This window comes from Mesoplodon bidens (assembly GCF_964165515.1).
Source record: "Mesoplodon bidens genome assembly, chromosome: 7".
Lineage (NCBI taxonomy): Eukaryota > Metazoa > Chordata > Mammalia > Artiodactyla > Ziphiidae > Mesoplodon > Mesoplodon bidens.
Window position 1 is genome coordinate 75,057,397 of NC_138164.1, and position 144,179 is coordinate 75,201,575.

Below are 144,179 nucleotides of genomic sequence, written 5' to 3' on the forward strand. Positions count from 1 at the left end.
CTGCTTTTGCTGTGTCCCGTAGGTTTTGGGTCGTCATTTCTCCATTGTCATTTGTTTCTAGGTATTTTTTTATTTCCTCTTTGATTTCTTCAGTGATCACTTCGTTATTAAATAGTGTATTGTTTAGCCTCCCTGTGTTTGTATTTTTTACAGATCTTTTCCTGTAATTGATGTCTAGTGTAATAGCATTGTGGTCGGAAAAGATACTTGATACAATTTCAATTTTCTTAAATTTACCAAGGCTTTATTTGTGACCCAAGATATCATCTATCCTGGAGAATGTTCCATGAGCACTTGAGAAAAATGTGTATTCTGTTGTTTTTGGATGGAATGCCCTATAAATATCATTTAAGTCCATCTTGTTTAATGTATCATTTAAAGCTTGTGTTTCCTTATTTATTTTCATTTTGGATGATCAGTCCATTGGTGAAAGTGGGGTGTTGAAGTCCACTATTATGAGTGTGTTACCATCAATTTCCCCTTTTATGGCTGTTAGTATTTGCCTTATGTATTGAGGTGCTCCTATGTTGGGTGCATAAATATTTACAATTGTTATATCTTCTTCTTGGATCGATCCCTTGATCATTATGTAGTGTCCTTCTTAGTCTCTTCTAATAGTCTTTATTTTAAAGTCTATTTTGTCTGATATAAGAATTGCTACTCCAGCTTTCTTTTGATTTCCACTTGCATGGAATACCTTTTTCCATCCCCTTACTTTTAATCTGTATGTGTCTCTAGGTGTGAAGTGAGTCTCTTGTAGACAGCATATATATGGGTCTTGTTTTTGTATCCATTCAGCCAATCTGTGTCTTTTGGTGGGAGCATTTAGTCCATTTACATTTAAGGTAATTATTGATATGTATGTTCCTATTCCCATTTCCTTAATTGTTTTGGGTTCGTTATTGTAGGTCTTTTCCTTCTGTTGTGTTTCTTGCCTAGAGAAGTTCCTTTAGCATTTGTTGTAAAGCTGGTTTGGTGGTTCTGAACTCTCTCAGCTTTTGCTTGTCTGTAAACGTTTTAATTTCTCCATCAAATCTGAATGAGATCCTTGCTGGGTAGAGTAATCTTGGTTGCAGGTTTTTCTCCTTCATCACTTTAAATATGTCCTGCCACTCCCTTCTGGCTTGTAGAGTTTCTGCTGAGAGATCAGCTGTTAACCTGATGGGGATTCCCTTGTGTGTTATTTGTTGTTTTTCCCTTGCTGCTTTTAATATGATTTCTTTGTGTTTAATTTTTGATTAATATGTGTCTTGGTGTATTTCTCCATGGATTTATTCTGTATCGACTCTCTGTGCCTCCTGGACTTAAGTATTTCCTTTCCAATATTAAGGAATTTTTCAAATATAATCTCTTCAAATATTTTCTCAGTCCCTTTCTTTTTCTCTTCCTCTTCTGGAACCCCTATAATTTGAATGTTGGTGCATTTAATGTTGTCCCAGAGGTCTCTGAGACTGTCTGCAGTTCTTTTCATTCTTTTTCCTTTATTCTGCTCTGCAGCAGTTATTTCCACTATTTTATCTTCCCTGTCACTTATCCATTCTTCTGCCCCAGTTATTCTGCTATTGATCCCATCTAGAGTATTTTTCATTTCATTTATTGTGTGTTTTTTTTTTAATTTTTATTTATTTATTTATGGCTGTGTTGGGTCTTCGTTTCTGTCCGAGGGCTTTCTCTAGTTGCGGCAAGTGGGGTCCACTCCTCATCGCAGTGCACGGGCCTCTCACTATCGCGGCCCCTCCCGTTGCGGAGCACAGGCTCCAGACGCGCAGGCTCAGTAATTGTGGCTCACGGGGCCAGCCGCTCCGCGGCATGTGGCATCTTCCCAGACCAGGGCTCGAACCCGTGTCCCCTGCATTGGCAGGCAGACTCTCAACCACTGCACCACCAGGGAAGCCCCTTATTGTGTTTTTAATTGATGCTTGATTCATCTTTAGTTCTTCTAGGTCCTTGTTAACTCTTTCTTGCATTTTGTCCATTCTTTTTCCAAGATTTTGGGTCATCTTTACTATCATTATTCTGAATTCTTTTTCAGGTAGACTGTCTATTACCTCTTCATTTGTTAGGTCTGGTGGGTTTTTATCTTGCTCCTTCATCTGCTGTGTGTTTTTCTGTCTTCTCATTTTGCTTCTCTTACTGTGTTTGATGTCTCCTTTTTGCAGGCTGCAGATTTGTAGTTCCCGTTGTTTTTGGTGTCTGTCCCCAGTGGCTAAGGTTGTTTCAGTGGGTTGTGTAGGCTTCCTGGTGGGGGGGACTAGTGCCTATGTTCTGGTGGATGAGGCTCGATCTTGTCTTTCTGGTGGACAAGTCCACGTCTGGTGGTGTGTTTTGGGGTGCCTGTGGCCTTATTATGTTTTTAGGCAGCCTCTCTGCTAATGGGTGGGGTTGTGTTCCTGTCTTGCTAATTGTTTGGCATAGGGTGACCAGCACTGTAGCTTGCTGGTCGTTGACTGAAGCTGGGTGCTGGTGTTGAGATGGAGATCTCTGGGAGATTTTCGCTGCTTGATATTATGTGGAGCTGGGAGGTCTCTTGTGGACCCGTGTCCTGAAGTTGGCTCTCCCACTTCAGAGGCACAGCACTGACTCCTGGCTGCAGCTCCAAGAGCCTTTCATCTACCCGGCTCAGAATAAAAGGGAGAAAAAGTAGAACGAAAGAATTAGTAGAAGAAAGAAAGAGAGAAAGAAAGAAGGAAAGAAAGGAAGGAAGGAAGAAAGAAAGGAGGGAGCGGGAAAGAAAGAATGAAAGAAAGAAAGAAACAAACAAAGAAAGGAGGGGGAGGGAGGAAGGGAAGGTAGGAAAAAGAGAAAGAGAGAAGATAAAGTAAAATAGAATAAAGTATGATAAAATATAGCAGCATTATAAAAATAAAAAGGTAATTATTAAAAAAAAAAGGACAGATAGAACCCTGGGACAATTGGTGGAAGCAAAGCTATACAGAGAAAATCTCACACAGAAGCATACACGTACACATTCACAAAAAGAGAACGGGGGAAAAATCGTAAATCTTGCTCTCAAAGTCCACCTCCTCAATTTGGGATAATTCATTGTAGAAAGAGGAAAAGGGGAAAGAGTCTTAAATCTTGCTCTCAAAGTCCACCTCCTCAATTTGGGATGATTCGTTATTTATTCATGTATTCCACAGACGCAGGGCACATCCAGTGGACTGTGGAGCTTTAATCCGCTGCCTCCGAGGCTGCACAGAGAGATTTCCCTGTCTCTTCTTTATTCTCACAGCTCTCGGCTCTCAGCTTTGGACTCGGCCCCACCTCTGCGTGTAGGTTGCCGGAGGGCATCTGTTCTTCGCTCAGACAGGACGGGTTTAAAGGAGCCGCTGATTCGGGGGCTCTGGCTCACTCAGGCCGAGGGGAGGGAGGGGCACAGAGTGCGGGGCGAGCCTGCGGCCGCAGAGGCCAGCATGACGTTGCACCAGCCCGTGGCGCGCCGTGCACTCTCCTGGGGAAGCCGTCCCTGGATCCCGGGACCCCGGCAGTGTCAGGCTGCACAGGCTCCTGGGAGGGGAGGTGTGGATAGTGACCTGCGCTCGCACAGGCCTCTTGGCGGCAGCAGCAGCAGCCCCAGCGTCCCACGCCTGTCTCCGGGGTCCACGCCTTTAGCCGCGGCTCACGCCCGTCTCTGGAGCTTCTTTAAGCAGCGCTCTTAATCCCCTCTCCTCGCGCACCAGGAAACAAAGAGGGAAGAAAAAGTCTCTTGCCTCTTCGGCAGCTCCAGACTTTTTCCCGGACTCCCTCCAGGCTAGCCGTGGTGCACTAACCCCTTCAGGCTCTCTTCCTGCCGCCAGCCCCAGTCCTCTCCCTGCGCTCCGACTGAAACCCGATACCCGAGCCTCAGTTCCCAGCCCCGCCCGCCCCGGCGGGTGAGCAGACAAGCCTCTCAGGCTGGTGAGTGCCTGAGGGCACCGATCCTCTGTGCCGGAATCTCTCCGCTTTGCCCTCCACACCCCTGTTGCTGTGCTCTCCTCCGTGGCTCCGAAGCTTTCCCCTTCCACCACCCGCAGTCTCCGCCCGCGAAGGGACTTCCTAGTGTGTGGAAACGATTCCTCCTTCATGGCTCCCTCCCACTGGTGCAGGTCCCGTCCCTATCCTTTTGTCTCTGTTTATTCTTTTTTCTTTTGCCCTACCCAGGTACGTGGGGAGTTTCTTGCCTTTTGGGGGGTCTGAGGTCTTCTGTCAGTGTTCAGTGGGTGTTCTGTAGGAGTTGTTCCACGTGTAGATGAATTTCTGATGTATCTGTGGGGAGGAAGGTGATCTCCGCGTCTTACTCTTCCGCCATCTTCCCCCGGGATCAGCCTTTGTATTTTTAAAGGGGTTATATCTCTGAAAGATATCTCCTTCAGCAGCAGCTGGCATAGGAGCCTGGTGTAAAATGAAGGATGTTGCCCACCATCCAGTTCTGCAAGGATTGAGTCACTGGCCACTGCAGTCGCTGACCTACAGTGCACCCTGAAAGGAATTCAGGGTGAAGATCAGGAAAGTGGCACTCTGTGCTCTTCCACAACTCTCCTTTGTAAGCTTTATCTACGCTGCCTGGGCTACAGTCACACGGGGAAATCCTTTCCTGACAGATATAGTGCAGGGAGCCTGTCACGTGGCTCACGAAGCGGCCGCCGCCAACCAGCCTCCCTGAAGCCCCTGCCGCTCCCCGCGAGACTTGTATGTCTTCTTTGGAGAAATGTCTATTTAGATCTTCTGCACATTTTTAATTAGGTTGTTTGTCTTTTTGATATTGAGCTGCATGAGCTGTTTGTGTATTTTGGAGATTAATCCCTTGTCGGTCACTTCATTTGCAAATATTTTCTCCCATTCTGTGTGTTGCCTTTTTGTTTTGTTTATGGTTTCCTTTGTCATGGAACTTTAAAGTATTTTTTTTAGAACATTAAAGTATTTTTAAAAAGTAAATATGTATTAGAGCCTGGGGATAAAGGAACTAAAATAATTTTAATTGTTTTCTTTCAAACAGATTCCAGAGATGAGTGTAATACTCTTTGACTTAGTTCATGTCTGTACAAAGACAGATTTCTCTTGTCCTTATTGTCATATTGACTGATCTAATCACTTTCAATTTATGAAAGAAATATTAGTATTATGCATAGAGTATCTCATTTTACTCTTTGGAATATATTTCTTTACTGTTCTCATAAGAATAGTTTTTTCTTAAGCGTAGGTTAGCGTAATGATAGTGTATTGGTTCCAAACACAGGAGATTTCTAGGTACATATATGATGTCTACTTAAAATAATCTGATCAAATAAGATAATGATTTTACATGATTTTTTGAAATACATAACGACAGCATCTCTTATTCACTTACAGTGATCTAAGTGCCAGGCTTGTCTGCTAACCTTTTTTAACCACCGTGTGCAACAGGAACTTGTATTATTACTATTTTATAGATGAGTAAACTGAAGGTTAGCAAGACTAAGGAAACTACATTAGAGTACACGACAGGGAAGTTAATGGAGGATGTTGCCAAAAAGAATCCAAAATCTAGATAGCCTGCAGTGCTTTGTTAAGGAATTTAGAATCGCTATATAGTGCACTGGATTCCACTTAAGGTTTCTGAGTTGGGAAATTAAAAACAGAGTAGAGACCTTGGAAAATTAATCTGACAACATTGTTCTGTTTGAGCTCTCAAACTTCCTCCCACTTGAGTTCACAGCAATATTCCAAGATTTCTTGGTCAAGACTGTTTTAAATCATTTCAGCCTAACAAGGTTGGATTATACACATTCTGTCCAAGGCTGGTTAGCCAGCACAACTATTTTGTACTGATTTATATATATTCAATTCTAGCCAGTCATAGGTAGGGAATCATAATAGCTACATTTATTGAGCAGCTGCTTTTACCAAATCTTACAGTTCAGAGAGTCAGAAATCGCAGCTTAAGCAAAAAAGGATCTTATTATTTGGTGTTTCTGTGACCCAGCCCAGTACTTGGCCCATGTTGATAATTTTAAGAAATGCTTTTCAGACTGAATAAAATATCTAAATGAGTATATATTAGTAAAGGACAAAAATGCTTTCTCTCATCACTGAATTAAAGTTAAATAGTTTTATTTTGTACTATACTGTTCTATTGTTTAAAAGAGTTTTGTAACTAGGTAATAACTATTCATCATCTAATAGTTGCTGTACTGTTCAATCATTTAAAGGTATTTATTATATAAATATTATGTGCCAAGTGCTCTGTCAGGCACAGCCCTTCCTCTTTGGAGCTTTCAGTCTAGAGATTCTGTAAGAGCTGATAACTAGTAGCAGATACAAGTGTATTACGTTTCCTTCATTTAATATTTCTATTCTGAATCTATTATTTCCTGCACTGGGAGAGGAAGAGGATGATCAGGTCACATTTTACCTTATCTACCTACCTACAAAGTAAAGCCACACATTTTTTGTGTATGGATGGACATATGGCACTATGAAATATTTCAAGGTGTTCTTCAAACAAAAGCTAATGAGGTTAATATGAATCATTAGGTACAAACAAGGCACCCAAAATGCTTTCCTGAGCACAAGCTATTGCTGTTCTTTTTGGCTCATAATCTCTGCTTTCTGGTATTTTTATTTATCTTTCCGTTTAGGTCCTCCCCCTTTGAGTAAAGTTGTTCAGTAACAGTAATGATCTCTTATACCTCATAATCACTTCTTTACTTAGCATAATGTCATCCATTCATTCAAAAAGATGTTTCTATATGCGAGGCACTGTGATAACTCTGGAAAATAGACAGGAACATGATATGGTTCCTGGCACCAAGAAGCTTAAAATCTGAAAGGGGATAAGAGATTAACATGTGTAACAAAAGGCTGACACAAAATTAAGGAAAAGTAGAGATCAGTGTATTAGTAGCAAATGTCTATGAATATCAAGAAGACTTCACAACATAGGTATTTTTAAGCAGGATCTTTAAAGAGAGAAAAAATTATGCATATGAAAGTGGAAATAATACATCCATATAAGATGTTATGCATATGAAAGTGGAAATAAGATGTCCACATAGAGGAGTACATTTGCAATTTTGGACACTTTCAAAAATAAAGCATTATTAAACAGATGTTGTATTCATTTTTCCTTGGGAGTTTATGAGCCATAATGAATGTGTGAAGGAAGTAAATGGTGCAGAGTTGGGGAGAGTATTGTATGAAGCCAATGTTTTTGAAATCTCAAATAGACACCCAGGCAAGGTGTAGGGATGTTAGATTTTTCGTTTGTCATTAGGTGACATAATACATAGTGAATTAACAAGCAAATAGTTTTCCTTTCTAACATTAAAGTTGTTCTTCTGTTCAATCATTCACCTGTTTGTTCATTGAAACAAATAGCCATTCCTAGCTATCTTGTGCCAGGAATTATGGGTATAAATATGTATCAAATAAAGTCCTTGACCTCAAAAAAAATTCACAATATCCAGGAAGATAGACAAGTAAACACAGTTACAATATAGTATGATAAATGTTACAAGCAAGAAAAATAAGAACGTATCTTACTGGGTTTGGCATTCTTCTTCTTCTACGTCCTTATATGAAGAGTCATCTACAATCTTTCCTCAATAGTCAAAGAAGGAAGTATAGTGTGATCTAATGTTTATCAAAGCAAACATGTGTCAGGTTTTTTGGTTGGGAGGGTGGGTGTTAATCAACTTCATTAAAGCTTAGTTTCTTCAGCTGTAAAAGAGAAATAGCAGCAACAGAAAAATCTAGTGTGGCTTGCCTCAGTAAGAATCCTGTGCACCGCAAGGAAGAGTAGCCCCTCCTCGCCGCATCTAGAGAAAGCCTACGTGCAACAACGAAGACCCAATGCAGCCAAAAATAATAAATAAAAAAATTTTTTAAAGAAAGAGAGAGAGCATCTTAAAAAAGAAAAGAAAAATCTAGTGTGGCTTGCAAAACCACCTGTTAGAGATTTCAAATTCTTTTAGGCTAAATCCTGATAATTAAATGAAATAATTCTGTAAAGCATATAGCAAGTGCCTGTCATGTAGAATGTGCTCATAATGATCAATCATTAATTACTTGTAAAAGCTATGTTTTTCCCCACTAAACTGTAAGCTTCATGAGGAGAGAAGGAATCCTTTCAATAAGATTTCACAGATGTTCATTTGTTCTCTGATTTCTTCAAATGTAGCCCAGCTCACCATAAGGGTATTAATTAAATTGTTAGGTAGTTGTAACATTGTTCAAAACCCTCCTTATATTTAATAAATATAATTTCCCTCATTTATACTCGCATCTGACCTTCAGAACATCTTTATTAACAGATGGTACTTAATAATGTTATTAGATGATCCTATATTTTACAAATGAGAAGATACATTCAAGTAAACCGAATATGTGACTCTCCAGGGTATAAGGCTTAGACAGGACCAGATCCAAAGCTTAAGTCCAAGTCTTCTGACTCCAAGCCCAGTGCTCCTCCCAATACAAGCAAAGAGCTTAGCAAATGCAGCCCATGCTCAAGGGAGGCAGTACAGTGGTTTAGCATAAGGCACACTTTGGATTTTGTCTTAGCTTTGTGACTTTGAGTGATTTATTTCATCTCATTAAATTTCAGTTTTCCTACATGTAAAATGGGAAGGGTGATAGTATCAGCCACGAAGGGTACCGATGATTAAACGAGTTGGTGTATATAAAGTGGCTCATTTAGAAAGTGCTCAGTAAGTATTATTCTGCCACCATTCCTGGTTAGATTTAACAATAGGAACTTTAGGAGACATTTAATAAATATAAGCTATTGTTAGAAAGGGCTTAAGAAACTCCTTCCTTTCCTGTCCTAAGTCATTTAGTAGTTGTCTTGGTTCACTGTTAATATCTTAATTTTCCCACATCTCTTCACTTAGCTCAGAAATTCTTTATCAAAGTACCCAACATTCTCTATGATGTAGCCCCGTCTCTCCTCACTCTCTCCCTGTTCGCTCCCTTTCCCAAAGCAAACTATCTGCCATTCCTTGACTATCCCTCTGGCTCCCAGACCCAAAGTTTCTTCTCATCTCCCCGGGTTCAGACTCTCCTGGTACTTCACGATTCTTTTAAATACAATGCTTCCATAAAGCACTCCTAGCTAGAGGCCATGCATGGAGTCTCACTTACAGATTATAAGAACATCGTTGATTTTATAGAGCTTGTCGTTATTGTTCTCCTTTAGATTTCATTGTTATAATTTTTTAAGAATTTATAACAGGGGTAGATTTATGTGTGATTGACTCTTCAGGTTAATTCAACAAAGACTGATTTCATACCCACAATGTAAGAGAGTGCCAAGGGCAGCTCTGACATAAAAAGAGATGTACTCTCTGCCTTCAGCAAATTCCAATAATATTTCTTTAAAAATGGTGGTGCTGGGGCTTCCCTGGTGGCGCAGTGGTTGGGAGTCTGCCTGCTAATGCAGGGGACATGGGTTCGAGCCCTGGTCTGGGAGGGTCCCACATGCCGTGGAGCAACTAGGCCCGTGAGCCACAACTACTGAGCCTGCGCGTCTGGAGCCTGTGCTCCGCAACAAGAGAGGCCACGATAGTGAGAGGCCCGCGCACCGCGATGAAGAGTGGCCCCTGCTCGCCACAACTAGAGAAACCCCTCACACAGAAACGAAGACCCAACAAAGCAAAAATAAGTTAATTAATTAATAAAAAACTCCTACCCACAGCATCTTCTAAAAAAAATAAAATAAAATAACTGAGCTACGATGCTGTGTCTGACTTTAAAAAAAATGGTGGTGCTATGTAAAGGGAGGAATAATTCCCTAATAAGTGATTAGTATCAATGATCTTCATTAGGAAAAAGAGCACAGTGGTAACTGGCATTGACACCAAAATTCACTCCCTGAATATCCAAAGCAGTGCCAGAACTGGACACCACCGTTTTCTACTTGATTTTACCCCTTTTAGGGCTATAATAGTATTTAATAGGATTTCGGATCTGAAAAAAGTTCTTGAGAAATAGTTTAGTCTACCAGCTTGCCTGGAACATGTATTTTCCTAGACAGACAAAAGAGGATCGTTCTATTGAATTACGGGAAACTTAGTATTCTTTTTGTGAATTGGATTGTGGTCTGGAAGTGGAGAAAGGAGAAGAGTTTGTTCTTTGCTTCCTCCTTCACTTTCTTCCTTCTTTTCCTTTTATTTTTAAAAAAAGCTAGGGCTTCCCTGGTGGCGCAGTGGTTGAGAGCCCGCCTGCCGATTCAGGGGACACGGGTTCGTGCCCCGGTTCGGGAAGATCCCACGTGCCGCGGACCGGCTGGGCCCGTGAGCCATGCCCGTGGGCCATGCCCGTGGAGCCTGCGCGTCCGAAGCCTGTGCTCCGCAACGGGAAAGGCCCACATACCGCAACAAACAAACAAAAAGACCCGGGCAATTTTCAAGGTAAACTTTTTCTTTAAGCACCTCTCCGAAGGGGCCGGGTTTTCTTCTTCTGGGGACTGATGCTGCTTCTTGCTCTCCGGGATTGGTTGAGAGTAAACTAGAAATACTTTCAGGGGCGGAGAAACTGGGAGTGCCCTGGGAGTGCGAGTGGTCTGGGCTGGGAGTGGACTCTAGGCTGCAGAACTGCTAAGAGCGGCCCTCGAAGGAGGAAGCCTTTGCCCCGCCGCCCGCAAGGCAGCAGGGGGGTCACCGCAGAGGCACCGGTCCCCGGAGGCCCCGCTGGCCACACGCTAAGATGTGGAATCCCCTGCACGAAACCGACTCGACCTTTGTCGCCTGGCGCCGCCCGCGCTGGCTGTGCGCTGGGGCCCTGGTGCTGGCCGCCTGCCTCTTCGTCCTCGGCTTCCTCTTCGGTACGGGGGCCCTCGCCACGCACAGCCCCGAGCCTACCCGGCTGTTCGGCGGTTCGCGGGACTCCCGGGCCAGCTGCCGCGTGGGGCCAGCTGCTGGTCTCCCGGTCTCCCGGGGGGTGGGGGCGGAGATCGGGTTGGGGCAACGTGGGGACGAGCAACCGCGAGTTAGGTGGGAGTTGCTGGGGGCGGTGCACAGTTGGGTTCTGGACGGGATACTGTAGGACAGTCAGCCAGGGTAAGGAGTAGAACGGAGAGACTCAAACTGAACTTGAGAAAGTTCCGATTGCTGAGGCCCTGCGAGGAATCGGTACGTTTTAGCAGGAGCGCCGGATCTCTGGGGGCATTTGCTAGGTCGTCCAAGGAGCTTTGCAAGAAACGACTCTTACCTGTTTGGGGTCTTTATCTAGTGCCTGTGCCTGGAACTGCTTCGTGTATACAGTAGGTAGAACTCAGGGCATTGCTGCGTGGGAGCCCTATCCTCTCATTCTTTCGTCCTTGGGAGTAAATAAAGAGGAACATTCAGGAGCTAACTGGCTGACATTGTCAGTGCTCTGAACAGATCCTTAATAGCAGTTCTTTAGCGTTTTCCCCTGTGTACCGATTTGCAGACTTAACCCAACTCTCCATGATAACCAGGGGGCAGCACAGATTCGCTGAGACTCTTTTAAATTCTAATTTTAACTCTGCAACTTCTCTGGCCTTGAGCGAGTTACTGAGTCTCTCTGAGCCACAGTTTGTCAACCTTTATAAGAATACTATAAATTCTGTAACTTAGTGGGAATCGTAAACGAAATAGCATCTAAAGCTCCTGGCACAGTATTGGGGTATTGGCACTTTAAAAAAAATTCTTTCCTGGTGAGGAGATGCTTCTAACTGGACATTAATGCACAGGACTAGCATTAAGGTATAGCCTGGTAGTTCGGCCATACTCTGAATTCTGGATCCCCTTTCTGGGATTTAGAAGACCAGGGCATAGACCAACTAAGCTGGCTCAAATTCAGCCTCTTCTTGCTTGTTGTGTAACCTTTGAGCCACACTCTGCTCGTAACTAGCATGCGGATATTAGGGTTATCGTGGGGCTTAGATAAGTGTGCTCGTTAAGGGCACAATTCAACTCGAGTTTCAGTTTTCTCAGCTGTACAACGTGGGCAAGGGTAGCATGAGGATTAAGATCTTCTGCATCTTTTAAAAGCATTTTATTCATCCCAGTATTGCCCTCAGCCCCATCCTTATATTCACTGCTCAATGGCTGTGGGTTCTTTATTAATGTTTGTTAACTTTTTCCTAGGATTCTCTGCTCCCTCCCTCCCACAGGCCTCTGTCCTCTTTATCCAGCTCATTTTTTAGATCTCGATTCAAACATTTCATCCTCCGAGTGCCCTTATCCTACAGTCTAATCCAAGTCCCTTTATTTTACATACTGGTGAAACTGTATTTCCATTTGCTGCCAACCATTTATTTCAATACGCATGTATATATGCATGTGTGTAACGTGTATGTGATTAATAACTGGAAAGCTCCATGAAAGCTAGCTGGGTGATTTTGGTAACCATTTTATGCACAAATCATATCATTTATCTAAATAAACTATGTCACGAAGCCAACTACCAGGCCTAATGGCTCTACGCGATCTGGCTACCCATTGCCTCTAGTCTCTGTTCACTGTGTGTCTTGCAGAGATGTTGGGTGAATTGGAGTTTCACTGTAACTCTCTGAAGTTGAACTTTTGAAGCCTACTTCAACTGCAAGCACAAAATATTTAAGCATATTTTGCTTTAGTTTCAGAACCAGAACAAATTACAAGTCTGAATTGCCTTCAACTCTTTGAAATAATTTATGTACTTGAAATATACTCATAATTAATTCTTTACAAACATTTACTAAATGCTTATTCTGGGTCAGCAGAGGCGTCGTCACTGGGGATAGAAGGTTTAAGGAGAAAGAAGGTGAATCTCCTTTTTGCCTTCATTTTTCCCATCAGTTGAACCATCTTCAATTTTAGCGCTAATTTCATAAAACATTTCTTAGAATAACAGCAATACTTATTGAAATTAGATTTAAAAATATGTTGCAACTGATTTGTAATTAAGTCTGTCTGCATGATTTTTTTTCCAATGGAAGTAGGCAAGAGCAATGAAACTTCAGAAAATCTCAGTTAATGCCAGAGGTAATTGATAATTTATGTTTTATATATGATAATACAATAATAAGGAAAAATAGGCCCTGTCTATAAGCTCATATCTCATTCCTATATTTGTTTGTATTTTACAGGATGGTTTATAAAATCCTCCAGTGAAGCTACTAACATTCCACACCATAATGTGAAGAAAGTATTTTTGGATGAGTTGAAAGCAGAGAACATCAAGACGTTCTTGTAGTAAGCATATACTTAAAAGTTTATTATTCTGTTTAGAAGTCTTGATCCAATATTTCATAAACAGAAACTGAGTTTTTAAAAAGGTTTTATTACTTAAGATCTTGTATCATGTTTCATCTGGAGAGGATTGTACCTTTAGCTGAACTTTATCATGATAGATGTTTTAAAGCATGTGTCAGCAAACTTTTCCTGTAAAGGTCCAGCTTTTGTAGGCCAGCTGATCTCTGTCCCAACTACTCAGCTCTGCTATTGTAGCACCAAAAAAGTGATAGTAAATACGTAATTGAATAAGTGTGACAGTTTCAATACAACTTTATTTGTAGGCACTGAAATTTAAATTTCATATACATGATATGTCACAAAATATTATTCCTCTTGATGTTTCTCACCTATTTAAAATGTGATAACCATTTTTAGCTTGTGGACTGTACAAAGAAAGGAAGTGAGCTGGATTTGGTCAGTGAAACATAGTTTGCTGACTCCTGTTTCAGAGGAAGATAGTGTATTTTAGTCAAAAGAATAAATTTTGGACTTCGAAGTCAGACATACACGAGTTTAAATACCATCTACGCCCACTGATATTAAAGTAACTTTGAGTGAATACTTAACCTTCCTGAGCCATCATTTTCACCTCTGTAAAATGGGATAGTGATTATTCTGATGAGCATGAAATTAGAGAGCATATTGGCGACCTAGTGTAAAAACCAGCTCCCTATTTCCTGAAATAGCTATCCCTGGTGTAGGGAAAAAGAGGTAAATGAGTAAATTTAAACAGTATTTGCAAGGCAACTAAAAATAAAACACTTTTATTGAATAATTGATTGGAATACTTAGCTTTTTCAAAGTGACATACTTGAAGTCCTGATAACGATTAAAGGACTCCTTAGTGAATACAAGTTATAATTTTATGTAAAAACAGTCAAGTAAGTATATATGTGTATAGATGTACATACACATAATCATACAAACACATATGTCTATTTAATTACGATAGAATTAAAACCATGAATAAAATTTGCTAGGGCACCTATCAAGTCTTTGGAAGGGCCATTTCAAGTGAGAGATCCAGAAGCTTAAATCTTGTGGAAATCCTTCTGCCTCTTGCCCTACTTTTACTATAATTATGTATAATAGGTATAATAAAAGTGGAAGTCTGGCAAGATATAATCTTCACTCCTAGACAGGGGTGCTGCCTCTGCTTCATTTTTCCTTTTCTAACCTGTGAGATGGAGTGACCAGAAAAGAAATAAAATGAATGCCTTCCTGTAGCTCACTTTCTGGGCCGTCAGCTTCTTGACTATTCTCTGTGGCCTTGACCAAGCTCTTCTAACTGTTTAGAACTCAAGAATTTTCATCATTAACAGACAAAAGAAAGAGATTAACAGAACCCCCCACTCACCCCTCCAAGGACCACAGAACCTCCAGAAGCCTCCTGGACTCTCCAGAATTCCAATTTGTCATTTATCCATCAGAGTGCTTTCAGTCTATTTAGACCCTTAGGTTAGGGGTCATTAAAGCCTCAGATCCTCTGTCTTGTTCCCCTTTCTAATCCTTTGCTTTACTACTAAAAATTCTCTACTACTTTTTTTTTTTCTTTTTGCCGGTATGCGGGCCTCTCACTGTTGTGGCCTCTCCCGTTGCGGACCACAGGCTCAGGATGCACAGGCTCAGCGGCCATGGCTCACGGGCCCAGCCACTCCGTGGCATGTGGGATCCTCCCGGACCGGGGCACGAACCCGTGTCCCCTGCATCAGCAGGCGGACTCTCAACCACTGAGCCACCAGGGAAGCCCTCTACTACTTCTAAGTCACCTGACTCTCAATAGTGGCTGGGGTAGGGGATTAAGTAGGGGCTGCCTTTTCAGTCTCCCTTGGGGTTCAAGGTCGTCCTATGTTTTCCCTTTTGTAACATCTAGTTAAATTCTCAGATCTGTTCACTATTTTGCATGTCTTTAGAGGGAATTTCCTTCTCCACCCTGTTCTGAAAGACAAGATTATTTCAGAAGAGTGTCTTAGCTTTCACTGATCTACATTTGAATACCAGTTCCATCTTTCACTGGCTGTCTTTAAGTCATCTAACTTCTCTAAGCACTGTGCATTTGTAAACCGGATGCAATGTATGAAAACAAGAATACCAATAGCTCCCTTTATTAATTGAGATAACATAATGATACTTGGAACATATATGAACTTTTCTAGCCAGACAGAGATATATGAGCCTATTTTTTTGTTGTTGTTGTTAATGCATGTTGTTGGCTATTTTGGATAATTCATAAATTATTCTTCTTATTAGAAAATAACTGGATATTCTAATAGAATCAAGACAGTGTGACACACTTCTCAATTCATTAAAACAAAAAAAAATGAACTTCTGTTTATTAGTAGTTGTCTAATTGAGCCTCAAATCTTTGTGAATTAGTGAGGTAGCAATATTTTCCCCATGTATGGATGAGAAATTTAAGACATGGCTAGGATTATACAACAAGTTAGTGGCAAAACCTGTAATACACTGATTTTGTGGCCAATTGATTTATTTATCCTTGGAAATAAATATTTTTTCCTACTCATCATTATCAGGATTAACTTTGCTCCAAATGAGTGGGTTCTAAACCTGATCATAGAACACCATTGCATCTTGGTGGGTAATGACAAAACTTATATCAGGAATTTCACTCATAATGTTACCGAACCAAACTTGGGTCTACTAGCCTGCTGTGCAGCAAAGCCAGTCTACTGACACAAGGTTGAGGTGAAGGAGTCCAGCATTTACTGTAGGGTGTCAAATAGGGAGAACAGACAGCTTATGCTCAAAAGACCAGAAATCCCAGGTGGCTTTCAGGGGAGGTTTTTTTTTTTTTTTTTTTTTTTTTTTTAAGCATTATATATAACTCCTCTCCTTTATTTTTTTATTTTTATTATTTTTTTTTTGGTGGTACGCGGGCCTCTCACTGTTGTGGCCTCTCCCGATGTGGAGCACAGGCTCTGGATGCGCAGGCCCAGTGGCCATGGCCCACGGGCCTAGCCGCTCCACGGCATGCAGGATCCTCCCGGACCGGGGCACGAACCCGTGTCCCCACATCAGCAGGCAGACCTGCAACCACTGTGCCACCAGGGAAGCCCTTAACATTTTTACTGGAGTATAATTGTTTTACAATGGTGTATTAGTATCTGCTTTATAACAAAGTGAATCATTTATACATATACATATATCCCCATATCTCTTCCCTCTTGCGTCTCCCTCCATCCCACCCTCCCTATCCCACCCTTCTAGCTGGTCACAAAGCACCGAGCTGATCTCCCTGTGCTACGCTACTCCTTCCTAGCTATCTAAAGGGGAGGGTTTTTTTTTTTATTATTAGTTTCTGCTTTATAACAAAGTGAATCAGTCACATATATACATCTGTTCCCACATCCCTTCCCTCATGCATCTCCCTCCCTCCCACCCTCCCCATCCCACCCAAGGGGAGGGTTTTTAAAGGCAACATTTGGGGTGAGGGTTGCAGCTCATGGACTTTCTTCTGATTGGTTGGTGGTGAGGTAACAGGGTGATGTTTTGGAAATCTGAATCAACAACCTTCTGGTTCCAACTAGTCTAGGGTCTGTGTGATTGTGGTGAGCATGTAGTCACCATCCTCCACCTGGGTGGGGTTCTTAGTTTCTGCAGAACAGCCCAAAGATATGCATCAGGTTGTTATACTGTCTAAGCTATCATTACTTTCTTGCTTGACTGCTTTTCCTTTGTTTCTCTATTCCCTCACTTCCCTAACTGCTTGAGTCTGCTCTTTGGAACCCATGGAAGGCCTAGAAGACTAAAGCCTTTTACTACAAAAAAGAAACGGGGGACACTGAGGGGTTCTTGTACCTGGGAGGGGTCTGCAGGGTACTGCTTGGTTTCAGTCCCCGCTTTTCTCTGATACTTGTTAATCCTGAGAGGAACAGGGGCAGAATGAGAAAGAGAATAAAGCTTTGGTTAGAGACGTTAATCATAAACTTGGCAGGGGAGCTCAGTTTTAGGGGGACTCAGTTTCAATAATAAAGTCTAATAGTGATCTCCTCTGTGTGTGTGTGAGCAGGTTCAAGACTCCCATAACAATTCTTCACTCATGTAAGAACAGAGTTATAGCTGTGACTTCAGGAAATATGCATAATCTGCATCTAGTTATGTTACAGATTGGATTTGTGTAATATGGAAGAAAATAGCAACTTGTTGGCTATTTTCTGTTTTCTTTGCAGGTATCCATTGATGAAGGGATATACAGACTCCTCAGCTGGCTCTTAAAATTGTGTTCTTTTCATTACTTTATTTTGTAAATACACATTAGAAATACCATGTAAGGTTTTAAGCCCCTAAAAATTTATTGAATGAGGGCTTCCCTGGTGGCACAGTGGTTGAGAGTCCGCCTGCCGATGCAGGGGACATGGGCTCGTGCCCCAGTCCAGGAGGATCCCACATGCCGTGGAGCGGCTGGGCCCGTGAGCCATGGCCACTGAGCCTGCGCGTCCAGAGCCTCTGCTCCACAGCGGGAGAGACCACAACAGTGAGAGGCCCGTATACCGCAAAAAAAAAAAAAAAAAAAAAAAATTATTGAATGAGAATTTTAATACTATTTTTGTAAATACAATTTAAATGATTTTAATATAATTATAAAATTAATCACCAGAATCCCCCTCCTCCTTTTTTTTTAAAGATACACAATAGAATCAAACATTTGAAATTGGGATCATCATAGCCATGTTGGCTATTAGATTGTTTTAAATCACCATCAGGATGGAAATGTGTTGAGTTTAGAATCTACATATTTAGAACCAGAAATTCATGAAGTTCAAGAAGTTCATGAGCTAGAAATAGATCACTGTCTTATCATGATACATGATGCTTTGTCATATGGGATTTGTTTTTTCTTGAAGGGGTTTGAAAATACCAATGAACTGAATCTTCAGGGAAACAACAAATTTTCAAGAGAGAGAAATTTAAAACAAAAGCACCAGTATCTGGACATATTAAATGAGAAATTAATCTATTCATGAAAGTATTTGTGGTAGCTAAAATTTAGCCACATAGTTTATTTGTTAAAGATATTTGTGGTCAGACTAATTCTCATCATTGATTTTAAGTATTGTACTTACTTAATTATTATATATGGCGAATGGAGTACAAAAGATTCAGTTTGAGCTTGTGTAAGTATGTTCAGATTACTCCTTAAAGAAGACACTTTAAAATGGTTGCTAATGAAAAGGTTTCTCACTTGGCTATAACTTTCAGTATTTAAAAATAAATGTAATTATCAGTAGTTCTTGGCATGTCACAGCTTGATCTTTGGATGAAAATATTTTTATCTTCCAATTATATTTTACAAGGTGAAGTAAACAGATAATTCCATGAAAGTTCAAAGATACATTCTTTCTTAAGACAGAATATAACACTTTCCTCATCTGATATATAGAGATACATCTACAGGATTGCGTGTAACAATTCTCTACAAAGATCAGTTTTTCTAATTTTTCTCTTGAATGAGTATAAATTAGAGCATGAAAATTTCAAAACATACTTGAAAATCTATTTGATGCAATAATAGTGCCACTTTGCTTTTTAATGTATAACATCTCAAAGTATTTTTTAATGTAAATCAGCCTTATTTGGTTGTTGATTCAAGATAAAGGCTGACTAAAAATTTCTAACTGCTTTCAATTTTTGTTCAACAGTAATTTTACACGGATACCACATTTAGCTGGAACAGAACAAAACTTTCAGCTTGCAAAGCAAATTCAATCTCAGTGGAAAGAATTTGGCCTGGATTCTGTTGAGTTAACCCATTATGATGTCCTGTTGTCCTATCCAAATAAGACTTATCCCAACTACATCTCAATAATTGATGAAGATGGAAATGAGGTAAAAAGAAAGAAAAAATAAGCCCTCCTGGTCTACTCTTTTGAAATACCTTATGTGAAAGAATGCCCTATACCATCTCCAAATACTGATAGAAATCAATATTGACACTTGTGCAATCCAAATTCCTTTGGATATTTTCAAAGAATAAACCTTCAGCTTTGGCAATCATTTCTTGTATATATGTTTTATGTTTCATTAATTCTGTTCTTACTTAATATAATTTCCTCTTTTACCTTCCTGGTGTTTATTTTGCTGTTCTTTGTAACATTTTCAGTTGAATACTTAATTTATTGATGTTCAACCTTTCTTCTTTTCTAATATGAGTATTTAAAACCATAAATTTCCTTCTAAGAGCCACTTCAACTAGATCTCACAAGTTTGAAGAAGTGTTTTAGTTATCATTAATATCTCAATATTTTCTAATTTCTATGTTTTCATCTTTGAGCCTTGGAGCTATTTAAGGGTATTTTTTAAATTCCAAATTTAAAAGTTATTCCACTATCGGTTTGATCTGATTTTCTAAATTAACTACATTGTGATCAGATAATGTGGTTTGTATTTGGCAATTGTTGAGGCTTCCTTTATAGCCTATTATGTGGTCAATTTTTATAAATGTTCTGTGTTTATTTGAAAAAATGCATTCAGTTGTTGAGTTTAATGATCTTATATTTGTTCAGTAGTTCAAGTTTGTTAATTGTTTGGCTAAAATCACCTTTATCCTTGATGTATTCTTATTTTGTCTGCAATCTTTATTAATTGCTGGGAAAGGAATGTTAGATTATCTCAACTATAGTGGTGGATTATTTTTATTTCCCTTTGGAATTCTGTCAGCTTCTTCTTCCTGTAGCTTGGAGCTGTCTTTTAGAGGTAGTGGTTTGGAACCTAAAAAAAAAATTGATTCTTACTTAACAATGTCAGTGATACACTTAAAAGATTATATTATATTTGGTTCAAAGTGAATTTAACAGTTAATTTGCTCCCAAGTAATTATCTTAGCATTTTTATAAGTGACTAAGAATATTGTGTGCTGTTATTTTTATTTGGGAATTAAAGTTTTCCTTCTAAATCAAAAGCTAGTGCTTATATATCCTCTAAGGGTCTCTAAGTTTATTCATCTCATGAAATCCTCATAGCCTCTAGCACAGTGCAGGCTCTTTGATCTGTATCTTTAAAATATCAAAGGCTTCATTAACCATCTACTGACAGAAAGAGATATTACACATTTCCTTGTTTGGTTGTAGTAATCAAACTTTACCTAATTTGCCTCTGATTATTATATTTTGTTTCTCTAGATTTTCAACACATCATTATTTGAACCACCTCCTCCAGGATATGAAAATGTTTCAGGTGTTGTTCCACCTTTTAATGCCTTTTCTCCACAAGGAATGCCAGAGGTAAAAATGCATGCAATAAAATAAAAATAACAAAGAGAACTTCCTTATACATACAGGAAATAATTAAAGGGGTATTAAGGAGGTTTTTGATGTAATCCAAATTCAACTTTTTTTACATTTAAGAAATAGAATTTCTTAGTAATAAAAAGGAATGCATACTATTTTGTGTTCATAGTGTTTTTTAAGATAAAATTTACTACACTGAGATGGAGAAATCCAAAATGTACATTTATTGACTTTTGACAAATGCATACACCTGTGTAATTCAAACCTCATCAACATGTAGAATACTACTATCACTTCAGAAAGTACTTTTAAGCCCCTTCTCAATCAACTCCACACACTCTCAAGGCAATCATTCTTCTGATTTTTTTTTTGCCACCTTTGATTAGTTTTGCCCGTACTAGAAATTCATATGATAGAATTGATAAGCATGTAATCATTTGTGTCTATTTTCTTTCACTAAGCATAGGGTCTGTGAAATTCACATGTTTTGCATTTATCAGTAGATTGTTCCTTTTTATTGCCAAGTAATTTCTATTGTATGAAAATACTACATATCTTACTACCACTGTATAAGTTGGATTAATTTTCAAAGAACTTGAATGAGAATTTGAAATTGTTGCCATTTTCAAGTGAAGAGTATGAATGTCCATTTTAGAAAATGTAACGTAGTTTACTCAATAAAGCAGTGTGTATAAATATCATCTGAGATTTTACAGTAAATCCCCAGATTCTTGCATAGTACTTTGTTTTTTTATAAGAAAGTTAAATTTGAAAGAGTTGAATATAGTTTATTAATATCTTTTAAAATGTTATGTCTCCTGCCATAATATTTAACATTAAGTAGATTCAGTTTTGGACATATTGAGTTTGAGGTCTCTAGGATATATTCCAAGAAGTTGCTAATAGACAGTTGGGCATATTGAAGTATCACTCAATAGGGAGATAAGGGCTTGATTATCATCAGAAACATCCTAAGTAAAAAATTTACATTTAGAATTGAATTGACATTTAAAGCTTTGTCTTCACCAATTAGTTAAGATTTATTGCAAGAACATAAGGATGATTTAATATTAGACAATGCCACATTTTTTAATAAGTAAAGTTAAAAAACACACTATTTTTATTATTTTCTAATGTTTTGAATATTTGATTAACTTATAATTTAAAAACTCTCACAAACTTAGAATAGAATATTTTCTATTGGTTGTATGAAATTTACTTCAAATGAGTAGTTAACATCATGGTTAAGGGAACAGTATTAGAAAAATTTTCCCTAAATATTTGCACATAAATAGAATGCTTATAATCACTATAATTATTTCATAATTGACATGACATAGAAATAAGGTATATAAAAATTGGGAATGAAGAGATAGTATATTTTAGAACTCAAGTGTCCTGAGGTGACCTAGACTTATTCCTCAAGGTAAGGCACATTACCATCATGGGTCCATGTAAGATCCCTAATTTAATTTCTTTCCTTTCATCTCTCATTCCTATTTTCAATCTCATTCCTCTTCTCCACTCCATTACACCCTGTCATTGACTCTAATGTATTTATACTTTTAGCAATGTATGTATTCTTACAAAAACATGGCCTTAATTTTGCAATTGGTGTATTTTAAATGTATGCAAATAATATTATACCTTAGGTCTTACTTGGTCTCTTACTGCTTTTCAATCAACTTTTTTTTTGAATCTATTGCTTTATGTCAGAGTAGTTTGTTACTTTTCACTGTTGCATGTTATCCCATGTTATCATGCACACCACATGTAACTTATCCAGTCTCTTAGTGGCAAACACATGGTTTGCCTCTAAATTTAAATTACCACAAACAGTGTTGGAGTGAATATGCTCATATATGGGCTCTCTGTGTAAACTAAACCAGGTATGGGATTGCTGGTTTGTAGGGAATACTTCATTTCATACTGTCCAGACTGTAGCAGTTTACTGCTCCCTCCAATACTGTATGAATGTTCCTTTTTCCTCACATTTTCATCAATGGCTGAAGTTATGTAACTTTCTAAATTTTTCCTATCTAATTGTTTTGTTGTTGTTTTAATTTATTTTGATTCACATTTTTTAATTACAAATAAGATTGTACATCTCCAAATATATTTATTAGCTATGCTGTGTTTTTGCTCTGTGAAATGATTAATTATAGCCTTCTTTTCCTGTTGAGTTTCTGGCCTTTTTCTTATTAACTTCAGAGGTTTCTTAAATATTTTAGTTATTCATCTCCTATTGGTTTAGATATTGCAAACAGCTTCTCCTAATTTTTCACCCATATTTGTTCATGTTATTTATGTTGCTTTTTTTTTTTTTTTTTTTTTTTTTTGCTGTATGCGGGCCTCTCACTGTTGTGGCCTCTCCCGTTGCGGAGCACAGGCTCCGGACGCGCAGGCCCAACGGCCATGGCTCACGGGCCCAACCGCTCCGCGGCATGTGGGATCTTCCCAGACCGGGGCACGAACCCGTGTCCCCTGCATCGGCAGGCGGACTCTCAACCACTGCGCCACCAGGGAAGCCCTATGTTGCTTTTTACTGAAAAGGATTCTTTAACTGTAATATTGTCCAGTGTTCTCTTTATGTTTTCACATTTTGGGTCTTTATTAATTTCCTCATTCATTATTTTTAACAACTTTATTGAAGTATAATTGCTTTACAAGTTTGTGTTAGTTTCTGCTGTATAATAAAGTGAATCAGCTATATATATATATACATATATCCCCATATCCCCTCCCTCTTGCACCTTACATAGGCAGAACACTCTATGACATAAATCACAGCAAGATCCTTTTTCACCCACATCCTAGAGAAATGGATATAAAGACAAAAATAAACAAATGGGACCTAATGAAACTTAAAAGCTTTTGCACAGCAAAGGAAATTATAAGCAATCATATAAAACACAGATTCTGATTCCCATCACCTGAGTTTCAGTATGTCTTGGATGAAGCCTGAGAGTTTGTTTCCAGCAAGTTCCTAGATATTGTTGATTCTGTTGGTTCAAGAACCATGGTTTGAGAACCAGTGGTCTCACGTCCCAATTCTGTCTCTATTAACAAGAGCAGGAAGATGGAAGCTTAAAAGAAATGGAAAATTGTAGGCTAACAGTGCAAGATTGTATTTATTCCCAGTTATAGAACAATGGTACAGTGTAAATTTTACAAGAAGGTCATTGTCTGAAAATAAAGATTTTTTTCTAACTAGCAGTGACAACTTGCATTTGTGAAGTGCCGAGAGGGCCTATCTGTCCACACTTGTTTTCATTTTCAAAGTTTACTGTCATTTTCAAACTAATATCTTCTCCAATCCCTTCTCCATCATAATTTGCTTTGTGAGGAGTGCAGATTTATTAAAAGATAGCCACAATTTACAGACATTTAAAGAAGTAGTTAGTCTTCTCATAGTTGGTGATATTAAATATGAATAAATTTCAAGTAGAACATTTACACTAAAACAAAATTCACTGAAACCAAATTGGTTAATGGCTTTGTATTCACAGTAGTATAAGAGTGAGCTTCAGAGAAGACTAACAGTTATAAATCAGACATACAGTGTTATCATCAATAGTGCATTAATATTGCATTGGTCTTAGGAGGAAAAGTAATAGCTAAAACTAATCCTGTTACTGAAGCAAAGATTCAGATGTCACCTTCCCAATAGACTTTCTCCCTTTTTTGAAAATTGCACCCAACTGAGTACAGTACAAGTTCTCTGTTTGCCTACTGTATTTAAACTTTTGTTTTGAATTTTTCTACAGAATTCATCACCTTTTAATATAATATACAATTTACTTAGTTATTAATTTTATTGCTTATTATCTTACCTCTCTGTTTTCCACATGAATGTAAGTTTCTTCAAGGACAGGGATTTGCTGTATCCCTAATTCCTAGAATGATATGCCTTCAAAAAGTTTGTGGAATGAATCCTACAATCAGCTTGGAAACAACCTTATGTCAATATGTTATAAATTTGTTGTGCACATGTTATGAGATGTAGTTAAAGAGGAAAACAATAACCAAAATAAAATGATAGGATATTAGAAATTATGTAGGACAGGGACTTCAAACTCTAGGGTATGTGAAGACTTTCCAAAGGCAGACATAGGATCATTTTAAATAAATCAGTTGCATCATCAGTTTCTCAGTGGACTCTTTCATGGAATTGAGAACTAGCCCGTGGTGAGGTCCCGCTGGTACTCTGTCTCCACCTCCCTATTTACAGTTATTTTTCTCATATTTTATGAATGAGAGACATCACTCATTCATCCTAAAACAAGATGAAGAATATCTCTGAGTAGTAAAAAAAAATCTCTGGGGCTCCAAACAAAGAGACAATAGTGAAAGATTCTAATAGCTGGGTAACAAAGATTTGGCAAGTCAAATGGTTTATAGTTGAACAAAATTAAAGATGAGCCTAATTGAGTTTCCAGCTGGTATCATTAGAATTAACTTGGATAATAGATCAGTGTGAGATTTAGGAGTTGTAACTTGGAGAGAGTTTAAATAATATAAGGAAAATTCCAATTTTTTTCATCCCCATCCCGAGGTTTCTCAGAACTTGTCTAAAAACAAGGAATGTAAATAGAACTGAGAGTGAGTCCTGACTCATTCTGGAAATAATTTATTCACCCATAGATCCATGACCTAATGTTTTAACATCCCATAGCACTAAAAGTTGTATTTCAAGTAAAATTTTATGCTTAGGTATTATTTATAAAACTTTGTAATTATGTTGTTAGACTCAATTGATATTACTAATAATTATAATAGTAAATTACTCTTGAAGAATTTTCTTAACATGTACAGCTTGTCATAGGAAATAAATATTTTTAAGCACTACACACACACACACACACACACACACACATTCTTAATCAAGGCAAGTTTGGCAGTGATTAATAAAAGACTTGCAAACATACCCAGATTCTAGATAACAGAAACTGAAATCGAATTTAGCATGCTAGACGGTTATTAAGGAGTGTTCTCTTGGGATCAATATCTGTGGCAGGGAGGAGAAGGAAGCTGGAATAGGAAGAGGGAGAAGCTGCACCTCAATGCTAGCTCAAAGACAGCCTCAGCTGACCCAATGGGCAGCTCTGGAGTCAGAATAGCCTTTCAGGATTGTCCTGGGCTGGACAAAGATGTCCAGGTATTCATATTCCCACATCGATCAGTCATTGAACATGTGCATCCTAAGAAGGGACATGACCTTGAACAAGGTGGCTGCCATAGCTGATTGTAAGCAAGGGACTGACTCCTGAAGGCTGCCTGCAGAGATCCTTCCCTGCAGCAGGAGCAAGAACATCCTCAGTGAAGGGGAATCTGGACACCAATGCACTGGTGTCCAGCACAAATACATTTTACTTTAGAGTAAAATGCTTTAGGGAAAGGGGCAAATACAAGTTCAAGAAGAAAAAGTTGATAAAATTCTGACTGAAGAGTGTGATTTTAAAATGGATGATATTGAATAATAAATCATTACAATATTTAAATTCCTTTGGATATAAATAAAAAGTGAGGTAAAACTGCTTCTAAAAATGTTAATATTTATAATGTGCTGGAAATTGCATTGTTCGCCACAACTTAAAGACATGACAAAAAATTTCAGATGTCAACTTAAAAATAAAGGAGGGGGGGGAGGACCTTCAAGATGGTGGAGGAGTAAGATGCGGAGATCACCTTCCTCTCCACAAATACATCAGAAATACATCTACACATGCAACAACTCCTACAGAACACCCACTGAACGCTGGCAGAAGACCTCAGACCTCCCAAAAGGCAAGAAACTCCCCACGTACCTGGGTAGGGCAAAAGAAAAAAGAAAAAACAGAGACAAAAAAATAGGGATGGGACCTGCACCAGTGGGAGGGAGCTGTGAAGGAGGAAAAGTTTCCACACACTAGGAAGCCCCTTCACTGGTGGAGACAGGGGGGTGGGCGGGGGGCGGGAAGCTTCGGAGCCACGAAGGAGAGAGCAGCAACAGAGCTACAGGGGGCAAAGGGGAGAGATTCCCGAACAGAGGATCGGTGCCGACCAGCACTCAACCAGAGGCTGAGGTTGAGAGGCTTGTCTGCTCACCCGCCAGGGCAGGTGGGGCTGGGAGCTGAGGCTCGGGCTTCGGAGGTCAGACCCCAGGGAGAGGACGGCAGTTTGCTGCATGAACACAACCTGAAGGGGGCTAATGTGCCACAGCTAGCTGGGAGGGAGTCCAGGAAAAAGTTTGGAACTGCCTAAGAGTCAAAAGACCTCAGGGTGTGCGAGGAGAGGGGATTCAGAGCACTGCCTAAATGAGCTCCAGAAACGGGCGTAAGCCTAGGTAGGACACCAGAGACGGGCATGAAACGCTAAGGCTGCTACTGCAGCCACCAAGAATCCTGTGTGTCAAAAACAGAAATACAGATCAATGGAACAGGATAGAAAACCCAGAGATAAACCCACGCACATATGGACACCTTATCTTTGATAAAGGAGGCAAGAATATACAGTGGAGAAAGGACAGCCTCTTCAATAAGTGGTGCTGGGAAAACTGGATGGCTACATGTAAAAGAATGAAATTAGAACACTCCCTAACACCATACACACACAAAAAAAACCCCTCAAAATAGATTAAACAACTAAATGTAAGGCCAGACACTATCTAACTCAGAGGAAAACATAGAATACTCTATGACATAAATCACAGCAAGACCCCTTTTGAACGCACCTCCTAGAGAAAGGGAAATAAAAACAAAAATAAACAAATGGGACCTAATGAAGCTTAAAAGATTTTGCACAGCAAGGAAACCATAAACAAGACAAAAAGACAACCCTCAGAATGGGAGAAAATATTTGCAAATGAAGCAACTGACAAAGGATTAATCTCCAAAATTTACAAGAAGCTCATGCAGCTCAATATCAAAAATCAAACACCCCAATCCAAAAACGGGCAGAAGACTAAACAGACATTTCTTCAGAGAAGATATACAGATTGCCAACAAACACATGAAAGGATGCCAACTTCACTAATTATTAGAGAAATGCAAATCAAAACTACAATTTGGTATCACCTCATACCAGTCAGAATGGCCATCATCAAAAAATCTACAGGGCTTCCCTGGTGGCGCAGTGGTCGGGAGTCCGCCTGCCGATGCAGGGGACACGGGTTCGTGCCCCGGTCTGGGAGGATCCCACATGCCGCGGAGCGGCTGGGCCCGTGAGCCATGGCCGCTGAGCCTGCGCATCCGGAGCCTGTGCTCCGCAACGGGAGAGGCCACAACAGTGAGAGGCCCGCGTACCGCAAAAAAAAAAAAAAAAAAAAAAAAAAAAAATCTACAAACAATAAATGCTGGAGAGGGTGTGGAGGAAAGGGAACCCTCTTGCACTGTTGCTGGGATTGTAAATTGATACAGCCACTGTGGAGAAGAGTATAAAGGGTCCTTAAAAACTTTTAAAAGAACTACCATACATAGGACCCAACAATTCCACTACTGGGCATATATACCCTGAGAAAACCATAATTCAAAAATAGACATGTATCACAATGTTCACTGCAGCACTGTTTATAATAGCCAGGACATGGAAGCAAACTAAGTGTCCATCAGCAGATGAATGGGTGAAGAAGATGTGGCACACATATACAATGGAATATTAGCCATAAAACGAAACGAAATTGAGTTATTTGTAGTGAGGTGGATGGACCTAGAGTCTGTCATACAGAGTGAAGTAAGTCAGAAAGAGAAAAACAAATACTGTATGCTAACACATATATATGGAATCTAAAAATTTTAAAAAAAGTGGTTTTGAAGAACCTAGAGGTAGGACAGGAAAAAAGACAAAGATGTAGAGAATGTACTTGAGGACACAGGGAGGGGGAAGGGTAACCTGGGACGAAGTGAGAGAGTGGTATGGACATATATACACTACCAACTGTAAAATAGATGGCTAGTGGGAGGGAAGCAGCCATATAGCACAAGGAGATCAGCTCAGTGCTTTGTGACCACCTAGAGGGTTGGGATAGGGAAGGTGGAAGGGAGACGCAAGAGGGAGGGGATATGGGGATATATGTATATGTATAACTGATTCACTTTGTTATAAAGCAGAAACTAACACACCATCTTAAAGCAATTATACTCCAATAAAGATGTTTAAAAAAAATCCAAAAAGATAATAATAAAAAATAAAGGAGGGATACATTTCCTTCAAAAATAATCTAGGGAGTAGGTGAGAAAAAAAAATGTGTGAAGAACACTGATCTAATCTAACAGGCCATTTTACAAATGATAATGTTGATACTCTGAGATGTTAGAATACTCACACGTAATCCTGAAGCCAGACCCGTAAAGCAGTATTACCTGACATTTCTTTTTTACCTGGTGGTGTGAAGACCCATTGTGAATATACTTCAAGGAGAATACAGCTCTCATCTAGGGCTTTTTCACCTAGGATATCCGGCCCCTGCCAAATTGCAGTGTGTATATTTACGCGCATTTTTCTGACGAACACTTCTATAGTTTTATGGTCACTTTACAGGAGACATCAACATAAACAAAACTTAATAGTTAATTCACAAGTCTCTACCCAGGTAATTGCCTTCTCAATTCAAGTTCATTTCTCTGTTGAATCTCTTACCCGAGGCTCATGGTTTTCTGGCCCTCTTGCATACTCTTGTCTCTTACCTCTTTCAAAGATGTGAAACAGACTTCACACAGAAAAGCCTCTTTTATTAAATCTTACTTGTAGTAAGTCATCCGTGATCTCAACAGGGTGACCTAGTCTATGTTAACTACGCACGAACTGAAGACTTCTTTAAACTAGAGCGGGACATGAAAATTAATTGCTCTGGGAAGATTCTGATTGCCAGATATGGGAAAATTTTCAGAGGAAATAAGGTAAAAAATAATCTTTTTTTCTTTTCCACAAAAATAAAAAGTTATGTTGTATCTTACATGGGTAGAACCACATCCTTAAAACTTTTGGAGGACTGTGATCATCTCATACTCTGTACCAGCCCACCTCATAGGGAAGATACATTTTCTAGCTTATATACAGGGGTTTTAAACTGGGTCATTTGAATTCGGCCAGGGTGGAAGTTCAGGGAAACAGAACAGGTTTTTTCCATACCTACACATTATGCCTGTGGTCTACAAAGAAGCATGCATTTGATTTGTTGTTAACCTTCAGTATCTTTGTTTTAAATGTTATTTTGAAAATATTTACTAAATTAAATTTTAGTATTAATTCTTATTATAGATAATGAGAGAAACCAATTTATACACAGCAGTTTTGAAAGTTACTATCACTTAATTTGGCTCGATTTGCTAATATTTTTTCCTCTCTTGTGGGAAGCTAAATTTCAGAAATATTCCCTCTCAAACATAGAAGAAATGGGAGTCTAGTCTTTGGAGTCTACTTGCTTATTGTGCTTCTAGACTAGAGGAAGGAAATAGCACATACTCACTACCACTAATATGTACATTTTTAAAATCTGCTGCTCTGAGGGCTGATTCAGCCCTGGAAACTCATTTTTAGAGCTTGCAGTAGGAAAAAGAAAAAGCCAACTCTGTGAGATATCCCTTGTTGTAAGTCTAAGGATAAAAGATTGAAGATAAGGTTTAGCTACTTATTTAAGAGTAACTTTGAGTAACCAACCTAAAATAAGAAAGACTGTCTATTCCAGGTTAAAAATGCCCAGCTGGCTGGGGCCAAAGGGATCATTTTGTACTCGGATCCTGCTGATTACTTTGCTCCCGGGGTGGAGTCCTATCCAGGTGGTTGGAATCTTCCTGGAGGTGGTGTTCAGCGTGGAAATATCTTAAATCTTAATGGTGCAGGGGACCCTCTCACACCTGGCTACCCAGCAAATGGTGAGTGACCAGGCCTTAATCATCGCAAAAACCTTAACATTGTAAAGTGATTTTACCCAAGGATTTCCTCTGACACATGGATAAAGTATGTCTTTTTCTTGTTCTCTTTGTATCTAAGAATAAAGGAGTTTGAACTCAGAAAATTGTTGGTTCGGGTCCCTTATCCCTTATTTGGAATCCTTGGGTCTGAGAGGTTTTGAAATTCAGACATTTTCAGATATTTAAAAGTAATATGGGGCTTCCCTGGTGGCACAGTCGTTGAGAGTCCGCCTGCCGATGCAGGGGACGAGGGTTCGTGCCCCAGTCCGGGAAGATCCCGCGTGCCTCAGAGAAGCTGGACCCGTGAGCCATGGCTGCTGAGGCTGCGTGTCCGGAGCCTGTGCTCCGCAACGGGAGAGGCCACAACAGTGAGAGGGCCGCGTACCGCAAAAAAAAAAAAAAAAAAAAAAAAGTAATATGGGGCTTCCCTGGTGGCACAGTCGTTGAGAGTCCGCCTGCCGATGCAGGGGACGCGGGTTCGTGCCCTGGTCCGGGAGGATCCCACACGCCGCAGAGCGGCTGGGCCTGTGAGCCATGGCCACTGAGCCTGCGCATCTGGAGCCTGTGCTCCGCAGCGGGAGAGGCCACAACAGTGAGAGGCCTGCGCACTGGAAAAAAAAAAAAAAAATTTGTGAACATAAAATAAGATTAACTGGACTATTTCTGTTTATTATCCTCAAATTTAAAAGATGACATTGTAGAAAGAAAAATCATGGTATCTCTGTGAGGCTTGCATTTGTTGAATTCCCTTTTGTGCCCTATTTTTTTTTCCTTTTAATTTTACTTTTTATTATGGAATAGTTCTAACATACAAAAAAAATAGAGAAAATTATCACCACTTTGTCAATCTTATTTTATCCCTTCATCTTCCCTTTTTGCATTATTACCCTAAAGATTTTTAAAACAAATCCCATGCAACATATTATTATGTCATTTTACTATAACAAGAATAGCTTTTGCAATCACCTGAAGCTCTTATAATTTAAAATTTTGAAGAAAAAATGGAAAAATAGCTCTTATTTTTCTTAAAACTGAAGAAATGACAGAAAATGTGTTTTTATTTTGAGGTAGAGTTTACATGTAACAAAATGCACAGGTCTTGAGTTAATTCAATAATTTTTTAAAATTGCATGTATCTATATCACTCAAAATAAGATATAGGACATTTCTATGACTCCAGAAAGTTCTCTGGTGCCCCTTTCTGGTCAATTTTTACCATATTCCCCTAGAAGCAACCACTTTCTGATATCTATCATCATTGATTAGTTTGGTTTTGAACTTCATATAAATGGAATCAGATAGTAACCATTCTTTTGTGTGTTGGTGGAAAATCAAATAACAGTCAAGCTAAGAAGAAAGAAAAGAGAATTTTATTTGAGTCAAACTGAGGATTATAACCCAGGGAACAGATTTGCAGAAGCTCTGAGAACTGTTCCATTGGTCAGGAGTTAGAGATGCAATTTTATACATTTCTGAGACAAAGAATTTATGTGTTATATTGACAGGTTAGCATTCTACATAACGTTGATCAAAGATGTTTTGGTCAATACAACTCCCTGTATGGGATGAAAAAGAAATTAAAATAACCTTAAAATTACAACGCTGGTGTCTGAATAAAGCAACCATTTTTCTTAAAGGTTGATTACATCCTACTGTTTGAGGAGGTCTGGTTAATGTACAATACAGATGCACATTGCACATTGGGAAAGACCTACCACAAAGCGGGCATGTTATTTTTTTTCTTTCTTAGTTTGATTTTCCGGTCATAGAAAAATTTATGAATTTTCCTCATCATTTGCCTTGCTGCTCTCACTCAGTACAACAATTAGAGATTAGTCATGTTATTGTGTGTGTTAATAGTTTCTTCCCTTACTTGCTGAGTAGAATTCTATTATGGCACTGTTCTACAAATTGCTTATTCATTTTCCTATTTACAAACAGCTGGACTGTGTCCCATATGGGCTACCTAGATTCAGCTGCTATGAGCAATTTTGTGCAGGTCTTTTTGTGGACATATGTTTCCATCTTTCTTGGGTAAATACCTAGGAGTGTAATTGTTCTGCCATAGGGCATAATTCTGTATAACATTACTTTTCAAAGAAGTTATTTAAAGTGACTCTCTAATTATACACTCTTACAAGAATACATGAGAGTTTCAGTTGCTCCACATTTTCGCTAACATTTGAAACTGTCTGTCTTTTTAATTGTAACAGTTCTAGTAGATGCAATTTAAGAATGTGTTTAATGTGATTTACAGAGAACATTTTGAAAGGGACTCCATTTTTATTAGCAGTATGTTCAACTTTTTTTCAGAATATGCTTATAGACGTGAAATCGCAGAGGCTGTCGGTCTTCCAAATATTCCTGTTCATCCAATTGGATACTATGATGCACAGAAGCTCCTAGAGTAAGTTTGTAAGAAAAAAACAGATGGCTATTTGGGTAATTCTCTTTACTGGCAATCTTCAACCTTCATGCTTTTATCTCCATTATTTGATACTGAAGTTTTCTGTGCTCAATTTTTACCATACCTCCCTAGAAGCAACCACTTTCTGATATCTATCATCATTGATTAGTTTGGTTTTGAACTTGATATAAATGGAATCAGATAGTATCTATTCTTTTGTGTGTTGGCAGAAAATCAAATAAGCATACAATTTTATCACCATTTTATAGAACAGTGGTTCTAACCTGGGATTTGCTTTAAATACTGGTATCCAGTGTGTGACAGCCACAAAAGTCTTTCAGATCATCAGCTGTGGGGAGTGTTACTGATAAGGTGCTCCACTGTGTTTTGAAATCCATCACCCTGTTTGTGTCAAGGCCATGATTCCCATAGATGCTCCCAGTCAGTAACTAAATGCAGCAACGGTACAAAATGAGGCCTATTACTGGGAGGCATGGGACTCCTCTGATGGGAGACCCTGGCTCAGGACTCCGACAACCTTGCTATGAAGGGATTCTGCCACCAGCACTCTTCTTTCTTCTCTTTCTCTTTTACCCCATTTCTGACCTGCATTGCAGTCTGATGGCTTTCTCAGCCTCTCTTAGCTCCCTTGCTATTTCCTTCACACGCCTTTCCCCTAATAAATCGCTTACTTATTAAAACCTCTTATTGTCTGCTTCTTGGTGGACCTGGAATAATGCCCTTTGAAAGTATCTTCCATTGATATTCATCTTTATCCATTCCTCTGCTTTCACTATTGAAGCTTCTCCAGAGTTGTTATTGTTTAATCTGACATTGGAGCTCTTTCCTCTTTCCTGTCCTGCTTTCTCCCATCTGCATGTCCCTTCTTCTCCATTATCCTTGAGGAGGGGAGAGAGCACTGACTTCTTTGAAAGTAGAATCACTGGAGACCAAAGCATCTGGCCAGTTAGTCCCTTTTCTTCTTTGAGTTTAAGGCATTCTTAATCATTTTATTCTAGAATGTATAAGAAAACTTATTTATGACGTAGTTTAGTGCTCTCATTTTTTACAGATGAGGAGGCTGTCATCAGAGAATTGGAGGTGTCTGTCCAACTTAAGGGAAGATTAAGGAATAGCAAGCACCCTGATCTTTTTTTCTTTTGAGCTCTTAGCTTTACCACATGGGTTAGGATTCAGGATAGGGCACAACTTTTGAGGGCACCACGGACTATGTGTTTGTGTAAACATAAAGTCTAAATATTCATTATATTTAAAAGATGAATGTGATTGTAGCTTTACCTGTGATAGTGGAAAATTGTAAACAACACAAATCTTCAATAATTGATAAGTAGTTAAATATATTACTGTCTATGACAGTACATGAAGGCATTAAAATATATGGTGTACAAGAGTATTTAACAATGTGGGTACATGCTTATGCTATACTATTAAATAGAAAAAGTAGATTTCAAATATATATATATATATATATATATAATAATCCCTAAATTATAAGTTTTAAAAAGTGAACCCGTATTATCTTTGTAGTTAGAGAAAGAGTGCATGGAAGGAAAGAAGGAAGGATCATACAGAATTGGATGTGAGGTTTATTTAACCATGTCTACCATTTGACTGCTCTGGTAAACTAGCTGAATTTGGCTATGCCCTAACTGGGTAGTAGAATTATTAATACTTGATCAAAAAAATTACCAAATGTATTTAAGTCAGCTTTAGTAAGTCATTTTGTAAATGCAATCATCATTAAATAACACAAATTCTATGGAAGTATATTTTGCATTCAAAACACCATGATTAAAAATGAATTTTGGAAGTACAGAAATGTATTAAAAATGTATCTGGGGGCTTCTCTCGTGGTGCAGTGTTTGAGAGTCCGCCTCCCGATGCAGGGGACACGGGTTTGTGCCCCGATCCGGGAAGATCCCACGTGCCACGGAGCGGCTGGGCCCGCGGGCCATGGCCGCTGGGCCTGCGCGTCAGGAGCCTGTGCTCTGCAACGGGAGAGGTCACAGCAGTGGGAGGCCCGCGTACTGCAAAAAAAAAAAAAAAAAAATGTATTTGGAAGGAGGAGATGATCTGTGTATACTAAAAGCAATAAGATAGTTTCTGTTTCACCATCCATACCTTCTAAGGTATAGTGAAACGTTCTACAGACTGGAATTTAGTCATAAAACATTTTAAGATCATGTAATTTGTTTATGAATTTCATTGGGAGTATTTACTCCCTCTGAATAATTATCTAGGGAGTGTGCTACGTATCCATTATAATCAGTTCTCATATTCCCACAAACGGTTAGTAGTGTAACATTATGTATTAATTAGAATAGACAGTATTTTACAAATTGGATATATCATAAAATGAAAGTTTCTTAATATGTATATGAGAACAAGAGGAGAGACATAAAGTTATATAATGGCCCAGGTATGCCGAGAACTTTAATAAAAAGTTGATGAAATGTGAATTATAGAAAAAAGAAAATTGTGTTTACCTAGGTGGGAGAAAAGGGGAACAGTGTGTATGTTCTTTCTTATTCTTTTTTGCATCTGTACTGAAGGGAATGTGGTTACATGGTTTCTCTTTGTCTCCCTGAGTAACTACCAGGATTATAATGACAGTAACGACAATAATAATAAAGACAATGATAATAGCATCTAACATGCATAGAGTGCTAATTATATTCTAGCACTTACTTTTTGCTAAATGATTACATACTGTTTATCAATTAGCCCATAAAACAACTACATGAGTTAGTATTGTGATAACTAATTTTACAAATAAAGAAATCAAAGTTCAGAGAGTACGTGATAGATCTGGGACGGAAACTCATGTCTGATGTAAAAGACAGCTTTGTTGAGCATCACTTATTCTCTTTTCAACAGCACAAGCATTTAGTAGACATCTCTTTGCCAAGGCACTGTCTCATTCTTGTGTCTCTGCTCAGAAGACCTTTAATGGCTTCCTATAGCCTATCCACTCAAGGTACACTTATGGAATGGCCTCTTTTTGTCAAGCACTGTGGTAAAAGTATGATTTATATATAGACTTTGTTCTCAGGGCCCTCAAAATATAGTATAGAAGCTCACAGCTTAATAGAGGCTACATGACAAACCACAAAATTCTATTACATCATTTTCTGCCCATCTAGCTTGTTCCTAATTTTTAAGAATTAAACTCATTATTTTGAGATAATTGTGATTCACATGCAACTGTAAGTAGTACTAAAGAGTCCCTCTAGGCCATTTACCCAGCTTTCCCCAATAGTAACATCTTGCAAAGTATAGTACAATATCACAACCAAGATATTGATAGATATTTTTTTATACTCATGACACAAAACATTTCCATCATCACCAGGATCCCTCATGTGGCCCTTTTAGCCACACCCACTCCTTTCCTGTCCCCCTCCATCCATACCCTCTGACCTTAACTCCTAGCAACTACTAATCTGTTCACCATTTCTATAATTTCATCATTTCAAGAATGTTATACAAATGTATACCCTTGTGGGATTTTTCTTCATTCAGCATACTTCTCTGGAGATTTGTTCAAGTTGTTGTATATATAGTATTTTTCTTTTTAATACTGAGGAGTGTTCCATTGTATTTGGTATCACAGTTTGTTTCACCATTTGAAGAACAACTAGTTTGTAGCTATTACGAATAAAGCTGCTACAGATAATCATGTACAGATTTGTGTGTCAACGTAAGTTTTCATTACTCTGGAGTGCAATTGCCGAGTCATATGATAATAGCATGTTTACTTTTTTAAGAATCTGACAAACTTTTTCCATAGTGGTTGTATCCTTTTACATCCTACCAGCGATATAAAAAAAAATACAGTTCTTCCAATCCTTTTATAAGAACTTGTATTCTGACATCACAAAATATTTCAGGTTTGTCGTGTATTTTCTTTCAATATTTCTAGTTTTCTGATAATTTTCATCATGAATGGATGCTGAATTTTCCCCAATGTTTTATTGTTGCTGTGGTTGTTTGTTTTCTGCATCAATTTTTCTGATCATGTGGTTTTTCTTTAGCCTGTTAATGTGGTATATTACACTTTTTGATTTTTGTATGTGGTGTCAGTCTTGCATTCATGGAATAAATCTCACTTGGTCATGGTGTATAATCCTTTCAAAATGCTGTTGAATTTGGTTTGCTAGTATTTTATTAATGATTTTTGTGTCAATATTCATATTTATCTTTAGTTTCCCTGTGATTTCTGTATCTGGTTTTGGTGTCATGGCAATGTTTGTCACATAGGGTAACTTTAGAAATGTTCCTTCTGTTTTTCTAAAGAGCATGTGAAGGATTGGTGTTTATTCTTTATTGATTGGTAGCATTCAGCAGTGAAGCCATATGGGCTTCTCTTTCTGAGAAGTTTTGATTACTTGTTATAGCCTACTTACATTTTCTCTTTCTTCAGTTATGGTAGTTTATATCTTTTCAGGAATTCATTTCATTGAGGTTAATTTGTTGGTATATAATTGTTTATAGTGTTCCCTTATAATCCTTTTTATTTCTGTAAAGTCAATAGTAGTATTCCCTCTTTTGTTCCTGATTTTCAGTCTTCTCCCCTTTTTTTCTTGGTCAGTCTAGCTAATGATTTGTCAATTTTGTTGATCTTTTCAAAGAACCAACTTTTGCTTTCATTCATTTTTCTTTATTTCCTTTTCTAGTTTCTATTTTGTTATTTTTGCTCCAGTCTTTATTATTGCCTTTCTTATGCTTGATATAAATTTAGCTTGCTTTTCATTGTTGAATTTCTTTAGGTGGAAGGTTAGTTTATTGATTTGATAGCTTTCTACTTTTTTAATATAGGTGTTTACAGCTATATATTTCCCTCTAAACACTGTTTTAACTGCATCTCATAACTTTTGGTGTCTTATATCTTCATTTTTATTCATCTCAAAGTATTTTCTATTTACTCTTGTGATTTTTTTCTATGAGCCATTGGTTATTTAGGGTCAGTTGTTTAATTTTCATATATTTGCACATTTTCCAAAATTTTTTCTGTTATTTTTTTTCCTCAGAAGTTTATTTTAATTACCTAGAAACGCATTATCATAAATTGCTCTCAAATTAATTCTTTGGCTTCAGTGCAGAATCATTTATTAATGATGGTGGCAGTCAGCATCCATACATGGCTATTCTTAGAACACTGCTGTTTTCTTTTTTTTTCTCTCTCTCTTTTTTTATTGGAGTATAATTGTTTTACAATGTTCTGTTAGTTTCTGCTGTACAGCAAAGTGAATCAGCTATATGTATACATATATCCCAATATCCCTTCCCTCTTGGACCTCCCTCCCACCATCCCCCCATCCCACCCATCTAGGTCATCACAGAGCACCAAGCTGAGCTCCCTGTGCTGTACAGCATGTTCCCACTAGCAGTCTATTTTACACATGGTACTGTATATATGTCAATCCTAATCTCCCAGTTCATCCCATCTTCCCCTTCCCCCAATGTGTCCACTGCCCTTTCTCTATGTCAGCCTCTCTATTGCTGCCCTGCAAATGGGTTCATTGGTACCATTTTTCTGGATTCCAGAAAAATGCATTAATATATGATATTTGTTTTTCTCTTTCTGACTTACTTCACTCTGTATGACAGACTCTAGGTCCATGCACATCTCTACAAATGACCCATTTTCATTCCTTTTTATGGCTGAGTAATATTCCATTGTATATATGTACCACATCTTCTTTATCCATTCATCTGTTGATAGACATTTAGGTTGCTTCCATGTCCTGGTGGTTGTAAATAGTGCTGCAATAAACATTGAGGTGCATGTGTTTTTTTGAGTTATGGTTTCCTCAGGGTATGTGCCTAGTAGTGGGATTGCTAGGTCATATGGTAATTATATTTTTAGTTTTTTAAGGAACCTCTATACTGTTCTCCATAGTGGCTGTGTCAATTTCCATTCCCACCAACAGTGCAAGAGGGTTCCCTTTTCTCCACACCCTCTCCAGCATTTATCATTTGTAGACTTTTTGATGATGGCCATTCTGACCAGTGTGAGGTGTTATCTCACTGTAGTTTTCATTTTCATTTCTCTACTGATTAGTGATGTTGAGCATTCTTTCATGTGTTTGTTGGCAATCTGTATATCTTCTTTGGAGAAATGTCTATTTAGGTCTTCTGCCCATTTTTGGATTGGGTTGGTTGTTTTTTTTTATATTGAGCTGCATGAGCTGTTTGTATATTTTGGAGATTAATCCTTTTCCAGTTGCTTCATTTGAAAATATTTTTCCGATTCTGAGGGCTGTCTTTTTGTCTTGTTTATGATTTCTTTTGCTGTACAAAAGCTTTTAAGTGCAGTTCAGTCCCATTTGTTTATTTTTGTTTTTATTTTCATTACTCTAGGAAGTAGGTGCTGTGATTTATGTTTTTCCTGTGTTTTCCTCTGAGAATTTTATGGTGTCCTGTCTTACATTTAGGTCTTTAATTCATTTTGAGTTTATTTTTGTGTATGGTGTTAAGGAGTGTTCTAATTTCATTCTTTTACATGTGGCTGTCCAGTTTTCCCAGCACCACTTATTGAAGAGAGTGTCTTTTCTCCATTGTGTATTCTTGCCTCCTTTGTCTTAGATTAGATGACCATAGGTACATGGGTTTATCTCTGGGCTTTCTATCCTGTTCCATTGATCTATATTTCTGTTTTCAGGCCAGTGCTTTACTGTTTTGATTACTGTAGCTTTGTAGTATAGTCTAAAGTCAGGGAGTCTGATTCCTCCAGCTCCGTTTTTTTCCCTCAACACTGCTTTGGCTATTCAGGGTCTTTTGTGTCTCCATACAAATTTTAAGATTATTTGTTCTAGTCCATAAAAAATGCCATTGGTAATTTGATAGGGATTGCACTGAATCTGTAGATTGCTTTGGGTAGTAGAGTCATTTTCACAATATTGATTCTTCTAATCCAAGAACATGGTATATCTCTCCATCTGTTGGTATCATCTTTAATTTCTTTCATCAGTGTCTTATAGTTTTCTGCATATAGGTCTTTTGTCTCCCTAGGTAGGTTTATTCCTAGGTTTTTTATTATTTTTGTTGCAATGGTAAATGGGAGTGTTTCCTTAATTTCTCTTTCTGATCTTTCGTTGTTAGTGTATAGTAATGCAAGACATTTCTGTGCACTAATTTTGTATCCTGCAACTTTACCAAATTCATTGATTAGCTCTAGTAGTTTTCTGGTGGCACCTTTAGGACTCTCTATGTATAGTATCATGTCATCTGCAAACAGTGACAGTTTTACTTTTTCTTTTCCAATTTGTATTCCTTTTATTTCTTTTTCTTCTCTGATTGCCATAGCTAGGACTTCCAAAACTATGTTGAATGATAGTGGTGAGACTGGACATCCTTGTCTTGTTCCTGATCTTAGAGGCAATGCTTTCAGATTTTTACCATTGAGAATGATGTTTGCTGCGAGTTTGTCATATATGGCCTTTATTATGTTGAGGTAGATTCCATCTATGCCTACTTTCTGGAGAATTTTTAGTATAAATGGGTGTTGAATTTTGTCCAAAGCTTTTTCTGCATCTATTGAGATGATCATATGGTTTTTATTCTTTAATTTGTTAATATGGTGTATCACATTGCTTGATTTGCATATATTGAAGAATCCTTGCTTACTAAATTCTTTTTTTTTTTTTTTGCGGTATGTGGGCCTCTCACTGTTGTGGCCTCTCCCGTTGCGGAGCACAGGCTCTGGACTCACAGCCCAGCGGTCATGGCTCACGGGCCCAGCCGCTCCGCGGCATGTGGGATCCTCCCAGACTGGGGCACGAACCCGTTTCCCCTGCATCGGCAGGCGGACTCTCAACCACTGCACCACCAGGGAAGCCCTTAAATTCTTTATACTATAGTTGGTTTAGTAAAAGGTTTGTATGATTAATAAAGAGATGATATGATTTCAGCCTTTTAAATTTATTGAGTTTTTTTATAGCCTAATATATGGTCTATCCTGAAAATTGTCCTAGGTGCACTTGAATATGTATACGTATTCAAATATGTATTCATATTCAAGGCTTTTGTTGGGTAATGTGTTTTATATGAGCCACTTGGCCTTTCTGGTTTGCCAGCTTCTTCAGCTCTATGTCTGAGATATGAGAGCCCACATGAAAACCCAAGGAACTCACCACTTTGTCATTTCTTGCACCCTGAGGTCCTGAGCTGGTTTATTTTCTTTTCTCCACCTTTCAGAGTCTTATGTTTATTTTTTATGTATTTATAGTCCAGGAAATTTAGTTGTACTCATTAGGATGAATAGGGTAAAGTGCATCTTCTCAGAAGCAAAGTCTCACTACTTTTCAAGCTTCTCTGTTACGGTATCCTAATCATCTTATACCCCAGTGAGATTAATCACCATGCTTTACTTTTGCTCTGACTCTTTGGCCTTCGTGCCTGTTTACATCATACATTGTACCTGGAATGCTCTTTACCTCCATCTTCCCTGCCCACATCTTACTCATTCTTTAAAAATCCAGATAAGTGAAACCTCCTGTAGAAAGAAAATTATTTCTGATCCCATAAGGGGAATCAAACTCTCTTTTGTCCTTCAGAACTTTATCTATCATATATCATGCTCTGTTTTATATCTACCTTTTTCTGACTTATAAACTCTTTGGTAGAATGACCATGTCTTATACATACTTGTATTCCTTAGTGAGTACAATACAGTACCTTGAGCATTATAGAGAATAAACCTTTGCTAAATGGACAAATAAAGTTTAATATGCTACACAATATAGATTTTTAAATTCAGTGTTGTTTATAGATATTTATTGAGCATCTATGATCTATCAAATCCTTTCAAAGACATTTCCAATATTATATTTTCTGAAATTTCTATGATTTGAAATTTAAATATTCAATTTTTTAATTTTCATATAATTTATTTTTTATTTATAGAGTGAAAGAGGAACCTAAAGAAAATTATACCCCTGATTAATTATCCCAGTGAAATTTAGTGACTAAAACCTCTGTTCTCCATAGATGTGCAATATTTTCTTGACCTTGTGGGGGCACTGTAATCTTGGCTTTATATTTTATTATTTTCTGGGAATATGGACTCTTCATTACCTTCCTTATAATATGTAATTGACTTCCTGATGAATTTGCACCTTGTTTTGTTTTTCATATTTTTATTTTGAAAAGGAAATACATTTACACTGTTCAAAATTCAAAGGGGTATACAATAAAAAGTTTCCCTCCTACCCATTTCCCTCCCAAAGGCAATCAAAGTTATTAGTCTGCAATATAGTACTCTAAAAATATTTTATGTATAATCAAGTATATGTATATTCTTCACTTGGCTTCTACCATTTTTTGTATACATAATACTCTGCTATTTTGACTATTCATTATGATATTTAACAATGTATAATGCCCTTCATTTTACTTGATGCTTTTCATGTGAAATTTTATTTTATATAGATAAATAAATTATATAGTATATTACATGAAATTATGTTTATTAAACAAACTGCCTCATGAGATGGGAAAAAAAGAGTAAATATTTACTCTCTGATAGAGCATTTTAAAACAAAATATTATTTATACTTAGTTTTCCATTAGAAGATAATCATATTGATGTAGTTTTGCACATATAATATATTCTAGGTAAAGTTGAGCTGTTCACATTACCTCAACTTAGTAGGCAGGGAATAAGTACCTATGTGTAGGCACATAAAAAAGGAGGAAACTACAGAAAATGTTTCACTGTAAATCATAGGGTGCATGCAGGTGTGTGGACCAGAGATTGAGCCATAAAAGACAGATTGATGTTTTTCACTCTCTTAAGTTTGTCTGGAGCCATCTTCTTCTATCTGCTTCTAGGTAGCAAAAGTACATTTGGTTTCCATGCCCAAATCAAGAATAAGTCAATCCATGCTCTTAAACAGTAAAGGAAGATATGCTGAAATGAAACAGGAAGAACCTCACCATTCCACAGATATTATCATATTATTTTTCTCAATCACCTGCTGAGAGATAACCAGGGCAAGTGGCATATATGGGCTGGTCCACCTGAATCTTTCCACCTTTTTGAATTAAAAAAATAAATAGTGTATAAAGATTTGAGGGCTGTTGGTTGAAGTGACATCCCTTCCTTTGCCCTTCCTCCCTCCCTAATAGATGAGTGCAAAAGTACTTTGTAAAGGAGGACCATACATGTATTTGGGAATGTATTTATCAGTGGGAGAAATAACATAATGGGAAATTCCAAAGAGTTTGACACCTGCTGTTTCTTCAGAGCATGCTCTTGAGAGCACTTTTCACATGGTTTACTGTTGGAAACTGGTAACACAGAGTCCAAACTCTTACCAACTGTTTGAATCTCAATTGTACCACTAATCAGCTGCTTGACTTTGGGCATGTTACCTATTCTCTCTAAGCCTCACCCTCCTCATCTTTGAAGTGGGGAGTAATAGCAGAAGCACCTCATAAGAGGTGTATTAAGAGTTAAATGGCATATCCCTATGCAAAGCACTTTGTACTACCATGACTCATAGAAGCTATTATGAGCAGGCGCTCAAGAAAACAAGTTCAAGGACATTTTAACTTATAACTTCAAAGGTTTCCTTCAACTAATAATATTTTTTGTGTTCAACAGAAAAATGGGTGGATCAGCACCACCAGATTACAGCTGGAAAGGAAGTCTCCAAGTGCCCTACAATGTTGGACCTGGATTTACTGGAAACTTTTCTACCAAGTTAAGAGACTATTTTTATAATAACTCTATTTAGGGGGAGGAAACCTTTTTCAAAAACAATTACAGAGGATGACTGAAAAGTAAAATCTACTACCAGAAGAAGACATAACAACAGGTTGAAAAGGGGAATACAATTAGACAATTGGTCAATGTAATTATTGCCTGTGTGCATTTAGAAATATTCAAAACAATGTCAGATTTAAAAATTGTGGGTGGCAAGCTGTTAACCAGTATTTTTAGTCTGTGCCCTTTATTTTTGCATTAGAAAAGTCAAGATGCACATCCATTCCAACAATAAAGTGAAAAGAATTTACAATGTGATTGGAACGCTCAGAGGGGCAGTGGAGCCAGGTAAATTGATCATTTGCTCAGCAAATATCAATCGGGTGATTCTTTGGTGCCAGGTACTGCTCTGAGCTCTGGGAATGTAAGGTGAACAAAGCGAAGCAACTCTTTGTCCTAACGGAACTCACATAAACAAAAAATAGATCAATAGGAGGTAATTTTACATTGTGATGCATGTTGTGAAGAAAGTAAATGTTGGGACTAGATTGGTCAGATGACTGAGGTTGTTGATAAACTATGCATGCTTCAATTAAAGGACCAAGGGAGGAAGAGCAAGGAGAGATGGTTTACAGGTGTTTAATCTGAGCTTTCTGGATTTCTTTACCGCATATTTTGCCTGGAGAAATATCTTCATTACAACGATAAGTAACACTCTTAGAAAATTAAGATAACCAGAAGTTAATGAATCCTTTACATGTTTTTTTTTTACACTGAAATGGGTGGAATATATATACACGTGATTTCCATATGATTTCAGATAACCTGCTCAATGATACATTTGAAAATAATCTTACTTTATTATGTTTGATTCCTTAGGAACTATATGGTTATATTTCCTACCCAAACAGACAGAATTAAACTGAATATCTTTTGTACAAGCAGCAAGTACTTTCTTTCAGGGATAAAGAATATTGATATGCTTCCAATGAGCACTAAACAATGTACAACTGGCTGTTTATTGAATCTCACTGAGTACATATTTTCTGCCAGCTCTGTGCTAGGCTTTGGGGATGGAGGGATTTTTAAAAAAGACACAGACCAGAGACAAGAAGACCCCTACATTTAAGTGTGGTAAATGCTCTTTTTTTTTTTTAATCCTTTTACTTTTTTTTGCACGCAGGCTTTTCTCTAGTTGAGGCGAGCAGGGGCTACTCTTTGTTGCGGTGTGCGGGCTTCTCATTGCAGTGGCTTCTCTTGTTGCGGAGCACAGGCTCTAGGCACTCGGGCTCAGCAGTTGTGTCCCTCGGGCTCTAGAGCACAGACTCAGTAGTTGTGGCACACGGGCTTAGTTGCCCTGTGGCATGTGGGGTCTTCCCGGACCAGGGCTTGAACCCCTGTCCCCTGCATTGGCAGGCAGATTCTTAACCACTGCACCACCAGGGAAGCCCCATGGTAAATGCTTTATCCATATGAAAAGACTGCCCAGAAAGCTGGATAGGGGTGCAATTCCCTCTCCCTGTAGAAAATAGGAACAGATCATAGAGAGGTAGAATCTTTGAGCTGTACCTTAAAAACTAAGTAGAAGGAGTAGGAAGTGGAGAAATCATTATTTGGCCACTGTGTTCTCTTACTCTGAAAATACTGGAAACATAGTGTAAATAGGTAAGAGAGGAGTAACAGAGAATTATATAAAGAAGTGGATAAGGATACTTTTATACTCATTTATTATTACTTATATACTTATAATTTAATTAATTGAAGTATACATTTGCTTATCACATTCATATTTTCTTCATACATCAAATTCAGAACAAAGTGATATATTTACAAAAGTCTTCAGGAACCTTTGGTATTTTAACTTGAGTCCTGAGTGCTTTGTGTTTAGATGCTATTGAGTCATTTGCAGTTTCCTCTATTCTTGACCTGGAATGGCAAGTAATTTTACAATGATGCTTTCTAGACAGATATGTCATTCTTGGAGGTCACCGTGACTCTTGGGTATTTGGTGGCATTGACCCTCAGAGTGGAGCAGCTGTTGTTCATGAAATTGTCAGGAGTTTTGGAAAACTGAAAAAAGAAGGTAATGTAAGCAAAAAGTAAAAAGACCATTTTTTCTGAATCTCAGTTTGGTCCTCAGTAAAGTGAGTATAAAAATACTACCTCATAGGTTTGTGTGAAACACAACAGAGAGGCTGCATGCAAATTATATCATCTTAGTAGCATAGAGTACTTAGTAGTGCTTAATAGCAGAGAGTAGCTTTCAATAACTAGCAGCTATATTACTTATGTTGGTTAATACTATTGTTTGTTCATTTTTATATGTTCATTTTTAATAATTCATTTATTTATATAATAAAGTTCATATTATCTATATTTATATATTAAATTATAATCTGAAATAAAGGAATTATACTATTAGTGGTTTCTCTGGCAACAAAGAAGATGGAGATGGGTTTCTTTACTGGAGAGTAGACACCAGATTTAGGTCATAAGCCAAAGCGTCCTGGTCTGAGAAATGTGAGCTTCTTGGGGTCTTCCAGTCGCAGGCCTCAGATCAAGTACACCAACTGACTGAGGGGATGAAAGCTAATTCAGAAAAATGCTGGTCTTCCTGCTTAATAGGATGCTGTCAAAAGTTTGATATCTGCATTCTGACACCCCCAGCTTTGATTTCTCTCACAGAATTGAAGATTATACTACTAGCACAGTTACTTCAGTCATTTTAGAATCTTCATATGAAAACCAAAATAAAATTGAGTTCAAATGGTTAGTTTTTAAAGTAAACATTACATACTGAGAACAGAAGGTCTACTTTGTTTATTGACCCTGCAAACAAGGTGTCTACGGGCTGTAAATGTGAGCCATATATTTTTTAGCAACAATGAATGTCGTAAAAATATGTTACATTTGCCTGGTACTTACTTTCTCAGAGAAACAGTGTCATCACGTGTTATCTATTTTGAACTCATAGGAGGAGGGATATGTTTAGTTATTTCTCTTTTCGTTTTACAAATAAGTTAACTGAGGTTTCCAGAATCAATTAATTCACCCAACGTTTTGTAGCTGGTGTGTGGCAGAATCAGAGAACTAGGGTTAAAAGTCAGATTTCTGTATCCCAGTCCACAAAACAGTGATGTCACTCTTTGAAACCAAATGTAAAGGTGCTCTATTCTTTTTTCCACACAGCTATCTTATTTTTTTAAGAAAATAGAACTATGGAGACCTGAATTTACATGGTTTGTGAATTAGGTTGTGTTTAATAGTATTACAAAAAGTTTCATGATTTTGCCAGAAGATTCCCGTGGTAAATACAAAACATCACTATGGCAATTACAAAGTATGCCAAAAGACTGCAATGATGGGGAATAATAATTAATAGGAGATTTGAATAATGTTATTAATATACTTAACAAAAATGAAGCTCTGGACTCAACAGCTAGAGGGATATATATCCTTAAGCACAAATGAAATATGTACTCAAACAATAACAACTTACATGCCTGGAGCACTTGTTCAGTGCTATATTTATAAATATTATTCCATTTAATCCTCCTAACAATCTAGGAGTGTTATCTTTTCTCTGCTCTTCCTGGTATACAGGTGAAGAAACAAGAGGCCTAACAAGTTTGAGTAACATTCCCTTGGTCATACTGCTAGTAAGTGAAAGAACCAGGGCTTGAAATAAGATCTTTCTTTAACTTCAAGATCAGTGTTTATAACTCCAAGCCATATGACCGTCCTAATGAATGGTGTACTTTTCAGCAGCAGCAGACACTAGTGTTGAGAATGGAGCTTCTGTTGACTAATTCTGGCAGAGAATGGAGTGAAATCACACAACCAGCTGACACTGAACAATTGTTTGTGTGATGCCAACACAGCATGGAAGAGTTGTAAAGGATTTTCTCTCAGTTCTATTGTCTCAGAGCACAGACCACATCCAGCATTGTCTTCTTCCACTCTAGGCAGCTGCAGACCACAGATGGCTTCCTAGCATAGGCAATCATTATAAACCTATTAGAATATTTTATGATCTCACAGGATTTTTACCATGTCTGCATTTCCCCCTTTTTCAATACAGATATGCTGTTTTGTATTGACAGATCAGCTTTAAAATCTTTCAAAAGGAAATTAAGTAAAGATTGTCACCATAATTCACCCTTCCTAAACAACCAATGGATTTTTACTGTTGTTACTCTGCTGGGCATGGTGATGTCCTGGCAATATTATGCATTTTCCCAGCTTTTATAAGTATGCACATATATTTCAGGATGGAGGCCTAGAAGAACAATTTTGTTTGCAAGCTGGGATGCAGAAGAATTTGGTCTTCTTGGTTCCACCGAGTGGGCAGAGGTTAGTTGATAATTTGATATAACATACATTTTCATAATAATAAAGCAGTTTATATTTAATTCACAAGAATGTAAGAATAACTGGTCAACCCAGCCAGAAAATATTCAAACTTTTTTCCAGAAAGTCTGAAGCAACATATTCTCTTTCAAAAATCAACGATAAAAATGTTTTCATCACTTGAGAACTAAGTTTTGTTTGAATTTTTAAAGCCACTTAATGTCAATTGTGGAAATAATTTAATCTTTGTTGTCTGGGAGTGTGATAGTAGCTAAATAAATTCACTAGAAACTGGACATCATAATAAGATATAATGTTTTAACTTTTCCAAATTAACTCCTAAAGCTAATTACATTTAAATATTCCTTGAACTTGTACTGTCTTCCTCATATCGTAATGACCTACTCTAAGTCATGCTAAAAGTGAAGTGGAATGCCCCACCACAGAATATTGACTAGGCTCCTTGGAAAGTAATTTTACCTGCATGCATTGTTGGCTTTGTGTAATAGAAGTGTTACTTGTAAACATATGCAAAATTAACATTCCATTAACTTCTAATCATGCTATAAATATTTACTTGGCTCCTATTATCTAGGAATTATGAGAAACCCTGTCAACTTCAATTTTCTCTGGGGTAGAAAAAAAGTAGTGCTCCTGTAGACAATGATTTATGCTGGGCTTCCCTGGTGGTGCAGTGGTTGAGAGTCCGCCTGGCGATGCAGGGGACATGGGTTCGTGCCCGGTCCGGGAAGATCCCACATGCTGCGGAGCGGCTGGGCCTGTGAGCCATGGCCGCTGAGCCTGCGCGTCTGGAGCCTGTGCTCCGCAACGGGAGAGGCCACAACAGTGAGAGGCCCGCAAAAAAAATTATGCTGGCATCAAGAAGAGCCTAAATATTTTGAGGGTGTGATTTGCCTCTTTCATCTTATTTTCATCACCTAGAGCTGCATGTTTTTTCACTTTATTTCTTACAGTCAGGACACTTAGAAAATTGCTTGTTTTGGAGATTCATAATCCACTTATATCAAAAAAAATCCTTGGTCAGTGTTTTAAAGCTGAGAAAAAAAGTTTTAAAGTTTTGACCAGTAGGTGGTGTCATAACACAGGAGAATTTAATTTGACGGATTAAACCATAGTGTGGTTAAGAAATCAATCCTTGGGCTTCCCTGGTGGCACAGTGGTTAAGAATCCATCTGCCAATGGAAAGGACACGGGTTCGATCCCTGGTCCAGGAAGATCCACATGCCGTGGAGCAACGAAGCCCATGCACCACCACTACTATGCCCACGTGCCACAGTTACTGAAGCCTGCCCGCCACAATGAAGAGCAGCCCCCTGCAACTAGAGAAAGCCCTCGCACAGCAACTAGAGAAAGCCCGTGCACAGCAACTACCCAACAAAAACAAAGAAATCAACTCCTTTTCCACTCACTGTATTATGAATGTGGATAGTCTCATCTCAAATTTTAGTCTTAAAAATGTTTTGCTTGTTATTTCTTACCAATGACCTTTATTGAAATTCTTTCAAACATATGCTTGAAAATCTTACATGTCAAATTTGGGGTGAACTTGGGCCAACTTAATTCAGAAACCTCCATACAGTAAATGTAGATGTGCGTTTTTTTAGAAAGGGGTTATGGCTATTTGTTTGTTTATTTATTTATTTAATATTATAGGAGAATTCCAGACTTCTTCAAGTGCGTGGTGTGGCCTATATCAATGCTGATTCTTCTATAGAAGGTGAATATTATTGGTTTCATAGGAAAATATATGATCTTGGTAGTAACAGCAATTTAGTTTGTAAATTATTCACTAACTAGGAATGCAAATCCATTAACAAGTGGTGAGGGAATTTGCTGCTGGTTTGTCATGCTCATGGCAGCTGTAAGCTCTAGGGTGCTGATTTGGGCTCTGGAAACAACACTCTATGATTTGTTTGTTTCATCTGGCGGATTACCTTATCTATGGTAGGAATTCAGTGAGTATCTGCTAAATGAATAAGTCAGTTATGGAACTAAAGATTTCTATGATTTTAGAATGGGGCAGCAAAACGTTATGATTTAACTACTGTCATCATACCATGCATACAAATTTTGAAAACAAATGCTGATTCCCCAGATTTCATCTTTCACCAAAAATTTTTTCTTCTTAAATATTTTTTCCTTCAATTCAACATGTATTTACTAAGCACCTCTCTATGCAGTGTACTTCCCAGGATTTCAAAGGAATTAGGGGTTAGTAAAGAACAGTGTAGTACTCAAGAGTTTAAGACTCAGTATAGATGATAAAATACATCAGTCTAGGATTCTAATATATGAGGTACTCTCAGAAGGATATTATTGGACTGATCTTGGAGTTCAGAGGAGAGAATGATAGCGACGTCAGGAAAGGCTTGAGAAATGAGATAGGCATCGAAGACAGGCCTTTTAGAATGGATTTGCTTTGATAAACAGAGATTCAAACTAAGGGACAATCTCAAGTCGATTTTCAAGAAACTGAAACAGTCCATTGTCACTCACTATACTGTAGCCCCGCACTAATCTTTCTGCCCCTTGACCACATGCAACTTCTCAGCCGTTACAACTGCTGTTCTCTGCACTCAGATTGCTGTTCGACACACCATCTGTTTAATTCTTATTCTTACAGTCTCCCCAGGAATGTTATTTTTTTCTGGGAAGCCATCTTTGTAGCACTCATCACTGCTGTTATTAAGTAATTATTTGTTTTACAAGCCCTCTCCCTTTCTAGACTATATTTTTCTGCCAGGAACAGGCAGGATCATACTTCTTCATTCCTCGATTCTTAATGTCTTATTAAATAAATGGTGTTTGCATGGGTGCAACAAATGAATGAATAAATGAATGAAGGGTGGACTTATAGAATATTTTCTTTAGTTTATTAGTAAATCTGCCATGTCAAAAATAGTTGGAGCATTGCATATTGATGGAGGCACATTGGCATTTACATTTTCTTCTTTGTCCACGTATCTGAGCTCCACTGTCCCCTAAGTTAGTTCGTGCGTTTCAGTTATCTTTTCTTTCTTCCTCTAACTTTCCTTAGTTAGTGGCTCAGGGCTTGGCCCTATTCCCGGCGCTGCTACTTTCTATTATTGTTATGTGACCTCAGGTTGTTACTTTCTCACCTCTCAATAGAGTTACTAAGAGCACATATCTCAAAGGCTCTTGTAAGGGCAAAAGAAGTTAATATTTGAAAAACTCCCAGACTTGTGCCTTGCACAAGGTAAATGTTCAAAAATGTTAGCTTGGATTATTATTATCTTTATTTATTTATTTACTGGCCGTGCCACACGGCTCGTGGGATCCTAGTTCCCCGACCAGGGACTGAACCCTGGGCCCCCGGCAGTGAGAACACAGAGTCCTAACCACTGGACCACCAGGGAATTCCTTATTATCCTTATTTAAACACACATATGAAGATGAAACACCTTTGCCACACAGAATAAGTATACCAAACATATATTCTTCAGAAGTAGAATAGTGTTCTCTCTATTGCTAGTTTCTTTTTTTTAAGACTTGATTTAAATGCATTTTTTTAATCTTTGATTTTGCTGTTTACGTCATTCCCTGGTTTAAAACACTACATTGTCTCCCCAGCATTTTCAGGATCAAGAGCAAATAACACACTCATTACTCTGTGATTGGAATACAGCTTGTCTCACTTTGTTTTTATATTTAAAATTTTATTAACTGTTCATTTTTCAAATAAAAAAATAAGTCATCTATTAGGTTTCTAATGTTAAAATGCAAAATTTACAAAGAAAATAATTTCTACTGAAACCATTCTCAAATAACCCTCTCTTCAAAGGAACTATTGTCCTCAGTTTGAGGAATTTCCATCATGCTGACATTCATATACAGAATTTAGCTCACACAAACTACCAACCAATGTTTAAATATAAACATTTATTTAACACAATATTCCTGTGAGGTGAGTACTTTTATTATCTCTTTTGTATAGAACATTCGCTTGGGTGGAGTAGGAGGTGAAGATGTGGAGAGGTGACCTGAGGTTGTTTCATGTGTGGCATCAAGGGTCATGGTGAGGATGAATTTTATTGAGTGATGAGCTGGAGAGTTTTGATCAGACTTAGGTTTTATTTATTTCTTTATTTTTGGCCACGTGTCTTGCGGGATCTTAGTTCCCTGACCAGGGATCAAACCCATGCCCTCTGCGTGAAAGCGCATAGTCCTAATCACTGGACTGCCAGGGAATTCCCCAGACTTACGTTATAAAGGGATCATTCTGGCTAAAGAGTTAGGAATGGTCTTTGAATGGAAGAATAAAATAAAGAAATGAAATAGAAAACAAACTATCTTCTTGTCTTTCAGGAAACTACACTCTGAGAGTTGATTGTACCCCACTTATGTACAGCTTGGTATACAACCTAACAAAGGAGGTAAAAATAATCACATGGAATTTTAAGTTCTACAAATCATGTTTTCTTGAGGTTTTCTTATTCTGTTAAACATCTGTGTTGTTTTATAACTTTTGCCCATTTTTCCCACACCAATCTGAGGCAGCCTATGGAGAGCATTGCGTCTACCATCTCCATGTGAAACCGAGAAAACTGAGCCCAAAAATCATTAGCCACTAGAGTCACACAACTTGTTCAAGTAGCTGAACCAGAACTTGGTCCTGCGGTTTAACTCCTTAATTTTAAAACTGGTTTTTACTCTTTAATATAATAATACCAATTAACTTAGGACTCTGGAAGAGTTGACATTTCTAACCAAATGAGAAAGAGTATGTGTAAAAAACCAGGTGCTGACTCCTGGGACAGAGACTGGGTAAGACCATGTACCCAACTCCTGATTTCCTGCTGTGGGCTTCAGTCCACTGAGCTAAAGTTATCGTAATTCTGACAGCAGAACAACATACTGAACCTGGCGGAGAGGCGGTGCCTGAATTTCTATAGGACCAACAGGCAACTCTTCATTTTAATTCTCCTGCCCCATAAAGCTACCGTTCCTAAAGGTAGGCATAATTAATGTTTTGCATGGCAGATTTTTGCTGTTACTGCTAATTACCTGATTTGAACTGAAAAGGATAAAAAGACTTGCTTATTTAACAGAATTACCAACTGAAATGTAATTACCAGGAAAGACAATTATTTCCCTCAGATAAGGATTTTCAATAGATCCTAAACATATTGTTAAGCTTTGGTTTCCCAAGCATGGAATTTAATTTATTAACATCTCCAGTAGGAATAGAAAAGTTTAATTTGGCACTAATCTATTCATATTATTACTTAAGATCTCTGTCAGGTGCCTGCAGTTTTACAATTCCCATGAAGTGTATACAAAATTAAATATCTGAAACATTGTGTCTCAGAGAATTCCCACCATTTATGTAATTTGAGGTCAATACTAAGGAAGCTTGGCAGTTATATTTGTTTACCAGGTGGATTGGTGGCACCTTGTGACAAATGCAAAAACACTACTTTCTAGGTCAAGTTTGAAATTATATGATTCTTGACAGTTTTGGATTTTTAAAATTCTGTTTTTGTTTGGGGAAGGTGATTCGTGGTATTTCAAATTTTAGTGATAAACTGTGACTTTAGTAATATATTTCTAAACACATTATTTCAAATTCATATTACTTAAAATAAATGGAGTGGTACTGTCCCTTGTATCAAAGTTTTGTGTAAATTTGTAAGCTTGAGTGAAATTATTTTGTGCTTTATGTATTGATATTTTATGACTTAAGATGCTGACATAACTTCTCTCTCCCCAAGTTTATATAAATTTATCTGTGTTCCCATCAACCTTTGCACATCCGTCTATTATAGTACCTAGCACATGAATTCCACATTTTAATTTATAGTTCCCCCTAGTAGATGGTGTGTAATTTGTATTATTAAACTTTGTATGGCTGACATCTACAAAAAGACTTCCACAGAATAGGTAGTCTATAAAATCTTTTGAGTTGAACCTGTCAAAAAATAGAGCATAGGGGCTTTCCTGGTGGCGCAGTGGTTGAGAGTCTGCCTGCCGATGCAGGGGACACGGGTTTGTGCCCCGGTCCGGGAAGATCCCATGTGCCGCGGAGTGGCTGGGCCCGTGAGCCATGGCTTCTGAGCCTGCGCGTCTGGAGCCTGTGCTCCACAATGGCGCAATCGGAGAGGCCCAACAGTGAGAGGACCGCGTACCGCAAAAAAAAAAAAAAAAAAATAGAGCATAAGACTTTTATTAAATAAAAAATAAAAACTTTTTATACCATATATTATTCAGTTACAGTTTAGTGAGTATTAGTTACAGTTTAGTGTGCTAAACGTTTTGGCATAACATTTAATGCTCTGAGTTTAGCATTCAATAGTAGTGCATATTGTACTCCCTTAGAATTCTCATCTGTAAAATCTGAAAATGTATTTAAAGCCCTGTGTTTAACACAATTACAATAAATACTCAACTAATTAAATAAAATATTAGTGCATTTGTTTTGTTATGTATTATATAATGACTTTGACAAACTTGTTGGCACAAAGCAATATTTAAAAAAAAACAAAAAACGAAAAAAACAAACCTTCCCTTAACCAGCTTGCTTCTTTTCATTTTTTTTTTTTTTTATAAGAGGAGGAGGAATGTGTTTTTGAGAGTAGCCTCCCTTAATTTGGAAAAATAGACCAAAAAAAAAAAAATCTTACAGTGTGACCATTTGTCTGAATACAATGGCTTGGTAATAATTTGGTATAGCTTTCTTTTCCATACACTCCATGTATTTTTTTTTTATAATAGGTGCATTATATATAATAACATGAGCATTTTCCCATATTGTCAGAAACTCATTGTTGTAATTCTTGATGACTGCTAATGTATGAATTGCATTCCTTATTTTCCTGAATATAATTTGGCTACTCATTCCCTGGTTAATAGATGTTTAGGTTTTAAAACATCTGATTTATAAGTATTCTTTCTCTCTTTTTTCTTTTTTTTTTTCCTTTTAACTTGTGTAGCTCCAAAGTCCTGATGAAGGTTTTGAAGGCAAATCCCTTTTTGAGAGTTGGAATGAAAAAAGCCCTTCACCTGAATTCAGTGGCTTGCCCAGGTAAACAAAGAAAACTCTTTACTAAATTCAGTATGGAATTGTGTTGGAAATAAAAGGGTAGTTTCTTTCAACGAATAATAAAATTTTAATTTAAAATTCTCTAATATCTGTTAAAGAAAAAGTGATGCTTAGGTTTACAAATAAAATTGTTACCCAAAAACTGGGTCTGCCTCCTGGTGCGTGTCAGCCAAATGGCACAACCAAGCCAAAGAGCAGTAGAAGGAAGGATGTATTACTTGCAGCAAGTAAGGAGAGTACCGGGGATCTTTTCCAAAGCAGTGTCTCCCTGGACAGCAAAATGGGGGAAGTTTCAAGTTAAGGGTACATACATATTCATGAGGGGGTTTGAGCAGAGGAGAATTCAGTATAGAATTGGGACAAAGTTTGACAGAGTCCAAACTTTAGTTGATTGAGTTCAGAAAGGGTCAACATCATCATTCCTTAGGTTTCAGCTGATCTGGGGGTTGAGGGCTCAGGGGGATCCAAATTCTGCAAAACAGCTCAAAAATGTTCTTCAGGCTAATCTTTACCATTGTAACAGAACTGGGAGTCTTTACAACTGATTTATTATCTTTGCTATTGTTACTTCTCTTGCCTGATAAGTCATTTGTTCCTAAATTATCTTGCTGCCTTAAGGTCATTAATTACTGAGACCTGTTCAAGGATAAACATTATGGTCAGGCCTTTACCACAAAATGGCTTAGGCCAAAAATGAATTGTCTTATATCAAGAAAGCCATGACTAGTTCTCTTTCCCCAGGGACCCCCTACCCTCTCTGCTTACAAAATATTGCTGTGTGTTTTGAAATTAAATCTGTAGGCCATCAAAATATGGTTCGCTTTTGAATAGGTAATATATACACATGGCACCTAAGTCTGTCTTCTCATTACTGTATAAATATTCTTTTTTCTGAACATATACAGTTAACAAGTGTTTTGTTAACTGCATAATGTTCTAAGAAGAATATAGACATCACTTCAGGTTTAGTTGTGTCTTCATAAGCACGGAAAGAGGAATAAATATCTCAGTAGTTTGAGATTAAAGATAACAGTATGAATAATTTAAATTTTTAAGGATGGGAATTAAATCTAAGTTATCTGAAAATTTTCTGATTCTTTTAACTTTATCATGTACAACAAATATAGGTAATAAAAAAAGTTAGTGAAGGAAAATATTTTCCAACTTCAATAATCTTTTTCTAAAAAAGCAACATACAATTGTGATATTGTGATTCATAATAAGAAGTGCATATTTGGTCCTCCTGATCTCTTACAGAGCTCCTAAACCCCTGGAATTTTCTAAGTGATCAGAGGGACAAAGGTGTCTTTTGTTATGTTAATGAGGTGATACGACCCCACTTAAGGTGGGGGCTGGTTGCCAGGAGAACCAACCAAGTGACTTGAGGGTTGGAACTTTCAGTCTGACCCTCAACCTCCCAGGAAGGGAGCAAGCCTGGAGGTTGACTCAGTCACCAGTGTCCAATGACTTAATTGATCATGACTATGGAATGAGGCTTTCACAAAACCCCAAAAGGGTTGGGTTTGGGGAGCTTCTTGGTTGGTGAACATGTGGAGGTGCTGGAAGAGCCCGGCGAGCCCAGACAGGGCGTGGAAGTTCTGACCCCTTTCCCATACCTTACCCTATGCATCTCTTCCATCTGGCTGTTCTTGAGTTATAACCTTTCATAATAAATTGATGATCTAGTAAGTATATGTTTCTCTGGGTTCTACGAGCAGCTCTAGCAAACCCAAGGAGGGGGTCGTGGAAACCTCCCATCTACAGCCAGTTGGTCAGAAGCACTGGTGGTGGTTGTGTGTTGGGGGGGAGGGGGACAGTCTCTTGGGACTGAGCCCTTAATGTGTGGGACCTAACCCTATCTCTGGGTGGACAATGTCAGAATTGAGTTGAATTGTAGAATACCCAGCTGATGGCCTGGAGAATCGCTTGTTGTTGGTGTGGGGAACTGCCCCCCCTGACAACACACACACAAACAGGTTGGAATTGGATCCAGAAACCCAAAAGAACAGTGGTCACCTCTCCCTAGAACAGTCTTATGGAAGTAGATATTTTGTCATCAAAATTGACATTCCCCGCCACTTTTTTTTTTTTTTGCTGCTTATATCTAAAATATATCCAACACAATATATCTAAAAATTATATTTATAGTATTTAATGGAGATTAGTTTAATTAATTGTGATATGTACTCAGTGAAGAAGTTACTCAAATAATCCTGTATTTTATCCCTAAAAGGATTAGCAAATTAGGATCTGGTAATGATTTTGAAGTGTTCTTCCAAAGACTTGGAATTGCTTCAGGCAGAGCACGGTACACTAAAGATTGGGTAAGTCTATCAGTAAGTTCTTCATGGTTAGTTATGAATATATTTTAGCTAAACAAATAACTCTGGATCAAAAAAAGTGACTTAAGCACCGTGCTTGTTCCATCTCTGATTCTGTTCATCAAATTGAAATTATTTCAGTATTTTAATTGGTTTCTTCTGATATCAATCTGCATGTTTGTAAATAATATGCTTCTGCTGCTATTTCTTTCTTTTTCAGTTTTAGGTATTATCCATTTACTTCTTACTAGGAAAGCTAGGCATTCAGTTCTCTTATATCACTTCTTCTCCCAACCCCCAAATACTTTCCCTCATCACATTTTTTTCAATATATAGTTGTGCTACCCTTGTTGATTAGAAGACATTTTTTTCCTTCGTGTGTCCATACTTAACTCACCTCAAACTCTTAGTATATTCAAACACATCCGGTGAACTGGCAGAGTCCATTTTTCCCACTGGGGCTCTTCTGCTCCTCTAGGTTCTCTGGTTATTCTTTCTGCCTGTGGCACAGCTCTTGGCTGTGAAATTTTCCTTCACTAAGAATTCTGAGAGTATCTTCATTTCACTCGTATTTTGGATTTTCTGTTTCCCAGATTTTTCTTCCTTTTTCTTATTTACTCTCCACGTTTTGGGGAGCACATCTTTCAGACACTTCTTGAAAAGGGTGAATGACAGCTAAACACCTTGCATGTCTGTTATACTACACAAAATTCTTCAATAATTTGACTGGGCACAAAATTTTGCTTGAAAATTCTGTACCTTTAGAATTTTGAACTCATTGCTTCATTGCCTGTTGAGAGATGTTGTTTGTTCCTTGATCTCTTTCTTTTCTATTTAATTTATTTATTTACTTGGTTGTACCAGGTCTTAGTTGCAGCATGCATGTGGGATCTAGTTCCCTCACCAGGGATCAAGCCCCGGGCCCCCTGCATTGGGAGTGCAGAGTCTTATACACTGTGCCACAAGGGAAGTCCCTTGTTCCTTGATCTCTTGCCTCTGTTTGTTTGTTTGTTTTAATAAACTTATTTATTTATTATTTTTGGCTGCATTGTGTTTATGTTGCTGTGTGCAGGCTTTCTCTAGTTGCGGTGAGCAGGGGCTTCTCTTCATTGTGGTTCACCGGCTTCTCATTGCCGTGGCTTCTCTTGTTGTGGAGCAAAGGCTCTAGGCACGCAGGCTTCAGTAGTTGTGGCTCTGGGGCTCTAGAGCACTGGCTCAGTAGTTGTGGTGCACAGGCTTAGTTGCTCCGTGGCATGTGGCATCTCCCCAGACCAGGGATCGAACTTGTGTCCCCTGCATTGGCAGGCAGATTCTTAACCACTGCACCACCAGGGAAGTCCCGCCTCTGTTTTTTTTAAAAGGAAGATTTTAGTATCTTCTGTTTATGACTGTGTTGCCCTTGGTGTACATGTGTATTACGCCATTTTTTAATACGCTGAGCTGGGAACAAAGTGGACTCTTTGTTCTGGAAACCTATGTATTGTAGTTGGAGGAAATGTTTTTTTCTTTGATTATTTCCTCTTTCTCAAATCATTATTAATTTGTTTAGCATCTGTAGCATTATTTTCCAATGTCTTTATCTGTTCTTTTGTGTTCTTATCTGTGTCTTTTTCTACATTCTGGGATATTTTTCTCAACTCTGCCATTCATTCATTCTTTTTTAGTGTTTCCCTCCATTCCCCATAGTACCTCCTTACTTTGGGTTGATTTTATTTTAGTTTGTGTGCTTGGTCTGTATCTTTCAAGTTAAAGACTTTCTTCAAATGCCTGGCCCTCTTTGGCAATGTATCTTATTTGGGAGTGAGACCATAAAAAGCTGATTGAAGCCCTGTATACAGGGGTGGTGCTTGTTGTAGGGGGTGCTTCACAAGAGAGGGATTGAGAATGCGTGTTCTTGTTGCTTCATTGGGAGCCAACTAATGCAGAGAATCTATAGGTCTTTTGTCTTGGGCTAGTTATTCTCCCCAGACAGAAAATCTCTATAATCTCTTACCATTGGGGTTGGTGATGAGGGGATGTTAATATTATCTACATTTTACTTATGAGAAAACTACAGCAAAGAAAGGTTAATAACTTTTGGGTTAATAACCTCCCAGAGTTATTTGGTAATAAGCCATGAAACCTCGATACAAACTCTGGCAGGCTAATTCCAGAGTCCCACTCTCAACGCACCACTATATAAAGTGTTCTGTTATATCAGTAAAAAAAAAAAAAAAAAAAAAAAAAGCATCTAAACGATGGGCAAAAGGCATAAATCAGCAACTCAGAATTTGAAAAGTTGTTCTCTCTTGCCTTTTGTGTATGTTCTTGTTTTTTTAATACCTGACTGAGCATTACTTCTTTACTTTGTGAGATTTTGGATCTACTACTGAAACCCTCACTGTTCACTCTTCACTTGTCAGCACACTGCTTGTCAGAAAGTTATTCATGGAATTTCAGTCATCAAACGATTTGCAACATTGCCCTATATAATATTGTATCATGCTTATTTCCTTGCTTCTAATGATTCTCTATCTTCTTAAATTATTTTCACCCAAATGCAACATTATCTTGTCTTTATTTCAGAAACATTTCTATTACATCTCCTGTTTCCCTAAAGGCAAGAATGTTAGGTTTTTTTCCAAGGTAATATTCATAGTATTGTTTATGTTATATACACATACTTTTTAACTGGTGAAAACCTGGGGTGGGTTTTAATATTATATTAACCCTTTAGTAAGTGGCTTATTGAGGTACTTAAATACTTTCCTCTATTCATTGCTGACAGAAACAGTCTTACTATTATTAACAGTATCTATGATACTATGCATTTTATATAAGTTATCTCACGAGAGATATATTTTGTTTTTTTGGTTTTTTTGTAGGCAACAAACAAATTCAGCAGCTATCCACTGTATCACAGTGTCTATGAAACATATGAATTAGTGGAAAAGTTTTATGATCCAGCTTTTAAGTATCACCTTGCTGTGGCCCAGGTTCGAGGAGGAATCGTCTTTGAACTAGCCAATTCCATAGTGCTCCCTTTTGACTGTCGAGATTATGCTGTCGTTTTAAGAAAGTATGCTGATAAAATCTACAATATTTCAATGAAACATCCACAAGAAATGAAAACATACAGTGTGTCATTTGGTATGATACACTTCCTTTTTCAAAATTCACAGTCTATATGTTTCTATTAATCTCTAAAATGTAATGATCTACCTTAGGCCCATTTATTATTTATTGCTATTCCATATGATCAAATATTTTATGCATATAAATGTATCTTCCATTTCATTGATGCCTGTCTTGCAATATACAAAATATAAATACCTTGTTAAATACAAAAGAGAACAACCTTCTATATTGTTCCCTTTGCTTAAACTATAGAACAATGCCAATAGGTCCTCATTTCTATTTCAGAATCACTATTTTCTGCAGTGAAGAATTTTACAGAAATTGCTTCTAACTTCAGTGAGAGACTCCAAGACTTGGACAAAAGCAAGTACGTTGTATATATATATAGATATAAGTTATGCATGTAATAGATATAATGAAAAAAAATACTAGCTGACATCTTTGTTGTTGAAGTATCTTTGGAAAGTTTTTTTCTGCTTTCTTTCTCTTCATTCTAACAGGGCTATACAGGACTGCCATATCTCTCAAAGAGATATTTTTGACATTCTGAGTGGCATATGTGCTGTTGAGAAATGCTGGTACCTTCTTTACTACCAACTGAGTGGTAGTTACAAAATTTCCACCTTAACATTGAAGGTTCTCCACTGTGTGTCCCCATCTTCTTCCAGTTTTATCTCCTGTTCTTTCAGCATCTGTAAATCATACTTCAACCAAGCTCTCCTATTCCCAAAACACAGCTTCTTCCTCCCTTTTCTTAATGTCATTACCCACACAAAGAGTTCTTAATCTCCACTTCCACCTGGAAAAATTCTCTATATCCAGACTAGCAAATAAGGTAAAGCCATTAGTTTTTTCAGATGTTAAGCCTTTGGGATTATTTCTTGTAAAATCACAAAAGTAAAATATAATTTGAACAAAATTTTAAGACTGGAGAAAAAGAGAATGTTAGGGACAATTTTTTAAAGGTAGAATTTTGAGAGTGAATATCTACTATATATTAAAAATATTGTGATGATACAACTATCAAATCCTTGGAGACTAATGCAGGAATACATAGAAGGACAAAGAGCAGACAGAACAAAAAATAGACCAGTGATATATAAGGATGTATTTGTAATGAAGGATACATTAAAGTCAAATGAGAAAGAAAGGTATTCAACAATAATGTTGTATAAGCTCTTTCAGGAATTGATAAAAAAGTGAATTCAAAATTTCACTTCACATTCTATGCAAAAATAAACAACAGGGATAGAAGAAATTTTTAGTAAAAATTGAAATATCTTGGAAGTGAGATTCCAAGTTTAGAAATAGCAATGCAATCAGATTTGAAAATATTAAAATGGTTAATAATGTGGAAACTGATACTCCAAATCAAAGATAAAAGACTGGAAAAACTCTTTGCCAGAAAATATGGACAAGGGGGTAATATAGATATAATAAAAATACTTTTTTTTGAAAATTGATAAGAAAATCAAAAGAACAATGTTGGAAGTACTGGCAATAGACAAGAGAAATCATTCAAAAAGAAGATACCACCTGTGCAGAAACAGATTAAAAAAATTCAAATTTACTAATAATTCAAAAATACAAATGAAAATAATGTAGTATTCAATTTACTAATAATTCAAAAATACAAATGAAAATAATGTCATACTATTTTCATACCAAATGAGTAGCAATTTAAAACTTGTTTGTACACATTGCTACAGGAAGTACACTGAAGCAGATGCTCTCATGTTTTTCTGATAGCACTGTGAATTGCTTTAAACTATTAAAAAGCATAAATACATATTGTTAAAGTTTCTAGGGCCATGACAGGGTTCTTACACTTTGCCATAGTATTTCTATTTCTTGAATTTTTTTCTTCTGGAAAGAGTCTCAAATTTGAGGGAATAAAATGGCTTCTCAGAGAAAGTTACAAATTATAATACCAGATAATTCAAAACAGCCTTAATACCTATGAGGACAGAAATTACTAAACAATCAGATGTCCACCCATTTAAACATTTTGTAAAGATTAACACTGATGGTTATAAAGGAAGTATAATAAGATATTTGTAATAAAATGTTAAGCAAACAAGAAGGTCATAAAATTGTACATATACAATATTTTACTGAATATAGAGAAAATCTTACAGAAAACCAATTAGTATGATAATCGTGATATCCTTGGGTGAATAGGAAGATTTTTTTTTCTTATACTTTAAAATTCTTTCCAAATTTTTTATGTGAGTAAAAAAATCAACAATTATAAATAAATTTTAGAGAAATGCCAAACACCATATAGTCTATTAATCTGATTTTCTATCATTAAATAAATGATGTTTCTTCCTTGTGGAGAACTGCTGTTGGCATGGTATGGTAATCCAGGACACTGAGCTTTCACTTCCTTGAGTATTTCTGTATTTGTCTTACCATCTCTAAATGATAGTTAAGGTACAGATTGTATCTCTATATTATGTTTACATATCCTGAAACACCTGGAGCCATGCTTTGTACATAATATGAGTAAATGCTGGCTAAAGTAAATTAAAGTGGATGTTGAATTTCTCAACCAAAACTTTGAAATGTGAGGAAGAGACACTTCTTGAATCCTGCTGTTCTTAAATTAATCCCTTAACCCATCAAAGGATACAGAGTGTTGACTCCCTGGTACTTTTATGCTCACATAGTATTCAACCTCAAGACCTACCTCCTCCAACCCTAGGGAGGCCAGCCTGCTTCTGGTGGAAATAGATCCTGTTTACGTACGTCTGGTGCTGTGAGCATTTACCTCCCAGGGATATTTCAGATTGAACCCTGCTCTGTACAAGGAACATCCAAATGGGGTGTGTGCGTAACCACATGAATTTTTGTGTTTGTAGCAATGCTTTATGAATTTGGTTTGGAAACCTGTAGCGTCTTATTGAAATTATGGTTCGTCAGTTGCCACCTTTGTTAGTTTATGTGAACCGCTCACAGGTAAAGTGTATGCCCAGTTTACCTTTATACTATCACAAAACCCGAGTTCTTGATGCTAAATAAATGAATGTTGAAAATAGCTCAAATCCAAACTGTGAGGCCTTTAATTAGTCTGTCTTCCTGTTGTCAACACAGTGCCATTGAAGGAATAGTACTGAGCTACTATTCACTCTAAAACTTTCTAGTTGTGAACCTGAGCAAGTCACTTATCTACTGAATCTGAGTATCTCATCTGTGGAATAGTACAGATGCATAACTTGGAGGACTGCTCTGAAGATTAAAAAGAACAAATTTTATAAACATTCAGAATAGTAATGGGCACATTGTTTTATTATTAAATCTAAAAATTAACAAAACTAAGATAATTAAATCTTTATATAAAGTAATTTATGATTCCTTATGGTAATGGTTATTTCTCATTATGACAGACTTAATATGTTGAATTTAATAACGTTGTTGCCCTACTCCAGGCTGGCTGGTAAATTTTCAGTTGTATTGAGTCATTTTTATAACAGTAACGCTGTCCTGCACACTTTGGAATGTGAGCTCTGTGAAAGCCAGAAGTGTCTGATACATAACAGGCATTCAAATATTGTTGAAAGGGTGAAATAAGCACCACCCCTTTTGTTCATGGTAGGTTTATCTTTTAAAATAATAATAAAAATATTATTAGCTGTCATTTGGTAAATATGTATAATTCCCCAGGTACTCTACTAAACATTAATAGACTATTCCATTTCAATATTGAAATGACTTCTATGAACAGATTTTTATGAGACTTAAGATGAAAAAAGTGTTGCCTATATTTGAATACCTAGGTTTATCAATTAATTATTTCAATATAAATAAAAATTACTATATATTTTTTCCATGGGCACATTGAACTTTTTCAGTGCTTTTATAAGCCTCAGCAGAGTAGTATTTTGTAGGACTTTAAAAAATGTAACTATGCATGCTATTGTTTTTAATTTGCATGTTATAGGAAGTTAAAATATATTAGCTGTGTTTAGTTTTGTTTTGAATTTTTAGTTTGCTGAGTAGTGCACATATTTTCATGAAGCTACAACTGTATTCCTTTCCTTTTCTAGCCCAATATTATTAAGAATTATGAATGATCAACTGATGTTTTTGGAACGAGCATTTATTGATCCTTTAGGATTACCAGACAGGCCTTTTTATAGGTAAGGGTAAAAATATGACTATTTTAATATAATTTTTTTCTTATTTTTTGCCCTGTGGGAAACATATAGTTGATTTCTTGCAAGCATATAAAAAATTCCAAAGTATATGTAGTAAATGATAAATATATTATTTATTTATATAATGTAATATGATTACTACAGATCTTTATTTTATTATCTTTTCTGTTTCTACGTATAAAAGAGTATATGTTCATTGCAGGAAATTTAGAAAACCCAAGAAGTCAGAAGTAGAAAATAAAAATCTCCCCAACTCTACTTGTCAGATATAAAATCATGTTTGTCCTTTGGTATACATAATTTTAGCCCCTCTCTTATTTTATTTTGAATATATGTGTATTTATGCATATACATAAGGTATAATAAATAGATATTTATTTACTCTATCTCTTAATGTTGACATTTAGTTTTTTTCTAATTTTTGACAATCATAATTATTTCTGATAAACACCAACTGTCCCCAGGTTGATCTTACTAAGTATTCAGAAAGAATTAGATCATTGACCAGCCAGAAACAACCTCATCTTTCTGTTTAGGGATTATCTATGAAAGAATTGGAATTGAGTGTAAGGGTATCATCCAAACAGGGTGAATGGATTCCCCTTAGTGGCATAATCATGTTCCTTTCCTTCTTTACCTCTTTACTGTGGAACTTGTCCTTCTCTTCCAGGGCTGTTACATGCACTGGCGTAGCTCCTTCAGTAAAACATCACCTTCTTCCTAGGTCATGTTGAATGCTATAAAACTGTTTTTAATGATTCATCATGCTTGACGCTAGGTATTATACATGACTTCTTTTTTAAATAGGAGAAAAACACAATGTAGGTTGTCTGGTCACAAATGAAACCCTATAATCACAGTTGTGCTACATTTCAGAGGATAGAGTGGTATTTTGAAGTCATCACTTCTTGCAGTGTGCCTTGAGAGTGATCACTTCATCTCCCAGACCTCAATTTCCTCCTCTTTGAAATTATAATATCAACTCTGTAGAGTTTATTTTCAAGGATTAGAAAAATGATAGGTAAATAATTTAATGCCAAGCGTGATCCATAGTAGGTGACAAGCTGCTGTTGCTATCATTGTCATCACTTTTGTTGCTCTGAACCACTTTAAGTCATCTGTCTAAAGTCAAAATATAATTAATTGCCACATATTTCATAGACTAGTCTTTGGAGATTGAACTTGTAAATTTAATTGACAAGTGGCCATTAAAATTATACAATCCATGAATTGTAGAAAGTCCCTGTTTTTTCCCTTGTATATATAATTCGAGCAACTGATAGCAAACTATTTTTATCAACAGACATGTCATCTATGCTCCAAGCAGCCACAACAAGTATATGGGGGAGTCATTCCCAGGGATCTTCGATGCTCTGTTTGATATCGAAAGCAAGGTGGATCCTTCCAAGGCCTGGGAAGAAGTGAAGAGACACATTTCTATTGCAGCCTTCACCGTGCAGGCTGCAGCAGGGACTCTGAGAGAAGTAGCCTAAGAAGTTTCTTTGGAGAACACATTGAATTAGTATGATGTATCACTCAGAAAGAATCATGTTGGATGCACTGATAAACTGAAAAATAAAGTTGTGTACATATATATATACATATATAGATACAGATAGATACATATATCCATCTTGACATTCTTTTTTCTTCTCCATATAGATCGAATAAGAAAGATGGATGATTTTTATTCTGTAATTATAGAAAGTTATTCTGAAGTTGGACTAAGTGTTGAAATTAAGAAGAGAGTAAAATTTTAATACACTTATGTGGCATTATCAGAGAATCATGTCTAATTCAGCATTTACAAAACTACTCCTGTTACTGCACATGTAGAAAACATCAGTTTGTTATTTGTTGTGTATTTTTAGAATTTTTATAAATAAAATTGTACCATGTATATTTTTCTAGGACTTGATTTTTTCACTCACCTTTGACATTTCATCCATGTATTATTGTGGCTGTAGGTCATTAGATTCCACTGACACAGAGCATTCCCTTGCATGGATATAACACTTATGCATTAGCATTCAGTCAAGACAGAGAAACCACACAGAAACATAAACAGAGAAAGTTAACGTAAAGAATGATTAATTACAATAGCATTGGAGCAATGAAGTATTGTCTAGTAAAAGGTAAAAAGAAGTTTAAAGAATATAAGAATTACAGGGACTTCCCTGGTGGTCCAGTGGCTAAGACTCCACACTCCCAATGCAGGGGGCCCAGGTTCGACCCCTGGTCAGGGAACTAGATCCCATGTGCCGCAACTAAGAGCCTGCATGTCGCAAGGAAGGTCCTGTGTGCCTCAACTAAGACCCGGCACAGCCAAATAAATAAATAATTATTAAAAAATATATAAGAATATAAGAATTACAGATATATGGAGCAATCACTGTCCCTTGGATTGAGGACTGCAGGAACATGTAGATGTTTCCTTAAAAATAAATTAGGCCGTTGTGTAAATCCAATCAAAATGATTTGAGCTTGTGTTTACACCTAAGATAACCTAATCTTCTTTAACATACAATACCCTAAGAAAAGTCTAGTCTTTGGAAACTCTACAAAAGGCCTAAAGAATACAATTCACAGTATCCAGAAAATAAAGAACTTCACTGGTGGACATTAAGATGCCAAGTACAGATGTCAATTAGTCCTCTTACAAAGCAAACAGCCTGGCTGATTTTGACAACTTTTCCTCTAAAATTATCATCATGAGACTGTTTATAATGCTCATCTATTGCTATAGAATTTGGAGATAGTGGGTTCCAATCCACCCTCTCTTCCTAAGACTGCTTGAAATTGTTCTGTCACCTGAGGATTTGAAAACAATGTGTCTCCCATGTAATAGGTGGTTTGTCTGATTCTGTAATGCCTAATAGGGTAGCCACATGTAGATATCAAGCTCTTGAAATGTGACTAGTTTGAATTGAGCTGTGCTGTCAGTATGAAATGCATGCTGGACATCAAAAACTTAGGATAGAATAAAGAATGTAAAATAGCTCATTAATATTTTCAATATTATTTATATTTTTAATGATAATTTTTGAATATATTTAAGTATATTATTGAAATTCATTTCAAATATTTTTAATTACCTTTTATGATGTGGACACTAAGAAGTTTAAAAATACATATACAGTTCAGATAATATTTCTATAAAAATTTTACTTTATTCTTTAAATCTTTTTTGCATTAAGCATTTCAGTGTTATTTTATTAAATATTGTGATTAATTTAAGCACATTTTGAAAAATTGTTTTGTGTTTGCCTTATCTTTCTAACTATACAGTAAGTTTTCTGGGGGGAGAAGACTCAGCTATCTTGTTTTGGTTCACCCACCATACCTGAAAGGCAAACGTAAGTGCTTCATATAGACTGGATGATTGTGTTGAATCAATTGAGAACACAGGTAGTGAAATGCAATACTTTATTTATCTTTAACACCTTTAGTTTATAGACGTACCTTTAAATAAATTTCAACAAGTTTAAATAAATATTTAAACTTGTTGATTGACAGCTCAGAGTTATGTGTAAATCAAAAGCTCTGGGGGAAAAAAAGAGCAAAAATATTATGGTCTCCTCTCAGAAACACAAATAGGGCACCCTTAGTCCATTTTAGAAGAGATTACTGCATTTATTCATTTTATAAGGGACAATTTGTTACCTGGAGTTGATTTACATTATAACTTGTGGTCTTGGAGAGTGACCTGCGTTCGCACACAGGCTTCTTGGTGGCGGCAGCAGCAGCCTTAGCGTCTCATGCCCGTCTCTGGGGTCCGCGCTGTTAGCCGCGGCTTGAGCCAGTCTCTGGAGCTCCTTTAAGCAGCGCTCTTAATCCCCTCTCCTCGCGCACCAGGAAACAAAGAGGGAAGAAAATGTCTCTTGCCTCTTCAGCAGGTCCAGACTCCCTCCCGGCTAGCCGTGGTGCACTAACCCCTTCAGGCTGTGTTCACGCCGCCAACCCCAGTCCTCTCCCTGCGCTCCGACCGAAGCCCGAGCCTCAGCTCCCAGCCCCGCCCACCCCGACGGGTGAGCAGACAAGCCTCTCGGGCTGGTGAGTGCTGGTCGGCACCGATCCTCTGTGCAGGCATCTCTCTGCTTTGCCATCCGCAACCCTGTTGCTGCGCTCTCCTCTGCGGCTCCGAAGCTTCCCCCCTCCGCCACTCGTAGTCTTCGCCCGCGCAGGGGCTTCTAGTGTGTGGAAACCTTTCCTCCTTCTCCGCTCCCTCCCACTGGTGCAGGTCCTGTCCCTATTCTTTTGTCTCTGTTTATTCTTTTTTCTTTTGCCCTATCCAGGTACGTGGGGGGAGTCTCTTGCCTTTTGGGAAGTCTGAGGTCTTCTGCCAACGTTCAGTAGGTGTTCTGTAGGAGTTATTCCACGTGTAGATGTATTTCTGATGCATCTGTGGGGAGGAAGGTGATCTCCACATCTTACTCTTCCTCCATCTTCCTCCTCTAATGAGAAGATAAACAAAATTGATAAACCATTAGCCAGATTCATCAAGAAAAAGAGGGAGAGGACTCAAATCAAATTTAGAAATGAAAAAGAAGAAGTTACAACAGATACCGCAGAAATACAAATCATCCTAAGAGACTACTACAAGCAACTTTATGCCAATAAAAAGGACAACCTGGAAGAAATGGACAAATTTTTAGAAAGGTATAACCTTCCAAGACTGAAACAGGAGGAAATAGAAAATATGAACAGAACAGTCACAAGTAATGATATTAAAACTGTGATTAAAAATCTTCCAACAAACAGAAGTCCAGGACTAGATGGCTTCACAGGTGAATTCTATCAAACATTTAGAGAACAGCTAACACCCAACCTTCTCAAATTCTTCCAAAAAATTGCATAGGAAGAAACACTCCCAAACTCATTCTATGAGGCTACTATCACTGTGATAGCAAAACCAGACAAAGATACTACAAAAAAAGAAAACTACAGACCAATATGACTGATGAATATAGATGCAAAAATCCTCAACAAAATACTAGCAAACAGAATCCAACAGCACATTAAAAGGATAATACACTATGATCAAATGGGATTTATCCCAGGGATGCAAGGATTCTTCAATATATGCAAATCAATCAACATGATACACCATATTAACAAATTGAAGAATAAAAAGCGTATGATCATCTCAATAGATGCAGAAAAAGCTTTCAACAAAATTCAACACCCACTTATGATACAAACTGTCCAGAAAGTGGGTATAAAGGGAACCTACCTCAACATAATAAAGGCCATATATGACAAACCCACAGCGAACATCATTCTCAATCATGAAAAATTGAAAGCATTTCCTCTAAGATCAAGAGCAAGACAAGGATGTCCACTCTTGCCACTATTATTCCACATAGGTTTGGAAGTTTTAGCCACAGAAATCAGAGAAGAAAAAGAAATAAAAGGATACAAATTGGAAAAGAAGTAAAACTGTCACTGTCTGCAGATGATATGATACTATATAGAGAGAATCCTAAAGATGCCACGAGAAAACTACTAGAGCTAATCAATGAATTTGGTAAAGTAGCAGGAAACAAAATTAATGCACAGAAATCTCTTGCATTCCTATACACTAATTATGAGAAATCTGAAAGGAAAATTAAAGAAACACTCCCATTTACCATTGCAACAAAAAAATAAAATACCTAGGAATAAACCTACCTAGGGAGAAAAAAGACCTGTATGCAGAAAACTATAAGACACTGATGAAAGAAATCAAAGATGATACAAACAAATGGAGAGATATATCATGTTCTTGGATTAGAAGAATCAATATTGTGAAAATGACTATACTACCCAAAGAAATCTATAGATTCAATGCCATCCCTATCAAATTACCAATGGCATTTTTACAGAACAGAACAAAAAAAATAAAAATTTGTATGGAGACACAAAAGATCCCATATAGCGAAAGCAGTCTTGAGGGAAAAAAACAGAGCTGGAGGAATCAGACTCTCTGACTTCAGACAATACTACACAGCTACAGTAATCAAGACAATATGGTACTGGCACAAAAACAGAAATACAGATCAATGGAACAGGATAGAAAGCCCAGAGATAAACCCATGCACCTATGGTCAACTCATCTATGACAAAGAAGGGAAGGATATGCAATGGAGAAAAGACACCCTCTTCAATAAGTGGTGCTGGGAAAACTGGACAGCTACATGTAGGAGAATGAAATTAGAACACTCCCTAACACCATACACAAAAATAAACTCAAAATGGATTAGAGACCTAAATGTAAGACTGGACACTCTAAAGCTCTTAGAGGAAAACATAGGATGAACACTTTTTGACATTAATCACAGCAAGATCTTTTTTGATCCATCTCCTAGAGTAATGGAAATAAAAACAAAAATAAGCAAATGGGACCTAACGAAACTTAAAAGCTTTTGAACAGCAAAGGAAACTGTAAACAAGATGAAAAGATAACCCTCAGAATGGGAGAAAATATTTGCAAACGAATCAATGGACAAAGGATTAATCTCCAAAATATATAAACAGCTCATGCAGCTCAATATTAAAGAAACAAACAACTCAATCCAAAAATGGGCAGAAGACCTAAATAAACATTTCTCCAAAGAAGACATATAGATGGCCAAGAAGCAAATGAAAAGCTGCTCAACATCACTAATTATTAGACAAATGCAAATCAATACTACAATGAGGTATCACCTCACACCAGTTAGAATGGGCATCATCAGAAAATCTACAAACAAATGCTGGAAAGGGTGTGGAGAAAAGGGAGATCTCTTGCACTGTTGGTAGGAATGTAAATTGATACAGCCACTATGGAGAACAGTATGGAGGTTCCTTAAGAAACTAAAAATAGAATTACCATATGACCCAGCAATCCCACTACTGGGCTTATACCCAGAGAAAACCATAATTCAAAAAGACACATGTACCCCAAAGTTCATTGCAGCACTATTTACAGTAGCCAGGTCATGGAAGCAACCTAAATGTCCATCGACAGACGAATGGATATAGAAGATGGGGTACATATATACAATGGAATATTACTCAGCTATAAAAAGGAACGAAATTGGGTCATTTGTAGAGACGTGGATGGATCTAGAGACTGTCATACAAAGTGAAGTAAGTCAGAAAGTGAAAAATAAATATCGTATATTAACGCATATATGTGGAACCTAGAAAAATGGTACAGATGAAACCGTTTGCAGAGCAGAAATTGAGACAAAGATGTAGAGAACAAACATATGGACACCAAGGGGGTAAAGCGGCTGGGGGTGTGGGTGGTGGTGTGATGAATTGGGAGATTGGGATTGACGTGTACACTGATGTGTATAAAATGGATGAGTAATAAGAACCTGATATTTAAACAAATAAATAAAATAAAATTCAAAAATTCAAAAAAAAATTGACCTTCTTTATATTTTCACTTTAAAAATTTCTAGCAAGGTCAAGTTATTTTCATATGTATATATATATTTGTGTGTGTGTGTGTGTGTGTGTGTGTGTGTGTGGTATGCGGGCCTCTCACTGTTGTGGTCTCTCCCGTTGCGGAGCACAGGCTCCGGATGCGCAGGCTCACTGGCCATGGCTCACGGGCCTAGCCGCTCCGCAGCATGTGGGATCTTCCCGGACCAGGGCATGAACCCGTGTCCCCTGCATCAGCAGGTGGACTCTCAACCACTGCGCCACCAGGGAACTGCCCATATTTTTTAATAAGTAGTGCTTCAATTAACACACAATAGATAATTTAGTGAAATAACATGTATGTAAGCATTGGTAATTTGATAAACTGTGATAGGTGTCAGCAAAATACAGGTAGTATGGCACTTCTGTTAAAAATAATATTCTACAGTATGTACAACATAGTAACTACAGATAATAATACTGTAATGCATATTTAAAACTTGTTAGGAGAGTAGATCTTAAAAGTTCTCATAACAAGGAAAATAATTTTTAACTACATGTTGTGATGAATGTTAACTAATATGGTGATCATTTCACAATATATTCAAATAGCAAATCATTACGTTATATACCTGACAGTTATATGAGGCTATATGTCAATTATACCTCAATAAAAAACAGTCGTCTTTATGCATTGTGTTAAATATAATTACTCACATAATTATGGTATAAATAATTACTATATTATATTCATATTAATATAAACATATACATTGATGTATATATTATGTACGTATATATAACATATATAAAGTATTTTGTTTAAAAGTTTTCACCAATTTTTTTTTTGCATTTACCCCAAAAGAAGTCTATATTCTTTTAGGGTCTCAGACCCCTAAGATTGAGTTTTCTATATACCGAAAACCCAATCAACCATTTTCACACCTTTCTGAGTAAACTTATCAGTATTTTCCACTTCCCTTTGAAGGTCTTATCCAATCTCAAGAAGTAGGTGTGGCCTCAGGAGAGTCTAATCCTTTAAAAGGCAAATTTATCCAAGGGTAACTTCTTCTCTCAGGGGGACTGAGGGAAAGTGCAGCTACCAAGTGTTGGACAGTTCTTGTTGACCCTGATATCCACAGATTTCCAGGACGTGCAGCCTTCCAGAAGTAAGACCACTCACAGTGGACTCTGGTAAGTAAGGAATTGATTGTAAATATCTTCATGTCTATTTTCTTTCATCCAAATCCTTTCCATTTACCTATTAGCCTGCTTGGGTTTTGTCCAAGCAAACAAGTAGTTGTCTCAGTTTTTTTTTAATGACCTCAATATCTAAAATATCTGTAACTAGAGCAATTGTAATATATTGATATTTGTAACATTAACATATGTAATCATTTTTATTCCGTTACCTTACATGTTATTCGATGTTTTTAGGTCTTAAATGAGATTTCTACAGACATATATATTTATGAAACACATAGAACACCTAAAATGTTCAACAAAATATATACATTTCATAGTCTTTATACAGATGAACATAAGAGTTAAATGTGTTGAATGAATTAGAATATCTTCTTGTAAAGTTCATATGCGCTATATATATATTTTTAAACATCTTTATTGGAGTATAATTGCTTTACAATGGTGTGTTAGTTTCTGCTGTATAACAAAGTGAGTCAGGTATATATATATACATATATACCCATATCTCCTCCCTCTTGTGTCTCCCTCCCACCCTCTTTATCCCACCCCTCTAGGGTGGTCACAAAGCACCGAGCTGATCAACCTGTGCCATGCGGCTGCTTCCCACCAGCTATCAGTTTTACATTTGGTAGTGTATATATGTCCATGCCAGAATAAAGGTGCTGTATCTTTAAAGACTTCAGTTTGCAGTCTAGATTTGAAAAGTGTTCAGGATAGATCCAATGAACTGATAGGGACTCCCAAGAAGTGGCATTGGTCAAATAGGGAAATATCAGAAACAAAGAGAATATGATGTTACTTCCATTAAGTACATCTTTGAAATTTCTGGTGTAGAGAGAAAATCCTCATGTATATTCAAATTTTTTCTTTGGTTTTAAAAAACAACTGATCAATTTTTACTGATTACTGTTGTAGCTTGAACATTCACTAGTTCAAAATGTGAAGTGCTCTGATGATCTGAACTGACTCCAGGAAAAATTGTTTTCCTGAACTAGAAATAACATAATTTTTTCCTTTTTTGTCTTGAAAGGAGGAGTTTTACTATTTAAGTTGGAAGCAAACACTGAAATGTTTATAGTTTTAATATGCCAAAGGTAAAGCCAACATTGATTATATTAAGTTTAAATTATTCTAAACAATTTTATTTTTCTTTAGAAAAGCACATCTCTCAGTTCAGAGGCAGGAGACATAGAGAACATTAGCATAGAGACAAAGTTTGTGCAAGTATGGGTTCCAGTCATGGACTCATGGAGAGAGAGAAAGAGAGAGACAGACAGATTGAGATTATATATGTGCTTCTGTACCAATCAGCTAATAAAAGTAACTCTGGAGTCATCTTACCATTTACCCTCTGGTCTAAGCTTTAAGCACATCCATGTAATTTAGGTATGACTGAGAACACGGTTTATTTTAAACAAAAAAGTTGCTAGGGACTCTCTTATCTAATTTTGTCATTTGTATCAGTATGAACCTCTCTGTATTCACCATTTCTATGTTTGTACTGAGGGTAAGCAAATAGGTAAATTAGATAGATTTCAAACAGACAGGACTTTGTCCAAAGGCTTTATTTTCCCTTATCAGGGCAGAAGAAAGATTTTCTCTCTTACCCTCTCTATTTCTGTCTTGAATTTTCAGAAACATGGATTCAGACACATTGCAAGCCTTCCAGAATGAACTAACCTGCTCCATCTGTATGAACTACTTCATAGACCCCGTCACCATAGACTGTGGGCACAGCTTTTGCCGTCCCTGCCTGTACCTCTGCTGGGAGGAAGACCAGACTCCAAAGAGCTGTCCTGAGTGCAGGGGACTATCAGAGAAGCTAGATTTCAAAACCAATATTGTACTCAAGAGGCTGGCTTCCCTCGCCAGACAGGAAGCAGCTAAACAAACCAACAGCTCAGAGGCACAGATCTGCGTGACACACAAAGAAGCCAAAGGGTTCTTCTGTGAGGTTGACAAGACCCTGCTCTGTGGCCCCTGCTCTGAGTCCCCGGAGCATGCAGCTCACAGCCACAGTCCAATACAATGGGCTGCTGAGGAATACCGGGTAAGTGATGCTTCTAAAGCAATTAGGAATCTATAGGCTTCTAAATCAGAGAGAAAGATGAGGATAATAATGAAGTTGATGGGGATGGAGATGGTCGAGGTGGAAATTTTTCAGTGTAGGTCATGTACGTGTATCGTTTTAACGTTGTTGCCCAATTGTCCAAACACGTGGAACTGCTGTATCCTGGGGCATGTGGTAGCACCAGGCATACTGACTCCTGACGTGAGCTTGACGCATTCTTAGTCAAGTTATATAAAAATCTGAGTCTCAATTTCTTAGGAAATGAGAAATTTCATTTCTCTCATGGAACTGAGAGATTCCATTATCTATAAAGTTTCCACAATTCTTTCTTTCTTTTTTAAATTTTTAATTAATTAAATTATTTTTGGCCGCATTGGGTCTTTGTTGCTGCGTGTGGGCTTTCTCTAGTTGCAGCGAGCGGGGGCTACTCTTTGCTGTGGTGCACAGGCTTCTCATTACAGTAGCTTCTCTTGTTGTGGAGCATGGGCTCTAGGCACTCAGCCTTCAGTCCTTGTGGCATGCGAGCTCAGTAGTTGTGGCTCATGGGGTCTAGAGCACAGGCTCACTAGAGCACACAGTCTTAGTTGCTCTGCAGCATTTGGGATCTTCCGGGACCAGGGATCAAACCTGTGTCCCCTGCATTGGCAGGCAGATTCTTAACCACTGCACCACCAGGGAAGTCCCCCCCCCCAATTCTTCATTATATGTTTCTGTCACTTTGATATTCAATATATTAGAATCAAATTAGATTAATGTGGAAAAATCTGACCACATAATTCAAACTCAAGATTTCTATTTTCTAAACCAGTGGTCCCCATCCTTTTTGGCACCAGTGACCAGTTTCGTGGAAGACAATTTTTCCATGGATGGGGGCAGGGGGAGGTTGGGAGGATGGTTCTGGTGGTAACGCGAGTGATGGGGAGCAATAGGGAATGATGGGGAGCCATGGGGAGCGATGGGGAGCGATGGGGAGCAATGGGGAGCAATGGGGAGCAATTGGGAGCCATGGGGACAGATGGGGAGTGATGGGGAGTGATGGGGAGCCATGGGGAGCCATGGGGAGTGATGGGGAGCCATGGGGAGCCATGAGGAGTGATGGGGAGTGATGGGGAATGATGGGGAGCGATGGGGAGTGATGGGGAGTGATGGGGAGTGGCAGATGAAGCTTCACTTGCTAGCCCCCCTCTCACCTCCTGCTGTGCGGCCCCATTCCTAACAGGCTGTGGACTGGTAGTGGTCCTTGCCCAGTGTGTTGGGGACCCCTGCTCTAAATGACTGCCTTTGCTCATACATAAGGGGATGGAATTTATGGTATCATCATCTGTGTCACTAAAGCTCATGGTTATTTTGCAGGAGAAACTTCTGAAGAGAATGGACTCTTTAAGGAAAATGACACAAGAAATGCAAAACAGTCTGAATCAAGAAGCTAACAAAACTCAGTTGTTAGAGGTAAGAACAAAAATATTCTATTTGTTTGCATGGAGACAGATATAATCCTGGCTTAGACTTTCAGCAAAATTCAAATTACCAGGTAAAGGATAGTGGTCTTTTCCTTGGAAAGAGTAGTGGTTTCAAATGACCTATCAGTAATCACAGTTATAACAGACCAATACAAACTAGTTCAAAGGTGCTAGTATATGTGAAAACCAAGGCATGAAACGTATTCCTAAGCAACATTTTCAAATTTGAATAAACCTTCTCAGACATGTAGTATAAGACAACATTGTGCTAAGTGTGTCTGTGAAGGTGAGGAGAGGAATACAGTAGTACCTAGGGGAGAATTAGTGTATATTTTTAAAGCTGCATAGTATGCGGTTTACCTAATAAAAGAATATTTAGAAAAATCAGGGAAAGGAACAAGAAAAAACAAGATTTGGGTAAGAGAGGAAATAATTGATGGAGTAACACCCCTGAAGAATCCTCCTAGGGGGAAAAACTGGGACCCCCTCAGATGGCTTGATTTAAACGGGAAAACAGGCGAGAAACTTAGAGAAAGGATGGACTGGAAGGACCAGCAAATATTCCAGGCCTTTTGAAATGTGAGGCAGAAAGTTTGTCAAGACCTTTCCTGATGACAGTAAGGAAATAATATTTGACATTTTCTGTTGAGAATGAGGATGAGTGATTCTTTGAATCCATTATCTCTGCAGAACTATGTGGCCATGAGGAAGGTGATGATCAAAGTTCAGTATCAGAGGATCCACCTGTTTCTCCGGGAGGAGGAGCAACTCCATCTGGAGGCCCTGGAGAAAGAAGCGAAGGAGACTCTCCAGCAACTCAGGGAGAGTGAATTCAGAATGACTCAACAGAAAGAAAGTCTGAAAGAAATGTACAGAGAGCTGACAGAGATGTGCCACAAGCCTGACGTGGAGTTGCTCCAGGTGAGAAGGGAGGTTCCATCCTCAGAGACAGAAGTACTATTCTGGGCACCATTGCCATGACATTGAAATGTTACCTGCATATACTCTTATCTCAGCTAAAGGATGATGTTCCTTGACTCCCATTATTTTATTTGTCCAATCCCTTATTTCTCATAGCCAGGTAATTTGGGGAGTTTTTTTTTTTAACTTTTCACTAGCTAACATAGGACACAATTTTTTCAGTGTGATCAGGAGTACTATCCAGACAGATTATCCAAAATCAGCAAAATTCTGTGACCAGGGGAAAGTTAATTTTCTTGGAGTAATTCTCAATACATTGTCACTCTCTATTATCCCACACTTACTGAAGACATTGAGGTTTTGCCCATTGTCTAGGTAAAATTTTTAGAACTGGTAGTCAATTTCAATGCACTCTATAATTGATTTTTTATGGTTCCTTGTTTTGCTTTAATTGTTATCATAATGGTGAGATCTCTCCTTGGGAATAGGACTGAGCAATGACTGACATTGGAAACCTGATGTTGTTGCATCATTACACAGACTCTTCCTGGCCTCCTTCCTTCCTTCCTTAATGTGCCCTGAGGAAGCTCATCATGTTTTAGTTTAAGTTCTGTTATTAAAAGATAGCCTCTGATTGTTCCTTAGAGGAGAATGAGAAAAACAATACCTTATTGAACAAACAAGAATAGTAAAGAAGATGCAAAAGGACAGAACTCTCATGATTAACATGATTTTTTTTTTTTTTCATTGCAGGCCTCGGGAAATGTATTGGAAATGTGAGTGTATGCTAATGATTTTTGATTTCTGGAAAAGTTGTTGTCTTTTTGATGAAGTGGTTGGATAGTTGTTCCTTGGTACCATGGGGAATTGTTTTCAGGTCATCCCCAAAATCTAAATCCCAGGATGCACAATCCCTTATAGAAAATGCCACAGTATTTGCAGATAACTTACAAGCATGCTCCCATACACTTTAGTCATCTCTAGGCTACTTATAACACCTAATAAAATGGAAATTAAATGCTATGTAAATAGTTCCCAGTTACGTGGCATTTTCAAGTTTCACTTTTTGGAACTTCCAGGAATTTTTTTTTTCTGAATATTTTCCATTTAGAACCGGGGAGGAAGAACGTAGGGGAGGGATAGATTTAGAATTTGGGATTGACATGTACACACTGCTATATTTAAAATGAATAACACACAGTGGTTATCTCAAGCCATAGGGAAGCAGATCAGGATTAAAAATGGTGGTCAGGGCTTCCCTGGTGGCCTAGTGGTTGAGAGTCCGCCTGCCGATGCAGGGGACACGGGTTCGTGCTCCGGTCTGGGAAGATCCTACATGCCACAGAGTGGCTGGGCCTGCGCGTCCGGAGCCTGTGCTCTGCAATGGGAGAGGCCACAACAGTGAGAGGCCCGCATACAGCAAAAAAAAAAAAAAAAGGGTGGTCAAAGGAGACTTTAGCTTTACCTATAATGTTCAAACTTTTTGAAAAGAATGTATCTATGTATTATTCTATAAGTAAAATAAATTTAACAAAAAAATAGATAACAAACAAGGGCCTAGTGTAAAATAACTAACTAACTAAATTAATTAATTAATTAAATAAATAAAACATCAATTACAGATTCAATCCATGGTTGAATCCATAGGTGCAGAACCCTCGCACATGGATGACGAACAGTACATCTTTTGATCTATTAACATCGTCTTTTTGGCCATTTTCTGTTTTATTTCAAAAGGATTCTAGAGGCCTTCTGATCCTTGGTCTGAGAAGTTTCCTTTTCATTTGGCTGAATTCAAATATACCTGAAAACTTTCTGACATTCTGGGCTTTGTTCCACCCACTCACCCCATCCTCTCCAGACTCACCACAATAAAACTTAGGGAGGGGATTTTTCTAAGATATCACAGAGGAAGCACCTACACTAGTGAGTTGGAAGGTGAAAAAGGCAGGAAAGGGTCAAATTCCCTAATAGGGAGAGGGGCTGTGATTTTGTTCCTAGGAGTAGCAGTGAATCAGCCTGTTCCATTACAGCAAGCCCCCTTGTATGTAGGACCTCAGAGCTAATGGCTTCCTGGTGTCCACTGGAAAGTTAGACCTTCAGGACCAAGGCAGTCAGGCTGGAATTGGATTCCCTTGCTGGGCTGATAAGAGCAAACATGTATGGCTAAGTGAACTCTTCCTTTTAGACACTGAATGTATCCTTGATGACTACTTGCTGACTGAAGTCCCAAAGGCTTTGCCTGAATTTTTTGCTCTCTGTAAAATGCCCAGGATCTTTGCATCACCTGAGTTGGAATAGAGGAAGTGAATGAAGTTCAATAAGTTGAAAATTGGAGTAAAGTCTGAGAAGAATGGGGAAGTTGAAATTTGATGTAATTTATATTTAGAAAAAAGTATGGTAACTTTTTATATTCCCAAGTGTGTAGAATATAATGTATATCCAATTAACCAAAAATAGGAGAATTCTGACAAAATATCCTGGATTAAAAACTGCTTTTTTCCAGGCTTCCCTGGTGGTGCAGTGGTTGAGAGTCCGCCTGCCGATGCAGGGGACACGAGTTCGTGCCCCAGTCTGGGAAGTTCCCACATGCGGTGGAGTGGCTGGGCCCGTGAGCCATGGCCACTGAGCCTACACATCTGGAGCCTGTGCTCTGCAACGGGAGAGGCCACAACAGTGAGAGGCCCGTGTACCGCAAAAAAAAAAAACCTGCTTTTTTGTAATGGTCCTATGATTAGCCTTTGACCTTGAGATGTACTGACATCATTTGTTACAGGACTGATTTGGTACAGATGCAAAAGCCTCAGCCAGTGAACCCAGAGCTCACTTCCTGGCCTGTCACTGGAATCCTAGACATGCTGAACAACTTCAGAGGTAAGAGTCAACCTTCAGTGAGCAGGACTACATTTCATTAGAACTTCTTGGGAAGGAGCATTCTTTTATTGTTATTTTATTTTTTCTGACATGAAGGTAGTACATAACTTCCAAAAGTTGTTACATTTTTCCTGCCTGTATAGTTGTATTACAAAGATCAAGGCTGAGCTTTGCAACCTATAGTTTACTGAAAATGCAAAACTAGATATATATATTCAGTTACATATGACATAGGCAGAGCAAGAAGAGAGCAACCAGCTTGCTCATGTGGTTATAAAGAGGTAGAATATTTACTTTTGTGAGTGACCATCAATATTGTGTCTATTCAGTTTATTTCACTCTTAAAAAGTTAAATATGGGGGCTTCCCTGGTGGCGCAGTGGTTGAGAGTCCGCCTGCCAATGCAGGGGACACGGGTTCGTGCCCCGGTCCGGGAGGATCCCGCGTGCCGCAGAGCAGCTGGGCCTGTGAGCCATGGCCGCTGAGCCTGCGTGTCCAGAGCCTGTGCTCCGCAATGGGAGAGGCCACAACAGTGAGAGGCCCGCGTACCGCAAAAAAAAAAAAAAAAAAAAAAAAAAAGTTAAATATGGCATTGCTGGTTTTTAATTTGTTCTGTATTACAAGCTCATTTATTATGCATTGTACAAAAATATTTATTATTTCTAAAATCAGCAAGAATTGACAGAAAAGACTAAAATTGGCTTAGGTAGGATAATTGTAATGCTATTAGATCAATTTCAAAGCAACTGAAAGGCAAGGGATATTTGAACATGGTTGGCCAGAACATCCTTTTAGAAGTTTCCAAACTATTCATTGATGGATTTCTATCAAAATTTTGACCTTTGAAAATGTAGTAAGTAGAGACTATAGCCCAATAAATACCCACATGATAGCAAGTGCTATCTACATGTTAGATCGTATTAAAGACAAAGGACACAAGAAAAGTTTTCTAACTGAAAGAAAAAATATAAGGTTTTTGGTGAGTCCTGAAATAAACTATCAAGACATTGACATTAAATCAGACTTCACAGAGTTCATATCTCCTTTATCTGTATGATTTGAAGTCTTTCTGTGTGCTGGTGAGATAGTAATGACTTTTGCTCTTCATAGAAGAGCTAGTCTGAACTCCCTTTGCTGTCTTTGTTTTGTATTTCCTTGGAGGAGGGAAAATTAAAAGACTCATTGGGTAGAGAGCCTCTGCCTCTCAGGCCATGGAAATCTCACTTGCTGACCTGATTTTTGCTCTTTCTGCAGTGGATAATGTTCTGAGTCAGAAAATGACCATTCACAATGTAAGCCTTTCTGAGGATCGTACAAGAGTGATGTTTGGAGGTGACCATCACGACGTGCCCAGAGAGCCCCAGACTGTGGAGAGATTTGTGGCCTGGGGAGCTGTGGCCTTCACCTCTGGGAGGCATTACTGGGAGGTGGATGTGACACACTCCTTGAACTGGATTCTGGGAGTCTGTAAAGATATCTTGACGAGTGATACTGATATCATTATTGATTCTGAAGAAGCATTTTTTCTATTTTCTGTGAAGGTGAACAATCATTATACTTTGTCCACAAACTCCCCACCCTTAATTCAGTATGTGAAAAGGCCTTTGGGTAGGGTCGGAGTGTTTCTGGATTATGACAATGGAACTGTGAGTTTCTATGATGTTTGCAGAGGTTCCCTCATATATAGTTTCCTTCCTTCCTCCTTCTCCTTCCCTCTGATGCCTTTCCTTTGCCTTAGATCTCCATGACTAGTCAAGTTCCATGACCATTTAATTGATGAAATTCTTGCCTGAACAAATTGTTGTCCTAGAGCTCACATGAGGCCACAGGATGATATCTGACTATCTCTGAGCACATTGTAATTTAATGGAATATACGACTGTATGTTTATAAAATGGCATAACCATGTTGAATGTATAAATTTGTTAATTAAATTTTCTTGTAATAAAAATTTATTATGGAATATTTCATAGAGTCTAATCAGTTACTTTTCTTCTGTCATAAATAATAGTTTTATTAAAATAAAAGTTACATACCATAAAGGTCACCCTATTTAAACTATATAATTCAGTGGCTTTTAGTAATATTCAAAAAGTGAAACCATAGGGGCCTCCCTGGTGGCGCAGTGGTTGAGAGTCCGCCTGCCGATGCAGGGGATACGGGTTCGTGCCCCGGTCTGGGAGGATCCCATATGCCGCGGAGCGGCTGGGCCCGTGAGCCATGGCCGCTGGGCCTGCGCATCCGGAGCCTGTGCTCCGCAACGGGAGAGGCCACAACAGTGAGAGGCCCGCATACCGCAAAAAGAAAAAAAAAAAAAAAAAAAAAAAAAAAAAAAAAAAAAAAAAGTGAAACCATAACTATCTAATTCTAGGACATATCCATCACCCCAAAAATAAACCAATGACCATTAACATTTACTCCCCATTCCCCCTCCCCCTCCCAAGTCACCTCTGATCCAGTTTTATTCTTCATGGATTTTTCTATCATATGGTTTCAAATAAATTGGATCACACAACGTGTGACTTTTTATATATGTTTACTTTCACTTAATGCTTTCAAGATTCATCTACATAGCGGGCTTCCCTGGTGGCGCAGTGGTTGAGAGTCCGCCTGCCGATGCAGGGGACACGGGTTCGTGCCCCGGTCTGGGAAGATCCCACATGTCGCGTAGTGGCTGGGTCCGTGAGCCATGGCCGCTGAGCCTGCGCTCCGCAACGGGATAGGCCACAAGAGTGAGAGGCCTGCGTACTGCAAAAAAAATAAATAAATAAAAAGATTCATCTACATTGTAAGCAGTGTGCTTTACTTGCGTATCTGAACCAGATTGGGGTGAAAGCATGAGGTAATATATATATCAGGTTAGTAAACAAAAGGAATGGTGCTTAGTTTTCTCCTCAAAGCTGACCTAGTTGGTAAGAACCAAGTGTTTGACAGACTTTGCCATTTCTCTAAACCCTAGTCATTAAGCACATCTCAGCTCAACAACATTTTTCCCAGGAAGTTTTTCGTGACTACACAGACCAGTGTAGTTCCTCTCATTACACACTCTCTGAGCATATACCGTCTCATCATAATATTCAACAAACCTTCCTCAAATTAGCACTTTTACTACTTGACAGACAATTCTGAGACTGTAGAGACAGTATATTATTTACTACTATATTCCTACTATCCAATGCAGACTTATAACATAACACATAGAAGTATAGGATGAATCAATGAACAAATACATGAATGAAAGAATTAATATAAACAAATATTATTCCAGCATTGATAAAGTTTTCCAAAATGTAGCTAACATAATGGACATAAAATGCTATCTGATAATGTCAACAAAAGAGAGGTAATTGATTTGCAGCTTTACAGCCTAAGAAAATTCCATTATTTTGAGGTTTAAAATAACTACTGCATAATTTTGTTTTATAGTGTTGATTTTTAGATTTCCCTAAGACTATCAGTACAATCTACTGGAAGATGAAGACCCTACATAAAGTGATATGGAAACAGAAAACAGGACTTCACATGATGGTGACTGTCAGAATTTAAACTGACATATAAAATACTACTGAGCATAAGGTGGTATAACTTCCTTAGTAGTGGGAAGGTCAAAACCAATTTAAATTTGAAGAATAATTCAGATGACAGAAATACAGATTCTGTAATATAATGTGATACCTAAAAAATATTGTAATTGTTCTATAATATTCATTATACCCTGGTCATTTGAAAGCAGAAACAGTATGGTTCACTAGAAAGCATTCATTCTCAGGCACATCTCCACAAGAATATATTAAATGATAATTTGTTCAAGTTCAATCTATAATATCCAATTCACAAAAACTCAGGAGCTGGATGTATTTTGTTTTCTTTTTACAGAGTACAAGAAGGAGCTTCTTGGTTTGTCTCATTTTTATCTCCAAATCCTTCACTGTATCTTCAGTCCTACAATTCAAAGGAAGTATTCAGTGCACTATGGAGTGAAAGTCCTTTCCTTTTAGCCATTTCTCTTTTCATTTTGATTTTTTTCCTCCATTTTCTTTGATTATATCTCTTATCCTAAGCCTCTTGATTGAATGACTCATTTTTTTGTTAAGTTCCATTTATGGTAAGCCCTGTAAAATTGGGTGGAATGAAGGCTGGAGAGCCAAGGGGAATTTTAAAGAGTACAGACGATGTGTCTGAAAACAAAACATAAATTTCAAATTAGAATTTGGGACGGTTTTCATTTTATTTTTAAGGGTCAATTAAATTATAGAATTGACTTATAACAGACGAGGTGTGATTATCTCATTTATGGCATAGAAGGAAAGTTCCTTTCCTTCCCTTTCTCTGCAGAAACATGGCATCGCTCACACTACAGAACCTCAAGAAATAATTCACCTGCTGAGTCTTGAGTGTGAGGAAGTTGGAGCTCTTGTGGTGGTGCTTGCAGAAGTGGGACCTTGTAAGTAGCCCCAAATCCTAGAAATGGTGTTGCCCAATGGCCAACACCATTGGTCCAAAGATGACATTGTGAAGTTCCTGGAAGAAATGGAGAATAATCCCCTGTTCAATGACAGTCATGCATTCAAAACAACTCAGTCACTGATGGACTGGGGAAAAGTAGCTTTTTAAGATATTTCTGGAGAAATGTGTAAACTCCAATGGTTAGAAACGTTTTATAACTTGAGAAAATGCTGCACCTTAAAAGAATTAGTCCTGGAAGTTAAGGAACATGTTAAAAATTCTCACAAAAGCAAAACACACACACACACACACACACACACACACACACAGAAGAAACATTCTGATTTACCCAAGAAGCCCCTAACAACTTACCCCCACTTTTTAAAGGAGATGTATCCCTAGTACTCCTCAAAACACCCCAAACTGTGTACCAGGCAAAAGACAAGGAGTTCCCAGAGAACATGAAGCTGAAACATATTCAAGATTTCCAGAAGGAGAAACAGGAGTTTGAGGAGAAAATGGCTCAGTTCAGGGAACACTACTCTGAACTAGTCCAATATTCCAAGAAATCGGATGTCCCCAAAGGAATCTAAATCAAAGGCCAAAAGAAGTTTCAGGAAAATGTGCAAGACGTGAAGTCTCCCCCAGAAAACTATCTTTCCATGAGGATTAGGTTCCATGGAGAGACTGAACAACCTCCAAGGATACATATCAGATGTTCCACCAGGATTCACGGTCAAGTCAGGAGTTGCAAGATATGCCCCTGAGGGATTGCATGGTGGAGGTGCATCCTGGCAAGGCGTTCTGAAGAGTCAGAAGGAGCACTATAAGAAACAGGCTGAGGAGGTGCAGAAACAATACAAGGTGGACCTGGATCACTGGCTCAAGAGTCTGTTTCCTGAAGAATATGCTGCTATGGGGACTGTAGATCTGCCTGTCTGATCTTGGGTTTCAGGGATCCCTTTATGATCATGTTCTTACATCTAGTATAGGTTGTCTCTCTGTATGCAGCATATATTTTTTACAACTGATGAACCCACAGTGACGCATCATTGTCACCCAAGTCCATAGTTTTCACTATTGGTATATGAAACTATTTTTATTTTAACACATAAAGATCATTGAATTAGATAAATAGATGGATAGATAGATGGCTATTGCACACTCTTAGACACATTTTTATGTTTTACTTTATTAAAACAAATTATTTATTAAAACAAATATTAATTAAAGCTGATTTTGAGTTTTCATTGACAAAACAAGCAGATAAGTAGTGCACAAGGCATTTGGTATTCAAAAAAATATATATTTATTTCCCATAGAGTCCGACATATGCAATTGCATGCACAGGTATGCTCTGTAAATATATGCTTTTAATCTCTTAAAGTTACTGGAGATTTATCAATTTTATATGCCTTCTAGATGTCTAACATGTTGAATTTATTTGGAAAATCCTTTAGCAGTTTGTGTTACTTGCTTCCTTCCTTAACTTTAAATTTGCAAAATTAGGTCTAAGAGATCATTCTTTTTACCTGAAAATCAGCAGACTTTCCCATAAGTCATTTTTGCCCTGAAGTGCTAGTAAGGCTTATAACCCGGAATAGATAGTGAGATATCAAGTCAAGTGGGGCTCTTCTTGTGAATTTAATGCATGCATTTTCTAATTCATTCAGCACCTAATGTTTTCTAAGTCATGCCTTGTTGCATGGGATACAGAGATAAAAGTTACAATTCTTAACTTTAATATATCATTCTAACATTGAAGAATGACCAGTAAGTGTAATCAGTAATATAAAGCATTATTTGGTCAAAAAAGTACAAATACTGGAATTAGGCAAATATGGATTAAAATTGTGAATTTGCTATTACAATAAGATGACATTGGTTAAAATAATTAACTAATTGTTTATCTGTTTCCTCAAGTATACATTCATGAAATGAGAATAAGTATAAGTGAAGATTAAATGTAATGCCTATACCTGGCTCACAGTAGATTCATAGAAAATGTTAGTTTAATCCATTGGAGCTGCTATAAAAAATATCATAAACTGGACAAACAACAGAAATTTATTTCTCACTATTCTGGATGCTGGAAGTCTCAGATCAGGGTGCTAACGTGGTTGGCTGATGACTCTGTTTCGGGGGAAGACTCTTGTGTCCTCACTTGGCAGAAGGCACTCAGGATCTCTCTGGAGCCTCTTTTATAAGGCACTAATCCCATTCATGAGAGCTCCAACTGCAGAATGTTGGACCAGGGTGGGACTGTGTCCTGGGGTTAATAAACTAGTGGGAAGTGTCCACGTGGTAGCAGGAGCTCCCCCAAATGGCTGCCACCAGTGTCTAAGTCCCCAGGGTAAGATGCAGTTGCCTCCTGCCTCTCTAAGAGATTGTCCAAGATCGGCAGGTAGATTTGACCCAGGCTCCTATGGAATTGCTGCTTCTGCCTTGGGTTCTAGATTGTATGAGATTTTGTATGCGCCCATTAGGAGTGAAGTCTCTATTTTCCCCAGCCATTTGGGCCTCCCCAAAGTAAACCCTGCTGGCCTTAGTAGACAAACACTCTGAGGGATCATCTTCCTGTTGCAAAACGCCTGGGCTGGGGAGCCCAATGAGGGACTCAGATCTCACTCCTTTGGGAAAACCTCTGAAGTTGTAATTATTCCCCATTTGTGGAATGCCCACTCACGGCAATGGAGTTTGACTGTATGGTGAGTCTGCTCCCTCCTACCCATCTTGTTGTAGTTCCTTCTTTGTGTCTTTCATTTTAGAAGTTCTTATCTAGTTGGTTATGCATTTTTTATCATTGGTTTTCCTGTGAATAGTTTTTTTTTTTTTGGAGTATAGGTGCTTTACAATATATTGTAAATATATATACTATTGGAGTATAGTTGTTTCTACTGTACAGAAAAGTGAATCAGCTATATATATACATATACATATATCCCTTATTTTTTGGATTTCAGTCCCATTTAGGTCACCACAGAGCACTGAGTAGATTTCCCTGTGCTATACAGTAGAGGTTCTCATTAGTTTTCTATTTTATACATAGTATCAATAGTGTATATATGCCAACCCCAATCTCCCAGTTTATCCCACATCCCCTTCCCCCTTGGTCTCCCTAAATTTGTTCTCTATGTCTGTGTCTCTATTTCTGCTTTGCAAGTAAGATCATCTATCCGTTTATTTAGATTCCACATATATGTGTTAATATATGGTATTTGTTTTTCTCTTTCTGACTTACTTCACTCTCTATGATAGTCTCTAGGTCCATCTACATCTCTACAAATGACCCAATTTTGTTCCTTTTTATGGCTGAGTAATATTCCATTATATACATGTACCACATCTTCTTTATCCATTCCTCTCTTGATGGACATTTAGGTTGCTTCCATGACCTAGCTATTGTAAACAGTGTTACAATGAACATTGGAGTGCATGTGCCTTTTTGAATTATGGTTTTCTCTGGGTATACTAAAAATAGAACTACCATATGACCCAGCAATACCACTACTGGGCCTATACCCAGAGACAACCATAATAGTTATGGTTCTGATGTGCCTGTGAGAGGAGGTGAGCACAGAGTCTTTCTACTCTGCCATCTTGCACAGTTTCCTTATGTTATTATTGAGTATCTTTCTTTCCTCTTTGACTTTTAATTTTACAAATACATCCTTATTATATCAATAGTCTATTATTGGTCTGTCTGCTCCTATGTTTCTAGGTATTCTTGCATAAGTCCTCAAAGATTTGATATTTGTATCATCATAATATATTTAATATACAGTAGATATTCACTCTCTAAATTCTACTTTTTAAAAATTGGCCCTAATATACTCACATTATTTTTCTTCAATCTTAAAATATTGTTCAAGTTAGGTTTTACTTTTGTGATTTTTAGAAGAATTAATCTTAAATGCTTAACATTAGAAAAAATTATGACTACATTATTTGTCATTTTGGATGTATATAGAAATTTTCCAGGTATAAGTGGAAATGAGGAGTTCTTTGTGTGGTTAATGACACTAAGAAGAGGGAGGAAGAAGGTGTGTTCTTGGAATAGAAGAGCTTGGTTGAAGTATGAGGTAGAGATGTTGAAGAAGCAAGAGATTAAACAGGAAAAAGCTGGGGACACATGGTGTCAGAACTACGTGCTAGGGTGGAAATTCTTCTGATCCCTGTGAGGAATGAGAATTACCCCCAAAGAGATGTTTCAATAACTCAGGAAAGTCAATATGAGCCCAAATGGTAAACTCTTTTTCTTTTCCATTACAGTGTTTTTTTAACATCTTTATTGGAGTATAATTGCCTTACAAAGATGTGCTAGTTTCTGCTGTATAACAAAGAGAATCAGCTATATGTATACGTATATATATATACGTATACATGTATATATACGTATACATATATAGGAAGAAATGGACAAATATATATATAGGAAGAAATGGAAGAAATGTATATATACATCAAATACATATATATGTATATATATTGACTGTCTCTGTGGATGGACTTGGGGTACAGAGAGGAGCCAGAAATTACTGCACGAGATGCTTTTTTCCCAACCGGTCTTACTTTGTATTGAAGAGGGAAGGAAAGAAGAAAGGCAATGAAAGGGCACAGGGAGAAGAGCCCTTCCATTTGATGAAGATGCCATGGCCTTTTGCTGGGAAGTTCTTTGTTCAGGTTGTGAAAAAAGCTCAGCAGGAATCTGAGCCAGAGGATTCCCCTGAAGTAGGTGAGCTGGAGCCACTGTCCTCAGACTCACAATTTTCATCTTCATCCCCACTGCTGTGGTCTGAGGAGTTGCTGCCTTTCTCCTCTTCTTCCTCTTCCTTATTTTCCTTTGATCTCCCTGAGGCAGGAAAATATTCTCCAATCGTGTCTGATGATTCTGTCTCTGGAGCCTGAATCCCCTGGCCCAATCCAATCCCTCCCTGCAGATTCCCTGATGATGGGGACTGCAGATCCATCCTCCTAATCTTGGGATTAGGGCCTCCCATCATGCTCATGTTCTTACGCTTCAAATAGGTTGTCTCTCTGTAATAAGCATGTTCTTCAGGAGACAGACTCTTGAGTCAGAGATCAAGGTCCACCTTGTACAGTTTCTGCAGCTCCTCAGCCTGTTTCTTATAATGCTCCTTCTGGTTCTGTGGGACATGTTGCCAGCATCTACTAATATCTACCATGCGCTCCCTCAGGGCAACCCTTTCAGCTCCCTACTCAACTACAAATCCTGGTGGAAATTGTGATAGCCATTCATAGGTGGCTTCTTGGGCTCTTCATGAATAAACTGTTTTGAGGAGGAGAACACTTGTTTCACATTTCCCTGAAACTTCTTTGGCACTTTGATTTGGCTTCCTTTGGGGACATCAGATTTCGTGGAGTTCTGGACTAGATCAGGGTGTTGTTCTCTGAACAGAGTCATTTTCTCCTTAAACTTCTGTTTCTCCTTCTAGAAATCTTGACTATATTTCAGCTTCAGCTGCTCTGGCAGCTTCTTGTACTCCTCAGACAGAACCTTGGTCAGCTCCTTGTTGCTCAGCTTAGGGTGTTTTTCGGTGTACTGGAGTCACATCTTTTTGAAAAAGCAGAGGTAAGCTGTCAAGGGCTTCTTGGGTAAATCAGGATGCTTCTTGTGTTTTCTCCATTTGTAAGGATTGTTAACTTTTTCCTTTGCTTCCAGTACTAATTCTTTCAAAGAGTGAAACTTTCTCAAGTTATAAGAAATTTCTAACCATTTAAGTTTGCACATTTCCCCAGGAAAATCTTTAAAAGCTACTTTTTCCCAGTCCATCAGTGACTGGGTTGTTTTGAACATGTTCCTGTCATTGGATGGAATGTTGTTCACCATATATTCCAATAACTTCACAATATCTTCTTTGGACCAGTCATCCTGGCCTTTAGGCAACACCATTTCTTGTTCTTTGGGATACTTATATCGTCTCAGCAGTTCAAACACCTCAGCAAATCTCCAGCTTCTTCACTCTCAAGATTCAGCAGGTGAGTTATTTCTGGAAGTCCTGCAGTGTGTGTGATTTCTATGTTTCTGAAGTGAAAGAAAAAAAAAGGTTCTCTCCTATGTGATACACAAGAAAAGCACACCCCACCTGGGATATGTCCCTTCTATCATTTAATTTACCTTTAAAAATGTAAATGAAAACAGGCCCAAATTCTGAGTTGAGATTCACGTTGAGCATTAAGAACTCCTTTTGTACAATTAAAAATCCTCAGGCCCCATTCCAACATGCCTTCCAATCAATCTCACCACAGCTTGTTTTAACTACAAATGAACAAAACTAAAGACTGACTGCTCACTCAAGGGGCATAGGATAAGAGAAAATGAAGGGAACTTTAAAAATGAAAATGCCTGAAAAGGAAAGGGCTTTGAAATAGCAATGAGATACCACAACACATGTATAAGAATGGTCAAATTCCCAAAACAAGGACATCACTGAATACTGAGAGGATGTGGAGAATCAGGAACTTTGATTCATGGCTGATGGGAATACAAACTAGTACAGGCATTCTGAAAGACAATAAGGCAGTTTGTTACAAAACTAAATATCCTCTTACCATGTAATTCGGTAATCATGCTCCTTTGTATTTGCCCAAATCAGTTGAAAACCTGTATTCATTAAAAAACAAAAAACAAAACCTGCACAGGGATGTTTATAGCAGCTCTGCTCATTATTGTCAAAACTTGAAAGCAACCAAGATGTCCTTAGGTAGGTGAATGGATAAAGAAATTCTGGTACATCCAGACAAGGGAATAGTATTCATTCAAGAAATGAGCCATCAAGCCAGCAAGACACATGGCATATACTTGAATGCATATCCTTAAGTGAAAGAAGCTAATCTGAAAAGTCTACATGCTTCATGAGCCCTACTATAAGACATTCTGGAAAAAGTAAAAATATGATGACAGTAAAATAATCAGTGGTTGCAAAGGGTTGAGGCTGGGGGTACTAATGAATAGGTGATCACAAAAGATTTTTAGGGCAGTGTAACTCTTCTGTATATTATAAAGGTGGATACATGATTCCACATGTTCACTATACATCAGTCAAAACCTACAGAATATATAACACCAAGAGTGAACACTAACGTAAAACCATGGACTTTGGGTGATAATTAAGTGCCAGTGTAGGTTCTTCAATTGTAATAAACACACCACTCTGGTACAGTGTATGATGATGGGGGACACTGTGCGTGTGTTTATTTGGAGGAGGCAGGAGGTATATGGGAACTCTCTGTACGTTCTACTCAATTTCTACTGTGAATCGAATCTTCTCTAAAACAGTAACACTCCATAGGATTCCAGAGCATAGCTACCTTCTAAGGAGGGTCCTGATGGCCATGGACTGAATGTGCAACTGAGGAGCTAGAAATAGAAATGAGACAAGCCTAGAAGACCCTCCAGGCTTGCATACTGCTGTGAGCACTTCATGGATTAGTCATGAACACTTGAACCTTAAGTTAATGATTGATTTATAGATTTTGCTGGACTCTGTCCATTAGAATAAATGCATTCTATTGAGCCATACTTATTGTCTTTAAATGGAAAGGATTTAATGAAAATTATGGAATATTTAGAGTGTTTATTTTCTTAACTTTATCAGTCTTTAAGCCATAGTGAAAGCGTTACCTGCTTCTGAAAACTCTCTACAAAATACCTGGTACTTACTAGAATTTAAACAAGTGGAAGAACTGTTACAGTGCAAAATTTTCTCATATCCATTTATCCAATTAGTTGGATAGAAAAGACATCTTTTCTAACTTCATATCTGTGGTACATAATAAGATCTTGCCCCAAACACCTTGAATAGTCTCTTAGGATATTCCTCTAGTGTAAGACTAAACTTTCTCAAATATATGGTAACTAAGAAAAAAGGTGGAAAATTATATAAAATCACCTTTACAAATGAAAAGTGGAATATTTGAAATCTGAATCTGGAGAGGAAAAAATGTTTTCTTTCCAATTATTGTAAAAGATAAGATAATGTATTTAAAACAATGAAGGTTGAAATACAGTTGTGCTGTAGTTTTTGTGTGTGGCACTTTTACGAGTGAGGCATTTTTCCAAATAGCTTACATTTACTATTATCCCAGGACTTAGATGAGGAAACTAAAAACATTAAGAGAGTTTATTTACTTACCTAAATTACAAAAAAGGTAAAAAAAAATAATATTAAAAAAAGATTTTAAGAAGAACTTTTCAGAAAACAAAAGAGAAATTATATACTATAAGATACATTAATATGTTATATTAGGTATAATGTAGGAGAAATTAAAACTCAATGGAAGATGAGGGAATACAAGTGAAAGGTAGGATGATGGTTTTATATGTTTTAAAAATAGATTCCATTCATCGGGAAAGTGGGAAATAATTTATCACAGATAGCTCAATCATTTAATGAATGATTTCATTAAATTGTTCATTAGTTAGGGGATACTAACAATATTATCAGCCTGGTGAGTGGAACCTACAAGGAGTTGAGGTTCCCAAAGGCTTGCAACAGTGGGAAACTGAACCTGAAGGGGAAAAACAGCTTCTAGATGAAATTCAGGGATTACTAATATGTTTGTATATCTTGAGAAGAGGTTTCAGTTCAGAGTTTCAGGTTGAGTGTGTGATAGGTTTAGAGAAAACCACAGAAAATAAACTTGTAAACTGCAGAATGAAGATGTTATAAGAAACAGGAATTGTACTCACAGTACAGCTCTTGGCTGAGCTACGTCTTTTTTTAACAGAAGAGAATAACTGATATAATTAATCTAACGAACATATCGTGGAAGTACGATAGGAAGGTGAAAGGAAGAGAAGTGTAACCATGTATGTAAGGGTCAAGGAGCTAAAGACCTAGATATCTCATTTCTGGTAACATCAGTAGATATTGTTTATATTAATGTATATTAAATACAATCATATACAATAAGACAGGTATTCTCTGTTTTGGTAGAGATATAAAGATGACAAAAACATATCTCTCAACGGAAGCTCACAGATATGAACAAATAAGATATCAATAGAAAACTGCCATTATGGAGAAATGTGCAGGTCCTTCAGGAGCTGGCAGGGGAAGCACTTCTTTGCATTTTGTCTCCTGCACTCATACACAAAAATAGTCTTCTTACCACCGATTGATAGAGCAACTTGAGAAAAAAAAATGACATTACATACACAGTATACCTATACTAAACAAAATTATTGTTCAATATTCTATTCTGTTAAAAACTCATTCCCATCTATCACTAATAAAAATAATTCATTAGCAGTGTATTAGTCTCTTTTTAACTACAACCATTAGTTTTGAGAATTCAAACAATTGAATTTTCTCTGCTCTTTGACATTGACACCCATGAATTTAAGTGACCTTAATGTAAAGGGAATCCATTTCTTAGACTAGCAGATCAATATATTCCCAATCATATCAGATTGACTATCCTATCACAAGTGTTTTCACATTTGGAAATATGAAAATTCCAAGTTAAAATAAAAACCAATGCCATCTGATATATTGTGCTTTCAAATAAATGACAGAAATTAATCAAAATTCCCACTTCTATATCAGAGTGAGTGCAGAAGTTCCTCTGCTTTCTGGTACTCAGTGTGTCACCAGTGTTACATTTTCGCAGCCATCACCAGTTGCTGGATTGTCATGGGGCACTTTAAAGACCAAAGCTGCAAACTTTCCTGAAGAATCATTACTCTTCACCTTCTATAGCGCAGGTTCCCAACCAAGTTTTAGGTATCATGCCAAATGGAAAAACTACCTGTCTAGGATTTCCCCTCTAGAAACCCACATTTTACTTTTACACCATAGAAATCATAAATTAGCAGAAACATTCATATTCCTTTATAAATTTCAAACATTTGTAGGTATTATAATTCTATGGCTACAGAGTAAACTGAAAGTAATTACATAGTTTTTATTAACTAGGAATATTTCATCCACCTGAGAAATTCTTAAGTCTGCTGACTGTTAAATTAAAAAAAAAATTTTATGTTTAAGGGAAAGAAATATTAAGTCCTCTACTCAGAAAATTTTACTCACGAGAAGATTGTAGAATGGGTCTCATCGATGCTGGTAGGAAAATCCATCCAATCAGGTCAGGGGTTCTATGTTCTCTTGGATGGGTCAGCAGCTGTAACTTTCAGAGTTTTCCATAGTCCAGCCAACTCCAAATGACTCTGAACAGAAGAAACATTGCAGGTTAGTCCTTGAGTAGAAAATAGAGACTACATCTCTGAATTCTACCTCTTTTCCTTTCTCACCTTGACTCTATGGAAATTGTCACTTGCAAAAACACTGCTCAAAAAATAATTGAGAATTATGGGTACTACTTATGCAACTATTTTATCTTGTGCTTTTTTGTTGGTGCTAAGGGGAAATAGACTTCTGCCTATCCCCTTCTGAAATACAGAATAAGTTTTGGGTTAAATTTATATTTCCATAATTTCATCCACAAAATTAAATTACATATATTATAAATGAATTATAGTAACCATAGAGTAGGATCATTCATCTTTAAATTTCTATTATAGAATCAATATTTAAAAGGCATCCATTTTTTTGAGATATATCACAAAATATTATCAGTGAAATCATATATTATGGGCAATAGTTAAACCTTTTCATATTTTCTTCCTTCATTATACACAAACATACACACACAACTCACTGTCATATATATATGTACTCATGTATGCCAATTAAATATTGTAGAGGAGAACTTTTAATTCAGTTTCATCCAGATGCTTCTGCTTTCCTTGGTGCTAATACTGAGAAAATGATATTTTTCAACACAAAGAAAAATCATTAGTTGGGTATAATATTCACTTATGGGGTAATTTTTGTGGTGTGTCTGTCTTATACTTCCTAGCAAATGATTTCTTTCTGTCATTACCTCTAATACTTGGGGGAAAATGTTGACTCTTCCTTTGAATGTTGGTCTGTTACGAATTAGGGACTCATTGTTAGTATTGCTAGTATTTAATTTTTAAGGACCAGCCTTAGTGCACTGGACACAGAAGACATTGGATGTCAGAACTGTTGCTTATCATGAGAACTCTCCAGGTTCTGCTGTTTCTTTGCTGTTTGTTTCACTTTATGCCACAGCAGTTCCCACAGGACAATACAAAGTGCAGACATATAATTGTTCCTTCAGTTACCCAAATATTAATGGGAGTCACTCTGCTTCTTAAGAAATAGAAATATTTGGCTCAAAATGCTCCATGCAGATAATGTTCAAAGTCCTCCCTAACATTTCCACTAAATCTGTGGGACTCATCTTTTTTTAACAGCATCAGAATCAATTCAGGCTCTGGAACCTATCAGAGACCTAAGTCAGCCACAGCTGTTCAGAATTCTCCTAGATTCAGATAAATAATAACTCCCTTTCTTTGATTTCAATATTTAAAAATCACAAAAAAGTCTTCTAAGCACATAAAATTAAAAGTATTACCTATTATAATTTTTATATTGTCCCATTATAGCTTTTCCAGATTCTTGGTACTCACTGCCTTCCCCTATGGTGCTTGGCTCTCCTCTCTTCAAATGTCCCCTCTGCTCTTTCCACAAACACAGATCCCCACTCTTTTTATTTCTAGGCAGTTATTGTTGTCCTTATATCATAGGCACTGGCTCATATTCACGACTTAGACACTGAAACATAGTATGAAATATTACACACAGAAGACAATCCCATATGAGATTTTAGACATGTCTTTTTTTCTGCAGAAAGAATTGATTCTCAAATTTGATGGGACTAAGCTGGACACAAGTCATCCCTGAGATCTTCACTGTGAGGATTTAGCTGTGAATCTATCATCCCATGAGGTTCTACTCGCAAACCATCAAAACAGAAAAGAGAAAATGCCAGGCAAGTGCAACGTGAAAGCCTGCTCCTGAAGTGACATCCTCGATAGATATCACAAAAGAGAAACAGGGGCATAGAACAGAACTGAGAGGAAAAGCAGACCCAGCTGTGGAGATTCAGAGACTCAGGTCTGAATCAGGCTTCCACCTATCACACACACAAAATTCGTGATAGGAAAAACACTGATTTATGTGGATATTTTGCAGATCCTCAATTATGCTATATAAATCCTTCCAGAATTTGCCTTTTTCATTAGAGAAATATGTCATGAAGTACTTTCATATCAGTGCATGCAAAGATTGTATACTTTTCATCTTCTGTTTAATATTACACTGTATGGATTTAACAGTTCATATGGAGATTCAATTATTCATGTGTTTATCTTTTTAGTAAACTTTTAAATTTTATTCTGGAATATTTTTAGAATTGCAAAAAAGTTGAAAAAAAGATACAGAGATTTATCATATACGCCCTCACGTAGTTTCTTTTTCCCTTAAAATTATCATCTTTTATTTTATGCAACATTTGTCAAAACTAGGAAATCAATATTGACATGTTACTATTATCTCCAAATTTTTAAATTCCAAACTTTATTTAGATTGCACCAGTTTTCATATTAATGTCCTTTTCCCATTCCAGGATCCCATCTAGGATGGTCCTTTGTGCTCATTCCTCCTCTGGTTTGTGACAGTTTCTTTTCTTGACTTTCATGACCTTCACAGTTTTAAAATATACTGGCCAGGCCTTTTGTAAAATGATGCTCAGTGTTGGGTTTTCTCATAATTAGACTGGGGTTATATTTTTGAGAGGAGCAACACAAAGATAAAACATTCTTCTCATCACATCTTATCAGAATTATGAGGTATCCACCTGGCATGACTGTTGATGTTAAGTGTGATTACTTGGTTAAGGTAGTATTTGGAAGGTTTCTTTCCTGTAAGGTTGATTTTTTTCCTCTTTTATTACTCTGTTTTATGGAATTGAGTCGCTAAGTCCTTCCTATCCTTAAAAGAGAGGTAGATTATGCTTTGCTTTCTGGGGCATGCATATATTAATTGGAATTATTTTCATAAAATATTGTTGACAAACTTTTATATGGTTTCAAACAATTGAAATTCTTAAAACTGCTTTAGTTAAAACCGTTTTAGTTAAAACCCTTCTACATGATTCTTCATATACTGTGCTTTTTAACAGTAAATAAAAATCATTAAATGAAAAAGTCTTTATGCAACTTAACTAAGAAAAAAGAGTGAAGGCAAAAATTATTAATATCAGAAATGAAAGAGGAGACATTATGACAGATACTATGGACATTAAAAGGATAAATAGGAATGTTTTGAACAACTCTATGCAGATTTGGTATCCTGGAGAAAAAGTAAATTTCTTAAAAGAACCAATTTATCAAAATCCAAATAAGAAAAAAGAGACAATTTGAATAGTCCTACATCTATTAAGGAATTTGAGTCACGGTTTAGAAACCTTCCAAAATAGAAATCACAAGTCTCAGATGGATCCACTGGTGAAATCTACCAAATTTTAATGAAGAAGCAATTCTCTGCTGCCTCTTCCAGAAGATAGAAACAGAGGGACTATGTCCTAACTCACTGTATGAAGCCAGCATTCAGTACCCAAAGACCTAAAACAAACAAAGAGATCACAAGAAATGAAAAGAACATATCAATAAATTTCATAAGCATAGATACAAAATTCCTCAGCAAAATATTATAAGATAGAATCCAACAATGTATAAAAGAAATTCTACACCATGACCAAGTGGGCTTTATCCCAGATATGCAAAGCTGGTTCAACATTCACAACAATTAATGTAACATATCACATCAATAGTACAATGAAGAAAAAATGATATGATTGTACCAACAGATGCAACAAAAGCATTTGACAAAATTCAGTACTCATTTATTGTAAAAAAAAAAAACCACCCCTCTGCAAACAAGAAATAGAAAAAAACATCCTCAACTTGATAAAGACCATCTACAAAAACATACAGCTAATATTATACTTAATTATGAGAAACCAGAAGCCTTCTGGTAAGATCAGGAAAAAAGCAAATGTGTTTTCTCTCACCACTCCTTTTCAACATTGTATTTGAAGTTGTATCTAATGAAATAAGGTGTGAAAAGTTTCTTCTGCTTTGGTTCTTCTGGAGCCAGGAGCTAAAGCCCCAACACACCGAAGCAGAGGAGGCTGAGGTGCCCAGCTGTTTGCTCCTGGCCCCTCACCTCCACAGCAACAGCAAAGCAACATGGACTTCAATCAACAGTGGAGCTGCTAATAGAGCTGCTATGTAGGAGTGTTTATGTGCAGGAGCAGAGGTTACAGAGAGAAAGATCTGGCTGAAATTCTACTCTTCCTTCACCAAGGGCTTCGGTCCTTTTTCTAAGCCTATGGCCAGTGTTTCCCATGTCACCTAGGAATCCATTCTCCTCCACCCTGATAGGTGTGAGGGCCCTGGTCTGCCTGCTGAGCTTCTGGTCACTATAACTCCATCCTCCAGAGCCTCTGTTTTATAAGGACACTCTTCTCAAATCTGTCCCAGAGCTTCAAAAAGGCAGATGCCTCATAGGCAGTGCTGCCCTGGCTAAGAGTCCTGAGGAGTTGGCTGGAGACCTGCAATCCCTGTTCCTTCCCTGGCTCTGAGCTCTGTTCATCCCACCACACTTCTCATTTATTGGAAGGCTGAGGAAACCTGTTCACAGTCCCGCATCCATCCAGTCACAGCAAGACCATCCCACTCTGAATCAGGACAGTCCACTGGCAACTATCAAAAGCTTATATCTACATATCCTTTTAACTCAGCAACATCATCTTGAGCATTCTTTCCAATAGAAATTCTCACAAACAAGAATATATGTACAAGAGTGTTATGCTGCATTTTCAATAGCTAAATCAGTAAATAGAAATCAATCAAAATTTCTGAAATGCTGGATATCACTGAACAAACTATACTACATATTATTAACCTGTTACATCAGTGACAATAGCTGGTAATTACTGACTTAGTCTATGACCTCTTGTATGTTTTCAACCAATGGATGTTTATTAATATTCTAAAAGAGCTGATTCACATGACAACAAAAAAACACTGCAAAACAATTCACAATACTGAATGATATAAAATTAAAAATAGAAATTCACTGATGTCAGTCAAGCTCACAGACAGTAAACTTAGAAGCCAAAATGTTAGTTTCTTACCTTTGCAATCAGAAATGTGTAGTAATATGATCAACTTATTGAGTTCCAGAATGTATCAATATATCTAGGGCATTCATTCTGTGGGTGGTCTTGAGTAATAAACTTAAAATAGATCAAGGAGACGTATTTTTATGTTTGATAACTTTTGCGGCATATAACCTCATGATGGCTTCTTGACATGCCAACTTGGCAGGGCTAAACTACAATGGGGGAAGTGAGGGCAGCAGCATGTTTTAGCATACAGACACCTCTGATTATTCAATCAGGCACTAAACTAATCCAAGTGATACCATGAAGTAGTTTTGCAGACATAAGTAAAGTCTTTTATCGTGATTTTAAACTAGAGAGCTTACACTAATTTATCTTCCTAGCTGTTGCTTGAGGGGCAGGCTCCTAATTAAACACATACTTACAGGCCCAATATCATCCTCTCCAGGGAACTCTAGGCTAGTGCTGTCTTCAACCTCTTCCACTGAGGAGATCCAGAGTGCCAGTGTCTCCTGAAGAGGAAACTGTACATTTGCATCTGGTGCCCTGATTTTAGTGACTGCTGCAATATGTAAAATATAGAAAAACAGAGAAATAAAATAAAATCACTTTCATGTCAGCATTCCCAAAACCACTTTATGACTAATTGGGAACACAAGGTATTATTTTAGTAATCAACCTATATTGCCTTACTTCACTTAGAAAAGAAGGGTGCTAGGGAAAATGGTTAAGAATTGAAAAATAATGACCTTGGGAATGCTTGTAACAATTGTGGTCCCCCATGAGAGAGAGGTTGTGCTTTTGCAGTTCAAGGTCATTTTTAAAACATGTTCATAAACATTTAGGAGCATCAACCACTGGAAGCATATATATGTGGTACATGTATCTTGGAAGAGTTAAAGACAGGATCATGATTCTCACTCCTTCCAAAAACTCTGCATTCTCAAGTTGATTGTTCAGTGAGAAATATATCAGGAAAGGAAGGTAAGGGTATGTGTTATTTCTTCAAAATGTTTCTTTGTCCTAGTTTTCCCATTGTGGTTATAGTTCTTTCTGTTTTGTTCCAAAGCAACCTATAAATGACATTGTCCCAAAGGGGTCTCTGTGCTGGGGCCTTTCTCTACTGTCCCCCCTGAGCTAGGTTGGGGAGCACCAGGCAGAGAATCTCCTGTCCTGTTGTTGCTGGGAGACACTGGGGGGCTTGGTCTGGAGTGTGACAGTGAGGGGCAAGAGAAATTTCCATTCTGAAGTTGTCGCCACAGATGTTCTTACACTAAAGTCCTACTTTAAATTTTTAAAACCAATCAGTCAACAAAATAAAGCACTTCCTCCATGACAGAACATATTTAAACAAACCTCAAGAAACAGATTTCCAAGTTTTCCAAGACATTTGCTAAACTCTCTAAGTGATGAAATAATCTTTCCAACTTCTTTGGTAAGTTAAAAATAAAAATCCATGATATCTAGAAACACATACGAAGGCCCATTTGAGGGTGGCTTTGTGGTATAATCAGTGGTTCTTGGTGAGAAGATGTTTGCAGAGATGGGTTTATGAAGATTATCCAAGGTGTTAAAGCAGTCTTGTCCTAGGTTTCAGGAAATCTCATCATCCATATTAACCCTATTAGAAGACTGGTGAAATGCAATCACTAGTAAAAAGCGGGTGTGGTTCAGAGCTCAATGTAAGGACACTAAAGGAGCCAAACTCATTCTTCTCCAGAACTGAGAGCCAGTGTTTGGAGCTCACCTGGCTCTGGAGACTTCTGAGAGCTACCACTACCACCCTTGGAAGCCTTGATCCCCGAGCGGACATTGTCTTATTACTTTTCCAGCGAGGATTGTTTCTACAGCACTTTCAGTGAGTACACAATTTACCATAGAGCAGTTCATGGGACTCTCCTGAGGGGAAAAAAACACAATTTCCTAATGTTAACAGAAAATTGTGGTTGTTTCATTGAAATAATCTTGTGTGCCAACTTAGTGAAATGACTGTATTTCTGTGTTGTCATCTTGTCTTGGCATACATGTTGGAGTTAATATGGTGATTAATTTTAGTTATCTGATTTTGTTCACCTCTTAGTTATTCCTATGTATTACAAAGACTCAGAAAGTGGTTGTCTGATATCTTATATGTTTGTGTTTGATGTAGAGCCTAAAAATAATTTTTAGGACCATTTGACTCCATGTGCAGTACCTATTACAGTCTACTTTAAAAGTGGAGTGTGTCTGTATACACAGGAGACATAATATTCTACACAGCAGAACTAGGTAATGCATTCAATAATTTGGGAGAAAATATTGTTTTAAAGTGAAGTAAACGTTGTCTCTTCAGAAATGTGAGTTATTCTGACTGAAATTTTAAAGAAACTAGGAAATGATTGGGCAAGAGAAAAGTGACACTTGTGTATATATAGAAATTTAAGAAAGTTGAGGAACCTCTGTACTTAACTAGTACAGACATGAGGACCCAATTTTTTTAGCAAAATCAGTTTTAAAAAGCATGATTAATTTTTCGGCACTGATTATTATCATAACCTGCAAACTGCATCTTACCACAAGCTGAAAGGGGTGCTTGATAACAGTTTTAAAGACTGAGAAGATATAAGCATTCTCTTTCATTTTTGGTTTGATTGATGAGTGTGGTACAGATAAGACAGGAAGGCAAACTCAACCAATTAGTATAGCCATGTAAGTTGCTTCTGGTTAGAATAGGATCCAATCTGACAATGTTTAGGTTCTTCTTCATTATCTCTGAATTATTCAGAAAGTGTTTTGCAAAGAAAAAAAGTGTGGATCTAGATTCAGAATGAAATAAAAAAGGACATCCAAAGAGAAATGCCTGACAATTATACGAAATAATAAAAATACAAGCTTAGTCAAGTATGCTGCGCTAAATCAATGACTGGCATTGAGCATCATGATTGATTGTTTAGGGCAATCAGGACCCACCACATAGAGCTATAAATTAGGTCAAATTCCTGAAGCTCATGCTACCTAGAGGAAAATAAGATCTCAACAAACCTGAGGTTCTCCTTTAGGTAGGGGAAAAGAAGGCAAGAAGTTGTGTTGGTTTGGCAGCTGAGAAAATTTTCTGCAGCTCTTGAGAGTTCTCTTTGTGTCTCAGTTTTCCATTTCTGTCAAATGAAAAATCCTTCCTAAAGCAGTGTATTATACAGTGACAATCTGTCTGATATTCCTTGGGCCTTTTTTGTCTTTGGGGTAGAGGAATAAACTCCTGATTTCCTTCCCTCAGAAAAATGAACTCAGACATCTCAGAAGCCTTCCAGAAAGAGCTCACCTGCCTCATGTGCCTGAATTACCTTCTAGACCCAGTCACCATAGGCTGTGGACACAGCTTCTGTAGGTCCTGTCTCTGTCTTTTCTGGGAGCAAGCTGAAGACCTTGCCAGTTGCCCAGTGTGCAGGCAAAGATCAGAGCAGAAAAACCTCAAAGCCAGTTTTCTTCTGAAGAATCTGGTGTCCATTGCCAGAAAAGCAAATCTCAGGCAATTCCTGAACTCTGAGGAACATATGTGTGGGACCCATAAGGAGACAAAGAAGATCTTCTGTGAAGCCAACAAGAGCTTGCTCTGTTTGGTCTGCTCTCAAAGTCAGGAGCACAGGGCTCACAGGCACCGTTCCACTGAAGAGGCTGCTGAGGAATACTGGGTGAGTGATGTCTGTGCGAGCACTTAGAGAGCTGGAGGATGGTACAGCTACGAGATTAAAAGGATATTACAGTCAGGACTTCCTTGGTGTCACAGTGGTTAAGACTCCATGCTCCCAATCAAGGGGGCCCAGGTTCGATCCCTGGTCAGGGAACTAGATCCCACATATATGCCCCAAATAAGAGTGTGCATGCCACAACTAAGGAGCCAGAGAGCCACAACTAAGACCTGTCACAACAAAATAAGTACATTAAATATTTTTTAAAAAAGGATATTATGATCATAACGATGATTAAACCCTCTCTTTACTGAGTGCCAGGTACAGACCTAGTTAGCAATGACAAAGCTATGAAAAAAATGCTGCAGCATACCTGCCTTTATGGAACTTGTATCCAATGGCTAGGTGATAAAGTTCATTGAAGTTATTTGGGTGATACATTATTATGCTCAAGGCTCTATAACGCCTTCATTTTGAGAAAGAGTCTTTGGCTCTAAAATCCACAAGTGCAAAAATTCTTTTCCATTGGATACAGGTTTCCTGACTCTGAACAAAGAAGGAAGATACAGTACATTGGAATTAGCAGGCAGCAAGCATCACTACATCCAAATTCTGATGTAAGATGCCAAACTACCTGAAAATTAGCCATGCTCAATAAAATCCTGTTCCTTTCCCTAGATACATGATTCCCTGATGGTGTGTGGTTCTGTAGTGTGGAATCTTCTAAAACTGATCCATAGTTAGGAAGAATAGGGAAATGTGGTGATCTGTTATAGTCCTTCTAGTCTTCCTCTAGGTCCTGTACCTGACATCCCTGGGTACACTCCATCGTTTGGGGTCTGAAACCTTAATCTATTTGCTTTTCTGGTGTTAACATTCAATTATTTTACAGGAGAAGCTGGCAAACGAAATGAGATCTTTATGGGAAAAGATCCAAGAAATTGAAAGAAATCTCAAGAAAAATGGCAGAGGAACTGACCCTTGGATGGTAAGTATGAGAATGTATTCCTCTTTGAAGCAAGTTGAGGCAGACATGCTAGAAACTCATCCCTTAATAATTTGAGGTGAAATCATCATGTGCCATGAAATTCTGAGAATGGGTTGAACACCATTTTAAAACATTTTCTATGTACCATTTGAACCTACAAAACCCACCTCTTGGGTTTTTTAGAATCTAATGGATCAGTAACTACAACAAAAGATCCACTAGAAGAATGTGAAACAAGTGCTAAGGTGGAGGCACATGGAGAGATGTGGACGATTCCATGCCCATGATTCAGGATCCCAGGGAAAATTTCTCATGTTTAAGATCAATCCCAGGTCTGAAGATCAAGTGGGTGTTTAAAAATCCATGGGTTATTTCAGGCACAGACTTCTGTAAGTCATACATTCCAGAAAGTAAAGGGCATGTCATTGGGAACCACAAGTACTTCAGTCTGATTAGTACATGAGCCCAGGTGATACAAAGGAGACATGAACAGGAATTTAGGGGGTGTGCCTGTCATCGTGAAAAGCGACAGCTCACTAGCTAGAGAGTGATATTAGTTCAAGTAGGAGAAAATGTGACATGTTAAAGAAAAACCTCAGGGAGAAAAGGAATAAGGAGAAAGACAGAGATGGAGAGTGAGAGAGTGAATCCATCAATACTGGGAGGGAATATGCAATGGAATGAGGATGAATGACCTTCCAAACAATATGGGAAGGAGGCTGTGGCCTTACAGGGAGGACAGAACCTGTTTATAGAAAAAAGGAGGGGAGAAAGAAAGGGCTAAGAAGATTGGCACCTGTTTGAGGGCAGTAGGTGAGATTCTTAGGAAGATCTAACTTTGTATACTAACCCTGAGAGTAAAATGGAACATGGCTGCTCAGAGAGAAACTCAGGCTGTGGAGTTTGGGAGGATTGAGTTGAGAAACGAATTTACTTATTAACATTGAGATGAGGATATTGCGTATGATGTATGAATCACATTTCAATTGCTTGCATGGGGTCTTTCAGATTTGAAAGCAGGCATATGAAAGAAATGATCCATGAAAAGATTTTCTCCAGATGTTTCAGGAACTCATGAATTTGATGAAATTGGTTTGAGGAAAGGGTGGGTTTGGCTCTTGATGTAGTTAAAAACAATGAAAAATAAGTGAAGGAAAGAGGAATAAATTTGATTTCTTAGAAGATACGAATTTGGGATTTGGGAGAGAACATGAATCAGAGCAAACTAAATGCGTTTGAAATCCATCTCCCAACAGTTCTACGTGTATCGATATGGAGACATGATTAGCAAAACTTATCAGATGGTAACTCCATTTCTTCAGGAGGAAGAAAATTACTACTTAGGGAGTATTGTAAAAGAAAGCCAAAAGATTTGTAAGCAAATCAGAGAAAGACAAGAGGAAATGAGTGGAAAGAAGACAGACCTCAAAGTAATATACAAAGAGCTCATGAAAATGTCCTATAAACCAGATGTGGAGCTGCTCCAGGTAAGAACTGAGGACTGAAAATATTTTTTCTGAAGCTCACACCTTCAATGACCATTAAATGGTACCAGGGGTATATTTATTCATCTCTTGCAACCTAAGGTGGGAATCTCTCCTAGTTGGAAATATTATAGATGAAATGCAACTCATCCAAATCATGATTGAGCAAGCTTTACAGAATTGTTATTATGGAGACTCCCCAGGAATATTCCCTTCTCAAAATCTCCTTTTGTAGCTTGCTTCTGTCAAAACCAGAAAGGAACAACTTATGTATTGTCATTCAGTTTTTTGATCTCCAGCTGAGCAATGGGAGAAACTTGGCAAAAGCTCATATATTTCCACCTCCTGTTGGAATATTCTAGGTTTGAGTTGCCTTTTTGGAGGGGCATATTACCCTTTTGGACAAGCCCTAGGAAAGAAGAATTTACAGAGAGCTGAGGGTTGCAGCAATGCACAATCGCTACCTTTGTCCTCTCTCTCTCTCTCTCTCTCTCTCTCTCTCTCTCTCTCTCTCTCGCTCTTTCTCTTTCACCCTCAGGTTTGTTAATTTATGAAGAATTTAGATTCTTTCAACACATTGTGCCAGAGCTTTCTTTAGGGAGAAAAAGGAAAACTGGTTTTCCAGACTTTTCTTGTGGTGGTGATTAGATATCTTCTGAAGTTTTCCCCAAACCAAATCCTGGTTGGCTATTTATGAAGACGTCTAATCTTATAATTTTTTATTTTATTTTTGACAGGAATTGGGAGACAAACTGAAATGGTAAGTCTAATCTTGTGATGCTGACCAGGGCACTGTGAAAGAGATCAAGCTGCATTTAACAAAGGGAACACATAACTTACTAGATAATACTACATTGTTTGTGTGTGCTTGTGTAGTGCCTGTTTTGCTGAGTATGATTTCCTGTTCCGTTTGAATGAGAACCTAGCATCAGAAGTTTGCTCCTGTGGCTTAGAGAGGTATGTGCTGTAGAGCTCAATGCAGAAGTTTCTAAAAGGCCAGTTTTTTTTCTGATTTAAATTTCAAAATCATAAACACACTGAAGTGCAAGGACTAGTACTTCCCAGGCATTAGGTGAGAGAGGCAAGTATCTCTGAGAAATGGGGGTGAAATCAGGTCGTGAATTAAAGTGAGAAAAAATTTCCTAAGAATGGCATGATCCCATCCCATGATTGTGGAGAAAAGGATTTTGATAAGAGAGTTGATCTGAAGGATGCTGACTTTTTCTTTTTGTGGTACACAGGCCTCTCACTGTTGTGGCCTCTCCCGTTGTGGAGCATAGGCTCCGGACGCGCAGGCTCAGCGGCCATGGCTCACGGGCCCAGCCGCTCTGCGGCATGTGGGATCTTCCTGGACCGGGGCACAAACCCATGTCCCCTGCATTGGCAGGCAGACTCTCAACCACTGCGCCACCAGGGAAGCCCTGCTGATTTTCTCTTAAAGGCTGTGGTTAAGAGTCCTGGGCAGCAGAAAGTTTAACCACATATTCCTCCTTACAGGAGTGAGTCAGCACAGCTGCACATGCCTCAGCCTCTGCTGCCAGAACTCCGTGCACGACCCATCACTGGGCTGATGGACTGGCTCAACCGCTTCCGAGGTGAGTGTCACCCCATTGGTGTGTCCACCCTGCAAGGTCCTTCAGTGATGTTTCCACAGACAATCTTTCCCTCTTCACCTCTCACCTTGTACAGAACAGCCTGCAAATAGGCATGTATAGACATGCGTAGTCACAGAGTCACTAAAATCCTTACAAAATACATGCAGGCTGGTGCAGGGATAGATGTGATTCAGGCCTCATCAATTACTTATAAATTTGATAAATAATTTCTATAATGAAAAAAAGGACATGCTCCAAAAATGGCTCCTTGAGCCCTAGAAATATCATGACATACAATGTCAGTTGTTCACTGAATTCTAGAAAACAGGTTATTAATCCAGGATATTCCAATTTCAGAGTCTAAGTGCAGTTACTTAGAGGTCAAAAACATTTTTGCTTGAAAGTTTCTTGGCAATTGAATGTATGATGTGTTTTTTCCATTGATATAATCAGAAAAAAATATATAAGCCACAAAAATTAAATGCAGAAACCAGGATTTGTGAACAACAACAAGAAAGAAAATTGGTGGTTAACGAGCCACATAGAGCTTCATGATAAACCTAACCCTGGAAGGTAACTTAGCAGGAAGTGGAAGACTAGGCCTTACATTGGAACCACATATCAAAGGCGGAAATTCCTACAAGGAAACCACTTTTTTTTTTTTGCGGTATGAGGGCCTCTCACTGTTGTGGCCTCTCCCGTTGCGGAGCACAGGCTCCGGACGCGCAGGCTCAGCGGCCATGGCTCACGGGCCCAGCCACTCCACGGCATGTGGGATCTTCCCGGACTGGGGCATGAACCCGTGTCCCCTGCATTGGCAGGCAGACTCTCAACCACTGCGCCACCAGGGAAGCCCAAGGAAACCACTTTTAAGAAGCCATCCTTAGGTTTTGCTTTTGCAGTGTCCATTTGCTAACTTAACTGAGATGTTAGAATGATCACCAATTCTCTACTCTACAATGTATTTTTTTTTCCCTGAGCAGTGGTGGTGGAGGTGGAGGTGAGTTATATTGCCATGGTCTTGGAGGTGATCAGTGCCCGGTGTCCAGTCTTTTAGATGTCAGGAAAAGTACCCAGCCAGAAGTAGCCATGACCTCCCTATCCTGTATAATCTCTGAATTTTTAGGAAGTTTTTTCCATGGTAACTAGTTATCTGTTTCCTCAGCAGATATCCTGGCAACATTTGAATCCAATGTTCCCAGTTAGAACTGCACTTCTGATAACCTTAAGGTTTTTTTTTTTCCTCCCAGTGAGACCCTAGGTGGACCCTCTTCTCTCATAGATATAATTTTATTTTTAACATTGATTTTGACTGGAGTATTCTCTCATCTCTCCACAGTAAAAATTTCATTCAATAATGAAGTAAGCAGCCAGCACATCAGGCTGTTTGATGATGCAAGAAGTTTGAAGTATGAGCATGACAGCCTCTATGTGTCTTTGGATGGCAGAACATCGAAGTATTTTGCTGCATGGGGATCCCAGGGCTTCACCTCTGGCAAACAATACTGGGAGGTGGATGTGGACAGCTCTTGGGACTGGGCTGTAGGCGTCTGTAAGGATTCTTGGACAAGGAAAGATGACAGCATACTGAAGGAATCCAACAGGGACAACTTTCTCCTTGTGTGTGTGAAGGAGGGTCATCATTACCATCTCTGGACCACCATCCCGAACACTCCTCTGTACATAGAGAAACCTCAGGGCAGGGTTGGCGTGTTCCTTGATTTTGACAGTGGGAGTATGGGTTTTGTGGACGTTGCCAAGCGCTCCCTCCTTTGGAGGTATGAGGATGGCCTGTTCACTTTCCCTGTCAGGCCTTTCATTTGCACTGGCCACACGTGAGGAGGGCTAAGTCAGGACCCTGACTGGATGCTCAGGACTCCTTCTCTGAGGGAACCCTTCTCAGGTGCAGCAAATCAAGGTTACTTCATTGTCTTTAGGCTCTTTCTACTGTAATGGAACCTCCTTTTATTGCTATTTGTTATAAAGATAGTGTCAAATGCAAACTTTTGTTGGTGTCTTCCATCTTCTTGACAATAAAAGCTTGCCTTATAGACATTTGTCTGGAATATATGATGTGGCTGTTCACCTGTGTTGTGAGCTTGCTGAACTCACCAAAGTATGGGCGTGTGCTTCCCACTTCCTGATACACAGTACAGGAACCCAGGGATTACACAGCATGGACAGACCTGGTCACTAACCAGACCCAGGTCAGCCCCCAACTTTCTCCTCCTTCCTCATGATCTACTCTGTCCTACACATCAATTCACCCTCCGGGTGAAAACCGATTTGACAGAGAATTCTCCACTGACCCTGGAGATGGGGATAAGTCTTCTTTTCTTAGAGAACCCAGAATTTGCAGGTCCTTTTCTTTTACAATAATATAAGGGAAAAGACCTAAAGACAGGAAGTGCCTCATGAGGGGCACTGAACAAATCTTTGCCTGAATAAATTAATAAATAGACAAAACAATTATCTTATTGGAAAGGAGCTTTGCAATAAAAGTTAGGGACTAGAATGTAAAAGTTTAAATGTTCAGGATTTGAAGATGGATGTCAAAAACTGATTAGAGGGCTTCCCTGGTGGCGCAGTGGTTGAGAGTCCGCCTGCCGATGCAGGGGACACGGGTTCGTGCCCCGGTCCAGGAAGATCCCACATACTGCGGAGCGGCTGAGCCCGTGAGCCATGGCCGCTGAGCCTGCGCGTCCAGAGCCTGTGCTCTGCAACGGGAGAGGCCACAACAGTGAGAGGCCTGCGTACTGCAAAAACAAAAAATAATAATAATAATAATAATAATAATAATAATAATAATAATAATAAAAAACTGATTAGATTACACACATTGAGCTTGAGCCCAATTGATTTTTAATTATCTTTGGAAAAGTGCATCTGTGTGTTGGAGGCTCTGTTAGTGTAGATACTAGAAGTGTGAGGGTGATTGTGTGTATTGCAATCATGGTAGTCTTACGTTATTGTTTTATATTATTTTAATTTAACTTAGGATCATCACCTAGGCCACGAAGGATGAGATGGTAGGACAGGGAACATTGTCTGTTCCCATTTTACCATCATACAATAGAGCACTGGTTTTTGATTTAAATGTTGCTGTCCCACCCACACTGAATTGTATATTCACCATTGTAATTCCACCACTAAATATACTTCCTGAATATATTATGATGAGTTTTTCAACACTGGTTAATTAAATTTACTATCTAGCTTATGTTATAAAACTTACTGCATCCTTGTAGCAAGAGCTTCCTGTATTATCTGCTATTTGAAATAAAAAGAATCATGTCTTTGGCACTAATTTTACAGATTTCATGTTGAGCAAGGAAGCAAATGGTATAATTTGCAACATGGTTTTCCAAATACATTCAACATTTCAGCCAAGGATCAAACCTGCGTCCCCTGCATTGGAAGGAGGATTCTTAACCACTGGACCACCAGGGAGGTCCCTATTTTATTTTTTGATGGTTCCCAAAAGTTATTTTACTTTGAATATATAGGAAAAGAAATCCACAAACGAGAAGCTATGTTCTATGACTATGTCTTTTAAACAATGTTTTGCATTTACAAAAAAATTTTTTTCCTGATTAAAAGCACCAGCTGAAGATACAGGCTGCTAAAAATATAAGACATTAGAAACCCATTAAAAGAAGTATGCCAAACATGCTTATTAAAAACCCTTTAAGGGGGGTTCCCTGGTGGTGCAGTGGTTGAGAATCCACCTGCCGATGCAGGGGACACGGGTTCGTGCCCTGGTCCAGGAAGATCTCACATGCCGTGGAGCGACTAAGCCCGTGAGCCATGGCCGCTGAACCTGCGCGTCCAGAGCCTGTGCTCTGCAATGGGAGAGGCCACAACAGTGAGAGGCCCGTGTACCACAAAAAAACAAAAAAAAAACAAAAAAAAAAACCCTTTAAGGAAACAAAGACAACGCAACCAACAAATTTACCCACTGTGCCCTGTGGCCCTTTCCAATTTCCCTGCCTGTGTTCCCAATAACTGGAACTCGGAGTGCTTACCCCAGTGGGAGGACCCTGGCCTCACCCATGGGCAACTGTGAGGACCCAACAGGGGAAGGCAGCTATGCATCTGTGAGGGAACCTGGCACCCCTGGACCAGCGCCCCCAGAACTGTAGACCCTGAGGGCCCCACTGTTGATAGGACGAAGTGAGAGGTGCACATGAGGGGTCTGACCAGCTTCAATAATCCTGCCAACAGGAATCTTTCTGCTACTCCCTTGCACCCCTGTGTGCTTAAAGTTTGGATTTTTTATTTATCTCTTTTTTCTAAACACTTAGCTGTATGACACTAGATGTAATGTTCCCCGGGGCCTTCTTTGCTGGCTGTCTTAAATTCTTATGACTGAGAGACTGTGAGGCTCTGAATTTGGACTCACAGGAAGGTATTTACAACAGCTTTATGTAATCAAAAGATGCTGTAGTGAAGGGGAGGTTCAAAGCCCGCACACACACATGCATGCACGTACACACGGGTTGGCTTCCATAAAGCTAGAGTGGAATATTAAATATCAAGTACTGAATTTTTAACTGTACATTTAAGAACTTATCCTTAACTTTACATATACATAGATAACACAGTGGTCACTAAAAGCACCTTAACATCAGGACAGGCGTTAAGTTTTGAGGTTCTTATTTCAACTGTTCTATGTACAAAATGCCCTAAAAGCAAAGAAAGGCTTCAAGAAATACACAGAGACAAACATGATGTAAAGTGCGACTGGCCTCCTCATAGCGTCCCTGGAAGATGAAGAGCCTAAGCACTTGAAAAGCTGCCGTTAGCAGGCAGGGCGAGCTGACAGGGAAGCTGTGGTCTGGACTAATCCTCTCCGACAAACTGTATAGTACCTCTTGGTGTCTACTTCCGTCCCTTATATACACACTTACCAGGTTGGTCACCATGAAGACCCACAGCTCCTGGTGACTGGTGAGCCGCAAAGCTGTGGTGAACTGGGCTTTAGCATTGTCCATGCAGTTGACAGAGACACAATACAAGCCAGGCAGTGTAGGCTGAGTGATTGGAGCAGAGCCCGGGGGTTGCTGGCACAGCTGACAGACCTGGGAGATCTCCTGCAGTGCAGTGGCCTTATGTCCTGTCACGAGCCTGCATGTGAGGATGTGCTTGAGCAGGATTACTTGGAAGGAGGACAGATTGGGGCTGCAGTAGAGCACCTGGAGCTTCTCCAGCTACCTGAGGGCCTTGTCTGTGGACTTCTGCACTTTCTCTAAGTAGCCGGCTTGCATGGAGTGCATCACAGTCGCCAGGTAGACAAGCAAGCACATGTGCTCCTTGGGTACCAGTGGAAGAGGTTGGCATGGTTGCTGGGCACTATCTTCTCATGTGCAGTATGGAGATGGTCTGGATGCACTGCTGCAGCTGCTTCGGGCACAGCTTCATGCTCTTTATCTGCCCGGCACCCAGGTAGTGGGTAACCTGGAGCACCAGGAAGAAGACACACAGTGACTCTTTCTGGATGGGGTTCCCATGCCAGTTCTCAACTATCTGTCCACAGAGAGTCAGCACTGGGTGGACTTCCTACAACTTACGCTCCATCAGCTGCAGCATCCCTTTGCTGAGCAGGACCAGTGGCCGTGTGTACTCAGATCCCACCACCCGGAGGGTTCTCGGCCTCCACACCCAGGAGGTCGCAGGCTGACACCAAGTCCTCTTGGTCCTTGGGCCTTTCTTGTCTTTGGGGTAGAGGAATAAACTCCTGATTTCCTTCCCTCAGAAAAAATGGACTCAGACATCCCAGAAGCCTTCCAGAAAGAGCTCACCTGCCTCATGTGCCTGAATTACCTTCTACACCCTGTCACCATAGGCTGCAGACACAGCTTCTGTAGGTCCTGTCTCTGTCTTTTCTGGGAGCAAGCTGAAGACCCTGCCAGTTGCCCAGTGTTCAGGCAATGATCAGAACAGACAAACCTCAAAACCAATTTTTTTCTGAAGAATCTGGTATCCATTGCCAGAGAAGAAAATCTCGGGCAATTCCTGAACTCTGAGGAACATATGTGTGGGACCCATAAGGAGACAAAGAAGATCTTCTGTGAAGCCAACAAGAGCTTGCTCTGTTTGGTCTGCTCTCAAAGTCAGGAGCACAGGGCTCACAGGCACCGTTCCACTGAAGAGGCTGCTGAGGAATACTGGGTGAGTGATGTCTGTGCGAGCACTTAGAGAGCTGGAGGATGGTACAGCTACGAGATTAAAAGGATATTACAGTCAGGACTTCCTTGGTGTCACAGTGGTTAAGACTCCATGCTCCCAATCAAGGGGGCCCAGGTTCGATCCCTGGTCAGGGAACTAGATCCCACATATATGCCCCAAATAAGAGTGTGCATGCCACAACTAAGGAGCCAGAGAGCCACAACTAAGACCTGTCACAACAAAATAAGTACATTAAATATTTTTTAAAAAAGGATATTATGATCATAACGATGATTAAACCCTCTCTTTACTGAGTGCCAGGTACAGACCTAGTTAGCAATGACAAAGTTATGAAGAAAATGCTGCAGCATACCTGCCTTTATGGAACTTGTATCCAACGGCTGGGTGATAAAGTTCATTGAAATTATTTGGGTGATACATTATTATGCTCAAGGCTCTATAAAGCCTTCATTTTGAGAAAGAGTCTTTGGCTCTAAAATCCACAAGTGCAAAAATTCTTTTCCATTGGATACATGTTTCCTGACTCTGGACAAAGAAGGAAGATACAGTACATTGGAATTAGCAGGCAGCAAGCATCACTACATCCAAATTCTGATGCAAGATGCCAAACTACCTGAAAATTAGCCATGCTCAATAAAATCCTGTTCCTTTCCCTAGATACATGATTCCCTGATGGTGTGTGGTTCTGTAGTGTGGAATCTTCTAAACCTGATCGAGAGTTAGGAAGAATAGGAAAATGTGGTGATCTGTTATGGTCCTTCTAGTCTTGCTCTAGGTCCTGTATCTGACCTCTTTCTCACCTCAGGATCTCCACCCACCTCACCCTATTTACCCTTCAAGTCTGTCTTCAAATGCCACTCCCTTACACTAGCCTAAGTTTATACTTCATATTATATTCCTTTAATATACTCCCTTTTTTCCCCTTTCATACACTGATCCAAATTTTAACTACAATTCCTATAGCATTTATTCAGTTCCTTGCTCCCTGACTATAGCCTTCATAAGGGTAGGAATGATGTCTGTCTTGTTCATGGCTACTCCTCAGTACCTAAAACAAATGTTAAATAAGCAATAAAATAATCAAGGAAAGTATTCAGATGTATTATTCACAGTATTGAAAATATGTTTACAGATTGAAAGGCAGAAAGGCTCAAATCACAGTGACAAAATCCCAAGTCAAAATATTGTTTGCTAGTAGATATGAATTTAATCATCTAGAGTGACTTCAGGGAATCCCATATAAATCTTATACCAACAACATTTTATTTTCATTCTTAGCTTTCCATTTATTCCTGCCTGTTCTCTCCTGTTACTGGCTAATTAAAAGTCTTACTATTAATCTATATTAAAATTTTCTAGTTCAGGGCTTCTTCAACATCAGAACAATTGACAGTTGGGACTGTTTTTTTTTCTTTTTTGTAGGTCTGCCTTGTAGGATGTTTAGCAGAATCCTTGGTCTCTACCCATGAAATATCAATGGTAACTTCCAATTGTGACAACCAAAAATTTTTCCACATATCAACAATTGCCCTCTGGAAGAAAAAATCACCCTCATTTGAAACCACTGCACTAGTTGATGGAAAAAAGTACATGAGACATTGATAATCATGAAATAATACTTGTATTTTGAGGTATGACAAGAAAATTTAAACATAACATTCTCTTCCTGTGTTTGTTTGGGCCTCCTCTCTCCCTCCCTCATATGCAGTGTGCATCTGCATTCCACATTAACCAGACCTCTTCAAAGATGGGGGTGCCCACTCTAGCATAAAGATCTTTTTTTCCCCTTTCTTCTAATGTTGGCAATGTAACTTCTTGAAGAAGAGCATTCTTTCTCAACTCTGTAAGGGATCATAATGAGTTGCTGCTAACTTTGTATGTGTTACCTGGACTGTATATCTTTGGTGAACTTTATATAAAATATCAATATGTCATTTTGATGTATGATCCCTTTGTACTGAAAATTTATGTGACTGTTCCTTCCATTTCTAACAGGTGGAATAGTTCTCAGAGCTTCTGAGGGTCTGTCTCCTGGGTTATACTCCTCAGTTTGGCTTGAGTAAAATGCTCTTTTTTTCCCTTACCTTGATTGTTAATTGAATTTTCATTGACAATAAGATCCAAAAAATAGTTTATATAGATATGCTTACTGATTCCTAAAGTTGTATATAAAATCTAGAGCATGTAAGGCAGTAACGGAGAAGACTGTGGAAAACTTGCTTATAAGAATATAAACATATAAGCAAATAAATAATAATATGGAAGAGAAATACAAAAAAAAATAGTTATATAGTCCAGCCACACATTTCCTTAAAAAAAGACACACTTTTTGATATATACAGAATTACAGATTTGTGTTCAAGGATAGGATGTTGAGGGGAACAATAGACTCTATGGTATGTTTTTACCTGGTTGATGAAGAACAATGTTACTACAGAATTGTTGAGAAATGATGTCAGATTAGTCTGAACATTTACTGAGGCAATGGTTCCTTCACTCCATATGAGAAGCTTCCCTGGACTCTGACTCTCTAGAAACTGTGCTGATCTTCCAAGCACAAGGCTCTACAAGTCAGACAAATTTTTCTTCATCATCCCTTTTTGATTTTTACAGGCTGCTTCCTTTCAGTAAATGTGATTTTTCTACTTAAAAGGATTATGTTAAAGCAGGTTAGTTGTGAATGTTTCCCAGGTATCTTGGAAATGAAACATTGGTGAGGGGAGAAACTCCAATAGGAAGAATTCCTTGTGGCTGGAGATAAAGTAACACAGAGTGAATGATGCTTTTCCTAAAATGGGATTGAAGGAAACAATTGCTACTAATCTCCTTTCCACATAGTAACAAGTCTCTCTTCTTCCAGATTTTTGTAGATTTTCTTCCTATCTTTTCAAAAAGAAGATATTTCCTTATGATTTTCTCTAGTAAGAAAACAATAAACCTAAGCCCTTCCCTTTAAAACAGTAGCATGCTTGTACAATTCAGAGTCCCCCAAAGTTTGAATGTTTTCATGGTCTAAAAGACAAATGTTTTAGGTGAACAGAAATTAAATCCTATAAAAAGGACAGAAAATTAAGAGATAAAATGTTTTAAAAATATTCTATTAAAAATGTAATAAAATATCAAAGAGATATGAGGAAATTTGACCAAAATCACACATCAGGAGTTGAGCTGGGGACGAAAATCATATTTTCTGCATTTTTCATTATCTAATAACAGTAACTATATTTAACGTAATCTTGAATCCTTAGTCACTAGCAAGGAATCAAAGGAAAGCCGACAGGAGGGGAACCTGGGCAGTCATCTCCGCTAATTCTTTTTTTTTTTTTTTTGCGGTACGCGGGCCTCTCACCGCTGTGGCCTCTCCCGCCACGGAGCACAGGCTCCGGACGCGCCGGCCCAGCGGCAATGGCCCACAGGCCCAGCCACTCCGCGGCACACGGGATCCTCCCAGACCAGGGCACGAACCCGCGTCCCCCGCATCGGCAGGCAGACCCCCAACCACTGCACCACCAGGGAAGCCCAGGGAAGCCCTCTGCTAATTCTTAGTATCTTTAGCTACAGTGATAAAGTTCAACTATGTGGTGCTGCTAAAATCGAGTTCACATGGTAGGCACTCAGTTTATGCTTTCAAAGTACCATTTATTTCCTTTATTTTGCCATTTTTATTTGCCATAATTCCTCTCATTTTCCTTAACGTTTCTTTAAAATTATAGCTTTCCCAGGAATTTATCATGGGCCATGTTTTCTTCTCACTTTATAATTCTGTTTTACATGTTTATGTCCTTTTTAAAACTACACATATGCTGAATTTTCTGTATCCGTTTTTTTATTTCCATCGATAATCTTCTCTGAAGAATTTTTTCTTTTTGAAGAATCTTCTTTTGAAAAATCTCTGACACAAAATAAGAAAAAAAAAAGTGACCAGCTAAATAAATAAATAACCTCTTCTGGGGATGAGAAGACTCACATGATGGGTTTAACTGGCAATGTTCCCAGTGGACTCACCTTGATTTCATTATTCAATTGTAATGAAATAACATTAATTAATTCCAGATGACATTAATTCTAATAAAGGTCATCAAAACTGAAAGATGTAGAAACGTCTTTAGAATAAGAAATTCTTGATATTATAGCTAAGAAAATGTATCCAGTACATATTTTCCTCACCTTCCAATCAAAGACAAGCCCAAAGGCCCATAGTAGCTAATTCTGCCAGTATGTAAAACTAAATGCAAACTAAATAAGAAGAATATTAGCTATAAAACTTTCTTTGAAAAGGGGCAAAATTAAGCTTATGAAATTCAAGGTGTAATGACTGTTGCTCACTGAAATTTTAGTGTCAACAGAAAGCACTCAGGAATTTTAGGTGGAAATGGAAAGAAGTGATGAGTTGAAGGCAAATAAAGTAAAATTATACAATCTGAGATCACCGGAGAGATGCAGTTTGTCAAACGAAGCTGATAAAAAAATTTGTTAGTTAATGAAGGGCTTCATGAAACAGGGGAGAAGAGTAGAGAGAACGTGTTCTATGAAAGCTAGGTACTATAGATGGACAGAATAAGGGCACATTTCTGAGAAGTATTTCCAAATTTGGAGAATCAACTTTGACTTAGTCTTCTATTTAAGAGAGTCAAAGATAAGTAGATATGCCTTGTCCATGACCCTTAGGAGCCAGATGTTGAAAAGGTAAACACTCGACACCTTGACAATGGTGAAAAGCAGTTTACTCTTCTTGAGTTCTCATTCCTGGTTCTAACCTAGAACACTATGACATCGTTCTTGTTGAAGATCAGTTTACTTTCATTGAACATAACCTCATGTATATTTCTTCTGCTGTTCCTGTCATTGAATTTTTTTCTTCTAAACCAAACCAAAACAAACAAACAAAAGCTTTTAATGTGCATCCAGCACTTCCAGATAAGTTTTGAAGCTTGGTGTGTCATATGCCTAATCTTGACCCAATAGGGTGGAAACACAACTGCTTTGGAACACAGTACATTATTTTCTTACACTTAGATCCCCTTGCTCAGGATATTTTCTCAGGATGGCTAAGAGATGGCATCAATAAGCTCTTCTTTGCACACTTAGAAAAAAGCCAGTTATTGAAGATATCAATCTTCCTCTTGATTATCTGTTATATATGAATGGACACGTGAAAGAAAAACAGCCTCTGGGGACTTCCCTGGCGGTCCTCTTCCACTTCAGTGTTCCATCCTTGGTCAGGGTACTAAGATCCCACATGCCACTCAGGGCAGCCCCCCCGCCAAAAAAAAAAAGAAGAAAGAAAAAAGTAAAACATCCTCTGAGTCACAGTCTTTGTTAGAGCAAATCAGCCTGTCCCCTAACTCATTTGAGAGATTTTCACTTGCCCTGAGTATCTGAAAGAAGTGAACTCCCAGTTTCATGGAATTTAGCACATTACAGTTTATGCAACTTTTTCACATTTCAGTCATCATTTATCCCGTGACCATAACCCAAGGTATTTTCTTTGTTTTTCTTTCTTGGTTTCTTTCTTTTCTTTGTTTCCTTCTTTATTCAGTTTCTTTTTCTTCTTTCTTACAGGGTATATGTATCATTCTATTTCTAGAAATGTGAATTCTCAATCATGTGTATTACTCTTTCAAATGCAAATCTGTTTTGTTTTTGTCAGTGCATGATGTTTATATCACCTAATGCTAAGTGATTTAATATATATGCCTATTTAAATCCTGTCTCATGAAAGACAAATATCATATGATGCCGCTTATATGTGGAATCTAAAAAAAGGGTACAAATGAACTTATCTACAAAACAGAAATAGAGTTACAGATGTAGAAAGCAAACTTATGGTTACCAGGGGTAAGTGTGGGGGAGGGATAAATTGGGAGATTGGGATTGACATATACACACTACTATATATAACATAGGTAAGTAATAAGGGCCTACTGTGCAGCTCGGGGAACTCTACTCAATACTCTGTAATGGCCTATATGGGAAAAGAATCTAAAAAAGAGTGATTATATGTATATGAATAACTGATTCACTTTGCTGTACACCTGAAACTAACACAACATTGTAAATCAACTATACTCCTATAAAAATTTTTAAAATAAAAATAAATAAATAAAAATAAATCCTGATCGTCTCATTCTAAGTCTTGTTTTCTGTTTCCCATCACTAGGAATATTTATCTTCCACTAATATATAGTTGCCATCCTGAGGAAATCTTAAAATCCAACCGATAGAATAAAATTACAGTATAGTCAGTTCAAATCTCAAAATAATAGAATTTCCTCGGCCTATGAATCTGGAAATCAGTTTATTTCTTACATTTTGTTGACATTATGATTTATTATTTTCAGTCCTATTATGTTACCTGTATTTTGGAAAACTTTGTTAATGCCAGAAAAATATTGCTTATATCTGCTCTTTCATTTATTTACCCATTCATTCACCACATTTTTATAGTATTCTATGTTTTAAGCATGTGTAAGATAGTGGGAATATAGTAATTAAAAAAACACTGTCCTTACCTTCTTAGTATTTTCAGTCTAGTAGTATCCAAGCATCTAAGCATCCACCAATTTGATGAGAGCAATGGAGAGAAACATATGGTATCCTTGGCACATACTTGGCCTTCAATAGACAATGGAGGTCAACTAAATTACTTAATTCAGTAAGGGGACATAGCAGGAATGGGATGAAACCTAGAAGCAGTGGCCTTATATTCTGATAGAATTCTCATTCTTATTCAGCACATTTCAACATAAATACATTTTAAAAATTAAGGTTAAATTGGATATTTAGCAAAGTTTACAGTGACCGGTATCTTACTTTCAGACAGCAAAATCTGCTTCTCAGGTGGTAGGACAAAGATTTAAGCACCAATGTTACCTAGCCCTCTCTCTGAGAGTCATGAAAATTATTGATTTTAATGATTCAGGATCCCAGTACATGAAAGTTAGAGAGCTTTAATAGACACACTACTACTGTTAATGCCAATCTGGCAACACAGGCAGGATGGGGTCACATTTTCAACTCAAAAAGAATAATGCATATGTGTGCCAGGTGAAATTAGATGTATAATCAAAGAAAATATTGTGCCAGACCATGCCATATATAGGTATATATGGAACTCTGTTTAATCAATAACATATCATCTATCAATATATCAAGTTCTGAGTAATCTAATTTTAAAAACTGTGGAATGGTGAATGTACATATAGAAACGGAGGAACATTTTAGGTTTAAATCTGGACAATGGTTCTCAAACTTGACTGAACGTTAGAATCACCTGGGGAGTTTCTAAAACTCCCCAATTTTAGGCTATGCCCCGGAACATTACATCAGAACTTCTCTGATGGGACACAGGCATCGCCGTTTTCCAAAACTCCTCAGATGATTCCAACGCTCCAGCAAGTTTGAGAATCAGTGGTTTAAAATTCTTCACACATCCCCTACTCACCTCAAGGTGGAAGATTTGAATGATCAGACATCAGCACTTACCATTTGTTTTTTTCTTCCCTTTGCTCTACCTCAGTGATGATCAGGCTTTATATGCCCCGGGAATTACTTCATAGCATAGCAGACTCAAGTCATATTTAATTCATCCCTATCTTATTAATGGGTGTGTGGGGAGGAAAATTTTTTCTTTCTTCTCTTCTAGGTTCTTTGGCTGCTGTAATAATTAAATTGACATATGGCAGATCAACTGGAGAAAAACAAATTTAATTCATATGTATGGGAGCTCATAGAAAAATGAGACTCAGAGAAGTGATCCAAGTAGGCAGCTTTTATACCTTTTAGACAAAGAAACAATACATTTGTGAAAAATTGACAAAACAAAGAAGTTTTGTCTTAGGGTAATAAATTAGTAAAATAACAAAGTTTGTTGACGCAGCCTTCTTAGCTTTCAGTTTCCTATCTTTGGTGATTAGAATATCTCTCTACATTCTGTTAACAAGAGGATACCTTTTGTATGGGAGATTTATTTCCTGCTTTCAGGGGGACAATGAAGGTTCAGAGTGTCCTTCTTGGTTGTTTCTTAAGTATAACCAATATGTCAAAGTGGCACATTTTGGGGTGGCCTGCACTGAACCACATCAAGTGATAAGTTCAGATGTACTAGGAACACATCCTATTACCACCATATGCAAAATTTTAGATCTTCACTTCCTGAAAATTATGAATTCACTACACTCTAATCTTAAATGATCACACTTAAAATTATGAAGAGGTGAGTCAGAAGCATCAGAAGCTCTGGTTAATGTGTAATGCAGATGCACACTGCACATTATGGAGAGAGGAGGCCTAAACAGACACTGAAAGGGAAATTTATGTTTAATTTCTCTTGTCCTGCCTTAAAATATAAATTTTATTTCATCAGTAGTTACAGAAGACAAAAGCAATTTTCAAAGAAGCTGGATGGGGAGCAGGCACTAGAATGGGAAGAGGTGGGTGTCAAAGGAAAGCTTCACTTGACAACTTGTACAGGGCACCCCCAACTGGTTACTCTGTCATACTTTACCAAGATTTTTTAAAATACAAAATTTTTTTTTAAAAGATAAAAATATTTATGAGGTCAGAGCAAGGGTACAAATTGAGGTCCACATACCACATGTCAAATATTAAAAATGTCTAACTATAGCTAGCAAACTGCTAATAAATATTTTTATCCTCACACTTTGGCAAATATTTAACTTCATAGAGACATGGAAGGCTGGTTGATATTTATAGTTGTTGGACCTTGTCATGGTGCTGACATGGTTCACCTAGGGGAAAAGCAATTCAGGGAGAAAAAGCTCAGCAGCCCCTGGTTCAGGTGGGGAATTTGGGAGTTCCTGATAGGAGAAATTCTAGGAGGTAAAAAAATGTGCAGACTCCTCTACCTGTAGGATTGGGTTGGGTATATCTGGAGAAGACCAGAGAAATGCTCTACTGCCCAGGACACAGGCAACTCTTCCACCCATCACTGCATTTTTTTTTTCTGAATTTAAGAGGGGAGGACTTCCTTGGTGGTCCAGTGGCCAAGATTCCATGCTCCCAATGCAGGGGCCCCAGGTTCGATCCCTGGTCAGGGAACTGGATCTCACATGCTGCAACTAAGACCCGGCACGGCCAAATAAATAAATAAATAAATACGTATTTAAAAAAAAAAACGAGGGGAGAATGTTCTGTTCAGCGACCTTGACAGAAAAAGTGCTCTGCCCCCATCCTCACAACTGCTAGGCTCTCACTTCCTTTCCTTCCAAATTCCCATAGTCCACACCTTCCCCATTTTACTGACTGCATGCAGTGATGTTGGAGCGTCAAGAAAACTGGGGGACTTGCTGTTTCCAAAAGGTTACAATCCATTTTGCCCACACTCTGCCCCATGAATAGTTACCTGCTCAGCTGGGTCTCCTCCTGCTGAGGCCCTGTCCTATGGCCCCAGAACCAAAAGGTACCTCCTGCCCTATCCCTTAATAGCTAAACCCAGGGAAACTCCCAGACCTCAAAGGAAGCAGAGGAATGGTGACCTCATAGGGGAATCATGCATATGCACAAAGTGGGACATCCTGGAAAATGGGGCTCCCTCCCTCCATCTCTCATCCATCTCAGACTGTTGCTGGACCCAAGGGTTTCTGCATAGCCAAGGCAGTGCTCTAAGAACGCTGTGCCAAGCTCTGAGCTGATTCTTCAGAATCCACAGTTTGGTTTTCCGTGACTGCACGAAGAATATTTGGAACCAGTGGTAACTAGGATGGAGGTTTGCTCAGGTGGCAAATAATTCCCCCCATAAACAGAGAACTAAATGGACTGAGACATAAGTCGATATAAACTCCATACATGAGTACAACTCCTCTTCCCTTCCCTTGGCCCAGAGGGTCGCTGAACTGGGGCATCTCATCCTTTCTCTACTGTTCCCCCTTAGCTGGCAAAAGGAGCGCCAGGCAGAGAATCTCCAGTTCTGCTCTTGCTGGGAGGCCCTGGGGGGCTTGATATGAGTGTGAGGAACAGGAGAAATCTCCATTCTGGTGGCCAAAAATGCTGTTACATTAAAGTCTTACACTGAAATACAAAAATAAATCAATCAATAAAGCGCATCCTCCAATACAGAATATAAACAAACCTCAGGTAAAATATTTCCGACTTTTCAAACAGGTTTTCTAAAGTCACTAACTGATGAAATAATGTTGTCTAGCTTTTTTGTAAGTTGTAAAAGTCCTTGATGTCCAGAAATTTAGATATACAGGTGGCATTCATGGGTGGGTTTGTTGTAAAATCTGTGTCTCTTGATGAGATGATGTTTGTGGAGATGTGTTTATGAAGATTAGCCAGGGTGTTAAATAGATCTCTCCCTCTGATTTTAAGAGATCTAATTACCCATATTAGCACCCATCCAAAGACCTCTGAAATGCACTCACTTGAAAGAAGTGGGTGTGGTCTTCAAGGACTCAATATAAGGAGATTCAAGGAGCCAAATTCATTCTTCCTCAGAACAGAGTGATTGTGTTTGAGCTCACTGACTACAGTGACTTCTGAAAGCTTCCATTACCAAACTTGGAAGCCTTGATCTTGAGCTGACTTCACATTATTACTTCCACAGCAGGCATTGATAAGACTACATATATATATTCCTTAGGTAAATACACAGTTTACATAAGAGGAGTCCATGCTACTTTCCCCAAACAAACAACAATAAAATAATCTTAATTTATCAGCAAACTGAGGTAGTTTCTATGTAACGCTTTCATTTGTCAAATTTTAAAAATTACCACATTCTTTCAACCATTTTTTATTAGTTTCTGCTTTATAACAAAGTGAATCAGTCATACATATATATCTGTTCCCACATCCCTACCCTCATGCATCTCCCTCCCTCCCACCCTCCCCATCCCACCCCTCGAGGTGGTCACAAAGCACCGAGCTGATCTCCCTGTGCTATGCAGCTGCTTCCCACTATCTATATACCTTACGTTTGGTACTGTATATATGTCCATGCTTCGCTTTCGCTTTGTCACAGCTTACCCTTCCCCCTCCCCATATCCTCAAGTCCATTCTCAAGTAGGTCTGTGTCTTTATTCCCGTTTTACCCCTAGGTTCTTCAGGACATTTTTTTTTTCTTAAATTCCATATATATGTGTTAGCATACAGTATCTGTCTTTCTCTTTCTGATTTACTTCACTCTGTAGGACAGACTCTAGGTCTATCCACCTCCTTACAAATAGCTTAGTTTCGTTTCTTTTTATGGCTGAGTAATATTCCATTGTATATATGTGCCACATCTTCTTTATCCATTCATCCGATGATGGACACTTAGGTTGTTTCCATCTCCAGGCTATTGTGAATAGAGCTGCAATGAATATTTTGGTACATGTCTCTTTTGAAATTATGGTTTTCTCAGGGTATATGCCTAGTAGTGGGATTGCTGGGTCATATGGTAGTTCTATTTGTAGTTTTTTAAGGAACCTCCATACTGTTCTCCATAGTGGCTGTATCAATTTGCATTCCCACCAACAGTGCAAGAGCGTTCCCTTTTCTCCACACCCTCTCCAGCATTTATTGTTTCTAGATTTCTTGATGATGGCCATTCTGACTGGTGTGAGATGATATCTCATTGTAGTTTTGATTTGCATTTCTCTAATGATGAATGATGTTGAGTATTCTTTCATGTGTTTGTTGGCAGTCTGTATATCTTCTTTGGAGAAATGCCTATTTAAGTCTTCTGCCCATTTTTGGATTGGCTTGTTTGTGTTTTTGCTATTGAGCTGCATGAGCTGTTTATAAATTTTGGAGAGTAATCCTTTGTCAGTTGCTTCATTTGCAAATATTTTCTCCCATTCTGAGGGTTCTCTTTTGGTCTTGTTTATGGTTTCCTTTGCTGTGCAAAAGCTTTGAAGTTTCATTAGGTCCCATTTGTTTATCTTTGTTTTTATTTCCATTTCTCTAGGAGGTGGGTCCAAAAGGATCTTGCGGTGATTTATGTCATAGAGTGTTCTGCCTATGTTTTCCTCTAAGAGTTTGATAGTTTCTGGCCTTACATTTAGGTCTTTAATCCATTTTGAGCTTATTTTTGTGTATGGTGTTAGGGAATGATCTCATCTCATACTTTTACATGTCCCTGTCCAGTTTTCCCAGCACTACTTATTGAAGAGGCTGTCCTTTCTCCACTGTACATTCCTGGCTCCTTTATCAAAGATAAGTTGACCATATGTGCGTGGGTTTATCTCTGGGCTTTCTATCCTGTTCCATTGATCTATCTTTCTGTTTTTGTGCCAGTACCACACTGTCTTGATTACTGTAGCTTTGTAGTATTGTCTGAAGTCAGGGAGCCTGATTCCTCCAGCTCCGTTTTTTGTTCTCAAGATTGCTTTGGCTATTCGGGGTCTTTTGTTTTTCCAAACACATTTTGAAATTATTTGTTCTAGTTCTGTGAAAAATGCCAGTGGTAATTTGATAGGGATTGCATGGAATCTGTAGATTGCTTTGGGTAGTAGAGTCATTTTCACAATATTGATTCTTCCAATCCAGGAGCATGGTATATCTCTCCATCTATTTGTATCATCTTTAATTTCTTTCATCAGTGTCTTATAATTTTCTGCATATAGGACTTTTGTCTCCTTAGGTAGGCTTATTCCTAGATATTTTATTCTTTTTGTTGCAGTGGTAAATGGGAGTGTTTTCTTGATTTCATTTTCAGATTTTTCATCATTAGTGTACAGGAATGCCAGAGATTTCTGTGCATTAATTTTGTATCCTGCTACTTTACCAAATTTATTGATTAGCTCTAGTAGTTTTCTGGTAGCATCTTTAGGATTCTCTATGTATAGTATCATATCATCTGCAAAGAGTGACAGCTTTACTTCTTCTTTTCCAATTTGGATTCCTTTTATTTCCTTTTCTTCTCTGATTGCTGTGGCTAAATCTTCCAAAGATAAGTTGAATAAGAGTGGTGAGAGTGGGCAGCCTTGTCTTGTTCCTGATCTTAGTGGAAATGGTTTCAGTTTTTCACCATTGAGGACAATGTTGGCTGTGGGTTTGTCATATATGGCCTTTATTATGCTGAGGAAACTTCCCTCTATGCCTACTTTCTGCAGGGTTTTTATCATAAATGGGTGTTGAATTTTGTCGAAAGCTTTCTCTGCATCTATTGAGATGATCATATGGTTTTTCTCCTTCAATTTGTTAATATGGTGTATCACATTGATTGATTTGCGTATATTGAAGAATCCTTGCATTCCTGGAATAAACCCCAGTTGATCATGGTGTATGATCCTTGTAATGTGCTGTTGGATTCTGCTTGCTAGTATTTTGTTGAGGATTTTTGCATCTATGTTCATCAGTGATATTGGCCTGTAGTTTTCTTTCTTTGTGACATCCTTGCCTGGTTTTGGTATCAAGGTGATGGTGGCCTTGTAGAATGAGTTTGGGAGTGTTCCTTCCTCTGAAATTGTTTGGAAGAGTTTGAGAAGGATGGATGTTATCTCTTCTCTAAATGTTTGATAGAATTCGCCTGTGAAGCCACCTGGTCCTGGGCTTATTTTTGTTGGAAGATTTTTAATCATAGTTTCAATTTCAGTGCTTGTGATTGGTCTATTCATATTTTCTATTTCTTCCTGATTCAGTCTTGGCAGGTTATGCATTTCTAAGAATTTGTCCATTTCTTCCAGGTTGTCCATTTTATTGGCATAGAGTTTCTTGTAGTAATCTCTCATGATCTTTTGTATTTCTGCAGTGTCAGTTGTTACTTCTCCTTTTTCATTTCTATTTCTATTGATTTGAGCCTTCTCCCTTTTTTTCTTGATGAGTCTGGCTAATGGTTTGTCAATTTTTTTTGTCTTCTCAAAGAACCAGCTTTTAGTTTTATTGATCTTTGCTATCGTTTCCTTCATTTCTTTTTCATTTATTTCTGACCTGATCTTTATGATTTCTTTCCTTCTACTCACTTTGGGGGTTTTTGTTCTTCTTTCTCTAATTGCTTTAAGTGCAGGGTCAGGTTGTTTACTCAAGATGTTTCTGGTTTCTTAAGGTGGGATAGTATTGCTACAAAATTCCCCCTTAGAATTGCTTTTGCTGTGTCCCATAGGTTTTGGGTGGTCGTGTCTCCATTGTCATTTGTTTCTAGGTATTTTTTTATTTCCTCTTTGATTTCTTCAGTGATCACTTCGTTATTGAGTAGTGTATTGTGTAGCCTCCCTGTGTTTGTATTTTTTACAGATCTTTTCCTGTAATTGATGTCTAGTCTCATAGCATTGTGGTCGGAAAAGATACTTGATACAATTTCAATTTTCTTAAATTTACCAAGGCTTGATTTGTGATCCAAGATATCATCTATCCTGGAGAATGTTCCATGAGCACTTGAGAAAAATGTGTATTCTGTTGTTTTTGGATGGAATGTCCTATAAATATCATTTAAGTCCATCGTGTTTAATGTATCATTTAAAGCTTGTGTTTCCTTATTTATTTTCATTTTGGATGATCTGTTCATTGGTGAAAGTGGGGTGTTAAAGTCCCCTACTATGAGTGTGTTACTGTCGATTTCCCCTTTTATGGCTGTTAGTATTTGCCTTATGTATTGAGGTGCTCCTATGTTGGGTGCATAAATATTTACAATTGTTATATCTTCTTCTTGGATCGATCCCTTGATCATTATGTAGTGTCCTTCTTTGTCTCTTCTAATAGTCTTTATTTTAAAGTCTATTTTGTCTGATATAAGAATTGCTACTCCAGCTTTCTTTTGATTTCCATTTGCATGGAATATCTTTTTCCATCCCCTTACTTTCAATCTGTATGTGTCTCTAGGTCTGAAGTGGGTCTCTTGTAGACAGCATATATATGGGTCTTGTTATTGTATCCATTCAGCCAATCTGTGTCTTTTGGTGGGAGCATTTAGTCCATTTATATTTAAGGTAATTATTTATATGTATATTCCTATTCCCATTTCCTTAATTGCTTTGGGTTCGTTATTGTACGTATATGCCTTCTGTTGTGTTTCTTGCCTAGAGAAGGTCCTTTAGCATTTGTTGTAAAGCTGGTTTGGTGGTGCTGAACTCTCTCAGCTTTTGCTTGTCTGTAAACGTTTTAATTTCTCCATCAAATCTGAATGAGATCCTTGCTGGGTAGAGTAATCTTGGTTGCAGGTTTCTCTCCTTCATCACTTTAATTATATCCTGCCACTCCCTTCTGGCTTGTAGAGTTTCTGCTGAGAGATCAGCTGTTATCCTGATGGGGATTCCCTTGTGTGTTATTTGTTGTTTTTCCCTTGCTGCTTTTAATATGATTTCTTTGTGTTTCATTTTTGACAGTTTGATTTATATGTGTCTTGGCATATTTCTCCTTGGATTTATTCTGTATGGGACTCTCTGTGCCTCCTGGACTTGATTAACTATTTCCTTTTCCATATTAGGGAAGTTTTCAACTATAATCTCTTCAAATATTTTCTCAGTCCCTTTCTTTTTCTCTTCTTCTTCTGGAACCCCTATAATTCGAATGTTAGTGCGTTTAATGTTGTCCCAGAGGTCTCTGAGACTCTCCTCTGTTCTTTTCAGTCTTTTTTTCTTAATTTTGCTCTGCAGCAGTTATTTCCACTGTTTTATCTTCCACCTCACTTATCCGTTCTTCTGCCTCAGTTATTCTGCTATTGATCCCATCTAGAGTATTTTTCATTCCACCTATTGTGTTTTTAATTGATGCTTGTTTCCTCTGTAGTTCTTCTAGGTCCTTGTTAACTGTTTCTTGCATTTTGTCTATTCTATTTCCAAGATTTTGGATCTTGGAAATAGAATCTTGGATCATCTTTACTATCATTATTCTGAATTCTTTTTCAGGTAGATTGCCTATTACCTCTTCATTTATTAGGTCTGGTAGGTTTTTATCTTGCTCCTTCACCTGCTGTGTGTTTTTCTGTCTTCTCATTTTTCTTATGTTACTGTGTTTGGGGTCTCCTTTTTGCAGGCTGCAGATTCGTAGTTCCCCTTGTTTTTGGTGTCTGTCCCCAGTGGCTAAGGTTGTTTCAGTAGGTTGTGTAGGCTTCCTGGTGGGGGGGACTAGTTCCTGTGTTCTGGTGGTTGAGGCTCGATCTTGTCTTTCTGGTGGACAAGTCCACGTCTGGTGGTGTGTTTTGGGGTGCCTGTGGCCTTATTATGTTTTTAGGCAGCCTCTCTGCTAATGGGTGGGGTTGTGTTCCTGCCTTGCTAGTTGCTTGGCATAGGGTGACCAGCACTGTAGCTTGCTGGTCGTTGACTGAAGCTGGGTGCTGGTGTTGAGATGGAGATCTCTGGGAGATTTTCGCTGCTTGATATTATGTGGAGCTGGGAGGTCTCTTGTGGACCCGTGTCCTGAAGTTGGTTCTCCCACTTCAGAGGCACAGCACTGACTCCTGGCTGCAGCACCAAGAGCCTTTCATCTACCCGGCTCAGAATAAAAGGGAGAAAAAGTAGAAAGAAAGAATTTGTAGAAGAAAGAAAGAGAGAGAGAAAGAAAGGAAGAAGGAAAGAAAGGAAGGAAGGAAGGACGGAAGGAAGGAAGACAGGAGGGAGGGAGGGAGGGAGGAAGGACGGAAAGAAAGAAATAAAGGAGGGAGGGAGGGAGGAAGGAAAGAAAAAGAAAGTGAAAGGAAGAAGGGAGGGAGGCAGGAAGGAAAGAAAGAGAGAAAGAAGGAAAGGAGGGGCGGAGGGAGGGAGGGAGGAAGGGATGGTAGGAAAAAAAGAAAGAGCAGGTAAAGTAAAATAGAATAAAGTATAAAATATAGTAGCGTTATTAAAATTAAAAAGTAATTATTGAAAAAAAAAACGGACAGATAGAACCCTGGGACATATTGTGGAACAAAGCTATACAGAGAAAATCTCACACAGAAGCATACACATACACATTCACAAAAAGAGAGCAGGGGGAAAAATCGAAAATCTTGCTCTCAAAGTCCACCTCCTCAATTTGGGATAGTTCATTGTAAAAAGAGGAAAAGGGGGGAAAGTCTTAAATCTTGTCCTCAAAGTCCACCTCCTCAATTTGGGATGATTCGCTGTCCATTCATGCACTCCACAGACGCAGGGCACATCAAGTGGACTGTGGAGCTTTAATCCGCTGCCTCCGAGGCTGCACAGAGAGATTTCCCTGTCTCTTCTCTGCTCTCACAGCTCTCGGGTCTCAGTCTTGGACCTGGCCCCGCCTCTGCGCGTAGGTCTCCGGAGGGCGTCCGTTCTTCGCTCAAACAGGACGGGTTTAAAGGAGCCACTGATTCGGGGGCTCTGGCTCACTCAGGCAGTGGGGAGGGAGGGGCGCGCAGTGTGGGGCGGGCCTGCAGCGGCAGAGGCCGGCGTGACGTTGCACCAGCCCGAGGCGCTCCGTGCGCTTTCCCGGGAAAGCCGTCCCTGGGTCCCGGGACGCCGGCATTGGCGGGGTGCACAGGTCCCCCGGAAGGCGGGGCGGACAGTGACCCGCGCTCGCACACAGGCCCCGCGGCGGCAGCAGCAGCAGCCCCAGCGTCCCATGCCCGTCTCCAGGGTCCGCGCCTTTAGCCGCGGCTCGCGCCCGTCTCTGGTGCTTCTTTAAGCAGCTCTCTTCGTGCCCTCTCCTCGCGCACCAGGAAACAAAAGGGAAGAAAAAGTCTCTTGCATCTTCGGCAGCTCCAGACTTTTTCCCCGGACTCCCTCCGGGCTAGCCGTGGTGCACTAACCCCTTCAGGCTCTCTTCCTGCCGCCAGCCCCAGTCCTCTCCCTGCGCTCTGACTGAAAGCCGATACCCGAGCCTCAGCTCCCAGCCCCACCCGCCCCGGCGGAGGAGCAGACAAGCCTCTCGGGCTGGTGTGTGCCTGAGGGCACCGATCCTCTGTGCCGGAATCTCTCCGCTTTGCCCTCCACACCCCTGTTGCTGTGCTCTCCTCCGCTACTCCGAAGCTTTCCCCCTCTGCCACCTGCAGTCTCCGCCCGCGAAGGGGCTTCTAGTGTGTGGAAACCTTTCCTCCTTCACGGCTCCCTCCCACTGGTGCAGGTCCCATCCCTATCCTTTTGTCTCTGTTTATTCTTTTTTCTTTTGCCCTACCCAGGTATGTGGGGAGTTTCTTGCCTTCTGGGGGGTCTGAGGTCTTCTGTCAGCGTTCAGTAGGTGTTCTGTAGGAGTTGTTCTACGTGTAGATGAATTTCTGATGTATCAGTTTCATATTGGACTTTTGGCTGTTCAAAACCAGTCACTCCACTCCTCAGACCCAGAAAGCGTCTTCCGTTCAACCATTTTTATGAATTAAATTATTTTGCCATCTTGTCTTGCTATATATTTTTGGAATAATTTGATGATTAAGTTTAGGTCTATTATCTATGAATTCCTTGGTTGTTTATATAGATTATAGGACTCAGAAAGTAGTTTCCAGGGATCGTGTAATTTTTTACTTAGTGTAGATCCTAAAAATGGGTTAGGAGCACCTTGTTCTACTCATATAAATGTATTACAAGTGGTAATATGTGTGTATGTTAGAGAATATTTGGCAAAAGATAAGTAGATAATGCAGTAAATTATCTGAGAAAAAAATTGTTTTTGAGTGTTGGTAAATGACTCTTCAGAAACCTCTGACTTAGAGCAAGCAATAATGAATGTGTCTACAGAAAAGTGACATTTGTAACTGTGCATAAGTATCAGAAATTGGAGTGACCATTCATGTGGTATAGAAATTCAGATCAAATAAATGTTTTTTACAAAATAAAAGTTTAAAAGCATTATTTGTTTTCTGGTGTTGATTGTCATTACATGAGAGTTACATCATTTCACAATGGGAAGGAGTTCTTGATAATAGTTTCAAAGAACTTAGAATAATCCCTTCTCCTTAACTTTTTGTTTTTAAATACAAGGATGTCAATAATAAAGGTAGGAGGGCAAATTTAAAAACTTACTATACTCATATAAGAAGACTGAAATCCGACCCACTTTTACAAAGATTAATCCTATTAACTCATATATTCAGAAATTGATTTTTAATGGTGATTTCTGTTTGAGATAAAGGATATCAAAGGAGAATATTTAGTTTGTGACTGTGTCTTCTATATGCACATTTTCATGCATTTTAATCAGTGAGTTGCAATAAAGCCATTTTCTAGATCATGGGTGAGGGACAGACGAAGTGGCATTGTGTAAATTTCTTCATTTTTACAACCGTATTTTTTTAAATTTTTTATTATCTCTTATAAGGATGTTGTTTTATTAGCCATTACATCCCCAATCTGATAGATTGTTCCTTGAACTGTAAATTTACCAGAAAATGCTTGTTGACTCAATTAACATAGTTACTTAGGGAACATGTTGCTTACATTTTGTCTCATCTTGGAAACTTATGACTTGTGGATTTTAATTTGGTCAAAAGTGTGATTTCTGGCTCCCACATTTACCAGCAGGGTAATTTTGAACAAGAAATCCTGATAGAATGGTTGTGACACTTTAATGAAATAATGAAAGTAGAAAAGCTTAATTAACTACCCTTTGTTAAGTCAATCACTGGCTGGTACTATTACTGATTGATTTTTCGGACCAATTAGGACACACCGCCTGGAGCTATAAATTGAATGATACTCCAGGTGTCCAAGCTATTTGGAAGAAACTAACACCACAACAAAACTGATTTTCTTATATACAGAAGGAAAACTGTTGGAGAGGTCGATGACTCTTGGTTAGGAAACCTTTATAGGAATTTAAAAACTGATTTTGACTGGAATATTCTTTTTTCCCACAGACACAATTTCCTTCAGGAAAGAAATAAGCAATCACAATATCTAGCTGTTTGACAATGTGAGAAGTTTGACGTGTAGACATGACCATCAAGATGTATCTTTGAATTTTGAAGGATCTAAATGTTTTCTTGGTATGGTCTACTGTATTGTGAAATAATTATTATTATTTTTAATTAAAGTATAGGTGATTTACAATGTCAGTGTTAGTTTCAGGTGTACAGCAAAGTGATTCAGCCATATATATATATTATATATATATATATATTTTTTCATATTATTTTCCCTTATAGGTTATTACAAAATATTCGGTATGGTTCTGCGTGCTATAAGGACCTAAATATTTTAATGTATGTGAAACATCATAAAACATCACTGATGTGCTCCCCGAGGAGCGGCGGGGATGCACAGAGGCGCAGGAGGAGAAAGAGGCGGGGAAGAGGAGGGGAGTTGCCGCTTCTCAAACACTCTCCGGGGGGCTGTGCGCGAAGCCCGCCGCCGGGAGTCAGGACCCGGCTGCCCGCGGCCCCTTCCCTCCCGCGCCTGCAGCCCGGGAACAAAGTTGCCGAGAGCCAGCGGGCCTAGGGCGCAGCGGGGCGGTGCTCTTGCCTCTCTGCGCGCGCCGCTTGGTGGGCGGGGGTGGGTGGGGGGCGGCGGCGCGGCCGGAGGGGACGCAGCAGCAGTTGGAGGGCTTGGCCGAGCGCAGTAGACGTAGCCTCGGCGCGGCGGGAACGGCGGCCGAGGAGACCCGACTTCGCGGCGCCTGGACCTGAGCCGGTCCTCAGACGGCAGCCGCGGTGCCCGAGTGCTTCCCGGGGGCCCCGGGCGGCGGCGCAAGCCCCGGAGAGGAGGGGGCGGTCCTGCGCGCGGAGGAGCCGGAGGCTGGTGCCCCGCAAGCCCCCAGCCTACCTCCTCACCGAACTCTAAAAATAGCTCCGGCCCGCTGGGGCCGGGAGGAGCCGCAGCCGCAGTCCCCGAGAGCAGCCGGGGAGGCGTGTAGAGCCAGGGTCCGGAGGGAGCCTTCTCGGCCGCGCGGAGCGAAGTTGGCGGAGGAAGCAGGAGCTCCCGGCCGCCGGGCGCCGCGCGACCCTCGCCCCACCGACCCGCTGCCGCCGAGGTTTGGCTGATTGGGCCGAGGCAGGCGGGGGGCGGGCGGGCGGAACGCTCAGGGCGGAGGCGGCGGCCGAGGGCGCAGAGACACCCTGGTCCGGGACGCGGGGGCAGATGGTGTCCTATGTGGATAACAGCTTCCTCCAGGCGGTGATGAAGAACCCAGCTGAGAGAAACCCCCAGTTGCTGACTGGATAATGACGCATTCTCGTAAGCGTTGGGATGGTGACTACAGGGGATCCTGCTGCCAACCGTCTTAAGAAAAATAAGCCCTCCTGATCCTTGGGACCATCAGACACTTAGGATCTAACGCTTGAAAGAGTGCTTCGCTTGTTAGGTATTGGATGCCATTTGTTCAAATCCAAATGCTCTCCTTCTCTGCCGCTGTTATTATTTAATGAGGGGAGAAGAGAATAAAATAGACTCTTCCACTGTCTGCCTTTGGACAAGGCCCAGGAATGGCACCTGGTACCGTTATTTATTTTTTTCTGATGGAGCCGTCACATCTGGGGATCGTAGGTAGATTGCATGTATTCATCAAACGTGTGGAAGACAGATGATAATTTGACAAGGAAAATTCATTTCACAGTGTCTCCAGAAAGTTCCTATTCTAAAGGGTTGCTTTATCAAAAACAAGGAATATGCTTTGGTCGTGTTGCACTGCCTCTCATGTGCCTTCTGCGTCTGTTAGTTTTACAGTTGTCAATCAGTCAGTCTTCTGCGTCTGAAAATGCATGTTCCAGGGCTTCCCTCGTGGTGCAGTGCATGGGAATCCGCCTGCCAGTGAAGGGGACAGGTTCGATCCCTGGTCCAGGAAGATCCCACATGCCACGGAGCAACTAAGCCCATGCACCAGAACTACTGAGCCTGCGCTCTAGAGCCCGCGAGCCACAACTACTGAGCTCGTGTGCCACAACTACTGAAGCCCACGCACCTAGAGCCTGTGCTCCGCAACGAGAAGCCACCACAGTGAGAAGCCCACGCACCACAACAAAGAGTAGCCCCCGCTCGCCACAACTAGAGAAAGCCCGCGACCAGCAACGAAGACCCAATGCAGACAAAAAATAAATAAATAAATAAATAAACAAAATAAATAAATAAAAGAAAATGCACGTTCCCAGTCACAGTGTGATGGAAAAGCAAATTTCAGTGAAATGTTTCAATGCCTTTCAGTGTTTGAAGTTCCTAGTGAAATCACACATGCTGATAATGTTAGAACCTAGCAAGGTGGGTCAGAAATTATGTCAAAGGCCTTTAGTGGAAATTAGAGAGCGGAGAAGTGGTGTCTTTGGTTGGTTGATTAGAATAGTAATGACTCGAATGTGGTGGGGGGGGTCACCAAACAAGACTTGAAGAGACAAAACCACCACTGTGACAGCGTGTGGATTGTGCCAAAGAAATGAACTGTTAAACTTTCCTGTTTCCGTGCCGGTTGTGGAGAACAGAGTGAAAACTGACCAGCACAGAACTTGGCCGGAGTCAGAAGTGGGCCAGTTACTACTTAACGGCAACGTGAAAGGTTCACTGATGGTTTGAAAGCAGCACATTTCCTCCCACCACACCTTCATAGAGCGAGTCACCTTAGAGAAACCTACCAAACATTTTGAACTTTGGTAAGTGTCTACCCTACTAACTTTGATGCTCATTTGGTTATTACTAATGCAAACTCATGTTTATTTATTATTGTTTTAAAGAGAAAGTAGTGGAAATGTGAATGTTTTCCATCTTTACCTGGCTTTTCAAAAATAATCTTCTAAAAGTTTGAAATTTACTCAAAAGTAAAAAAAAAAAAAAAGCCTCACTGATGTAGTGGGGGTTACTTGACTTCTGGCAACCATTACTGGGAGCCGGGTGTGGGTGACTCTTGGGACTCTAGGCTTCTGTAAGGGTTCCTAGGTAAGAAAGAATGGTACACTGAATCTGAGGACATATTTCTTCTTTTATGTGAGGGGGAAGATAGTCATGACTGTCTCTTGACCACTTCCCCAGTGTTGGCAGTATATAGAGAAACCTATATACTGGGTTGGGTTTGTGTGTTCCTTGATAATCACAGTGGAAAAGTGAGGTTTTTTAATACTGTTAAAATTTCCTTCATATGGAGGTGCCCAGCTTGATCCTTCAGTTTTCCTGTCAGCCCTTTGTTAAACACTGGCCACATATAATGAGGGATAAATCAGGAACCTGACTATACCCAGCAACTCCCTATCTGAGAAGACCTTCCCAGTCGAAGTAAATCAATAATACTTTATTGTCGTTTTAGCTTTTTCTACTTTAACCTCCTTTTATTGCTATTTAATATGAAGATACCGTGAGATAATTTTTGTTGGTTCCATCTTTTTAAAAGTAAAGTCATCTCTCATGGCCCATTATCTAGAATATATGCTGTGGCTGCTCACCTGTTTTGTGAGCTTGATGTAGTTACAAAAATATGTGTGGTGTGTATGATTCCAACTTAATGGTCTTTTTTTTTTTTAAACTCTCAGCTTTATTACCAAAGACACACTCTCAGACACTTCATTCAGTCCTCAATTTTTTAAAAATATCAATTTATTTATTTATTTAATTTTGACTGCGTTGGGTCTTCGTTGCTGGGCGTGGGCTTTCTCTAGTTGCAGGGAGCGGGGGCTACTCTTCATTGTGGTGAGCGGGCTTCTCATTGTGGTGACTTCTCTTGTTGCGGAGCGCGGGCTGTAGGCGCACGGGCTTCTGTAGCTGTGGCTTGTGGGCTCTAGAGAGCAGGCTCAGTAGTTGTGGCTCACGGGCTCTAGAGCGCCGGCTTCAGTAGTTGTGGCTCGAGGGCTCTAGAATGCAGGCTCAGTAGTTGTGGTGCACGGGATTAGTTGCTCCGCAGCATGTGGGATCTTCCCGGACCAGGGCTCAAACCCGTGTCCCCTGCATTGGCAGGAGGATTCTCAACCACTGCACCACCAGGGAAGCCCCAGTCCTCAATTCTTCGGAGATTTTACCTATACATATTTTTGAAGCCACGATTGATTGATTAATTGATTGAAAAGCAATTAAAAGTCCTGCTTCATACAGTTCATGCGTTGGGGACCAGGCTGAGTTTTGTCTCACGTTTCCTTCCTGTTCTCAGTGAAGTGACCCTTCTTCACCCAGGCTCAAGCCTCACCTTTCTTATGAGGCCTTCCTACCCTACCCCGGCCCAGGAGTTCCTGCAGACTGAAGTGCTTTGTCACCACTGCTGCTGTCTGCTTCCTTCTCCAGATTCTGAGCACCTCACTTGCAGGACTCTCTTCGTTGGTTTTACAACTTGAGTGTCCTGCCTGTAACGGGATGGGGCTTTACGCAGTGAATGAGCACGTTCAAGGTAAGCGTGGGAGGGACGGAGGTGGCGTTTAATTGATGAGCAGGGCTGGATGGCAGTCTGGCAAGAAACACAGGGTTGCCCATCGTGGACAGACTTGGTTACGTACAATCCCCAAATCAGCTGGAAACCTTCTCCCTACTCTTGTTCTAGTGTATCCTACTCACTAATTCACCCTCAGAGAGAAAAAAAAATCTATTTTACAGGCAAATCTCCACTGACCCTCAGGACCAGAATAGGTCTTTCTTTATATAAACTCTGGTCTTTTCTTACATAATAGTTTAAATTGCAAGAGGTAAAGGAAGTGTTCAGTGCCATATTCCCAGCAGATAATGTCTTTATCTGCAGATAAAGACAGATAATGCCCAGTGTCTGGGCACTAAAATATTTGATGAGTGAATAAATTAATAAATGAGATGAGATGATTGTCTTATTGGCAGTAGGGTTTTGATTAGAGTGTGCTACTCAATAATCTTTCCTACAGTTTACATAATATACAGTTTCCTTCCAAATTACATTTCTGAAAGGAACGTAGTTTTGAAACACTTATGATACCAAATATTTCTGATTAATAAGTGAGAATAGTCATTAAAAGAAATGTTATAAGCCACTGAAAAAGACATAAAATGAATCAGAAGAATAGGATATGTTGAAGATAATATGGAATAAAAAAATTACTTCGGCCAGTGGTTCTCAAAGTTTGGTTCCAATTCAAACAGTATCATCATCACCTGACCCTTGTTAGAAATTCAAATTCTTGGCTTACACCCAAGACCTCCTAAATCAAAAGTCATGTGAGTGGGACCTGAAATCTGTAGTTTATCAGTCATTCCAGGTAATTCTGATGACTTCTAACATTCGAGAAACACTGAATTAGGCTGATTTACAAAGAAACAAAGACTTAGGAAATTTCTTACTTCTCAGATCTAAAGTATCACTAGACACAAATTGATTCATTAACATTGATTAACTATACTTTAATGAAAAAAGCATAAAGGTGAAGATTAAGGTTTTTTTAAATTTATTTTATTTATTTTTGGCTGCATTGGGTCTTTGTTGCTGCGTGGGGGGCTTTCTCTAGTTGCGACGAGCGGGGGTTACTCTTCCTTGTGGTACACAGGCTTCTCACTGCGGTGGCTTCTCTTTTGCGGAACACAGGCTCTAGGCACACGGGCTTCAGTAGTTGTGGCAAGTGGGCTCAGTAATTGTGGCTCGTGGGCTCTAGAGCACAGGCTCAGTAGTTGTGGCGCACGGGCTTAGTTGCTCCGGGGCATGTGGGATCCTCCTAGACCAGGGCTCGAACCCGTGTCCCCTGTATTGGCAGGCAGATTCCCAACCACTGTGCCACCAGGGAAGCCCAAAGATTAAGTTCTGTTTTTTTTTTTTTTTTAAAGAAGATGTTGGGGGTAGGAGTTTATTAATTAATTTATTTATTTTTGCTGTGTTGGGTCTTCATTTCTGTGCGAGGGCTTTCTCTAGTTGTGGCAAGTGGGGGCCACTCTTCATCTCAGTGCGTGGGCCTCTCATTATCACAGCCTCTCTTGTTGTGGAGCACAGGCTCCAGACGCGCAGCCTCAGTAGTTGTGGCTCATGGGCCCAGCTGCTCCGCGGCATATGGAATCCTCCCAGCCCAGGGCTTGAACCCGTGCCCCCTGCATTAGCAGGCAGATTCTCAACCACTGCGCCACCAGGGAAGCCCCGGGAAGCCCCCCAAAAGATTAAGTTCTTAAAGAGAATGTTGAGGATTCCAAAAATAAATTTGAATAACAGATTATTTTCATGGACAACACACATAGTCATATTTCTTGAATTGCTGACTACTTAAACTACACTTTTTTCTTTTTTTTTTTTGGTCTGGGGAAATACGGAAGCAGACAATACTTAAAAAATTCCATATGTAGTTAGGTATAAAACTAATGAATTTACTTTCTTGAAAATTATTCAGAAAAGACATACAATCAGATTTGTAGGAGTGTTATTTTTGGAATAACATTTTATTGGAATAATTTGGAGGAATGTTATTTTGTACTTAAAATTCTGAATATATGTGGTATGATGAGATGATTTCAACATGTTATATAGGCAGCACAGGACAGTGAACCCTGAGAAAGAGGAAACCAATGAGGGAAACCCAGTGATAGACCCACCTTATTGCCTGAAGATTTCTAGGTCACAACACAGGGTGGGGGTCCCTGAGTGTAGATGTGAGTTCAAGGAGGTCAAGGTGGTTGGAGTTCCCAGGACTGAAGCCTGGTTGAGGGTAAAGCTGCACAAAGAGACAGAGACAGACAGAGACAGACATCTCTAGAGGGCCCCAAAGGTGGAGTCTACAGCTGAATGCCGGTCAATTAATGTTTGTGAGGAAATAATCCAGGTCAAGAAAAGAGGACCCCAAAAAGAACCAGTAGAACAATCCTGCATCTCACACAGGGCTGGGAATAGTTGTTGTTTCCTCATTCACAATGGGAAATCCTTGAACTACATGGGATATAGGGGAGAGGATGTGGAAGGAGATTGCCCCTCTGGTGGGGAAATCAAGCCCAGATTAAAGACTTCTCTCTCCCCACTAACAGAGTTTAAAAGCAAGCTTTGAAAGTCAAGATTTCTTCCAGAGTTAACCCCACTTCTACACTCCCAGGCTGTGCAACCATGACTTCTCTGGCACAGAGGCAAGACAACAGAGAAATTAAAGGGGGTTCCACCCACACTCTTCAAGTAACAGACACCCCTTCTCCCAATTACTCTGGCCTGAAGGAAGGGCTCTCCCAGGGCCATTGGTGCCCATGCCACTGGCACCACTCTGCCATTTTGCTGTTGCTACACAGCGCAGCTTCATGACTGAGCCTTGTCTTGGGTCAGGGGTGGGAGAGAAAACAAGAAAAAAATGAGACTCCCCACCTCCACACTTTTCTCTTTTCAGGGACCTCTTTGCTGATCCTCTGACGGGAAAGAGAGGGTCTCTTGGAGTTTTTCTGTGAGCTCCTGCTGTGCAGTTCAGAGACTGGGGATTTTCTTTGGTCCGGGAGTAAAGCCAGGAAAGAAAAGAGCCATAGGAAAACCAAATTCTTGTCACTCAGTTCTTTGAGATTATAATTCATTAGACTGATGCACCACCTGTGCAAGCACCAGGCTGACCTGGCTCTGCTCAGAGACACCTTCTGCTCTGCGTCTTCTTGTCCCTGACAGTCGATCACTCTCCCCAGCCTCTGCCACCCCCTGCCCTGCTGTGGAGCCATCGGGCTCATGTGATCTTTCCGCATGTATCGGAGCAGTGGGCTATGGCAGTCTGGCCTCTGTCAGAGATCAAGACTGCTCCTGATGTGCTGCTGGGTAAACTACAGCAATGCCTCTCCCACCCCGCTCAGATGCCTCCCCAGTCCAAGAAGCCTCTGCATTCTACAGCCAGCTCTTCCCCGGGCCCTGGCAGCCCTTGGTCCAGTGCAGAGCTGCAATGTGAAGTATGCTTCATGGGGCTGGAGTGTTCGTTAGGCTCAGGCTGAGCACATGCTGGGGCAGTTTTCAATCTGTCATTTCTGCCCTGCCAGGGGAGCCAGCAGGCACACACATACTCCTCACAAGCAGAGCCCAGGCTTCCCACATCCCTCCTGTTAGTCCCAGAGGAACTCCAATCAGCCAAAGGGGATAGTCTTCACTACACAATATTATGCACTAAATGGTCCAAAAGGGTTGTTTATGTACTTCTTAATGAAAAAAGTTTAATGAGAGAGCTTAACATTTTAAATAGAATGTTGGGGATTCAGAAAATTAGTGAAACATTTTGCAAAATAGATTATTTTCATGGAAGATATACACAGTTATATTTTTTGAGTCATTTGCTTACTATAAAAAGAAGAAAACTTCCTTTCTTTAGTTTAGAAAATACAGGAAATGAACAATAGCCAAAAACTACTCTAGATGTAAGTAGGTAAAACATTAGTGAGTTCAATTTACTTTCTAGAAGATTAGTCAGAAAAGACTTTGTAATTATATATGCATTATTGGATTATTTAAATTTCTGGGAATACAGTCCTAAAATGAGAGGATTCTAAGTGATTACTGTATACATATAAATTTTACACTAGACATGGATATCAGCAATATTAGAGCAGTGTCCTTTCCTGGGTCAAAATATCAAGTACATATTCTGAGATGTCAGTAGCAGATGTTAAGATATCAGGACACTGTAACAATTAAGCCATGGCCCATTGGCACAAAGATGGAGAAAATGACCACAGGAACCAAAGAGAAAGCCTCAAACTCACCTGATGTATGAATGTCTGATTTATGCCTGAACAGGCACGCATTGCATGTGGGTGTAAAATAGACTTCTTAATAAATCTGCTGTGGTATTTACCTAATGCCATCCACAAAAATCAATTTCATGTGGATTGAGTTCAATGGGAAAGACAAATTCATCATTTTAAAAGGAGTGAATATTAAAAGAAAATCTTTTTGACCCTTTTTTACATAGTGGTTTCCTAATAAAGAAACAAAAACCACAAATTGAATAAGAAAAATGATCAATTAACTACAAACATTAAGCATTTCTGTTATCAAAAGTCATCTTAATGGAAGAGAAATGCTGGGAAAAACACTGTAATCCATAAAACTAGCAAAGGATAAGTGACCAGAATATACCAAGAGACCTGAAAATCTATAAGACCAATATAAGCCCACTACCCCAAGCACAGAAGGACAAAGCAATAAGTTCACAGGAAAGAAAGGCAGATATACATAAAAAGATGCTCAAGCTCATTGGAAATCAGAGAAATAAAAATTAAAATCACAATCACTACCTTCAGATATTTTTTAAAATAACATTTATAATATTATTAATATTATTTTATTTTAATAACATTAAAATAATATTTTTAAAAAAATATTAAGCTCTGGTGATGACAAGAGGAACCCAAAATATCTCATGTTACGGGAGTAAAAATTGGTACAATTCTCTTGGAAATCAATCTCTAGTGAAATTCAAGTTGAACATATTTAGAATCCTGATTGAATAATCTAGACAAGAACAAATGCTATATGTGGCAGGTACAAATTGGTCATAACAACATAATATACAATCACCAAAATAATAATAAAACGAAACTCTGGCCAATCTCAATTCATTACTGGTGAAATGGCTAAGTAAATCTAAGTATAGTCTCATTAAAGAACGTCATATGTCCTGATTTCAAACTATATTCCAAAGCTACAGTAATCAAAGTGATATGGTACTGGCATAAAAAAAACACATAGACCAATAGAACAGGATTGAGAGCCAGGAAATTAACCTGTGCATATACAGTCAACTAATCTTTGACAAGACCAAGAACACACAGTGAGGAAATGATAGGTTCTTCAATACATGATGTTGGGAGACTTTTAAGTTCCTTCCTGCATAGGGCAGTGCTTAGGTCTTACCAGGGTTAAGAAGTGCTCAAAGGAATTAGGAAAGCTCTTGGACTTTCCCAGCGGTCCAGTGGTTAAGAATCCATGCTTCCACCACAGGGGGTGTGGGTTCAATCCCTGGTCAGGGAATTACGATCCCACATGCCTAGCAGCCCTGCCCAAAAAAACAAAACAAAACAAAGGAAAGCTCTTATCCAAAACACTGGGTGGTGCTTACCAATCCTGAAGCAATCCTGGCTGCAGGCTTCTAAAACACTGGACCCACGAGGGTTGGGGGATCCAGTGCCAGGGGTCCTTAGCCCCTGAATGGGAATATCTAAACCTGGGAGTCACCTAGCAAGGCAGGGTCCTGATGGACTGTAGTGACCATGATCCTGGAATTCTCACCCCTCTTCCTTCTTGACCCAGCACTGACTCATTTGCCTCAAAGGTCATGGGATTCCTCCTCTTCTAAGTCAGATCAGTGCTTAGTAACCACCCAGAAGAGCTTCTCTTTCCAGTGGGTACTTCCTGCCATGGGGATGGGATAGAGAGGGAACACTCATCCCACATCACACTTTGCTGGGACCCACAGCTTACAGTGCAACCAGGGCTTAGAATCTAGTTTCCAGAAACTCAAATGGAAGCCCCCACTGCAATATCATCAAAACCTGGCATATGTAATTTATTCAGCAAAACAAATATCTAGCAAAGGCCAATGTTGATAAACTTGACAGTCTAGATGAAATGGGTAAATTCATTGGAAGAAAGCCCACTGAAGATAAAAGTAAGTAATATGAATAGCTGGATATCCATT

At 38.7% G+C, this 144,179-nt stretch overlaps 3 protein-coding genes and 3 pseudogenes across 6 annotated transcripts; 4 read left to right on the forward strand and 2 right to left on the reverse strand.

Annotated features, from left to right (window-relative positions):
* Nucleotides 1-10,516: 10,516 nt before the first annotated feature.
* Nucleotides 10,517-67,608, forward strand: FOLH1 (folate hydrolase 1). Its single transcript, XM_081239508.1, has 19 exons — nucleotides 10,517-10,780; nucleotides 13,052-13,157; nucleotides 18,860-19,046; nucleotides 20,339-20,440; nucleotides 29,197-29,322; nucleotides 30,111-30,297; nucleotides 32,650-32,743; nucleotides 43,374-43,472; nucleotides 43,738-43,823; nucleotides 45,439-45,558; nucleotides 47,746-47,828; nucleotides 49,500-49,563; nucleotides 52,173-52,240; nucleotides 54,797-54,888; nucleotides 57,140-57,230; nucleotides 60,092-60,356; nucleotides 60,630-60,711; nucleotides 64,394-64,486; nucleotides 65,808-67,608. The coding sequence occupies exons 1-19, from the start codon at nucleotides 10,663-10,665 to the stop codon at nucleotides 65,995-65,997; spliced, it is 2,253 nt and encodes a 750-aa protein (XP_081095634.1). The 5' UTR covers nucleotides 10,517-10,662; the 3' UTR covers nucleotides 65,998-67,608.
* Nucleotides 67,609-73,004: 5,396 nt separating this feature from the next.
* On the forward strand, nucleotides 73,005-82,175 carry LOC308620014 (tripartite motif-containing protein 64C-like; the record flags this gene model as incomplete). The annotated part of the gene is made up of 7 exons (XM_081239361.1): nucleotides 73,005-73,090; nucleotides 74,738-75,152; nucleotides 76,527-76,622; nucleotides 77,324-77,554; nucleotides 78,308-78,330; nucleotides 80,331-80,428; nucleotides 81,682-82,175. The coding sequence occupies exons 2-7, from the start codon at nucleotides 74,742-74,744 to the stop codon at nucleotides 82,173-82,175; spliced, it is 1,353 nt and encodes a 450-aa protein (XP_081095487.1). The 5' UTR covers nucleotides 73,005-73,090; nucleotides 74,738-74,741.
* A 2,719-nt stretch (nucleotides 82,176-84,894) lies between these two features.
* Nucleotides 84,895-85,815, forward strand: LOC308620800 (putative upstream-binding factor 1-like protein 6; annotated as a pseudogene). Its single transcript has one exon. The product of its transcript is annotated as a putative upstream-binding factor 1-like protein 6 (transcript).
* Nucleotides 85,816-89,570: 3,755 nt separating this feature from the next.
* Nucleotides 89,571-90,787, reverse strand: LOC308620801 (upstream-binding factor 1-like protein 1; annotated as a pseudogene). The gene has a single exon. The product of its transcript is annotated as an upstream-binding factor 1-like protein 1 (transcript).
* Nucleotides 90,788-101,750: 10,963 nt separating this feature from the next.
* On the forward strand, nucleotides 101,751-109,525 carry LOC308620802 (tripartite motif-containing protein 43-like; the record flags this gene model as incomplete). The annotated part of the gene is made up of 8 exons (XM_081240703.1): nucleotides 101,751-101,812; nucleotides 103,208-103,622; nucleotides 104,512-104,607; nucleotides 105,864-106,094; nucleotides 106,829-106,851; nucleotides 106,968-107,048; nucleotides 107,589-107,686; nucleotides 109,026-109,525. Exons 2-8 carry the CDS (start codon nucleotides 103,212-103,214, stop codon nucleotides 109,523-109,525), a joined length of 1,440 nt encoding a protein of 479 aa, XP_081096829.1. The 5' UTR covers nucleotides 101,751-101,812; nucleotides 103,208-103,211.
* Nucleotides 109,526-112,371: 2,846 nt separating this feature from the next.
* LOC308620803 (MAU2 chromatid cohesion factor homolog) lies at nucleotides 112,372-113,263 on the reverse strand (annotated as a pseudogene). The gene has a single exon. The product of its transcript is annotated as an MAU2 chromatid cohesion factor homolog (transcript).
* Nucleotides 113,264-144,179: the final 30,916 nt, after the last annotated feature.

Bases quoted from the DNA above. Each gene is read 5' to 3' on its own strand.
- FOLH1 (XM_081239508.1), top strand. From the start codon at position 10,663: ATGTGGAATCCCCTGCACGAAACCGACTCGACCTTTGTCGCCTGGCGC. The intron at 10,781-13,051 runs GTACGGGGGCCC...TGTATTTTACAG, and splicing joins CGTCCTCGGCTTCCTCTTCG to GATGGTTTATAAAATCCTCC. The intron at 20,441-29,196 runs GTAAAAATGCAT...TGATCTCAACAG, and splicing joins CTCCACAAGGAATGCCAGAG to GGTGACCTAGTCTATGTTAA.